Source organism: Bos taurus, chromosome 15, assembly GCF_002263795.3.
Source record: "Bos taurus isolate L1 Dominette 01449 registration number 42190680 breed Hereford chromosome 15, ARS-UCD2.0, whole genome shotgun sequence".
NCBI classification, from domain to species: Eukaryota; Metazoa; Chordata; class Mammalia; order Artiodactyla; family Bovidae; genus Bos; species Bos taurus.
In genome coordinates this window covers 83,628,052-83,767,684 of record NC_037342.1, presented here as the reverse complement: position 1 = coordinate 83,767,684, position 139,633 = coordinate 83,628,052, and the positions used below count along the sequence as shown (strand labels likewise).

The 139,633-nt window shown below is 59.5% G+C and overlaps 3 protein-coding genes across 6 annotated transcripts; 1 reads left to right on the top strand and 2 right to left on the bottom strand.

Moving 5' to 3' along the window:
- Nucleotides 1-30,177: 30,177 nt before the first annotated feature.
- On the bottom strand, nt 30,178-34,385 carry LOC132342381 (uncharacterized). Its single transcript, XM_059875188.1, has 2 exons — nt 33,752-34,385; nt 30,178-32,136 (listed from the first exon to the last, which is right to left on the bottom strand). Exons 1-2 carry the CDS (start codon nt 34,285-34,287, stop codon nt 31,926-31,928), a joined length of 747 nt encoding a protein of 248 aa, XP_059731171.1. The 5' UTR covers nt 34,288-34,385; the 3' UTR covers nt 30,178-31,925.
- Nucleotides 34,386-70,182: 35,797 nt separating this feature from the next.
- Nucleotides 70,183-92,910, top strand: B3GAT1 (beta-1,3-glucuronyltransferase 1). 4 transcript variants are annotated; one of them, XM_059874951.1, is made up of 9 exons: nt 70,183-70,599; nt 74,453-74,763; nt 77,202-77,674; nt 83,464-83,556; nt 83,665-83,811; nt 87,940-88,448; nt 88,992-89,288; nt 90,123-90,222; nt 91,194-92,910. In XM_059874951.1, the coding sequence occupies exons 4-8, from the start codon at nt 83,553-83,555 to the stop codon at nt 90,207-90,209; spliced, it is 1,044 nt and encodes a 347-aa protein (XP_059730934.1). In that variant the 5' UTR covers nt 70,183-70,599; nt 74,453-74,763; nt 77,202-77,674; nt 83,464-83,552; the 3' UTR covers nt 90,210-90,222; nt 91,194-92,910. The 4 variants fall into 4 exon arrangements, with proteins under 4 accessions (XP_059730934.1, XP_024831285.1, XP_024831284.1 ...); XM_024975517.2 differs by lacking the exon at nt 77,202-77,674; XM_024975516.2 differs by lacking the exons at nt 74,453-74,763; nt 77,202-77,674.
- Nucleotides 92,911-94,445: 1,535 nt separating this feature from the next.
- GLB1L2 (galactosidase beta 1 like 2) lies at nt 94,446-134,326 on the bottom strand. Its single transcript, XM_005216620.4, has 19 exons — nt 133,949-134,326; nt 123,248-123,445; nt 121,466-121,534; nt 120,993-121,088; nt 118,930-119,038; nt 110,301-110,393; nt 108,704-108,785; nt 104,957-105,027; nt 103,039-103,123; nt 100,714-100,851; nt 100,259-100,339; nt 99,673-99,779; nt 98,534-98,674; nt 98,305-98,376; nt 98,046-98,124; nt 95,948-96,035; nt 95,653-95,764; nt 95,299-95,415; nt 94,446-95,170 (listed from the first exon to the last, which is right to left on the bottom strand). The coding sequence occupies exons 1-19, from the start codon at nt 134,287-134,289 to the stop codon at nt 95,084-95,086; spliced, it is 2,166 nt and encodes a 721-aa protein (XP_005216677.2). The 5' UTR covers nt 134,290-134,326; the 3' UTR covers nt 94,446-95,083.
- Nucleotides 134,327-139,633: the final 5,307 nt, after the last annotated feature.

Below are 139,633 nucleotides of genomic sequence, written 5' to 3'. Positions count from 1 at the left end.
GATTCTCATACCAAACACTGTCAAAGGCATGAATTAACTCAGGCATAGCTGAGCGAGTATAAAATGAAACACTCACTTTGGCAAACACTTTGATAGTTTTCTTAAAATAATGTCAAATACACATCTGACCAAACAATTCCACTGCTAGTTCTTTAGCAAAGGAAGTTAGGAATATGTGTTCACAAAATCAATTGTACAAGAATTTGTACAATTGTTTTTTTACAGCAGCTAGAAACTGAAAACAACCCAAATATCCATCAACTGAAGAATGAATACCAAATTATGGAATATTCCAGATGCAGTGCTGCTTAGAAATCGAATGCAACCCATCCATAAATGGAACAAACATTATTCTGAGTGGAGTAGGCCAGACGCAAAGCACGTGTTCTGTATGATCTCACTGACATGAATTTGAAGGACAATCGAATAAGTGAGTTAGTGAAAGTCGCTCAGTCCATGGAATTCTTTAGGCCAGAATACTGGAGTGGGTAGCCATTCCCTTCTCCGGGGGACCTTCCCAACCCAGGAATTGAACTCAGGTCTCCCGTATTGCCGGCAGATTCTTTACCAGCTGAGCCACAATGGAAGCCCAAGAATACCGGAGTGGGTAGCCATTCCCTTCTCCAGCAGATCTTCCCGACCCAGAATCGAACCAGGGTCTCCTGCATGCAGGTGGATTCTTTACCAACTGAGTTATCGGGGAAGCTCCACCGAGTATGGGCTTTGGCTTTGGTATAAAACTCAGCAGATTGGTTTCTTGGTGTAAGCAGGAAGTGTTATCTTAAACAGCCCAAGCAAGCTTTCTGGGGTGATGGAAAAGTCCATGTCATGCTTTTGCAGTAGTTTTATGGGCATGTGAAATCTCCCAAATTTATCTAACTAGCAGTTAAGATAAGTTACGAGCTTAATAAATAAACAGCATGTGTTCATGGGGAACATGATCTAACACCGGCCCTAAGTCTTTTCTGAGCAAGATGAACTGGCAAGCTGGATGACCACCAGCCACACGGGTTTATTTTACGGTTCAGCCTGAGATATTGTCTGCTGACAGCCGTGGGCATGGTCTAAATCACCCCTTCCCCCCGGCCAGTCACAATCGGCAGTCATCTCACAAAATAATGAGTCTGCCAGGACAGAGAATCCCAGAAGATCTCGAAGGAATCCACTTCTTGAATTTCATTTCTAACTTTTCCTTCCCCTTGAAGTGTTTCAAACCCCAGTAGCCCTCCTCACAAGACAGTGACGCGAAGTCACAGCAGGAGAAAAACATCAGCAGAAGCACCGTGACCAGCTGCCATCGGCCGAGGAGGGACGCTCAAGGGTGAGAACAGAGGGAGAAGGGGACCAAGGGGTGCCCGGGGCGGGCGGGGCACAGAGGGCAGCTGGAGAGAGGGTGGAGGAAACACACACAGGAGCCAAGGAGAGCCTCAGACCGGGATGGAAATTGGTAGTTTTGAACTAGGTTTCTGTCCCAGGCAGCATCATGACTTTGTAATAAAAGAGACGCCCAGGTATCCCCAGTAGAAACACATTGGACAGAGAAGGCCCAGACTGCTTTATGTTTTGTTTTTGGCCGAGAGGCATATGGCATCTTAGCTCCCAGACCAGGGATCAAGCCCGCACTCCTGCACTGGAAGGGAAGTCTTAGCCTCTGGGCCACCAGGGAAGTCCCTCAGTTGATTTCATTTTGTTTATTGGGATAGAGCTGCCTCAGAGCCTTGTTTTACAATAAGCAACTCCTTCCAGGATGAACACCTTTCTCTGAGACCTGTAATCAAAGCTTTTCTTTGAGGTGTGCTCTTTGTATTTAATGATCCCGGAATCTGTGACCAATTCTTCCTCTCAGAACTTTGTGGTGACATCAGGGATCCTCTGTCTCCTGCTGCTTCTGTAGATTTTCATTTCTTGTACATATATGTATGAGGAACGGGGAAACTCCTTTTGCCCATTTTAGTTTTCATTTGATTTGTGGGTAATATGTTTTCTAGAGGACTAATTTATCCAAAACATTCTCATTACTGACTCTTCAAACCCTGAACGGTGTGCAACAGGGGCAGCAGGGCTGCCGCGTGAGCCTCCCGACCGCGTTCTGGGGCCAAGAGACAGAAGGTGAGCAGGGGCGGCTGCACGTCTGTGGGCCGACTGGGGATCTTCAGCCGCGTCCTCACCCTGCCCTGGGCCAGCGCTCCGGGACGGCCCAGGAACCTGGTTCTAGGTCTGAAACAGCCTTCTTGGTCTTCAACAGTTTTCACGGGTCAGGCTCTGTGAGCCCCACTCCAGAAAACCTCAGAAGAGGAAGAGAAGGACAAGCCGTGTAAGGGGGTGGAGGGAGGCTGGGGAGAGCGCCGGTTCCAGGGGCGTCCCTCCTCAGTCCCGCTGACTGCGGCCTCGGGCTCTGCAGCGTCTGTCCTAAGGAAACGCCTTCCCTGTCGCAGCCAGCGACACAGGTGGGGGCGTGGACGGGGCACAGGGCTCAGCCGCTGTCCCTGGCCCCCCGCCTGCTGGAGCGGAACCCGGGTTCTTGGGTCTGGGTGACAATATTTGGGATTGGTTCCTGGGGCTGAGAAAACTCACGCTGGAAAGAGGACTGGCCAGTGTCAGGGCCGAGTGGGCAGTGACCCGTACAGGGCCGTCTTTCCAAAGAACCTAAGTGACTCTCTAGTGAATGGGAGGTGTAGGCTGCTCCGGAAAAAGGATGCATGTGAAAAACAGCTTTGTATGACGCAAATCTCTCCCAGGATCGTTGTCATAATTTGAGAGCTGAAGAAACCTGGTGACATGCGCAACTTTTATTCTAAGATAACTTTCATTCTGTCCACTTGACAATGGCTTTTATGAGGCTCAAATGAGGTCACACACAGTTTGAGAGTAACGTTAATCTGGAAACACTTTGCAAATACTGGCCATGGTCTGTGTGACATTATTAGTATTAATCCAATCAAAAACTTTTTCTTGGAACCTCCTGAACTATTTTCTAGTGCATCACAAAACTACATGGATAAATTAGATTTAATTGTTTCCATTTTATTCCAAGGCACAGAGGGAAAATACTTGGAAATTTATGACAAAACTGTGGCTGGAATCCAGGTCAGTTGTCTCCTGAGATGGTGTGTTTCCTATTATGCTGCATTACTTCTATTCAGAGAAATTTGACCGGGAAACCACAGCGCCCTGGCTCCGTGTGCAGACAAGGGACATGGTCCCCTGGGGCAGGAGGGCTGCCCGTGGGAGCCGGGTTGGCAGCTTCTGGTGCGGGTCTGTGGGAGACGGCACAGCGTCTCGGTCTCTCCAGCACACACGGGCTTTCAGCTAACCCCAAAGCCACCAGCAGCACAAGAACATTTAACCCTGAAAGCGCCAGGCCCTCTGACAGGCGGTGACTAAGACGTGAGCGTGCTGGGGGCGTGAGCTCCGTGACACCACGGCTGGGCCTGGTCTGAAGAATCTCCACTCGGCACACGCCTGCTTATTCATCCGATGCTCCCGGTGACGAGTTCCAGAGAGAACTCATTCCTTCGTCTCCTTTTCAAGAGTCACTTCTCGGGACCAGGCCCTGTGATTTCTTGTCAACCCACAATGCGGAGACTGTAAATGATGCTGACGGCCTCGCCCCTTTCAGAGGTTGTTTATTTTTCTTCCTCATAAGTGCCCAGATGGCCCTGGCTCTTTGCCACAAAGAGCATCGGGAGTGAAGTTAAGAGCAGGGTTTGTTGGCAAAGATTTTCCTCAGCAACATGCTCACAAAGAGCCTGGAGATGGGATCAGGTGGACGGATTCTCCGCATTGGTCGAGGGGGGCTGGACGCTGGGGCCAGTGAGAAAGACACGGAGCAGAGAGGCCGGGACTCGCGTGGCAGGAGGCGGACAGATAAACTGACCGGAGAAGGAGAGGAATCGGGGCTTTATGTCAGTTGCCCTCTTCTCCCGTGTCGAAGCGTAAGTCCGTTATTTTAGGACCTGTTGTTGCCGTGTGATAAGACCGCTTCCTCCATCCTCCTCACAGCAGCCTTTCCTCCTTGTCTGACAGCAAGTTTCTCAGAGATCTGAGAGTGGGTTTCCTGTCCTGTTTTCCCACCACTTCCTCCTCTGACTTGGCTATTCCCTCCCCTCGACCTCTCTCTAAATCTGATCTCTGTCTCAGGCAGGAAATCCTCCCAAACTCAAGAAAAGCCTCCTCCTCTGCAGAAGATGGGCGGACCACGTCGGCTGACCAAACTCCAGGCTTGCGACGGCTTCTGCTGCACCCAGTGTGTTTCATCTGCTGTAAAAGTGTTTTCATGGTCGCAGTTGAGGTTACTGTAAATGTTTAACAATACGCATTTCTTGGTTTTGCAGAGGCCTGGACGGTCTCTATGCAGATCAGTGCCTCGTCTAATGTCTGTAAGCACGGTTTCTGGAAGAGCAATGGCTGGAGTCATGGATAAACTCAAAGGGGGATGAGGAGACAGGACCAAAAGGAAGCAGAGCCTCTGCAGTGAGAGGACGGACGTTCCTGGAGACATGTGCTCCACCGCCGCCTGCAACCTCGTGGGGAGATGAGGAAGCAGATTTCATCCAAACCACTGGGCGTGCTCCCCTGTCTGGCTCGGCCTCAGTTCAGGTCAGTCGCTCAGTCGTGTCTGCCTGTTTGCAACCCCATGGACTGCAGCACACCAGTCTTCCCTGTCCAGCACCAACCCCCAGAGCTTGCTCAAACTCATGTCCATCGAGTCGGTGATGCCATCCAACCATCTCATCCTCTGTCGTCCCCCTCTCCTCCTTCCCCCAATCTTTCCCAACATCAGGGTCTTTTCCAGTGAGTCATCTCTTCGAATCAGGTGGTCAAAGTATTGGAGCTTCAGCTTCAGCATCAGTCCTTCCAGTGAATATTCAGGGTTGATTTTCTTTAGAATGGACTGGTTGGATCTCCTTGCAGTCCAAGAGACTCTCAAGAGTCTTCTCCAACACCACAGTTCTAAAGCATCCGTTCTTTGGTGCTCAGCTTTCTCTATGGCCCAACTCTCTCATCCATACGTGACTACTGGAAAAGCCATAGCTTTGACTAGATGGACCTTTGTCGGCATAGGAGAGCATTTTTTTTGATTCAGGTTCATCAGGGGAACCATGTTTTAGGTAGAAGGCATGGTGCACACGGGGGCCCCCAAAAGATATAGACCATGATGTTGTAAGGAAAGGGAGTGAGGAAGGACACTGCCCAGCAACCGTGCTGAACACTGCATTTATTTCTTGTAACCCTGGCAGCAATTCTGTGAAGTCAGATGTTACAGGCTGGGGTTCTCTGGACGCTCCCACTGAGATGGCGTTTACCCCGCAGGATACTGATAAAGGATGATTATTATCCTGATTTGTGACAAAGGCACACAGGCAATTCAAGGGAGAAAAGATAGTGTCCTCAGCACCTGGTCCCAGACAAACTAGACACACGTGGGCAAAAGAATGTACCTACTGTGCGCTTAGAAAGGGAAACGCACTGTTTCTGTTTAACGTTTTACGCCACAGCACGTATTCTAATTGAAAAGTGAAGATCTTAGGTCCTACAAAAAGTTAACTCAGAACACGTCATAGAACTCAACATAAAATGCAAAACTGTAAAACTTCCAGAAGAAAATAGAGTGAAAACCTACCTGACTTCAGATTTGGTAATGAAAGATCAGATACAGCACCAAAAATATAATCCATGAGAGAAGGAACAGGCAGGCTGGATTACTGACATTAAAGAGTGGACCGGTGAGGCCCTGTGGGGGCAGAGCATGGTAGGGGGGAGGCGCAGGTGACCCCACAAAGGTTAACAGCACGTGGCAGAGCACCTCTCCCACTCACCAGAAAGAAAACAAAGTTCTGGGCTCTGAAAGCTTACTTTTCACCTTCTGAACTGTGAAAACCAGAATTTAGTTCCCCTTTCAGACAGAAGTGAGAACCGTGTGCACCCCTTCTCAGATTAGGATGCTCCTAGGGCGTCTGCTGAGCCCCCGTGGGACCGCTGACACCCAGGAGCCTCCGTCCCCACCCACTTCCCAGGCATTTCCAGGGAAGCCTGCAGCTGTGGGCTCACAGCCTCCCGGAACCTGGCGTCCTCGGCCTTCTCATCTGCCCTGTTAACCCTTGACACCCTCTCCACCTTCACCGGCCTACATGAAAATGGCTTTCTGCCCCACAGTTTTAAACCAAAAATGAGACATTTTCCTCTGCCCATCTTCCACTCCGCATCTCATCCTTGGAAAAACTGTGACTTGAACCCAAGAGAGGGTTTGCTTTTCAGAAGAGAGGTGGTCCTTTGTCCATGAACGTGAACAACGGAGGCTGACTGCAAATTCAAGTTCAGCCCAAGCCTGCTCTGAATGGGGCCTGCGCTTCTTGCAGATGCAGGTGAACGAGACCAGGGGTTCCCGGAGCTGAGCTCAGCGCCCTGTGCAGTGCCCCTGCGCCCAGCAGCGGGTTCCCCTCGGGCGCAGCTCTGAAGGGAACCAGGTCCCCGACATTGGGGGCCGCGGCCTGGCAGGGCGGGCAGGGAGGGCAGGGCGGGCAGGGCGTGCGTCAATGAGCCGAGCACTGCACACCGCTGTGCCGGAGCCCCGAGGCTGCTTTAACAGCACAGACCTCTCCTCTTTCACACGCATGTTGTTTGAAGCGGGTCTGAACCGGGGACGCAAGTGTGCGTCTCCTGTGTCATTTCAGATACAATCACACAGGCGGGTCTCGAGACGATAAGACACCTCACAGACCCTTGGGGTGACTCCTGTCCCTTTAATTCACGAATGTCACCTCCAATATCTCCTTCAATTCATCTTCCACGCTCTCCTGGAATTGCTTCAGTGAACTGCGTGACCGTCAGTCACCTAAGCCTCTCTGGAAAGAAGCGTGGACTCCTCACGGGTGCCCACGGCCTGTTTCTGCCCAACAACCAGCTTCGCCCCAGCGCCTCCTCCAGCCGCCCTCCTGCAGGTCAGGGCTGGCCCTCGGATGCAGGGCGTGGGGAACAGACGTCCCCTGGGCCCCGGTCTCCCCCTTCACCCAAGGGGTGACCTACAGCTCCTCCCCCAGCACCAAGAGGAGCAAGACTAGCCAGAGCCCCCAGCTCCCCAGGCCTCGCCTGTCCATCACGACCCCAGGAAAGTCACTCACGAGCTCCATCCCAAGCCTCAGCCCCTAGGGGCCGACAAGGCGGCAGGAGAGGGCCTGTGGGGGAGCCCTCTGTCCCCACACAGTGACGGGGCAGGGTCCTCTCGGGCACAGCCCTGCATCAGCCTGCACTTTCCTCCCTAGCTGAGCCCACTGCCAGGCAGCGTGTCGGCCTTTCTCACCCGGAGGAGCCGGGTGTCCAGGAGCTGCCCCGTCACCTGCCCCTCTGGCTCCCCTGTTCCGTGGCTCTCACACCCACGGGCAGTAGGAGGCTGGCCGGCCTGCCCCAGCTCAGGGGAAAGTCCTTCTCACCTCCCGTGGGTGTTCTCCTAAGGAGGAAACTCACACCCTGCCCCCGGATCTGTTGGTGTCATTCAGTCACTCAGTTGTCTCGACTCTTTGCGACCCCATGGACTGCAGCACGCCAGGCCTCCCTGTCCATCACCAACTCCCGGAGTTTACTCAAGCTCATGTCCATTGAGTCAGTGATGCCATCCAACCATCTCATCCTCTGTTGTCCCCTTCTCCTCCTACCTTCAATCTTTCCCAGCATCAGGGTCTTTTCCGATGAGTCAGCTCTTCGCATCAGGTGGCCAAAATATTGGAGCTTCAGCTTCAGCATCAGTCCTTCCAGTGAATATTCAGGGTTGACTTCCCCGGGACGTGTTCAGCCCTTATTTAAGGGGTGGTTTTATCATCTGACTCAAATATTATCTTGCTGAAATTACAACTTTGCTATCTCCCCCTAAGCCTATCCTCCAGCAGATCTGTAAACAGAGGCTGCTGCCAGTTGCTGCCAGAGTCTGGGACACGCCTGGGGGCGGATTGCATCCGTGGTGGGAGCAACGCAGGTCTGGGGTCCTGGGAGCACTGGCACCAAACACCAAGGCCTCCAAGTCTGGGAGCCTCAGCGCAGCCAGGAGCCACCTGGCCATGCCGCTGGGAAGCGCAGGGACCCAGCGTTCCTTCTCCCTGTCCCGGGTGGACCCCGATGCTCAGGGCCCCTCGCCCCACGAGATGCTGTTCACAGCAGGGAAGGCCAGGAGGGACTGGAGGCGCCCACGTAGCATCCGATGGATCTGAGCCCAGGAGCCCCGCCCCCGGGCCCAGCGGGCTGCCGCAGGGCCTCCACCACGCCTGCCGCTCACCATCACCATCCCCGAGCCCCAGGCTCCTCTCAAATGCTCCCACTGGTCACACCAGCCAGATCCTGCAACTCGTTGCGCCTCTCGTGGGGAGAGCGTGCGCCCTGGCCTGGGAGATCCACAGTGGGGAGGAGCAGCTGCAGAGTCCCTGGCACATGTCTGCTGTCTGCCGGCTGTGTGCTTCCTGCAGGGCCTCAGATGACGCGTAAACGTCGGCCAAGACCACGCTTGGTGTGTGTGGGAATCTTCTTTTTTTCTTTCTTTTTAAAATCAAGCTGAGTTACAATGTTGTGCTAGTTTCAGGTTTACAGCAAATGATTCAGACACACACATGTTGAGTGTACGCTCCTTCTCATCCTCTTCCGTTACAGGTGATTGTAAGATGCCGAATACAGTTCCCTGTGTTGTACAGTAGGTCCTTGCTACTTACCTACTTCATGTAGTGTTCAGGTCAGTTCAGTCACTCAGTCGTGTTCGACTCTTTGCGACCCCATGAATCGCAGCACGCCAGGCCTCCTTGTCCATCACCAACTCCCGGAGTTCACTCAGACTCACGTCCATCGAGTCGGTGATGCCATCCAGCCATCCCATCCTCTGTCATCCCCTTCTCCTCCTGCCCCCAATCCCTCCCAGCATCAGTCTTTTCCAATGAGTCAACTCTTAGCATGAGGTGGCCAAAGTACTGGAGTTTCAGATTTGGCATCATTCCTACCAATGAACTCCCAGGACTGATCTCCTTCAGAATGGACTGGTTGGATCTCCTTGCAGTCCAAGGGACTCTCAAGAGTCTTCTCCAACACCACAGTTCAAAAGCATCAATTCTTCGGCGCTCAGCCTTCTTCACAGTCCAACTCTCACATCCATACGTGACCACTTGAAGTGTGTGCATGTCAATTCCAAACTCCTAATTCATCCCCCTCCTTTCCCTTTTGGTAACCATAAGTTCAGTTTTTAGGTCTATGGGTCTATTTCTGTTTTGTAAATAAGTTCATTGTATCATTGTGATTCCACAGATAAGCAACATCATATGATAATTCTCTCTCTCTGCCTTGCTTCACTCGGTACGATAATCTCTACATCCATCTGTGTTGCTGCAAATGGCATTATTTCATTCTTTTTCGTGGCTGAGTAATATTTCATTATATATGTGCCACTCCTTCTTCATCTGTTCAGCTGTTGATGGACACCTGGCTGCTTCCATGCCGAGACCATATTTTCCTATTTATCACTGCATACACGTGAATCAGGGGCCATCACCACTCGTATCCCGAAGCCCACCCGTCTTCCTCACTGTCTCTCAGCCGCACCCCCTCCTCGTTACTGCAGCAAGTCCCCTCACATGCACATGGTAAAGCCTGTCTCTGCCCTGGGGTGGAGGGGGGCATAGTCCTGATGCAGGGTGCCCAGCATGGGCCCAGCAAGGAGAACGGGCAGCTTTTGCTCGAAAAGACCTGAACTGCCCACGGCTTTCGGACCAGGGTGTTGGAAGCCAGGTTGAGGGGGACGGTTGTGAACTTCTGAAGGGTTGGTGGTGAGGTAACAGGGTGATGTCTTGAGGATCTTCAGTGTCGGTCGGCAAGTTCCAGCCGCTCGAGGTCTGCGGTGGGCAGCGCACGTTTTCTCCCTGCTGCAGGGGGTGTCAGTGTCTGCGGCTCACAGTATTACCCGCAGTCCTTGAGGACAAAGTAAATGTCCTTGACTGTATTTAATGGCTTAACTATTATTATTTTGTCTTGCTTGATTGTCTTCCTTTGTTTTGGATTTTTCTCACCTCTCTGTTTCGATTTGCTCTCTGGAACGTGGACAAAGCCTCAGAGGCTAAAGCTTGTCTACAAACAAGAAGGGTGGTCGGGCACACAATCGGGTGGGGTCCCATCCCTGAGATCAGGCCTCAGGGAGGAGTCCCCGCCTCTCCCCTCCCTGGTCTCCCACAGCCCAGCCTCCCTCCCCCCAGTGTCCAGGGGCCCCGCACCATGCCCCTGCATCCCTTGGGAGCCTACGCGGGACAGTGGGCTGCCCAGGCCCCTCTGCACACCGTCCTCTGAGGGTCAGAGCTGCTCCAGGCAAGAGGGTGTCTCCGGCTGGACTCGCCCTGCGAGGCCTCGGACCCCCACCTCTCTGCCCACCCCCTGAGATGAGTCCCTCCTGGGGGCTGCTCGTCCAGCATGTATAGCAGGGCTGAAAACCCAGTTTCCACAGAACGAGGCTAGTTTGCTTTGCTTCATGCCTGGCCCTTAATTAGAATAAATAGCCTGAGACACACAATAAAATAAAAAATTGATGATTCAGTGACAGCTAATCGTTTGCAAGAAACAACAGATGCCCTTACAATGAAGATGTATTTCATAGTTTTTTTAAAGCACATTTAACTAACTGAATAATGCATTATAATGATCATGCTGATGTTTCTAAATACGTTTTTAAGAATGTATAATACAATTTTTCCTTTGAGGATGCCAAGGAGTTTTACTTAATTGGTGATGAAGTTAAAGCAGGAGTGGGTGCTGGCTTTTTACACTTGCCCATCACCAAGCTCCAGACAGAGGAAGGAGGACGCCCTGAGGCGGGAGGGTGGGGACATGCTGTCAGGGAGGGCAGACACAGCAGGGACTCACCGCAGGCTCCCTGACCCTGGAGGGCGGAGCAGGAGGCTGTTGGCACAGGCCTCGGAGGAGACGTCCTGACCCCAAGCAGGGCCCACACAGCTGGAGACTGGGCGAGACCCTGCAAGGCTGGGCCCAGGGCCAGGCGTCTCCAAGCAGGCATGCCCGACAGCAGGGCAAGGCTGGAGGGCAGGAGAGGGCCTCTCAGCTGGCCTGCTTCAGACCCAGGGCAGGAGCGGACTTCCCAGCTGTCCAGAGCCGCCAGACACCAGCAAACGTGGGCTAACCACCTTGCAGCCCGAAAGAGGGAGAGGGACCAGGTCTACCGAGGTCGTCCGCTGGGTACACGGGGGCCTGAATCTTTCAAACAGGCAGCAGGTGTGGACCCCTCCCTCGAGCAGCAGCCAGGCCCCGTGGCCAGCCCACCCGGGAGGCTCTGCCCCCAGGTGTGAGCATCACAGCGAGTCACTTGACCCAGAAGCACCACGAATCCTGCTGATTCTGTGATGACCTCATTGTAACTAATTAAAGACAGGAGTTCTGTTCTCATCTCCTGTCTGTTCATTTTATAAATGAAAACCTGATCCTATGACTCTCCAAAGTCTCCCACATCTTCAAATATAAACCTAATCTTTCCCGTTGCTCCAGTCTGCCCACCCCACCCCGGCCTGCGCCACCCACCTGTCACTGCTCCACCTGAGGCCGCCTCTGCTAGGACAGCCCCCCACCCTCCGCCATGGGCCCGTCTCCTGAACCTGGGGTCTCAGCACCCTCCCCAGCCCCCAGCCGTGGGCCTGTCTCCTGAATCTGGGGCATCAGCCCCCCACCACCGTGGGCCTGTCTCCTGAATCTGGGGTATCAGCCCCCTGCTGTGGGCCCATATCCTGAACCTGGGGTATCAGAACCCTCCCCCACCACCATGGGCCTGTCTCCTGAACCTGGGGTACCATCTGAGTCCGCATCCATCCTTAGCGACTGCAGACAGCTGGTGAGATGCTCTGGCATCAAAGCCCGCATATTCTTGAAAAGAGGGATTAAGTGGCTCAGATTTCATGTTTCTTGGCCAATATATCAAACTGGCACGGCCAAGAGCTCGTGGGTTTCTGTGAGACTGCATCTTGACGGTGAAGGATGAATTTCTAGCCGAACATCCTGAGGCTCTGACTCACAGAGAGGCAGGGGGCGGAGGTGGGGGCGGGGGCTGGGCTGCTTCCCAGCTCCGTGGCCTCTGCCTGCGAGGCTCTAGCGGCCTTGGCCGTGCAGTCCCTGGAGGCGCTGCTGAACCAGGAGGAACCAGGCCGGGGAGGAGGAAAGAGCAAGGGCTCCAACTGGGGGGCCGACACCCCTAACCCTGGTCCCGAAGCTCAGAGGGGCGAGGCTGGAGGTCACGAGTGTCCAGCACTCGCAGCGACTCCTGTGGGTCGGGGTAGTGAGCTGTGGAGTTGGCGCCCTCTGACTCCTGGCTCTGGAAAAGGGTCCCTCCCCTGAGGACAAGGCAAGACATTTGCTGGTGCTGATACTGACCCTGATGCTGGGAAAGATTGAAGGCGGAAGGAGAAGGGAACGACAGAGGATGAGATGGTCGGATGGCATCACCGACTCGACGGACATGAGTTTGAGTAAGCTCCAGGAGTTGGTGATGGACAGGGAGGCCTGGTGTGCTGTAGTCCATGGGGTCGCAGAGAGTCAGACACGACTGAGAGACTGAGCAACAACAGATACTGAGTGCATGTGAGGGATCTGGAGACGCTTAAAGGGAAACTGGTTCATAAACCGCTGCTCAGCACCACCCAGGACACACAGCCTAATGAACAGGGGCCTTGGGAAAGGGGGACCTGCCTCCCTGGACAGGGAGCACAGCTGCGGGGGGATGAGCTGAGGGCGGGAGTGGCCTCCCTGGGCTTAGACACCGTGAGGGGACCAGCCACACGCAGGTGGAGGGCCCGGGGCTGAGGGCCAACGGTCAGATGCAGGCGCACACAGGCCTCAGGCCTGGAGGTCTGCATCCAGAGCCAGAGCTGCAGGGCGTGGCCTTCCAGCTGAGCCTGCAGGCCTGGGCGGCGCGGGGAGGTTTCAGTGGAGGAACGGGGACCTCTAGAAGACAGAACTGTCTGTCTCTCGAGGGCTGGGACCAAGAAGTGAGCCACCTCACAGGCAGGAACCTGGAGGAGTGCCCTGCAGGGCCGGACGGGTCACCCTCAGGGACCCCACGGCCGCGCCGCAGGCTGAGTCCCCTCTCGCCTCCTGATGCAGGCTCTTCTCTGGCCCCCGCCGATGCGGACTCTGCTCTGGAGGCCCCAGGCCGTTCTCCAGAGACGCCCTTGCGGAGGAGGAGCCCCGCGGAGGCCCTGAGGCTCAGGAATTCCTGGGTCGGCCATGCTGAGCTGTCCTCTCAGGGCCGTTCGGGGAGCCGCCCTCCCCCTCCCATAGTGCGGTCAGCTCCGAAGCCGCCCCGCGCACCCCGCAGCCTCAGCCCCTGCCCAGAGGAGATGCCGCGGCTCCTAGTTCCCCCAACAGCAGGGTCCTCACGGGCCCGTCGGGGCGCGGGGCCTGTTCGCCCTTGTCACCCCGTCGGGTCTCATATCTGGCTTCTGAGTGCGCGCTGTGGAAGCAGGCCCAGAGCAGGTGCCCCGGGGTCTGTGCAGTCACGGAAGGCGGGATGGCGGCCCTCCTGACCCGGGGCCCCAACTCTGCTGCAGGAGAGGCGCCTGAGAGCTCGACGCGCTTCCACACCCAACGGTCTCCCCTCCCCGTTCTGCAGCCTGGCGTGGGGACAGGGTGGCCCTGAGAGTCAGGCCATGGGTGTGCTGTGCCCTGGCCACAAGCCCACTTCAGTCCCATTCGGGGCCCTGCCTGACTCCTCGGTGGAGACCCCAGGCTCCCGGCTAACCCTATCGGGCAAAGACTTGGCTGACAAAAGGCGTTGCAGGGGTTGGTGACCACTGACTCTGACTGCTTCTGTCTCCTGAGAGCAGAATATAGAATTAACCAGCCTTTAGGCATCATAGTTACGGGGCCTTGGGAGATCACCTGTGGCAGGAACCCAGCTCTGGAGCCCACATCCTGTCTAATGCTGCCCGATTGGGATGCCAGCCCTGGAGTGAATTCCGCCTCCAGCCCTCGGCTGTGGGCAAGTCACCCAGGCCGTGGTGGCCGGCCTGCTGCCCAGTCGCTGGGAGCTTCTGCTGACACAGTGGCATCTCCAAAACAGACGTGAGCAGATGTCCCACAGAGGGAAGGTAGTGCACAAATCTTACAGAGAAGGAAGCCTTGTGAGTCCACAAGACGCAGGTCAGTCCCATTTGGCGCTCATTCACTAAGATCTTTTATGATTCAAACAATTAGATCTGGCCCCAGCTGACATCTGCGGATGCCTCTTTGTTGAAGCCAATCAAGGCTTCAAAGCAGCTACAAAAGGAGGGGGAGCTCGCTGTCCCTGAGGGATCAATTAACACCTCGAGTTTTTATCTCAGAGCTTTCTTGACGCAGCCGTCAGCTCCAATGGGACTGGTGGTGTAACACTAAGAGTTGCTTGGCCGGATTGCTAGTCTGTACTGAGCAGCAGTCAGAGGACAAGAAAGAATCGGGGTTAGTGAACACCTGCAGCTGTGCACGGAAAAAAACCCCAAAGCATCCTTAACAATCCTCTTCTAGCTCATGTATGCAGCCATAAACCTTACCCGTGATACGACACGTGATTAAAGAATGTTCAGAGACACAGATGGGTTTTCGCATAAGCTTCTACACTAACAGAAAGCATCAAAGAACTCAGCTCTGTTTGTTGCAGGCACCGCTCCCTCCGAAGGAACGCTGCCCTGGCCGCGGGGGGCCATGAGTCCCTGGTGGCCATTGTCTGGGCGTGGAGCGGGAAACACCCTGCGTCTGGCTTTTCTGCGCAGTATTTGCTTGGCCAAGCATCCGTGTCGCAGGGCGGAGCAGCAGCTTCTCTTCTTCGCTGCGCGCTATTCCATTGTGTGGAAGCATTACAAATCATTCTGCTGCTGATGGATTTCAGGATTTCATCTGGCATGGAGAGCGACCCCCAACAGGAGCCCCGGCTCCATAGAGGCAAGGCCAGCCCAGGAGAGGAGAGGGAGGGGTGGCACCGGCCTGTCCCCTCCCGGCAGCCAGAGCACAAGGGCCGACAGGCGGGCACGGCTCCCAGGCCTGGGTCTGGAGGGTGTGTGGACTCAGCCGGCAAGTGCAGGCGTGCAGCGGGGCAAGGGCCGGGGCTGGTGGCTCCCTGAGCTCTGCTGGACATCTGACGGCAAACTGCAGCCCTGCTCCCGGGAGCCCCGAGCCTGCTGCCGTCAGCCGAAAGCAAAGGCTACCCCACCACATCCGGGTGCACCAGGCGCTCCGCTGCTGGGGCCGCCTCTGCCGTGGCTTCAGGGAGTCTCTGCGCTGAGCTGGCAGACCCTGAGGCTGCAGCACAGCAGGCAGACAGTCACAGCATCGAAAGAGCACAGCCTTGACTCTGAGACCTTTCGGGGGCACTGGGAGGTTAAGCATGGTTTCCAGAGCTGCACAGCAAAGTCACCTTTAGGGAGCTTTGGGTCATAATAGATAGATGACCATAAAGAAGGCTGAGTTCCGAAGAACTGATGTGTTTGAACTGTGGTGTTGGAGAAGACTCTTGAGAGTCCCTTGGACTGCAAGGAGATCTAACCAGTCCATCCTAAAGGAGATGAACCCTGAATATCCATTGGAAAGACTGATGCTGAAGCTGAAGGTCCAATCCTTTGGTCACCTGATGTGAAAAACGGACTCATTGGAAAAGACCCTGACGCTGGGAAAGACTGAAGGCGGGAGGAGAAGGGGACGGCAGAGGATGAGATGGCTGGATGGCATCACCGACTCAATGGAGATGAGTTTGAGTGAACTCCGGGCGTTGGTGATGGACAGGGAGGCCTGGCATGCTGTTGTCCACGTGGTCGCAAAGAGTCAGACACGACTGAGCGACTGAGCAACAACAACAGACAGACAGATACGCCAGTTTTCAGACAGGAGAGGTTATTAAATTGTGGAACAGGTCCTGGGAAATCTGAATTCTTCCCAAAAAAGTGAACCTGAGGCTGACCGTTGAGGCCGAGGCTGTCTGAGGCTCAGGTGATGGACTCGAGTGGCGGGCGGCTCAAGCGGTCCCAGACACGGGTCTGGGGCAGGGTCTCCTCTGACTCCCCGGGGTCCTTCCCTTCCCACCTGGGGCAACACGCCATCCAGTCCCGCTCAGTCCTCCTTGCTCGCATTCCTGGATCCTGAAACGCTAAGTGAAGCCGAGTTCTGGCTGGTGGGTTAGCAGACTACAGGGGATGATCCTGGCGCAGTTACTGAGGACGTTCGCATCTTAGCAGCCTTTCCAGAGAAGCTCCCGCCCGCTCTTATGGGGTCAGTGGTAGCCTGTCTGCCTGGACTCCCCACCCTGGACCTGAACTTTGCAGAAGCGGGTGCTTAGCCCAACGCTTCCCAAGGTTGTAACTGGGCCACGGATGAGGCAGGACCTGGACCCCTGGACGGGCAACCCAGAGACCACATCCAGCCTCGGGAGTACAGAGGACAGTAGGAAAGTGGGGATTGGAATCGTGCCTGTGCATTTTTACTTTTAATTTCAGACCCAGCTGTCTAATTGTTGTTTAGTCGCTCGGTCGTGTCCAACTCTGTGACCCCATGGACTGCAGCCCACCAGGCTCCTCTGTCCATGGGATTCTCCAGGCAAGGATACTGGAGTGGGTTGCCATTTCCTTCTCCAGGGGATCTTCCCGACACAGGGTTTGAACCTGCCTCTCCTGCACTGCAGGCAGATGGGTTCTTTATGGCTGAGCCACCCAGGAAGCCCCAGGTATCTAACTGAATGTCTCTTGTTCGGCAATGCTGGCTGAATGACAACGGGGGTCAGGACATCTCCAGGAGAAGAGATGCCGGTGTAAGAGATAAATTTTGGCTGCCAGTCTCCCATGCATGTCTGCCTCCCGTGCAGGCCCATCTCACACACCATTTCCCTTCCCCGACCGTGTCATGTCACGCTCAGGTCGGAGTGTCCCTGCGCTTGCATGCAGGGCCCTGGGCACCTGGCAGCAGCCACCCTCATTTTTCCCGCTCAGAGGTGAGAGGAGGTCATAAATCCGTACTTCAGCCGTAGTAGAAACACACGCGGGCAGAGCAAAGGCTCCTGTGGGAACTAGGAGAGCCCATCACAAATCGTCTCTCTGGAAGGATGGCTGGACCTCATCGGGGCCGGGAGTGACAGAGGAGGCATGTCTTTCAAGGGACAAGACACGCCTCAGCCAGGGGAGATGAGACTCTGGGTCTGTGACACGTTGGTCCCCAGGCCGTGCCCCACCGGCCCCCAACAAGGGCGCATGTGCCAGTTCCAGGCGGGTCACGCACACCAGTGTGGTGGGGGACACTCGCTGAGCATGTTGGGACCACGGGCTGCAGTCGGGAGAATGGGCTCGTCTTTGGTTAAAGGAGAGGGGCTGTACGTTTAGACCATCACTTTCTCATGATTCAGGCTCTGAACACAGTGTGTGTCAGGACAGGGTGTGTGAACCAGGAGGCCTCGGTCCATCCACCTCAGATGGCGACCCCTCCGCTCGCTGGACACTGGGACAGGCTGGAGGCGACCCGGGGCTGTCTCCAGCCCTTCCTGTCCTGTGTGTTCAGGGTGGAGGGCTTCTGTGAGACCTCACCATTTTCTGCTCATGAGATGACGGACCCACGGGAACAGCCTGCGGTCTGGCACAGGCGATGTCCCCGGTGTGGGAGGGGAGGGCTCTCTGTCCCCTCACCTCAAACCTGGCAGGAGCCTCCATGCCTCACGGGACTCCCCGGGTAGGGGGATGGTGGAGCCGGCTGTGAGAACAAACAGGGTCCACGTGGCCGGGCCGGGTGCCCGCAGTGGAGACAGGTCCAAACCCCGGCGAGCGCCCCTCACATCTGCTGAAGTGCCCCTGTTTCCCAAATCTCTCACCCTCCCATTAGGCAGCTGCAGCCAGTGAGGATCATAGGCTCATCAGACGTGGACGCAGAGCTGACCACACGCGCAGAGCAGAGGCCCCAGCCTCGTCATCCAGATGCGTTCATGGCCCAGGTTCCTGCAGGAGAACCACTGACCGGGGGACAGGGAGACCCAACCCGCCCTCCGTAAGCTGGAGGTGCAAAGTTCTAGAGCCTGCAGATTCTGACACAGATGGAGCGTGACCTCTTTGGCCACCCTTCCCAGTCTCGGAGTTCAGGCAGCGTGTTCCCTCCCTCCACCCAGAACAAGCTCTGAGCACTGCGCTCCCGTGACACTGACCAGCAGGGCCAGCATGGCTGAGGCTGCACCTCACCCTGTGTGGGGCCGGCCAGCACTGGACCTTGGCTGAGCATCTGCTCTGCCCTCCGTCTCTGCACCCAGGAGACAGCCTGGACTGTCTGAGGAAGCCCTGATCTGGAGGCGTTTCCTGTCCGCCTGCAAGGGCACGAGGCCCTGTCAGGCCTCCTGAGAGTCCCGTTCGGTCCAAGGCACGGGCCCCTGACAAGGCGTGTGTGTGCGAGGCCACTCGAAATGACCCCTGGGCCTCCCACCAACCTGCCCGCTGCCCCTGCCCATCCCGACCACTGTCCCAGTATCAGGGGCTCTGTGGCAGGCCCTGGGGCCCAGCCCATCAAGAGTAGGGAACTCCAGGCTGCGAGGGAGACGGGCCCCCGGCCATACCAGATGTCATGCTCCCTGCGGAGACGCTGCTCACAGAGCTGAGCTGTGGCCAAGAAGTGTGGGTCAGGCTCCAGAGATGAGAGCAAAGCAGGACCACTGGCGAGAAGGGCGGAGGGAAGTGAGGGCAAGACACAGACTAAACAGCCCCCCTACGGCAGGCCGGGGTGAGTCGGCAGGCCGGGGTGAGTCGGCACGCGCAGCCAAGAAAGAGAGTTTGATCCGAGGGCGCTCTGGTCCTTACCATCTCTGGAGGTGCCCTGTTTACAGTGAGGAGGGGTGACGACCGGCTCCTTTTCCCCAGTCTGCTCTCCCTGCTCTGCCCAGCAGCCCAGCTTCCTGGGGTCTCCTCCTTGTCCCAGCGGACCTGTCCCGGCAGGGTCCCAGAGGAGGGGGGCGCCAGGGCGCTTTGAGGGGCTGTGAGCCCTAGACCTGCACAGGGTCCCGCCCTGACAGCCTCTGCTTAGGTGTAGCCATCCCAACGCGTGACAGCTTCACTCCCTGCGTCGGCCACGTGCCCACCGGCACAGGGGAGGCAGATACCCTCTCCAAGTTCGAACCTGACTCGCAGCACCCAGGCTCCTGGCTGGCTCTGTGTGCCCCCTGAAGCCCTCTGCCACAAGCCCGCTTGCCCAGACAGCTTCCATTTGTCAGAAAGGGCAGCTTTGCCTGGTTAATCACATCGGTGCACTCAAATATTTCCATAGACTGAGTTGGGGTAACTGGATGTCCTCAGACACCCCCCACCCCCACCCCCGTCCCAGCAGGGCTGGCGTCCTGCCCCTCCTGTCCTCGGGGTCCGGGGCAGGGGGAGCGTCTGGCTGAGCTCCAGGCACAGCCTCCCTGCAAGCAGAGTCCCCGGGCCTCAGCGGGTGGACAAGCCCTTAGCGCAGGGCAGCTCCGGGATGGCAGGGGCCTGGCTGGGCGGGGGGCCAGCTCACCCCTCAGAGCCTCCCTCTGCCTCCCTGGCAGTGGAGACTGCTGAACGCCGGCCACAGGAGACGACCCAGGCCTTTGAGCACCAGCCAGAGGGGACCTGCAGAACAATTCTTTCAGAAACACCCCCATTTGGAGCCTCGGCTGAAAATGGGTTCCTAAAACTGCAGGAGAAATTGGACTCTCTGTTTTGGTGAGGAATAACTGGGCTGCTGAATCGCGGGGGAAAGGCCTCATTTCAGCATCCGGGCTCAGGCGGCAGCCCCCGTCACTGCCCTGCAGGAGACTCCCCGGGGCGGGGGGGACCTCCGCATGCCGCCCCCATTCCCTCGTGAGGGAGGGCCCCCCACCTGCCGCCTGGAAAGCCCCACCTCTGAACGCTGGGTGCTGAATCGCATCAGCTCTGGAGCAGACCCCAATTTAGGACAAGGAGACCGTTGCTCCGTCCTCCTCCGGGGCTGAGTCTGCTGTGCCCTTGGCCTGAGCATCGGATGTGGGTGCTCTAACGGCCCAGGGCTTGGTGCTCCCCGGGGACTGCACTCCACGGGTGCTGTTTGTGTCCAACTCTCTGCGACCCCATGGACTGCAGCATGCCAGGCCTTCCTGTCCTTCACCAACTCCCAAGGTTTGCTCAGACTCGTATCTGTTGAGTGATGCCCTCTACTTCAGAGAGACCATCCTAAACTGTCATGTTGGGTCCTCACACAGCCTCCAGAGGTGTTTAATTCTGCTTTCTCCATTTTCTCCGGAGAAACTGAGGTCACTAAGCTCTTACACCTGTTCCCAAACTATGCCTCAGCAAACGCAGAGCCACAGACCTGCCCCGAGCCCTGAACTCAAAACACCAGGCCGGTTCTTCCAGCCAGAAACCACCTCCTCTCCAGGCGTGGACAGAATGTGAACTCCAGGAGTCAGCACCTCCTCCCAACCCGCAGCTGCCATGGAAGGTTCTGGAAAGACCCTACGGCATGGAGCTGACGGACGTCTACCTCCTTCATGCACGCCCAGGCCCTGAGGTCTACCCAAAGGGCCGTCCATCCCAGCATGCTTATGCCCCGCCCACAGAGGTGGTGGGTCCCAGGAGAGACGTCTTCTGCAGAAAGTGAGATCAGTGGGGTAACTAGGAAAAGGAACAGGTCATAAATCACAAATACTGCATTCTTTAAGGCACAGATTCCAGGGAGAAAAGAATGCAGCCAGGTGAGCTGAGGACTGCATGCTGGTTTTCCCAGTGGGCAAATTTGCTGATTCTGGGCTCAGGTCAATGGCAGGAAAGAAGAGCCAGCAAAGCTGTCTGCCTTTGCTCCAGCACCAGGGGGAGGCTGGCTGTTTGAGACGCTCAGACACCGGGATGTCTGGGGGTCGGGGCGGAGACCGGCTGTGGAGGCGCTTGGAGCCCGAAGTGTGTAGGAGTCAGGACAGCACCTCCTTGCCGTTCTCAGGGAGCCAAGCCCTGCCCAGGGAAGAGGCCTCCTCCTTGGCACTTTGGCTGGCGAGGCTCCTCGTGGCCTGGGGCTGGAGTTGGGGCTCTGACCGCACTGGACGCCCACAGCCGCTGCTGAGTCATGAGCCCTGCTGTCCCTTCCTTGTGCTTCGGCCTGGGATGTGCCTTTAAAGCGCGGTCCTTCCCTCACAATGGCGGTAACCGGAGGTTTCATCCAGGCGGCTGCCCCTGCTCTCGTGTGTGGACGGGCGCGGAGTGGGTGGGTGTGGCTGAGCTGCGCTTGCCCCTGCAGGCGGGTCCCCGTCGGCTCGGCGTGCTTGCCCCGTGCTCGCGGGCATGTCCTCCTGGCTCCATCCTTTGTGCAACTGTTGTTACATCTTTTCCCTCCACGTCTCAAATCCCCAGGTGACTATCATCACTTTGAGTCATCACTTTGAGTGAGTCATCTGTCTGCTAAGAAAATGGACTGAAGAAAGCAGACGGCTTCTGTCTTGACCCACATGTGTAAGTTTCACAGCTCGTCACTTCCTCCTGTGGAGCCCGGTGTTCATCTGGTGCAATTTCCCTGAAGCCCAGAGAACATGCTATAGTTTTCCTTCCAGGGCAGTCTGCTGGCAACTCATGCTCACAACTTTCGTGTATCAGAAAGTGCCTTTATTTTTGCAGCCACGTTTGAGGGGTGTTTCACTGGATATAGATTCTGCGTTGACATCACCCTGTTCTTCCTTTCATTCCTTACGACATTGCTCCATTACCTCTGACCTTCACAACCCCTGACCTCTGCTGCCTCTGACTGCCACCTTCTAGATGTGATGTTACTGTCGTGACATCATGGTCCCTTGTATGCGGTCCATTTGCTCAAACTGCTTTGGGAATTTGATCTCCATTTTTTATTTCCAGGGGTTTGCCTAAGTGTGGCTTTCTTTGTTTATGTCCTTCTAAGGGACTGCTAAACTTCAGCCTATTGGTCAAGTTTGGGGCTTACTGGGCCATTGTTTCCTCAAAGAACTGTTGTGACCACACTCCTACGTCTGCTCCTTCTAGGGCCCAGTTACTCATTACGACGTGCAACATTGTCTGACTGGTTAGTGACAGCTTGCTCTTTCCTTCCCTCTCCTTTCCCCCTTCTTCTCTGTGCTTCAGGTTGCATCATTTTCACTGAACTGTCTCCTAATTCATTACTTCTTTCTTTCTTCCACTTCCAGTCTGCTGTTCAGCCCATTTGGTTAATTTTTTCATTTAAGTAACTCTGTTTTTAGTGCTGAACTTCTTTTTGATTCCTGCTTGTAATGTCTGCAGCTTTGCCAGCAATCCCTACCTGTCCATCCATTAACATTAATTTTGTAAAGTGCTGTAACAAATTGGCAGTAACCGCTTTGAATGTTTTGGCTGCTAAACCCAGTACCCAGGCCATCCCAAAAGGTTTTATTCGCTGATTTTACTTCTTTCCAGTGGATCAGGTTTTCCCGTTCCTTTGTTTCTCTAATAGTATTTTATTGTACGCAAGGTGCTATGCTCACTCACTTTGGGGTTCCTGGGTTCTGTTACGTTCCTCCGAGGACTGTGGGTATTTGTTCTAACAGTTAGTGTGATAGCAGCTGAGACACCTTGACCACAGTCCAGGTTCCATGTGCTGTGATGGGACCCCGTGGAAACCCCAGCCCTTTTCACGGGCAGAACCAGACTCCAAACTCAGAGTTAGAATCAAAGTGTCTCATTAACTTCACGCTTTGTTACCTTGAGGAGGACTCACCTTTCCCAAGGGGTGTCTCCCCCAAAGCCACGGCCTCCACGTGCCCTCCAAGTGCCCGGGGCACAACTCATTCCTGCTCTGGCTCAGCTGCAACGCCCCACCCAGGGCCCCTCGACCTCTGCACGCCCTTCACCCACGAACCCACGACTGTTCGGTTCACTGGTCTCACCACCCGTGCACCCCAGGCTTTGGGAGGAGCCCCAAGAAAGCCCCCACATGGACATGGGCCACCTCCCGCGGGGGTCTCTGTGCTCCAGCCCTGTAAGCAGAGTCTTACCAGAGCTCAGACCCAGCCCCAAACCAGCCCGTTTCACTGCTAGAGGGAAGCCCTCCACTCCTGCCCCACCAGGAGAGGAGACCCCAACGTGAGGGGTAAAACATCAGCTGGAGTCGTTAGATCTCCTTACACACAACGTGTGACGCAGAAGAAAGCAGACCTCACTAGGCAGGCAACGAAGTAAAAAAAAATAAAAAGCCTGTTGCTGCTGCTGCTGAGTCGCTTCAGTCGTGTCTGACTCTGTGCAGCCTTAGAGACGGCAGCCCACCAGGCTCCCCCATCCCTGGGATTCTCCAGGCAAGAACACTGGAGTGGGTTGCCATTTCCTTCTCCAGTGAAAAAGCCTGCTAATAGGATGAAAAGCAGACCAACAACTCAGATACGGGACTTAGCAGCAAAAAGTTTTATAGTTCAGTTCAGTCGCTCAGTCGTGTCCGACTCTTTGCGACCCCAGGGGCTGCAGCACTCCAGGCCTCCCTGTGCATCACCAACTCCCGGAGTTTACCAAACTCATGTCCATAGAATCAGTGATGCCATCCCACCACCTCATCCTCTGTCGTCCCCTTCTCATTCAGCCTTCAATCTTTCCCAGCATCAGGGTCTTTTCCAGTGAGTCAGTTCTTCGCATCAGGTGGCCAAAGTATTGGAGTTTCAGCTTCAGCATCAGGACTGGTTGGATCTCCTTGCAGTCCAAGGGACTCTCAAGAGTCTTCTCCAACATCACAGTTCAAAAGCATCAATTCTTCGGCACTCAGCTTTCTTTATAGTCCAACTCTCACATCCATACATGACCACTGGAAAAACTACAGTTTGACTAGATGGACCTTTGCTGGCAAAGTAATGTCTCTGCTTTTTAATATGCTATCTAGGTTGGTCATAGCTTTTCTTCCAAGGAGTAAGCGTCTTTTAATTTCATGGCTGCATTGGCACTGATTTTGGAGCACAAGAAAATAAAGTCTCTCACTGTTTCCACTGTTTCCCCATCTATTTGCCATGAAGTGATGGGACCAGATGCCATGATCTTTGTTTTCTGAATGTTGAGCTTTAAGCCAACTTTTTCACTCTCCTCTTTCACTTTCATCAAGAAGTTCTTTAATTCTTCTTTGCTTTCTGCCATAAGGGTGGTGTCATCTGAATATCTGAGGTTATTGATATTTCTCCCCGCAATCTTGATTCCAGCTTGTGCTTCATCCAGCCCAGCATTTAGCATGATATACTCTACATGTAAGTTAAATAAGCACGGTGACAATATACAGCCTTGAGGTACTCCTTTCCTGATTTGGAACAGATCTGTTGTTCCATGTCCAGTTCTAACTGTTGCTTCTTGATCTGCATATAGGATTCTCAAGAGGCAGGTCAGGTGGTCTGATATTCCCATCTCTTTAAGAATTTTCCACAGTTTGTTGTGATCCACACAGTCAAAGGCTTTGGTGTAGTCAATAAAGCAGAAGTAGATGTTTTTCTGGAACTCTCTTGCTTTTTCAATGATTCAACAGACGTTGGCAATTTGATTAATAAAGTTGGCAATTTGATTAATAATAAGTCTGATTAATAATGCCATAAACAGTAGAGAAGATCGACAGTGTAGATGAAAAAATGGGCATTTTGACATGTATAATTGGAGCCTATGAATAAGTGAAAATGTACTGTTTGAGTATTAATCAAATGTTAAGTATTAATATTTAATTGATAGACGTGAAGTCCTACAGGATGGAGCCAAACACAAGGTTAGTGAGCAGACAGAGGTGTCAAAAGCTTGGGAATCACACCCAGGGGAGTGGGATCAGAGCCCCAGGGCGGCTCTCCGGCTCTGAGGTGCAGGCCCCGCACTGCCGCGGCCTCCTGGGGCAGCTCGGGCGCCGGAATGGGGGCTCGTGGCCTGCGGGCTCAGTGCCCGCAGCGGGTAGAACCTTCCCGCACCAGGGAGCAAGCCTGGTCCCCTGCTTGGCGGCAGATTCTTAACCCCTGGAGCATCAGGGAGGTCCTTCAAGGCTCATTTTTTTAAATTGTCTTTGTTTTTACAGGAATCACACTTTTTTTCTTCTAATGCTTTAAACATCACGTTCCATTATATTTGCCGTAGGGAGCAGAGGCACCAGCCAGCGTGGGGCTCGGGTGGGCTCCTCAGAATCAGGGCCAGGGTGTGAGGGTGATGCCCATTCCCAATTTAGGGGAATGTGTGGAGAGGAGGAGAGGAGTGGGGTGGGGAGGGGTCTGGTCCCAGCCAGAGGAGGGAGCAGCGAAGACCCCACACAGCAGCAGTGTGAATAAACAAGTAAATCTTGTAACAAGCCCCTGGAAAAGAAGCACATCCGGAGAAGGAGCCTCCAGCCACCCTCCTGAGCACCTGCCTGTGATGCCTCCCCGGGGGATGTGTCCTCCTGCTTGATTCTGCCGCCTGCCCGGCTCCAAGTTGAGAACAGAAGCAGAAATAAAGTCCATCAGAAACTCTTAGCTCCAGGGAGCCCTGAGAAGGCTCCGACGACCTGTCATATTCTACCCCACCCCGCCGCGCTCCGCCCCCCAAACCGGGCCTCCCCAGCAGGGTCAGCTGCCCCAGGCACTGCAGGCTGCACGCAGCAGAGGCTCCTGGCTGTGAGCATCCCCCTGGGCCCTGGGGAAGGGAGCAGCTGCCTGGTCCTCATTGGTTGAGAACTCTGGACGCTCTTTGCAACATCTCAAGAGAGAAACGACTCCATTCAGGCCAGTGGAAGGCTGTCTGGGGCTTCCCTCCCCTGGGGAGGGCCAGGACAAGGCTGGGCTGGGGGAGGGACAGGCAGCCCAAGGCTGCTTCAATAAGGCTGGAGTCCAGGAGCCCCCGGTCTCCCCTGTCGCAGCAGGAACGGCTCAACCTGGGCGTGGGGAGAGTGGGTGCGGGGAGAGTGTCTGCACTTAGATGACCTGCAGACGCCTAACCCCTCTCCCCAGGCCGGGACCAGACCCCTCCCCACCCCACTCCTTCTATCCTCCCTTCCACACATTCCCCTGAACTGGAAACAGGCATCAGCCTGCACACCCCTGGGCCCTGATTCTGAGGAGCCCGCCCGAGCCCCACGCTGGCGGCTGCCTCTGCTCCCCACGGCCATCAACCTGACAGGTCATGCGGACCTCCCCTCCCCCAGTCACCTTCCCCTCCCCCACTGACCTCCCCCTCCCCCAGTCACCTTCCCCCTCCCCCAGTCACCTTCCCCCTCCTCCACTGACCTTCCCCCCAACTGACCTTCCCCCTCCCCCACTGACCTCCCCCTCCCCCACTGACCTTTCCCCTCCCCCCACTGACCTTCCCCCTCCCCCACATCCTGGGCTGGCCACCCCACCAGGTTGGGGCCCCTGCAAAGCCAGCCCAGGATGAAGGCTGTCCCCTAGCAAGGCGGCCGGGGCTTTGCCCTGGGGTCAATGCCAACACCTCCTCCCCAGGTCCCCATCCCCATGGGGAGCAGCACCCCGAGGCTTCCCTGAGACCTGCTGGAGCTGTATCTCAGGCCATGTCTAAGGGATCCAGGGCCCCTGCGGGACACGGGGACCAGGCAGGTGCCAGCCTTCCTGACCCCGACATGGATTCCAGGGCAGAGCCGGCCCAGCCCCCACTCCAGGCCTCATGGCAGGCAGCTTGGAGTGTCTTTAAGAGAGAGGAGGGTGGAGGGTGGGCACACAGTGAGGCGCCTAGCCCTGAACTGCACAAACTAATGAATAAACCGCCCTTGACAGCCTCCCCCACCGCAGACAGGATAATTGTGCCTAATTTCTTAATTTCAGCGCCGTTGTTGCATTTGGCTTCTGCTAATAAGATGTAAGTATGTGTTGCGGGTTTGCGGATTTGTTTAATTGCAGGGCAGCTAAACTGCGATTGGCCAGAAGGTTAGACTTGTACTCGCTTTACTTTTGTTTGCACGAGGCCCCCAACGGCAACGGCAAGAAGGTGCCGCTGGGAAGGGCAGGCGTGACAGCAGCCTCCCCCTGTGCCCTCTGCTCGGAAGCAGCGGAAGCAAGGTCTAGGGCGCCAGGTGGGGGCTTCCAGGCTGGGAGGGGGACCGACGGGAGGGCTGCCTGGACCGCGTCCCTCTCTGGCCACCGTGCCCTCGGGAGCCGCAGGGGCGTCCAGACCAGAGCCCTCAAGAAGCGCTGACACAGCCAAGATCCCAGCCTCCAGCTCCTCCGGAGGGCGGGCCCCCTGCCGCCGGGCCGCCCTGCATTCTGCGCTTCTGACTAGACCCTGTCCTGCAGTCTCAGGGCAGGTCTCTGCACCACCGTCTGTCCAGGAGCAGCCTCTGGACCTTCAGAGGAGGACACGAGGTGCCAGCCTACTGCCCGCGGGGACGAACAGTCACTGCCTCCAGCCCTGCCTTCCGTGGTTTCTCTGAGACCGCCCGCTGCCCTCCTTGGGTCCCATCAGGGCTGCAGGCCCCTGGCTGAAGAGGACGCTGTTTAGTCAGGGTCAGAGCGGCAGAAGCGTCTCTGGGTCTCAAGGATGATGACTCTGAGAAATGGACGGTGTGCCTCTCAGGATGCCCGCCTGACCCTCTGCCCAGGTCCTCCCCCAGAAGACCCTGGAAGGAGCTGGCAGGCATCAGGGCCACTGGCGTCAGGGTCAAGCCGGCCTGACCCCAGCACAGAGGGTCCCCCCGCCCCGTCGGCCCCGTGGAAGCAGCAGCTTCTCCGGCAGCCCCTCTTGCCTCCAGCAAATGTTAATTATACATGAAGCTGCTTCCAGCAGAAGGGTTATAATTAATTTATGTCGGGACCATGATAGATTCCAACACAGACGACTCCACTGCACCCAGCTGATCTCTGCGGCTGCAGGATCCCGAAATTCATCTTTCGAGCTGCCTCCGCCTGCCGGCCCTCCCGGAGCCAGGAAGACATGGCTCCCTCTCCCCAGCTAGGCCGCCCCGGACTGTGCACCCCGCACGGGAGCTCCCGCCCGGTGACCCTCTGTGGGCCTCAGCTCCCTCGCGTGTAAAGATGGAGCCGTGGGTGTTCACAGCATCTGTGAGCACTGAGTCAGGCAGACTTCGGCAGAAGTCAGCACAGCGTCAGAACATGCCGGGGATTTAACGAAGGAGGCGCAGCAGCAGCTCAGCCCCGATGCTCCTTTCCGTGTGTGGGGGCCCTGCCGGGGCCTTCCACTGGCTGGATTCCCTGTGGGTCAGGCCCCCGAAATCGCGGCAGAGCTGTCCTGGCGGTGGGCCCTTCTTCACCCCATGGGTGGGCATGGAGGACACATCCAGATGCTGCTGCACGGAGCCCCCTCGGGGAGCAGGGGGAGGCGGCTCCCTCCCGAGTCGGGGCTTGCGGTCCCCCAAGGCCTCGGGGATATGAGGAGGAAGGACCTCAAGATGAGGGAGACACGCCCAGGCCCCTCCCTGAGGCCCCACCCCTTCCCTCCGCCCCTCCCCTGCCCCCGCCCGTCCCGCTCCCCTCCCCATCTGCACTTCCCCTCCCCCATCTGCACTTCCCCTCCCCCATCTGCACTTCCCCTCCCCCATCTGCACTTCCCTTCCCCCTGCTCCCCCTCCACTGTCTCCAGCTGAGTGATTCAAGGGCTCCTGAGGCTCTGAGATGGATGCTGCCCTGTTCTGGATGCGCAGGTAATGGACGTGTGAGGCCGCCTAGGGGAGCTGCCCTTATCTCACCTGCAGAGGCGCGCTCTTCATCATCTTGAAGAATGGGAGCTGTGACCACTCTTCAGAGCCTTCAGTGGGCTGATGGATGGATCTCCGCTCTCTGCAAAGAGAGACTTTGAAGCAAGGGCTTCTCTGCTGGGCTCTAACGAGTCCCTGCGGGGAAGCGCGGGCCCTGGAGGCTGGAAGGAGGCTTCTGCCCAAGAGGACAGGGCCGTGGACGAGGCGGGGCGGGCGGCAGTCACAGACCTCCAGGGCGAGACGGATGTGCGAGTCTATCGCTGCAAGCCTTCCTCCCGGGGAAGCACGCAAGAGGAGCCGGGCCTGCGGCAGAGACTGGCCGGCGGGCAGTAGCGCCCTGCAGGCCGGCACCCCAGGGTGGGACCCTGGGCACAGAGCTGGTCCTAGACAGCACCCCCGCCAGGCCCCGGCGTCTCCCCCGCGTGACCATGCACGTGCCTGCGGCCCAGGAGGAAGCCAGGACCCAGAGGCCTGCTGTGCTGAGGGCAGGCTGATGCTCTGCTGGGGGCTGCGGGACTCAGGCAGGTGTGGCCGGGGTCTGCTTGCAGGGGGCGGGGCCTGAGGCAGCCGCGTGGAGGGGGATCCAGGCTTGGCTGGTGACCTGGGGGCGGGAGGGCCCTGGGCAGCGTTTGAGAGCGCCCCTCGCCCGTGTCAAGTGAAGGAGGAGAGGGAGGCCCACTGGGCTGTCCCCCAGGGCCCGGGGGAGGGCTCACTGTCCTGACTCCCTGGGGACCCCAGCCCCGACCCCCGCCTCTGAAGCACCGGCTTGGATCCCGCCCAGCACAGAGACGCCTCTTGCTGATGGCCACCCAACTCCTGTGGCTTCGCCCCGTTTCCTAAGAGGAGGGCAGGGCCTCCCCAGGGAGGCAGGCCCCCTTGCCCACACGCGGGCTCCACGTCCTCACCCCGGAGCTGGTCACGCCTCTTCCAGCCTCCCAGCCCGCAGACAAGCCCAGTGCGGTCATCCTACGTCAGCCACGGAGAAATCGAGTCCTTTGGTTTTCTCCTGACTAGAGATGGAAGAGCACAGGTCACAGGAGCCCCGGGGCAGGGGGCCTGGCCTGCTCCCCGGAGGCCAGCACCACTGAGCTGGGATCCCAGGGCCCCGCCTCCAGCCTGGGGGGCGGGGGGAGCAGGACCGCTGCTGTAGAGACCTTCCCGGCCGGCGGTAGCCTTAAAGGATTTCACGGGAGAGAGAATTCGCAAACAGGCGCAGGGACAGATCAGGATGCGAAGCCTGACCTTTACCGGGTGGCTGGGGAGGATGAGAGGCCAGAAAAGATGCAGGGGCCCTCGGAGAGGGGGATTGAGGGAGAGGGGGAGGGCCGAGGAGAGGGGGTCGAACTGGGAGGGGCGGGTTGAGGGGGAGGGGTGGAGAGGGGAGGGGCGGGGGAAGGGCGGGGGGAGGGGATTGGATGGGGAGGGGAGTGGTTGAGCGGGGAGGGGCGGGGGAAGGGGGACGGGTGGAGAGGGGAGAGGGATGGAGGGGGAAGGGGAGAAGATGGAGGAGGAGGGGTGGAGGGGGGAGAGGGGGTGGAGGGGGGGAGAGGGATGGAGGGGGAGGGGCATGGGCATGGGCAGCCGTCCTGAGAGCTGCTGTCTGCCCTGCCCTGAATGGAGGAGGACTCTCAGGTCCGGTGGCCCATGGACGCATCCTAAGTCTCAGATGGGAAAAGGATGCAGATGGAGTTGGAACGCAGCTTCTTTGACTCCAGAATCCTCAACCCTTCTCCCGCTCTCTGGTCCTGCTGAATCGGCCGAGTGATCCAGCTCCCAGTTGTGCTGGGAGCCGGGCAGACAGCAACCATCTCCCTTGCGGCTCACCTGGCCCTGGGTTCCCCAGGGTCTGTCCCCTCCAGCCCTCCAGGACAGAGCCTCTTACTCAGGACTAGAGATCTCTGGAACTCCAGTTTCCAGGGACAGAGCTTCAGCTGCAGAGTGGCCCTAAATTCTGGAAGCACAGATCACAGACAGTTTTCTGGCATTTCATTAAACATATGATCTAGGTGAGGACTCAAATCGATGATATGCTAAGTGAAGGAGGAGGCGTTGTGGGGGAAGTACAGAAGTTCTTCAGGGACCACGAATATTCAGAGGCCAACAAGTTGCATAAACTGAAATACACAGACACATTCCTTGAAACATACAATCTACCAGGTCTGAGCCATGAAGAAGCAAAAATATCTGAACAGCCCAATAATGAGTAAGGAAATTGAGTAAATAATTCAAAACTTCCCAACAAAGAAAAGTCCAGGACCTGATGCATTTACTAGAGAATTCTAGAAAATGTTTAGAAAATTGGTACAAATTCTTCTCAAACTCATCCAAAAAATTGAAGAGGCAGGAACGAACATTTCCAAACTCATTTCATGAGGCCAGTATTACCCTCACACCAAAACCAGACAAGAATACTACACAAAAATAAAATTCCAGGCCAAAAATTTCTGATGAACACGGATGCAAAAATTCTCAACAAATATTAGCAAGTGAAATTCATCAGCACTTTAAAGGGATCATGTACCATTGATCAATCCTAAAGGAAATCATGGGGTCGCAAAGAGTCCGACACAACTGAGTGACTGAACGGAACTGATTGCCCAAGTGTTCTGGCTACAACTTACAGCAACGTGTTGAATAAAAGCAGTGAGAGGGCAAGCTTGTCTTATTCCTGATCTTCAGTTCAGTTCAGTTCAGTGCAGTTGCTCAGTCATGTCTGACTCCTTGCAATCCCATGGACTGCAGCAAGCCAGGCTTCCCTCTCCATCACCAACTGCCAGAGTTCACTCAAACTCATGTCCATTGAGTTGGTGATGCCATCCAACCATCTCATCCTCTGTCGTCCCCTTCTCCCGCCTTCAATCTTTCCAAGCATCAGGTTTTTTCCAATGAAAAGTTCCAGTTTTTTGCATCATGGCCAAAGTGTTGGAGTTTCAGCTTCAGCATTAGTCCTTCCAATGAATATTCAGGACTGATTTCCTTTAGGATGGACTGGTTGGATCTCCTTGCAGTCCAAGGAACTCTCAAGAGTCTTCTCCAACACCACAGTTCAAAAGCATCAATTCTTCAGCGCTCAGCTTTCTTTATAGTCCAACTCTCACATCCATACATGACCACTGGAAAAACCATAGCGTTGACTAGATGGACCTTTGCTGGCAAAGTAATGTCTCTGCTTTTCAATATGGTGTCTAGGTTGGTCATAACTTTCCTTCCAAGGAGCAAGCGTCTTTTAATTTCATGGCTGCAATCACCATCTGCAGTGACTTTGGAGCCCGGAAAAATAAAGTCAGCCACTGTTTCCACTGTTTCCCCATCTATTTGCCACGAGGTGACTGACTGGATGTCACGATCTCAGTTTTCTGAATGTTGAGCTTTAAGCCAACTTTTTCACTCTCCTCTTTCACATTCATCAAGAGGCTCTTCAGTTCTTCTTCACTTTCTGCCATAAGGGTGATGTCATCCGCATATCTGAGGTTATTGATGTTTCTCCCGGCAATCTTGATTCCAGCTTGTGCTTCCTCCAGCCTGGGGTTACACACATACACATATACTCATATAGTCCAGGATGCACACATACATATACACGTAAGTGATATATGGATAGATTGTGCAGAATAGCTACCTTAACAGGACAAAAAGTACAAAAGTCATAAAAATCAGTGAAAACATACATTTTTTAAATGAGCGTGAAAGTGCAATTGTGCAAGAGTGCAGAACATAGATTTTCACACTTCTGTGAAAATGAAACATGCCAGGGCTTGTTACTGGCTGGGACAGCGGGCTGGGTGAGCAGGGCGGTGGGCTGCACCAGCGCCTCCTGCCCATCTCGTTAACCCCACCGCCTGAGAGGACCTAATCCCACTGCCCATTTCTCAGCAGAGCAAGGGGCCCAGAGAGGCTGTGCCGCTTGCTTTAAGCCACACAGTCTGTGAGAAGGGAGGGCTGAGCCAATGGCCGTGACTGCCCGGGCCCCTCGCCACTCCCCTGGAAATGCGCATGGGTGTGTGAGGGGAGCTCTGCAAACCCTTACTGCACAGCCTCTGGCCTGTGTCTCCGGCTGCCCGCTCACCTCAGTCCTCCTAATTAACCTGGAGTCTTGGCAGGAGCCACAGTCCCTGTCCTGCCCCCGCTGTCGGGAGACGAGGTCCTCGGGGGAAGGCGCAGTTCCCGAGGCCACACGTGGCAGGGCTTCTGTTTCTGAGCTCACCCACCCCCTGCAGTCTTCGTGGCAGGCCTGGGGGCGGGGGCCCCCTCCACCTCTGTACTGGTAGACCTGCTGGGACCGTCCCGGGGTAGCACCAGACGGCCGGCAGCCAGCACCCCCTCGACAGGATGGGCTGTTCTCGGCCAGCAGCCCCGGGGGGCCGGCATGAGAGGCGCCGTGGGCCTAGAGCAGGACAGTTGTCCGCGGGCTCTGGGGTCCAAGCAGGGGCCTGGCCTTGAGGCCCGCAGATGTGAGACTGAGGGGTGCCTTGCCTCCCCCAGAGGCAGGCTCCCCCACACGGGGCCAGGGGCTGCACTCCGCCCCTCGGGTGAGACTGGGTCTCACTGGACTCCTGGGGCCAGGCTGAGCTGGGCGACTGGAGGAAGCAGGCCGCCCATGTGGTGGTGCCACCGAGGGACCCCAGGGGCCCCTTCGTCCCCCTTGCTGCCCCCCCACCGCAGGCCACTTTGCTCCAGGCTCATAACCCACTTTATCATGAGCTTACAAAGGTCATAATGAGGCAAGCCCAGCACGCAAGGCGGTTTCCAGCTTGGGGGACCCCCTGCTCTCTGATGGGTACAGACGACCCCCGCCTGCCCCCACACCCAACGCAGCAGAACTCTGAACTCTCAGTCACAAGTGTGGGAGCTCCGTCAGGGCTGCTGAGCATAAAACAATAAATCCAGGCTCCAAATCTCAAGGGTGTTCAGGTCTAAATTTTGTCCTTGAGCCTTAGAAAGCAGACAGATCTCAACAACAATTTAGTGCACCCAGGGGCATTGGAAAAATACTCCCACGTGGGCCCTGGGAGCAGGCAGGACAGGGGCCAGGAAGCAGCTCAGTGTCTTGCCTTCATGACCACACTTTGACCTGGGTCCTACTGTCTCCATTTCACAGATGAAAAAACAGGTGTAAGAAAAGGAATAAGCAACTCACTTAAGGGTGCACAGGCCATAACAGTGATGCTGGCCTGAACCCATCAGGCCGATTCCCACGAGCTCCTTCCTGCCAGGCCTTTGGTGGAGGGAGCCCTGTAGGTCATGGAGGGCTGTGGTGGCTCCTGCTCTGCCCCTCCGAGCTGTGTGTCCTTGGGCCAGTGGATGAACGTCTCTGTGCCTCAGGCTCCTGGATAAAGAGATTGTGAGAGTAGTGCGCACCCTGCGGGAGTTCACGACAGCCCTGCAGAGGGCATGTGTGAGGTCTGGATTGCACTGCCCCGGCCGCGTCTGCCCTGCAGAGGGCATGTGTGAGGCCTGGATCTCGCTGCCCCGGCCACTGCCCTGCACTGAGCACGTGTGAGGCCTGGATCTCGCTGACCCAGACGCGTCTGCCCTGCACTGGGCATGTGTGAGGCCTGGATCTCGCTGCCCCAGCCGCGTCTGCCCTGCAGAGGGCATGTGTGAGGCCTGGATCTCGCTGCCCTGGCCGCGTCTGCCCTGTGGCCCCCTGGCTGCACGCACAGTGCCACCCATGTGAGGACCTTGGTGCTCTCCCGAAACGGGGCCTCTGCCCCGGATGGAGGCAGGATGGGGAAGGGTGGCATGCCCTTAGAAGGAAAGACCCCGGAGGGGACCCTGCTCCCTGGGCTCACCCGACCCTGACCTTGGCTTCAAGATTCATCAGAGACAACTGAGGAAAGGGCCAGAGTAAGTCCTGCGCCCAACCAGAGCTTCTGAAGGTGGGACTGTCCCGAGAGAGGCCCCGAGCCCGCCCCGCTTTAGCTGAGGGCCCTGCGCTGCCCCCTGGGGACCCAGGCCTGGTCTGAATGGGCCCCATCACGGTCCTCCACTCATGCCCAACATCGGAGGGCCCGCAAAACACCAGCTGCATGCTTATGATTTCAGCCCTTCCCCAAGGGGGGCTCCCCAAGTCCCCCTCCTTGGAGAAGAGGCAGACCCCAGCTCCGGGCTCCCATGGGCCCCCATCAAGGCCCAGGCGCCCCCTGGGTCCCAGGGCTGAAGCAGGTGCTGAGTCAGGGACGGGACCCACTGCTGAGTGTCGGCCTGCGCTCAAGTGTCTGCGATAATTACCCTCAGAGTGCCAGGCTATTTCTGTCTCCAACAGGAGGATGGATGCGGGCAGAGTCCAGAAATAGCAGAAGCAGTTAGAGGCGAGCTTCTCAGGGCATGGTCTCTCCGTGAGGACCGGGGCCTGGCCAGGCCAACCTCAGCCCCGTCTCTGGGTCGGGGAGGCAGGGCGTCATCCCCCAGTCCCTCGCCTGGCTTTGCAGGGCCACCAGCTTCGGGGGGCCTCCTCCCCGAGTCCTCTGGGACCCAGCAGCCCCCGCTGAGCTGAGGGGCTCTCGCAGGGCAGGGGTCTTGGGGGCTGGAGGGCACATAGTGCCCTCACCGGCAGCCCCGCGACTCCAGCAGGACAGCCAGGTCCAAGGCCTGGAGAGCAGGTCCGCAGACGGGGTCAAGCCTGGCAGTTCACCCCTGAGCTCCACGAGCTGGGCTGAGTCACAGCCCGTCCAAGAGTCCGTTTTCTCTGCTATGCGATCAGTGGCCTGAATGTCAGCATGAGCGGGGACAGGCTGGGTGGCCCTGTGGGAGAGGCCCAGACTGGCACGGAGGCCCGCAGGCTCGGAGCGGGTCCCCTGGCTGTGGCATCTGCAGGGGCCTCGGACAGCAGGGGAGCCACCCTGGAGACACGTCCACTCATGAGGCTGTGCTCACAAGGGCCAGCCAGGTCTCCACCTGCAGAGACCTCCTCTGGCCCCTGCTCTCATCCTGAACCTGGGGCCCGTTTGCTGTTCCTGTAGGTTCGGGGTTAGCAGGCCTGAGGCAGAAGTCTGCCACCAGCCCGCAGGCAGCGGTTTGGGCCAGGCAGAGGCAGGGAAGGAGACCACCAGAGCCTTGCCCCCTCTGCCCCCTCCCTGCCTCGAAGGGCTGCTAGAGAGAGCTGGGATCAGTGCTGTGCAGCGTGAGCCCACAGGAGCCCGAGGGTACCAAGCGATGGCGGCGGGGGAGAACCAGAGGTGCTTCCTGGAGGCAGCGTGAGCCCACAGGAGCCAGAAGGGACCCAGCAATGTGGCGGGGTGGGATGTGAACCAGGGGGCTTCCTGGGGCAGGTGCTGCCAGCCAGCCTGCCCAGGGCCCCGGCTCCCACCAGGCTGGCTCCAATGCCCCGTGCTCCAAACCCAATCCCTATCTTGCTTCTGAGCCTGGAGGGTAAGCGTGTGCCAGCCTGCTCTGCCCCTGGGTCCTCCCTCAGGCCCAGCGTTACCACCCTTCTTTGCACCCAGGGCAGAATTGAGGGGCAGCAGTCAGGGTGCGGGGAGCTCTGCCAGGCACAGCTGTGGGCTCAGGCCGACCTGGTCTGTGCAAGCTCTGGTCTCCATACAGAGGCAGGTCCGTGGCTGTCACGGCCCCAGTCCGTCTGATCTGGGGCCCCCGGGGCGCCTGGTGCCTCTTCCTAGACCGTGCTGTGCTTTCCTCTCTGGTTTAGGGGAGGGGTGGGGTGAGGCAGGGTGGAGATTAAAGGGGGTGCCGGGGGCTGGCCGGCGGCTCGGAGCTGCAGAGGTCTGTGTGGGGACCACAGGGTTCCAGCGTGGGCTCCTCCCCACCCAGGCCTGGGGCGGGGGCGGCGCTCGGGCTCCCTCTGAAGGGAGAGCCCGCCCCCTTGTCTGACTCTGAGCCCCTGGTCCCCGCGCCTCTGGGCACCAGGCTCCCGGGACGGAAGGGGAGTGGGCAGCCAGGCTGGGCCTGCCTCCTTCGGCCGCGAGGCTGGTTTGGGGCCAGAAGCCAGGGGAGGCGCCGTATGCTGGGCTAGCTTCTTCCCACGAGCAGCTGCACAGGCTGGCTTCTCAGAGGCCCAAGCTCTACCCCTCAGTCATAGGGCAGGCAACTGAGACCTGGACGCGGAGCCTCGGGGCCGACACCTGCCCATCCTTCCTCGAGGACCAGACCGGGCAGGGGCTGCTGAGACCACCCACGGGTGCCAGCGGCTCCAGGCAGACAGGCCCCCAGAGCAGCAAGCCCGGGCAGAGGACAGGTGCCCGAGACAGTCCCCCCCTCCCCGGCCCTCAGTGGGGAGCAGGCTTTCCTCGGATCTCCCAGGAGACATTGGAGCCAGCTGTTGGAGATTCAGGGAGACAGATTCTGAGGCTTTGTGTTGAGTCAGTCGCTCAGCCATGTCCGACTGCGACTCCATGGACTGCAGCCGCCAGGCTCCTCTGCCCATAGGATTCTCTAGGCAAAGATACTGGGGTGGGCAGCCATTCCCATCTTCCCCACCCAGAGACCAAACCCAGGTCTCCTGCGTTACAGGCAGACTGTTTACCGTCTGAGCTGGCAGGAAGCAGCTTTCACGGAGGCCTTGAGAGGAGGCCTGTTCCCAGAGTCTGCTTCCAAAGGAAGGCGCGAGGCTCCTGCCGCTCGGGAGTGCCCAGGCCCGAGGATCACAAACAGGAGATGCAGGCTGTGCTCACCCCTCCTCACACCCCACACACGCACACGAGTGTGTTACAGCCTGACGCGCACGCCTCACCCCTCCTCACACCCCACACACGCACACGAGTGTGTTACAGCCTGACGCGCACGCCTCACCCCTCCTCACACCCCACACACGCACACGAGTGTGTTACAGCCTGACGCGCACGCCTCACCCCTCCTCACACCCCACACACGCACACGAGTGTGTTACAGCCTGACGCGCACGCCTCACCCCTCCTCACACCCCACACACGCACACGAGTGTGTTACAGCCTGACGCGCACGCCTCACCCCTCCTCACACCCCACACACGCACACGAGTGTGTTACAGCCTGACGCGCACGCCTCACCCCTCCTCACACCCCACACACGCACACGAGTGTGTTACAGCCTGACGTGCACGCCTCACCCCTCCTCACACCCCACACACGCACACTGAATGTGTTACAGCCTGACGTGCACGCCTCACCCCTCCTCACACCCCACACACGCACACTGAATGTGTTACAGCCTGACATGCACGCCTCACCCCTCCTCACACCCCACACACGCACACGAGTGTGTTACAGCCTGACGTGCACGCCTCACCCCTCCTCACACCCCACACACGCACACGAGTGTGTTACAGCCTGACGTGCACGTCTCACCCCTCCTCACACCCCACACACGCACACGAGTGTGTTACAGCCTGACGTGCACGCCTCACCCGTCCTCACACCCCACACACGCACACGAGTGTGTTACAGCCTGACGTGCATGCCTCACCCCTCCTCACACCCCACACACGCACACGAGTGTGTTACACCCTGACGTGCATGCCTCACCCCTCCTCACACCCCACACACGCACACGAGTGTGTTACAGCCTGACGTGCACGCCTCACCCCTCCTCACACCGCCCCCGCACACGCAAATGTGTTACAGCCTGACGTGCACGCCTCACCCCTCCTCACACCCCACACACGCACACGTGTGTTACAGCCTGACGTGCACGCCTCACCCCTCCTCACAACTCCCCCCACACACACTGAATGTGTTACAGCCTGACGTGCATGCCTCACCCCTCCTCACACCGCCCCCGCACACACTGAATGTGTTACAGCCTGACGTGCATGCCTCACCCCTCCTCACACCGCCCCCGCACACGCGAATGTGTTACAGCCCTGACGTGCACGCCTCACCCCTCCTCACACCCCACACACGCACACGAGTGTGTTACAGCCTGACGTGCACGCCTCACCCCTCCTCACACCGCCCCCGCACACACTGAATGTGTTACAGCCTGACGTGCATGCCTCACCCCTCCTCACACCGCCCCCGCACACGCGAATGTGTTACAGCCCTGATGTGCACGCCTCACCCCTCCTCACACCCCACACACGCACACGAGTGTGTTACAGCCTGACGTGCACGCCTCACCCCTCCTCACAACCCCACACACGCACACGAGTGTGTTACAGTCCTGACGTGCATGTCACACCCCTCCTCACACCCTCACACACGCACACGAGTGTGTTACAGCCTGACACGCACGCCTCACCCCTCCTCACAACCCCCCCACACACGTATGTGTTACAGCCTGACGTGCACGCCTCACCCCTCCTCACACCGCCCCCGCACACACGAATGTGTTACAGCCCTGATGTGCACGCCTCACCCCTCCTCACACCCCACACACGCACATGAGTGTGTTACAGCCTGACGTGCACGCCTTACCCCTCCTCAAACGCCACACACACACACACGAGTGTGTTACAGCCTGACGTGCACGCCTCACCCCTCCTCACACCCCACACACGCACATGAGTGTGTTACAGCCTGACGTGCACGCCTCACCCCTCCTCACACCCCACACACGCACACGAGTGTGTTACAGCCTGACGTGCACGCCTCACCCCTCCTCACAACTCCCCCCCCAACACACTGAATGTGTTACAGCCTGACGTGCATGCCTCACCCCTCCTCACACCGCCCCCGCACACGCGAATGTGTTACAGCCCTGATGTGCACACCTCACCCCTCCTCACACCCCACACACGCACACGAGTGTGTTACAGCCTGACGTGCATGCCTCACCCCTCCTCACAACCCCGCCCACACACGTATGTGTTACAGCCCTGACGTGCACGCCTCACCCTTCCTCACACCCCCACACACGCACACGAGTGTGTTACAGCCCTGACGTGCACGCCTCACCCCTCCTCAAACGCCACACACACACACACGAGTGTGTTACAGTCCTGACGTGCATGTCACACCCCTCCTCACACCCTCACACACGCACACAAGTGTGTTACAGTGCTGACGTGCACACCTCTTTCCTACGAGGAGGGGAGTGGTCTCGACCCTTGAAATTCGACCACATCCACACCACAAGCTTGGATTTAGGACCACAGGTATTTCCGAAGATAGAGAAGCTGAAGGAAGAAGCCTTCGCTCGTGGGAGATGGAAAGTGCCCGACACAGGACTAGATGCCCGCAGAGTAGAGCAAGGCTGCGTGTTCTCAGCGGATCCCAGGGCGGGGTCCAGCAGACACTTGAGAGTGGGCGGGGGCCCTGACTGTGGGGGGCCCAGAGGAGGAGACCCCAAGACCACAGAGGCGGGGGCTGGGCTTCCAGGCCTGCGGGTCCAGACTCACAGCCAGGCCCCGGAGGCGGGGAGGCCGAGGCCCGCTGGGGTCCCTCCCAGGTCCTTCACGTGCTCATTCACTGGTTCATTTACAGGTGGGCGCTCGGGCCCAGGCACAGGTCGGGGGATCTGCACAAACCCACCTGGCCGCCTGTGCAGCAGGGCCCCAGGCCGGGTTTTCCCTGGGACACAGCCCTGCCTCCTGACTGCCCGCCCCAAGCTGGTGGGGGCTGGCCCTGCCCTGGGTGCTGAAGCTCCCTCCCCGAGATGAGGACATGGAAACCATGAGCAGAGCCCCGGGCCGCTCTGACAGCAGAGGAGCCCCAGGCTTCTCCCCCACAGCAGGGCTTCCCCGGGGCGCCCAGGACCCCCACCGAGACCCCTCTGTTGGCCCTGCCGCAGCCTCTGGGGTCTCCCTACAGGGAGGAGGTGCCCTGGGCAGTGGCGGGGCGTGGACAGCAGGTGTCCAACTCCTCCCTTCATTTAATGCTCTGAATAAAACATTATTCACAGATTAACTGAGCAGTTTCAAGCGAACAACCATTTTCCTGTGCTTTACTTTTTCATGGGTACTTTCCTGAAGAGCAAGTGCATTAATAATTGAGGGGAAGGAGCCCTTGCAAATCTCGCCATGTTTCCGTAAGGTCCTATGCACTCCCGCCCTTTTCGTCTAAAGCAATTTCAGTTTTCCCCAAAGTTGCTTCCTTTGAGATGAGTCCTGGTGGGGCTGGCTGGGGGGATGGGGACCTCCTTGTCCAGAAAAAAGCCTGGGAGCTGGTCTTGGGGTTCAAGAGCAGCTGGAAGGGTGTGGGTCAGCACCAGGGGTCGGGAGGGGGCCGGGGAAGTCACAGCCAGTCCCAGACCCCGGGGCCGGCAGAGCCGTGGGATGGGGCAGGGCCCGGGGACTAGCAGAGGATGGAGCCCCATCGGAGGGGTGCGGAGGGCGGGGGCGCTGTTCCCTGAAGGCCCCTCCCCGGCTCCAGGGTGGGCTGCAGAGGGTCTGTGGGGAGCCCAGCACCAGCCATGTTCTTGACCCTGTGAGCTGGGGCAGCAGCCCTAGCGCTGCAGCCAGGGGGAGTCCAGCCTCAGCCAGCAGGGCCCTGGGGTGCGGAGCTCCTCAGGGCCCTGGGCCTGGAGACTCACTCCCGGATGGAGTCCGGGGCTCTGAGCACAGGCCAAGCAGTGATGTGGGCCCATCCCCCGGAATCTGCCCTGCAGGCCGGGCCCTGCGGGGGATCTGAAGTCAGGGCCCCCCAGGCCGCCTTCCCCAGGGCCCCCAGCCGCAGAGGTGGGGGCCCCACACGGCTGGGAGTGTGGCCTGTGGCTTCATGCCAGCCCTGGACACTGGCCCGAGGAGCTGTGAATGCAGCCTAGGTGATCAAGCCACCCCCAACCAAAGGCAGAGGGCGGTCACGGCCACCTTCTGGGGGGCCCTGCTGGGCAGGCCTCTCAGCCTCTGTCTTGGCCTTTTCCTCCTTGGCTGAGCCCATATGTCCAGCAGATGGAGCTCCTGGAGGCCGGTCCTGGGCCTGGGGTGAGGCTCTGCCCACACTGAGAGGGTGGCCAGCCGCGAACGGTGCTCACGGACACGGGCTCCGAGCCGGAGTGGGCACCCCCACCACCTCGTCCTGTCCGCCCCTCCGGGCACCCCTGCACTGCCCCGGCCACGGGTCGGAGCCTGATGCCCCCTCAGCCTCTGCCCGCCCAGGCCATCTGCTGGGTGGCCTCACACACTCTTCCTTTCTCTTCCTAAAGTATCCACAAATAGCCAGGGATGACTTTCATGGGTTAAATGACTGGAATCCCGATTTCCTTGTGGTGCAGTTGAGCCATTCCCCACGTTTCCTGTGCAAAGTAACACGAGCCACGAAAACCCAGGCCAGGGCTGCAGCTGCTGAACTTGGAGGCGCTTCCAGCGTCACCACGCCTGTGCCTGAGTGGCCCCCAGAGCCTATGGCCGGCCCCGGAAGGGAAGTGAGTCAATCCTGCTGTGGGGGTGTGTGTGGGCAGGAAGGAGGCCAGCTGGACGGCTCCTGACCTTTCAGGGGGCTCTCGACATCAGGCGGCTGGTGGCCCGTCTCCCCCAGCTCTCCGCGTGTCCTGATGGCCAGCTCATTACTGTTGACAGGACTACAACGTGCATGGTCAGCAGAGACTGGGGAGCCCACAAACAGCCGTGTGAACCTGAAGAGGACACAGGGTCTTCAGGGAAGGCGTGGCTCGTGGGCTTCTCTAGGTCTGAGTGAGAGGCGTGTTTACCCCGAGCCCCAGTATAGGCTCTGGAACGAGGCCTCTCTCTCAGATGTCTGGGAGCTCCCAGAATTTGGAGCCAGAAGATCCAGATTCTATCCCAGGCTCTGATGCCCACCAGCTCTGTGACCTCACAAAACCCACTTGACCCTGGGACTCAGTTTCTTCATCTGTGAAAAGGGAACAACACCCTTCACAGGATTGTCTCAAGGATTGAATGAAATGGTCTGTGTCATTAGCGAAATGATGGCTGGGGGAATCTTCTGTCTCACGAGTGACAGGCTCACGGTTGTGCCGACCAGCCCTCGTCCTGGGCGTCCTGAGTCTCAGGCCGGAGCTCTGAGCACGCAGAAGGGCGGAGGTGGGGCTGTCGCCAGCATCGCCCCAGCCCGGGTCAGACGCTGTCCACCTGCCGTTCCCATGCCTTCTGCCCTGTCTTTGCCAGAATCCCTCCCCTTGGCTCTAGTTCCTAATCCTGGGAGCTGCCAGAGCCCCTGTACCCCATGTCCCCAGTACAGGGGTGGGCATGGTTACAGGGCAGGCATGGGGCAGGTGGACCCTCCTCACGAAGTGGCACAAGCCAGCCATGTCCTGGCTGCTGCTGGGCCCCAATGGGGTCAGAGCGTCAGTGTGACCAAGTGGGAGCCAGGCAGCCGGAGGCAGAGGAGGCGGGACCCAGTCACCTGCTCACACCAGGCACCAGCCACACTCACCAGCAGGAGGCGGGGTGGGGGCTGGCTGAGTCTCCAAGTAAAGCGCATGGCCCTCCGGAGACACGGGGTGGCCAGCCTGCAGCTGGAGACGGCCCTGCTGTCTGCATCCTAGGGGGGAGGCCGTCAGTGCGGGACTGATTCCTCAGAGCCCGACTGTCTGCTGATAGCGTGGTGAAGCGAGAGATAAATCGTCACCCTTTGCAATCAAAGATGCTGTCGCCCTGCGGTCACCCTCTGCTGGAGGAAGAGGACCAGGGTAGAGTCACCTGCCGTGTGAGCAGGGTCCAGTCCAGCTGGCTGAATCCAGGGACCCAGCTGCATGTCCACCAGCGCTTTACTAGGTGGGGTCGGGGTCAGTGTGGAAGGGGTCTGTGCTCTCAGGCTGTGTGGCCTCAGGCAAGTTGCTGAACCACTCTGAGCATCAAGCTCTTCACCAGCAAAATGAACATAAGAGTAACACCTACCTCATAAGACTGTGAGAAGGCAATGGCACCCCACTCCAGTACTCTTGCCTGGAAAATCCCATGGATGGAGAAGTCTGGTGGGCTGCAGTCCATGGGATTGCTAAGAGTCAGACATGACTGAGCGACTTCCCTTTCACTTTTCACTTTCATGCATTGGAGAAGGAAATGGCAACCCACTCCAGTGTTCTTGCCTGGAGAATCCCAGGGACAGGGGAGCCTGGTGGGCTGCCGTCTCTGGGGTTGCACAGAGTCGGACACGACTGAAGCGACTTAGCAGCAGCAGCAGCAGCATAAGACTGTTGGCTCAAGAAATAATGTACATGTCTGAATGCAAGTGCCACAACTGAGCACCGGGCCCCACCAGCCGCGATGACCAGGGCCCTAGCAAGCTCTTCAAGAGGACACACTCACCTTATAAAAACATTTTAGTAAGCAAAATGTTTGAGGATCTTTTTTGGATTTATGTTATTTACTCCAAAACTGAATCCAGGCACTTAACTAAATACAGTTACCAGAAATCCACATTAATGCCAGATTTATAATTTAAAGAATTATTTAAAAGAACATAAACATTTAAGAACATTTAGATATAAACCATACCAACTTTCAATTTCTGCCCTTTGGGGTGTTCTTCAGTCAGTCGCGTTCCACTCTCTGCGACCCCATGGACTGCAGCACACCAGGCCATCCTGTCCATCACCAACTCCCGGAGCTTGCTCAAACTCATGTCCATTGAGTCAGTGATGCCATCCGACCATCTTGTCCTCTGCCTCCCTCTTCTCCTCCTTCCCTTTGGGGTGAGCTAAGCAATTTCCTACTTGCAGGAGCTGGCCCTCCTTCCCAGCCCATCTGGGGTCTCACATCTCCCCTGGTGTGCTGGCTGCAGGCAGGGCTCTGACCAGCAGCGCCTTCGCTTCCTCAGAATGCGTCTCATTTGCTTTGGTCAGATGCTGTGATGGTTCCCAGTCCCCTCCTCTGGTCAGATAGTGGTGGTTCCGGTCCCTTTCTCTGGTTAGTCAGATGCTGAGGTGCCTGCCGCTCCCTTCTTTCATTACTCCGGACTTGCTTGCTCCTGGGTTCCCCTCTCGGGTGAGGGCAGTCTTCTCTCAGCCCCGTCCTGTCAGCCCCTGGAATCTGAAACGGGGCCAGACTCTGTCGTTGAAAACACTCGCTCTGATTCTCTGCCATCAGCTCCCTTCAGCTCTCAGGGAGTCCACGTGGGCGCCTCCACTCAGGACTCTCTGTGCTCCAGACACGCAGGCGGAGGGAAGAAGGCTCAGACCATGACAGGAGCGGGTGCAGAGCCCGGTCCACAGCGGGCAGCGGTGGCCCGGTGGGTGGGGTGGGATGGGACCCCTGCTGCTGGGCCTGCCCAGATGTGGCTCTGGCCGCTCCCCAGGCAGGCGCGGGCCCCAGAGACGTGGGCAGGCAGGCCCGCCAGACCTCAGGGATGCGGGAGCCCCTCCCAGGAGCACGGCGCCCCCCACCCGCACCCCTGGGCCAGTGCCTGAGCCCGCCTGGATGGGACGGGAGACAGCGGGACACCCCCACGGCTGTGCCCCTACGTCCACTCCTGGTCTGGGCAGATGCGTCCAGAGCCCAGCTTCCTGTACCTGTAGGTCAGAGTTTATGAACCTGCTTAATTTAGCTTTTAATTCCATACAGGTTCAAATGACTAGCAATTGATTTTCATAATGGATGTTTCCTTCTCATTCAGAGAGAAGGAAACAGCTCAGGTCCTTGGGGCAGGTGGAGGGAAGGAAGGGGCACCTTATCAGCCAGAGAGCACACGCGTCACCACATCAGGGATTTGGGAGTCACGTGGCCAGGCCACCAGTCCTGCAGCCTGTACTATATTCGGTCCACTTTAGATCAACCTTCCTTCTCCCTTGGGGACCATCAGGGACCCCTCCCCAGTAAAATGCACCCATGGGAGTCAATTCTTGACACTTGGGAAGGTCTCACGGAGGACAACTTAAATCCGCCTCGCTCTGAAAGGTTATTCTTCTCGCACTTCATCCCTATGGAGCAGGCCCCAGCTGTTATTTGACGCTGAAGACTAGAAAGTGTGGGCTTAACTCCTATGTGAAGCCCCAGCAGTAAATTTCAAAAGGAAACAATTCCAGTAGCCATCAGTGCTGTGAGGGGCCTTTGTCTTAACTGAAGAATATCTTTCTCAGAGCCCATCTGCCACCCCACCGCCTCCCTCAGTTTCTAGGTGGGAGGGGAATAAGGAGAGCTTTGTGCAGAAAGGAAACTTGGGCATGGAGACAACCTCGCGTGTTCTGCTACGGGAGATATTAACAAAACTGCACTCAGCGCAAAGCCCTCCTCTTAGACCAGCTTAAGGCTGCAAGAAGGAGCCTCCCAGGTGTGAGTGGAAGCAGGCGTGTTTACAGGGGGTGACACATGACAAAAGTCAAATCTAAACTAGGGAGCGGAATCAGTAGTTAAGCTTTAAGTGAAGATGCTGCTGCCTGGGAGCTTAGGTGACAAAGACTTCTTGGAACGGGGGCTCCGAGGAGGTGCCCACAGAGGGGAGGACGGAGGGGCCTGACTGCCCAGAGGAGGACGGAATGGACAGTGCAGGCAGGGGTCCCAGGAGCCGCGGACCCCAGCATGGCAAGAGCACCCTTGTCAGCCTTCATCTTGGGGCCTCGGAGTTTCCACCAGGGAGAAGTGACCCAACAAATGGGAGGTGGTCCTGGGAGGGGAAGGGCAGGTGCAATCCTTTGCCCACAGCTCCGGGGGCTCAGGCTTCCGGACCTTGGACCCCTGATTAGGGTCAGGGTACCGCCTCCTGAGAAGTGGGCAGGACCCTATGGGGAGGGCCTCATCCCTTCCCCTTCCCCCTCCCCTCCCCCTCCCCCTTCCTCATCCCCCTCCCCCTCCTCTCCCTCCCCTCTCCCCTCTTCCCCTCCCCTCACTCCCTTCCCCTTCCCTCCCCTCCTCCCTTCTCCCCTCCCCTCCCCCTCCCCTCCTCCTCCTGCCTCCTCCCTGCCCTCCACCCTTCTCCTTCCCCTACTCCTTCCTCTCCTCCCCTCCCTCCCCCCTTCTCCTGCCTCCCCTCCCCTCTACCCTTCCCTCTCCCCGTCCCCTCTCTCCCCTTCCCCCAGTCCCTTCCCCCTCCCCTACTCCTCCTGCCTCCTCCCTCCCCTTCCCTCCCCTCCCCTCCCCCTCTCCTCCCCACCCCCTCCCCTCCCCCATCCCCTCCTCCTCCTGCCTCCTCCCTCCCCTCCCCCTCTCCTCCCACCCCCTCCCCTCCCCCATCCCCTCTCCTTCCTACCTCCTCCCTCCCACTCCCCCTCCCCTCCCCCTCCCTTCCTCCTCCTGCCTCCCCTTCCACTCCCCCTCCCCCACTCCCCTCCCACTCCTCCCAACTCCACCCTCCTCATCCCCTCTCCCTCCTGCCTCCCTCTCCCCTTCCCCGTCCCCTCCCCCTGCACTCAGCTCTCTCCTCCAGACTGGATTCCAGGCCCAGGCTGGGAGCAGAGCCAGCGAGCACGTGGGTGGCATGGGCTGTCTTCCGGCATCTGCCTCCTCCCCGCCCTCCCCCCAGCCCTGCTCCTCTTTGGTGTTCTTTCTCTCTCTCCTCTCGCGGTCCTTCTTCAGTGCTCCCTCCCCCACCTCACAAAGCTTGCAGACCCCCTTCTGTGGCGCCACCCCTCTGGCTGAAACTCCACCGAGGTGGCACCAAACTGTCCTCATGTGACCCAAGCCACTTCAGTCTGCACCCCTCTGGGGGAGCGCTCACAGCCCCTCTCCCTCTCCAACCTCTGAACCCTCCTGCACTAGGAGCAGCAGAGGTCAGTGCCGGCCCCAACCTCCCTCCCGGCTGTGACCTCCTCCTCGGGATGTCAGAGTTCCACAGGCCCCCTCCCCACCTCCAGCACAACCCCTGCCCATGTGGACCGGGTTCCCTGGAATGACGCCTTGCCTGGTTTTCAGGAGCTTCCTCTGCTGGACAGTTCCTGCCCCTCCTGCCCATTTGTCACCAGGCACGTCCCTTAAGAACTTCCCCAGTGGCTCAGCAGGGCCTGCAATGCTGGAGCCACACGAGGTGCAGGCTCGATCCCTAGGTCAGAAGATCCCCTGGAGGAGGGCATGTCTCCTCACTCCAGTGTTCTGACCTGGAGATCCCATGGACAGAGAAGCCTGGCGGGCTACAGCCCACGGGGTTGCACAGAGTCAAACACAACTGAGCACGCACACACACACACAGTCCCTTAGATGTGCAGGGTCCTTGCACTTCTCCCTGAGAGGACAGGTCCACAGTAGCCTCAAAGGCACGTCTCCTGGGTCTCTGGGATCCCAGAGGCCAATTTACCTGACTTCCCCCGCAGCCTCTCAGCTCCATCACTTACCACCTCTGGCCTCCCCACCAGGGAAGAACAAAGACCAAAAACGATGAATCCTGGAGATCTCTCCTCCCTGAAGGCTTCCAGGACTCAGGATGTCAGGAGTGGGGAAACCCTGAGAAACCAGCCAGTGCACAACCCACAGTTCACAGCAGGGAAGCTGAGGCCCAGACTGGCCTGAGAACCCGGAGACCACCCAGCAGTGGGTCAGAGCTGAGGACATGGCCCCCCGAGACCACTCAGAGGTGGGTCAGAGCCAAGGACGTGGCCTCCGAGACCACCATGCTGTGGGTCAGTGCCGAGGACGTGGCCCCTGAGACCACTCAGAGGTGGGTCAGAGCCCAGTGGACGCGGCCCCCGAGACCACTCAGAGGTGGGTCAGAGCCCAGTGGACGCGGCCCCCGAGACCACTCAGAGGTGGGTCAGAGCTGACGATGTGGCCCCCCGAGACCACCCAGAGGTGGGTCAGAGTCCGGTGGACATGGCCCCTAAGACCACCATGCTGTGGGTCAGAACCAAGCACGTGGCCCCTGAGACCACTCAGAGGTGGGTCAGAGCTGAGGACGTGGCCCCCGAGACCACCCAGAGGTGGGTCAGAGTCCGGTGGACGTGGCCCCTAAGACCACCATGCTGTGGGTCAGAACCAAGCACGTGGCCCCTGAGACCACTCAGAGGTGGGTCAGAGCTTAAAAGGTGGTGGGGCGTGGCTCCAGGACCCTCTCTGCACTCCCCCGTCCCTGGCTGCCCGCCCCCTCCTCACCTCCCAGCCAGGCCGCCTGAGAAGCACAGTGTCTTCAGCCTCAGCAAGCAGAGCTGGGTTCTGCTGTGGGCACACTCAGGCTGGCTGTGACTCCAGCCACGGGCAGCTGTCCTGCTGGACGGCCCGCCCCAGCTCCACCCGATCCCGGCACTGCCTGCGTGCCTGGGACGGTGTTGTGTAAAAGTTCTGGGCCCCGCCCCTCCTCCAGTGAACCAACACAGAGACTGGCCGTCAGCCCTGACCCTGAGGCTGAGGCTCTTAACGCAGAAAGCACCTCAGCTCTGTGTACTCAGACCTGCCCTGGACAGTGGGGACCGCTCTCCAGCCTCACCCCCAGCCCCTTCCACCAGGGAGGCCAGCCCCTCCGGAGGGAGGCCCACGTGTGGCCTGGGGGCCGGCCTGCTGCTGCGGCCCGCTCTTTCTCTGGGCGCCTTTCTCCGTCAGCGCCATGCTGACCGCTCAGGGCCCTGGGGCTGCCACAGGAGGAACCTCCCAGAGGGTGGGGGGGACATGCACCTTGACCTCTCTCCACCGCCCCACCTCCACGTGTCTCCGGGCCAAAGGGTAGCGAGGAGGGTGGTCCCGTCACCCTCTTCTCCAACCCTGCAGACTTCACGCCAAGTCTAGAGCCACAGTCAGGGACCCGGCTGGCTGGGGACAGACACACGCCCGGCCGCATGCAGTGCAGGGCGCAGAGGGCAGATCCATGGTCAGCGGCTGGGCCAGGCCCGCAGGGCCCTGGGCGCTGACCAGAGAGGGTGAGCGGCCCTGGTCCAAGGTGTCCCTCCTGGGAGGCTCGGAGCCGGCTCGTGACCCAGAGGCCCCTCTGAGAACACAGCCTCTGTCTCTGGGCAGTGGGGTGGTCATGAAGGCCTCTGTGCAGAGACAGCCTGGTTCAGAGCTAGTTTTAGCCAAGTTACTTCAGCAGCGGAGGTCTGAGACCAGGATGCTCCAGGAGAGGCTGCCAGGGGATGCTAGAGTCCTGGCTTGCAGCCCATGTCCCAGCCTCGGGCCCTGAAGCCAGGGTACTGTGGGGAGCGCTGGGCCAGACGTGGGGAAGGCCAGTGCCCACCGCCCGGGATTTCCCGAGGAGCAGAGCCCGCGGGGGGCTCCCCCATGGCCCACATGACTCCTGGGTCCTCCTGTCCCATGTCCAGGACCACAGCCTTCCATGCCCTCGGTGGGGAGACCCAGCTGACCCCAGCCCGCAACTCTGGTTCCCTGCTGCCCATCTGGCGTCCAGAGCTCAGCCCCGGCTGCCTGCCCTGTAAGACACCTGGGACTTCTTGGGCACTTCATTCCAGCTTCCGTGAGAAGACTTCCCGGTCCCTGCAGGATGGGCATGGCCCCTCCTGACTTCCTGGCTCACCAGGCCGCTTCAGTGTCAGTGCGGGGAGGACAGCATCTGGGTGAGGGAAGGATATGGGGAGGAGGAGATGGAGAGGGTGAAAGGGAAGAGGCCAGGCTGTCCTCTGTGACCTGTAACCTTGTCCTGTGACCTTTGACCTTGTGACTTGTCACCAGCCGGCCTCCAGGCGTTGCTCTTTCAGATCTGACCTTGAAAGCTCCCCTTAGACACAAGTCAGTTTCCCAGAGGAGAAAACAGTAATGGCAACATCCTGTGTCTCCGAGACCCTCCCACCAGACTTCGCTTAGTTCTTGAGCAGCCCCTCGAGGCGGGAGAACTTGCTGTCTCCTTCGCAGGAGAGCGCCTGCCTCCAGTGACGGAGGAGGGGGGCGATGCCTGTGCCGCAGGGCCATGGGGGGCGGTAGCTGGCCTCAGAAGGGGCGTCTGCACAGTCCTCAGACCCTCACGGGCTTCACCCGGCTGTGGCCAGGGCCTGGCAAGAGCCAGCGGCTGACTGTAGCGAGCCCTGCGGTCAGACGTGGGCTTGAGGCACAGACCCCCACCTGGGGACAGGCCGCAGCTGGGGGCCTAGGCGGGGTGGCGGGCACAAAGCCGGGGATGGGTGGGGATGAAGACAAGGCCCCTCTCCCAGCGCTGTCTCCACGGTCCTGCAGGAGCGCTGGGCCGCAGCAGAGCCGGCCGGTGCCTGCTGACGGGGGCGGTGGTGGGGGTGGGTGTGCTGCCTCCAACACAGAAGCTAGATGGGCATTTCCCAGAGCTGAGACCCCAGGAGCAGGGCCACCCCCAACACTGAGACTGCCAATGGGGCTGTGCAGCAGCCCTGGCAGAAGAGACACCACAACCCAGCCTTCATCAGCCCTGTGGTGACGAGTCCTGGCAATGGTGCAGTCTGGGCCTCGCTGAGGTACGATAAGGGGTTATCACCAAGCTTACCACTAATTTACAAGCTTTCCTCAAGCGGTAAAGCATCTGTCTACAATGCAGGAGACCCAGGTTCAATCCCTGGGTCAGGAAGATCCCTTGGAGAAGGAAACGGCAACCCACTCCAGTACTCTTGCCTGGAAAATCCCATGGACGGAGGAGCCTGGTAGGCTACAGTCCATGGGGTGGTGAAGAGTCGGACACGACTGATTGACTCTACACACACACACACACACACACACACACACACACAACGCTAATTTACGAGCTAAGGCAATAGGTCAAGCTTCAGGGGCCAGTAAGTAAGACACACAAATATTCCGACTTAAAAGTTCTGTCCAGACGTGAAGGACGTTGCTGAAGTGATTTTCTCACCGAAAATCAAAGCAAAGAGTCCAGATGCTGGTCGGGGTGGAGGAAACCAAGTCTGCAGAGTTCGGCCTCCACCTGCCTGAGGCTGGGAAGCCCAGCTCCTGGCCCCAGTGCCCAGACGCGGCGTTGGAGCCCTGCCCCCAGCGGGACCACCTCTCCAGGGCTGGGTCCACGAGGTCAGGACCCTCCTAGGCTGCAGCCAGAGACGCAGGGCCCGGCCCGGGAGCCTCCTGGAGGCCGGGGAGCGACTTCCTCCATCCCTGCCCAGCGGCGTGGCCATGCCGGCGGAGCAGCCATCGGCTCCTCCTCCCCCTCCTGGATGGTGACGGGATTGTTTTCCCTGTGGTTTCGTCTCCTTGTCTATGCGGTGGAGTCTGAGGCGGCTGGAGAGACGAGCAGGCTTTCTGTCCGTGGTTCTCCAGGCCCTCAGGAAGGGCCGGGCGGTGCTGGTCACAGCCCTGAGGGCTGGGCGGCGGTGACTGGGCGGGACCTGTAGGGTGACGCGGCAGACACGGCGCTGGCATCATGGGCATCCACGTGCTCAGCATCAGGGCCCTGCCCAGCTCGGGTGACGGCCTGCAGAGGACTCCACGGCCAGCCCTGGGCAGCGGTCACGGCCCCGGAGGCCAGCAGGTTTCGTGTGACGCTTGTATGGAGACGCGGGTCCTCTTCCCCTCGCCCCTGGGGTGGAGGGCAGTGTAAGCCCGTGTGCCCTCCCAGCGTGAATTGCAGAGTGAGTGTGAGCAAGTGTGAGTGAGGCCCGCCCCATGCAGGCCCGGGCTCTCCATCCCGGGGGGCATGGCTGCAAGTCATCTGAGCTGTGGGTTACGCCAGGGACTCCCAACTGCTGCAGGCACATCGCTTGTTCTCTCAGCATTCTCAGCATCTGTAAGGTGGGGACAAAAAGGATGTACAAGCAGGAGTTTTTCTGAGACTTTAACCAGGACCAGCTGTTTAAAAGGTGCAGCCCGACGCTTGTCAGACGCCAGTTGCTGAGGTAATAGAAACGGGCCCTGCGTCTCCGAGACGCCCTGCATCGTTATCATCCTGTGGCGTTGGTGACCGGCCAGAGCCACATCCCAGCACAGCTGCTGGGCCCGCCACAGCATCTCACTGTCTCTTTTGTTCTTAGCTCTTGGTGTCGGCCAGAGGGACTCAAGGCCACAGCAGAGGACGGGTCAAGAGCCAGGCAGGTTTGCTGCTGCAGTAAGGGAGCTAGGGGCAGGCGAGCCCCTCCTGCTGAGGGTAGAGAGCGGGTGAGGGGCCCCGAGGCTGCAGCCCCAGCCCAGCTCCAGTCCGGGCAGCTCAGGCGCAGCCCCAGGGTGAGCCAAACTCTCTTCTGATAAAGTTTCATTCGGGCAACAGGCTGGATTTGACTGGGGGGCAGGGGGTGGGGGGTGCGGTTTGCTGGCCGCCGGCCTTGGGGGTGAGGAACCGTGGGGAGAGATGCACGACAGACTTCAGGTTCTTGCATCTTAAAATCCTCATCTTGAAAAGACATTCTTTTCAGACCAAATGTCCTACCAGCCTCCACTCACCGCAGGCCTTCACTTCCTGCCCCAGGCTGCTCACTCTGCATAGCGCTGGAGGCCCATATCACGGTCAAACGGGGGTTCCTGGGAGATGGAGCTTAGGGCTGCAGGCCGCCTAATATGGGGGGTGGGTGGGAGGGGGCAGGGGAAGGGGGCACCCCCGGGGTCACAGGGCAGGACAGGTGGGCTGGGGGTCAGTCCTGAGCCCTCTAGGAGCCGGCGTGTCCAGCAGGCTTTTAACCTTGGCAATGAAAAACGGGACTGGATGAGCCCCGAAAACTGGCTCAACTCATCAGGTTTATTCCTAATAGAAAACTCACGCTGGTGAGCGAGCCGGCTGCAGAGAGGGCCCCTGGTTCCAGATGTGAGAGAAAAGGCAGAGCTGTGTCCTGACGTTGACGGGTGTTTTCTCCTTCACTACTTCACAGCAGACGTGAGTTTTAATCATCTTCTCTTTTGTGAGGAAGATGTAGCTCTCCAGCCCCATGAATCTCATTCTTCTCTGGAGGAGGAAGTTGTTGTTCAGTGGCTCAGTCGTGTCCGACTCTGTGACCCCATGGACCACAGCATGCCAGGCCTCCCTGTCCATCACCAACCCCCAGAGCTTGCTCAAACTCACGTCCATTGAGTCGGTGATGCCATCCAACCATCTCATCCTCTGTTGTCCCCTTCTCCTCCTGCTCTCAATCTTTCCCAGCATCAGGGTCTTTTCCAATGAGTCAGCTCTTCGCATCAGGTGGCCAAAGTATTGGAATTTCAGCTTCAGCATCAGTCCTTCCAATGAATATTCAGGACTGATCTCCTTTAGGGTGGGCTGCTTGGATCTCCTTGCAGTCCAAGGGACTCTCAAGAGCCTTCTCCAACACCACAGTTCAGAAGCGTCAATTCCTCGGCGCTCAGCCAGGGAGCAGCACCCTTGTAAGACTTTGTCGTCAGTAAGAACTGCATTGCAGAAGCGAGCAGGGCATGCTCACCAGGCGCGCGCGCGCGCGCGCACACACACAAACACACACACACACACACACACACACACACACACGATGGCTACAGGCTCGGCTCCTTTAAGAGGTCGAGCCAGCACTTCTTGGAGAGCTCCTTGTGGTCGGCAGTTTGGAGAGGGCAACCTTGTGAGACGCAGCAGGTGAGCGGAGAATAAACATCATATCTGATGACACAGTCTGAGCAAACTTGTGCAAGGCCACTTTTCAGAAGATGTATTTGTCCAGTAGCACATTTAAGATGGATAGGAATGTTGCGGTGTTTATTGAAGGAGTAAAGCATTAATGATTTTGTGTTGGTTGAGGCGTAGGTTCTTTTTCTAACCTACTGACATTAAGAACACCCTCGTAAGGGGAGGAGCTGACCTCCTCGTCAGAGGCCTCCCATCTCCAGAGAAGGAAAAGCAGAGAAGCGATCTCCAAATTCTGCTCATGCATTTCCACGGGGTTTGTTTTGGTTGGGAAAGCGGGCCCTCCTGGGGGGCAGGGACGATGATGGGACCCTGCGGGAAACAGCAGTACGGGCTGGGCACTCCCGCCCCCGGGGTACACTCGCCCAGGGCAGTGCCGCAGCCCCCCCGGGCCTTCCACTGGGTGTCACCACCCCGGCTCCTTGCCACATAGACCCAGACACCCAAGGCTCCAGCCTCCAGACCCGCGTGCGGCCTGGCCTAGCCAGATGCCCAGAGGACCGTGCAGGCAGGCTTCCTGACCTAAGGGAGTCAACCCGCACTGGGGCGGAGGATCAGGCGTGTGAGATCTTCCAAAGCAGAAGCTGGGGTGGGTCAGTTCTGCGTGACCGCAGACCCGCCCCGGAGTCCCAGGCCTCCGGTCCTGATAGATTCCTCTGAAAGTGTTCCGTCAGCTGAGCTTGTGACAGTGCAGATGGGACCCTGCAGAAAACCTGAACGCCCTGGCCCTGAACTGGGAGAGGAGGGGTCCAATGGGAAGTTCTGAGAACATTTAACCAACGTACCAAATTGACAGCTTTCTTATTACAAATGTGACAGAGCAATATGATCAAAAATCACTGCACCCAAACCTGGCGCTCTGAGACAACCTGCCGGGGCGGGATGGGGTTCAGGCTGGAGGGGACGCATGTCTCCTGTGGCTGACTCACATCGATGCATGTCAAAACCATCATGACATTGTAAAGTAATTATCCTCCAATTACAATATAAATTAATTTCTTTTTAAATTGCCAAAATAAACCTCTCTCTCAAAGCTACTCAGTTGCGTGCAATTCTTTGCAACCCAAGGCAAGAATATGGGAGTGGGCTGCCATTCCCTTCTGCAGGGGATCTTACCAACCCAGGGGTGGAACCTGGGTCTCCAGCATTGCAGGCAGATTCTTTACCATTTGAGCCACCAGCCTAAGCAGCTCTTTGAACAAATAAAAATTACTGCATAAGAATGCATATTGGCAGACTTTTTTTAAATACACAGTACATAAAATAAAAATATGATACAATCTTTAGTGTTAAAGTCAGTGAAATATGCGTTAGGTGGGTGAACAGGATCTGTGGTTCCTTTAGGGAATTCCCACAGGACACAGTCTCACGAAGGTGTGTTCCCTCCTCTGATTGAGTTTGGGTTGGTTCACCAATGTTTTCTTTGTGATGATTAATCTTTGTGTCAACTGTGGTGTCCATCGGTCAGTCAGATGCTAATACAGACGCTGGGGGCTGTTGGGTAGATGTGATCAATGTTTACCTTCAGTGGACCTCAAAGAAGCAAGAGGTTATCATCCATGATGTGGGAGGGGCTGACCCAGCGAGCCGAGGCCTTCACAGAGGGAGGGTTGTGCTCTTCCCTGGGCTCCAGCCTGCCCTGCAGACTTGGGACTCCCAGGCCCTGTAGTCCCGTGAGCTGGTCCCTTAGAAATCTCTCCCTCTTGGTTCTGCTTCCCTGGAGAGCGCAGATGAATGCAATCTTCTAACACGTGGTGGACAGACCTGAGCGGCGTGGCCCCATGAAACAGGGGGCACGTTAGAGGTCAGTGTGGAGGGACTGTTTCTGCACCCGTGGGCTGACTGCGCTCAGCGGCTTATGCTGCAAACTCCACACCTCCCCCTGGGCCCCTTGGTTAGGCAGCCCCACAGCAGACCTGTGTCTCCCCGAGTCACCCGGTTTCCATGTGTCTGGCCCGGGCTTCAGGCAGCAGGTACCCCCCCGGCTCACGGCCAGGGCCCAGCCACCCCTGGTCTGTGGTGTGTATGACCCGGGAGGCCGAGCCCCTGTCCCGGGCGGCAGGCGGGGCATCCTCAGGCGGCCGGCCACCCCGGGGCACTCAGCATCACCGGCCCCTCCCACCTGGCTGTGGGAGGGCGGGGGGAACGCGCGTGTGAGCAGGACGACCCATCACTGTCAACCAGGCCTCGCTGACAGTTCCTTAGAATCCACACAGTGGGTACCGGACGCGGTGTGTCGAGTGACAACCGCCGGAGATCCGCGGGGCAGCGCCCGTGGGCCTGGACACCTGCCTGCTCACTCGCAGCGCATCCTTCCACCCAGCACTTCAGACGCCTTCCTCATGTCGAGGGCCTGGCCCGGAGGCTGAGGGAGGGGAAAGTGCCCGCTGGAGGCTGAAAGCCTGCCTCTCCCAGGGCTGCCCTGATGGGGACGGAGGTGGGAAGGACTTGACCTTCTGATCCCAGTGGGGGCGGCTGCCGTGATGGGGGCGGGGAGTGGGAGACACCCTTGGAGGACACGGGTCCATGGGTCCCCCTGCTTGTCCCCGGGGCCCTGCAGCCGGCCAGGGAGGCGGCTGGGCTCTGTCCGGACGCCCAGCGCAGATGAGGGCTGAGGCTGCAACCCCGCCGCCCTCCACCCCAGCCATGCTCAGCACCATGGCTGAGCCCTAGGCAATCTGGGGCTGAGCTGCAGCCCAGGGTCTCTTAGACCTGCTGCCTTCCACTCCACGTCCCTGTGTCCCGTCCGCAGCTCACGGCTGGGCGTGGACGCAGCCCCACCTTCTCAGATGCCTCTCCATGTCTATTCGGGGGCCCCACTGGACACAGGCAAGTAGAGTCCAGGAGCGTCTGAGGACCTCACCACTCGGGGCCCAAGGAGCCTGGTCCCTCCCGTCCGCACAGGGCCCAGCACCCGGGAGCTCAGTCCTCCTCTGCTCCAAACAGCGGTGGGTGGGCAGCCCGGCATCTCAGGCTCCTGGCCAGCTGGGTCTCCATGGTTCTGTGCCCACCCCAGCCCCTCCCCAGTCCTCTAGACCAGCGACCTGCGAGGCCTGCCCGTGGGAGGCTCCACTGCCCACCCGCTCTGCGAGGCAGGAGACCACGCACCCCAGAGACTCATGTGGAACCGCCTCGCCTCAGCCTCACGAATCAATCAGGCGGTCTCAAGCAGGCCAGGATTGTAACGAACGTCCCCGAAGACAATAAACGGAGGCTCCTCAGCCACCATCACATGCATCTTGATCCGCCTGCAGCCCAGACAGGCTGGGCCCCGCCAGGCCCCAGGTCATGAGCCCGGGAGAGAAGGGTTTCCAGCTCTCTCTGGAGCGGGGAGACGGCCTTCGGGCCTGAGAGCGGCCCCTTGCTCTGCAGGGATTGCAGCGTGGCTGCACCGCATGCCTTACCTGAGCTGAAGGGAGGGGAGCGGAGGCCTTCTGTTCGCTCAGGGTCTCTGGGGCCAGTTGAAGAGGCAGCGTGGCAGAGGCCAAAGTCCTGGGTGAGTCACGGACTTGGTCCAGCCAGGCCAAGGGGGCTGCTGGTGAGCTTTGCTGCGAGAGCAGAGCAGCACCCTGACCCGTGCCTGCAGGGTCACTGAAGGCGGAAGTGCCTGTCTGCACAGGGCCCCCAGGGACATGGGGTGCTCTCGTGAGTCAGTGACACCACGGGCCACCAGATGCACCCCAGCCCGGACAGTCATGTCCTGGAAACGGCTACCCTGTTCTTCACGGCTCAGCCTGCAGGTTGCAGGCATGTGGGGACCCGGGGCCTCCCCCTCCACCACCTGTCCAGAGCCAGGTCAGCCCACCCGAAGTCCCCGGCCATCTGCACGGATCTCGGCCCCTGGAGCCAGTGGAGGAGGGCCACGGTGGGCGGGCTGGGTCCACCGGAGGAAAGGTGTTCAGCACCTACGCCCAGACCGCGTCCTGCAGCGCGCCTGCCCACAGCCCCACTCACGGCGCCCTGAGTCACTCCTTCACATCAACAATGCTGACTTATACCCACTTTACAGATGGAGAAACTGAGGCCCAGAGTGGGCAAGTGTCTTGGTCGAGGTCACACAGCGAGCAAGGGTCAGAGCTGGGCTCTAAACTCAGGGAGGCCGACTCCAGAACCCACCAGATTGTTTTTATTTCCCAGGGCCCGCATTCCTCTGGAAGGGCTGGCTTTTCCATTATCACCACGTGTGATAAAGCCCAGAAGCAACAGGGCTTTAACAGAAAACAAGCCCTGGTAGCCCAGTCCAGCAAGTCAGATCTGGTCGCGGCTGGGTCTCCGATCAGCCCATCGCTGAGGGGTGCATCTGCGTCCTCACCAGTTGGTTAACACCTGCTGCTGAAGCCTGTGCACCCCTCCCACCCCAGCACCTCCCTGGGACTCCCAGGCCCCCCACCCAGCAGCTGACAAGAGACTCACACCCCACGGCCTCCATTTCTAACCTGGCATGTGAGGCCTTTTGCGGAGGGTGGTGTCCAGGGGGAATAACTGCTTGTCCCTCCTGAGTGAATGGGCCGGGCTGTGTGTGGACCCAGAAGTGGCCTGAGGCGGGCCCGGCCCACGGCCTGTGGTTCAGCCCTGGGAGAGGACATCACCCACAGAGCTGGCCCCACCTCGAGTCCCCGCTATCCCCGGGCAGGTGCTCCCGTGGACGCTGTAAACGTGGGACCTTCAGGACCGGTGACAATTTTGATGGGCTGCACTAAAAATTCTGTAAAGATTCTTAAGATTTAACAAGACTGACTGCCTAACTGCTTCTTTTTATGTGTCTATAAAAGCGATATCACCAAAGCAGAGCCTTGGACAATCAATCTGCCTGTGGTCAGCGGGGAACCCAGGGTGGGACCACTGCCCAGCAGAGGTAGCCAGAGGGCTGGGGCCAGAGCTGGCCTGTGGGAAGGACATGAGGCTGGGTGGGCAGAGGGCGGCCTGGGGTTGCAGGTGACTCTGGGGGGGTGACCAGGGGAACAGAGCCCACGAGACCACAGGAGGGTTGGGAGGTGATGAGCTCCGCGTTGGGCACCAAGCACTGAGCGTGCAGGCAGCCTGGTGCCTCGGGGGAGAGGAGCGCGACCCTTATCCTTGGTGGGCGGGGCCCGCGTGGCTTCCCGGGGACCCTCAGAGCCTGAAACTGCAGGGGACGAGTCCCCGGCGGGAATGTGGGGAGCAGAGATGTCACCAGGCAGCCCCCCAAGACAGACAGAGAAGGGGAGACACAGGGAGTCTGCGAGCTTTGAGCTCCACCCTCCCTGAGCCCCTGAGGATGCACCACCCCCAGAGCGCTGCGGGTCCACCGCGGACTCTGCAGAGGCCACCGCTGGATGGCTAAGGCAGAGCGACCCTCGGGAGGCGGATCCAGTGCTCCTCCCTGAGTCCCTGCGCCGGGGCGGGAAGACCTGCCTGGGGACGGGCATGGGGCTGGCCCCATCCTGGGTGGGCACCTCCTTCCCGGCCTGCAGGCCCTGGGTTCTGACCTTGAGGCTGGGCGGGGATCTGCCTGTGAAGGGCTCTCCACCTGTTTCTTTCCCACCCTTTCCTTAGACCCATCGTCTCATCACCCCTCCACTCACCACTGGGGGAGCAGGAGGGGTCCCCAGAGCAAGCCACGAAGCTGTGGATGCTGGTGGCAGGAGAGGGCCGCACACGGGGCGCCCCGCTGCCCTGGGTCAGTGGCATGAAGGTCTCCCCGAGGGCCCGCTGCCCCAGATCGTGAGGCTCGGGCGGGTTTGTGAGGACTTGGCAGGAAGGCTGTGGGTTTCAGGATCACCCAGGAAATCGTAACTTTCTCAGGTCAAGCAGAGAGGCAGGAACACACCCAGCCCTCCCATCTTCCCATCCACCCATCCACCACGACCCCCACGTAGACAGCCCTCCAGGGGCTGACCCTGGAGTCAGACGGTTCACAGAGGCGCGTCAGCTCACCAGTGTGTGCAAACGGCTATACAAGCCTCAGAGAAAGTGCAGACAGAGACTTGATTCACCTGAGGGGCCGCTGGAACCCAGAGGGCTGGCTCAGGCCAAGACTTTGGACTCCTGGGACTAGAGGGTCTGGACCTCCCAGCCCACGTGCTAGGGGAAGTCCACCCCCAGCCAACTCCCGACCCTCTGCCCCAGGCTCACAGCATTGGCACGGGCCTCACCACCGAGGGCAGGCTTTGGTTTTCCATGCTTGCTGGGATCACAGAGGTGGCTCAGAACGGCCAGGTAGAAAGGTCCCCACGCTGCCATGCTTCCCTGGAACCTGGCCCAGGGCCTCCCAATGGGGCAGCAGGGCCCGGAGGTCACTGAATGGCTCCCAGCAGGACGGCCTAATCGGAGAGGGACTGCGGGGGCTCCACCACACTGAAGGGACCCTCAGGGAAGCAGACACTGGGAGCTCACGTGGGCTTTCCAGAAAGCAGGCAGCCTTGCGTGGCCTAGAACCCAGTAGAGGGGCAGGAATGAAGCAAGGGGCTGGCCCAAGGGGCCTGGAGATTTTGCACGGCCTCGGAACTGAGGGAGAGGCCGTGGAGCCAGGTCCCCCCGAGACAGCCTGCCCAGCCGGGTCCCTCCTGGGTCGGGGGCACAGCACCTCCCGAAACCTGGCTCGGAGGCAGCCCAGCCTGAGAAGGAGCAGGCCCAGCTCCACCGGGAGTCCCGGACTCCCCACCGACACAGGCGGGCGTGGTCAGACCACGTCCCTCCAGGGGGCAGTTTGGGAGAAGAAGCCGTGTGCGCCGCGGAGCCCGCCCCTCTCTGCCCCACGCAGCTTGCTTCCTGGACGGGTTAGGGCCTGCCCTCTGTCCTACTGCTGGGCACGCTACCCCCTCCGCCTGAGCCCTGCCCCAGGCCTTGAGCAGCTGTCCCCCAGCAAGGCTCTCTGCTAGGACAGGGGGACCTAGGCCATCACCCTCGTGCTTTCCCGAGAGCCAGGGCTGGCGGGCTCAGCGGCTGCAGGCCCGGGACCACCCTTAGTCAGGGCTGGCGGGCTCAGCGTGGCCAGGGGCAGGGACCACCCTCACCTTTGCCCATGACCAGGCCCACAGCCGAGGGCCCAGGACGCAGCCTAGGGGCCGTCTCCAGGTGGAATCTCCCCCCAAACAGCGTTTCCTTGGCTGTGACGCCTCAGCGACTTTAAAAATAAGTTGTCTCTGTGTCTCGCTTCTCTCCGAGAATGTTGCGATCAAAAGAACAGCTTTATTCGGGAGAAAAGACACGTGACGGGACCGTTAGGATGACCTGTCTAGGCACACAGCCCTGCATCTGGGGCTCGTTTTGATTTCCTTCTGTCCCTGAGACGTCCGGTGGAAGGCCTGTGAGCATGGGGGGATGAGCCCCCGGCTCTGAGAGCGTCACACAAGCTGCCGGGGGGACCAGGCCCAGGGCCCAGACCGTCTTCACAGCGAGTCAGGTGGGAAAGAGGGTTCCCCACTCCCGAGAACGGTTCCGGCACCAGGGGTTCCTGGACACTCGTCTCCATGGCTGAACACACACCTGGGCAAGCGGGAAGACGGAAACACACCCAGGCTGGGCTCCCCGCCGAGGGCCCCGGGGTGTGAGACCTGGCGGAAGCTGAGGTCCTGCAGGGAGCTCGTGAAAACACCTGGCCATGGAGGCGGCTGGACGCCAGCCAGGGCACCGACTCCAGACACGGCCAGGCCCGATCCACCCTGTGCACAGGGGCAGCTCCGGAGGGTCCTCCCGGCCAGACAAGATGTGGACCAAGCCCTGCCTCTCCCCAACGACTCTGTGCCCGTCGAACAGAGTGCTAGTCCTGGTGCCGCCAACACAGACATCGCCGCTGAGTGCTTCCTGCTCCTTCAGCGCCTGTTTTGGTCACAGTGCTTCCTACTAACGGGGGTCAAGGCATTGCATGCAGCTAACCTATAACCTCGGATGCACTGAACAGTCCCTCAGACATTCCCGGGCTAACTTGGCATTCATCACACCATGCTGAGTGGGGTGCCCACGGAAATGCGGAGCTAAGTCAGATACACTTGCTGACCTTGCTGGGGGTTTACTCCGGTGAATGAGCGTGGACTGTGATTCACAAAAACCCAGAGGGGAAGCCCAGGGCAGGGGGGCTGGTGAGCTGGGCCTGGGAGAGCCGCTGGGGGCCTGGGGAGAGTGCAGCAGCAACAGATAATCGGAAAGAAAGGGCAGAATGTGGCGGAGATCAAACGCGTGTTTGGACAGCAGGTGCCACACAGGATGGAGAAAAACACCTGTTTGAGTTGGGGTGGTTGGGAAAGACCACTCGGCCTCACAGAGAAGAGAGGCTTCTCATAGGACCCTTGGAACGAGCTGGCTTCCCGGTGCGGTTGGAGAAAGGGGAGGGAACTCCTGCCAGAGGACAAGCCGGTGATGGTGGAGATGGTGGAGATGGTGGTTTTGGTGGTGATGGTGGAGATGGTTATGGTGGAGATGGTGGTGATGATGGAGATGGTGGTTTTTGTGGAGACGGTGGAGATGATGGAGATGGTGGTGATGGTGGAGAAGACGGTGATGGTGGAGATGGTGACGATGAGGACAATGCAGATGGAGCGGCAGTCACCCTGGAAGATGCTGCTGTCCAGTGAAAGATCGATCTTTGCTTTGCTCATCCTGCCTACGAGCTAAGAGAGATTAAAGTGCTTTAGTACAAAGTAAACAGTATACATATTTTATGAAATACATTTCTCTGCCTGTTTAATTGTGGGATCTTCAATAGAGGCAGAAAGATTCACTGCTCACCACTGGCATGAATGAATAGGGTTTCAGCCTTCTGCCTCAGGAGGCCCCCTGACCTCTGGCTCCTGGGTCCTGCTGCAGGGAGACCAGTGCTTCCACGATGTGGTCTTGGCAGCTTTCTTTCCTCTGTGCTCCTCTGTGGGCTCAGGCGTAAAAGTAAAATGTCCACTTTTTATTGCTGAAGGCTTCTGAAGCCTGGTTATCACAGGTGAGACTGCTGAGTTCACAAGATGATTGCAGTTCACCAGGAAATAAGGAGAACTGTCCTTAGGAATGGTCATCCCAGCATCTCTAGTGATCCTCCCAGAAGCCCTCTCATTGCTAGGATGCGTCCATCCTTCCCCTGAACTCTTAATCCACAGTGTAGGCATCCCAGTCCCTTCCAAAAAGTGCTAGGAGCTCTTAAGGTGGCTTCACACTGGGACCTGCTGGGCTTCGCACACAGCAGTCGTGGTGTTCTGCCAGGTGGTGTGTGGGTGACCACAGGTGGCCAGGCAGACTGTCAACACTGATAGGCAAAAGCTACTTCACAAGGTAGGTTTCCAGCAGCCTGATGGCCTCTGGGGACCTCTCTCCTGGATCCTGGAGCTGAGCCATGGGCCAGGTGGGCACTGACATGCAGAGGGGGCTGGAATCCGACAAGAACCCCTTCCCACCCCCCAGCACCATGCCACCCGCTTCACAGCAGTGCCCTGGTCCCGTTTCGAGTCTCTTTAACAGCTCCTCTCCCTGGTGGACCGTAAGCTCATGGAGGGCAAGTCAGCAAACTGTCTGGAGACCAGTGGACGCCCCGTAAATGGCAGCCGGACGAGTGAACAAATGAGGGTGATTTTTTTCAAAAGGAAGCAGGAAAAGGAGAGGACACATGAGCCACCGATCTTTGGAGCTCAAACAAGGACTCAAGATGCCGCCCAGTTGGCAGAAGTGGCCACTCCCCTCCCTCCGTTCACGGCAAATGCCTGCAGAGGCCCGAGGCACGGGCCCTGCTCAGCCCATTCAGCTCAGACTCTTCACACCGCTGCTCATCTGGCTGGCAGGCCGCCCTGAGCCCCCTCCACCTCGGCAGGAATGTGGGCCCAGCCCTCCCCTGGGGCTTCCCTGGTGCCTCAGCTGGTAAAGAATGCGCCTGCAATGCAGGAGACCCCAGTTTGATTCCTGGGTCAGGGAGATCCCCTGGAGAAAGGATAGGCTACCCACTCCAGTATTCTTGGGCTTCCCTGGTGGCTCAGCTGGTGAAGAATCCACCTGCAATGCAGGAAACGTGGGTTCAATCCCTGGGTTGGGAAGAGCCCCTGGAGAAGGGAATAGCTACCCACTCCAGTATTCTGGCCTGGAGAGTTCTGTGGACTGTATGGTCCACGGGGTAGCAAAGAGCCGGACACGACTGCGCGACTTTCACGGTCAGACCTCCCCTAACGACCTACTCAAAGCCTCGTCTGCCTGTCACTTTAAGGAAGGTCCTGTCCTTTTAAGCAAACAGCTCTGGGGCCTAGAAAGGGCCGTCTGTGGATGAGAGTCCAGCCTGGTGATGTGCAGCCCTCCTGCCAAGCCCAAGGGGCTTCTGGAGTCCAGACACTGCTGGCGTCCTGATGCCCAGCACAGATGCCACTGTGGGCGGCCCTGGCCTCGGTGCTGAGGCCACATACACACACGTAAGGCTACACTGAGGGGGTGCGGGGGCTTGCTCTGCTGAAGCAGGGACTGGAGACCGGGAAGTCCAGAATGACCCTCCGTTTGCAGACAGTGGGACTGGAGAACTAGGACTGTCAGATCTGTGCTTGGACCCCGAGGACCCCCCCAGAGTGCCCCCCGAAGTGCTCGGACCCCAAGGACCCCCCCAGAGTGCCCCGTGAAATGCTCGGTCCCCAAGGACCCCCTCAGAGTGCCCCCCGAGGACCCCCCAGAATGCCCCCCGAGGACCCCCCAGAGTGCCCCCCGAAGTGCTCGGACCCCAAGGACCCCCCAGAGTGCCCCCCGAGGACCCCCCCAGAATGCCCCCCGAGGATCCCCCAGAGTGCCCCCCGAGGATCCCCCAGAGTGCCCCCCGAGGACCCCCCCAGAGTGCCCCCCGAAGTGCTCGGACCCCAAGGACCCCCCCAGAGTGCCCCCCGAGGATCCCCCAGAGTGCCCCCCGAGGATCCCCCAGAGTGCCCCCCGAGGACCCCCCCAGAGTGCCCCCCGAAGTGCTCGGACCCCGAGGACCCCCCCAGAGTGCCCCCCGAAGTGCTCGGACCCCAAGGACCCCCCCGAGTGCCCCCCGAAATGCTCGGTCCCCAAGGACCCCCTCAGAGTGCCCCCCAAGGACCCCCTCAGAGTGCCCCCCGAGGACCCCCTCATAGTGGCCCCCGACTCCTGTCCTCTGCCCATCACCACTGTTCCAGGACAGGCCACCCGACCCCCTGCAGAGACCCCACGTGCGTGCAGGCAGAGGCTGCGCTGGGTGGAGGCCTGGGTGCAGCCATCCTCAGAGGACCTGGGGAGCAGCCCCAGTCTGGGCAGGGCTCGGGGCGGCAGTCACAGGCTCTCACTGATGGGCCACTGCCGGGCTGTGTTCAGGCTTCTGCCGGCCTCGTCCTGTCACTTCTCCCCAACGTCGAGGAAAAGCTTGGTCCTCAACGTTCACAGCCCTTCCCTGCCGCTTCCTTCTTGCTTCCCAGAAATTCTGACACTTGGTTGCCTCATCGGGCCCAGACCCTTCAGCTTCTCAAGACCAACGAGGCTTCGGGGAGCTAGTGTGAGCTCCCTTTCCTAGTCCCCGAAAGTAGAGAAGGCCACCTGCAGGGTGACAAACAGCACCAGACCACGAATGCTGGGCATTCCCTGTGCGCCGCGTCCCCATCCCTTCTCTAGGCTCCGGGGAAAGAAAGAGAGGAGGGGAGGGGGAAAGGAATTCACAGGCCCAAGGAATCCCAAGGGAGGAGAGAGCCTGCTTCTGACAGACTGAGCACAAAGACCTCGCAAGCCTTTTAACACAAACGCTCTCTTTGAGAATGTGCCTGGTCAGAAAAACCTCCGAGTCTGAAAGGTACCTGTAGCTGTTTAGTCCCCTGGTTCTCCTCTTCCCCCAAGCCCCCATCACACCCGCGTTGTGAGCGAGACAGAGAGGCGGAGGCCTTGCCCACGCTCAGCGAGCTCCACAGCCACCGTCCCTCGGGATTTCTGCAGGTCTGCCCTTTCCTTCCAAAGAGAAGAGCAGGCGTGGGGAGAGCCACCGGCGGGAAGCCGGAGCCGGGCCTTCAGCGTCCTTGCAGCGCGAGCGGAGCCGGCGGGTGACGGGCTGAAATCCAGGCTCCCCCGGGGCCCGCAGCCTCCTCACCTGCGCTGTGCGTCCCCACACAGAGGGTGGGCGTCGGCCCGGGGGTGCTGCCCCGGGCGTCTGGACGCCCCCTCCCCAGGGCCTGGGCAGCGGACTCAGGAGCACCCGGCACGTCTCCTGGCAGACACGAGCGTAGACGGGAGCGCGGGCCGGTCAGGCACATTCGCCTCAAGGCCCACCTCCTGCCACACTGACCCCCGCTTGCTCAGTCTTCTTTCTCAGACACACGGAGCGCCCCCAGCCCAGCTCCGTCAGCTTCCGTCCCATCACCGCTGCGGGCCTGGGGGGCCGTGACCCCGTGAGGGTCTGGGGGGCCGTGACCCCGCTGCAGGCCTGGGGGTCCATGACCCCATGAGGGTCTGGGGGGGCCGTGACCCCTCGCCTGACCCACTCACCGCTGTGGGTCTGGGGGGCCGTGACCCCGCTGCAGGCCTGGGGGTCCATGACCCCGTGAGGGTCTGGCAGGCCGTAACCCCTCACCTGACCCGCTCACCACTGCGGGTCTGGGGGCCCGTGATCCCACACGGGCCCCCTCTGGCCCCAGGATGCAAGGAGCCCCCCTGGATCCCCCTAAGCTCTTCGCCCACTGATTCTGCCGAGTCCTGCAATAAGCCTGCAGCATCAAACGCCAGCTTTGTCACTTCCTGCACACGCGGCCTTGATGGAATCCCCTGAACACCACGCCCCAGACTCCTGACCTAAAGAGGTATTTCTAGTAGAGCCTCAGCATACCCAGTGCCTCATAAATGACACCTCACATCATGGAAAGAGTTCCTGTTGGTAAGGCTGCAGGTCAGTGCCCGGTGTACGCAGACGGCTGGGTCCAAGTCAGCTTTCCCGCCGGATCCCCATCACCCTGCGTCCGGCACCCAGGGCAGCAGCAGATGAGCACAGGGCCATGGGTGCGGCGGGATGTGAGCACCCGCAGGCAGGCAGAGCAGAGCCTCCCGTCAGCCCAGAAGACCCGCAGGGGGCGGGGAGGCCACCACTTCCCCAGACTGGAGCCGGATGGGCTGCAGCGGCCTTGGGCTCGCCAGTGACTGACCGCGGCCGGTTGAGGGGGGCTCCAGAGGGCCTGCGGGCGGGTCCGAGGGCAACTTGCTGTCTCTCCCCGTGCCAGCCCAACGAGCTGGCCCTCCAAGTCCAGGGTCCTCCCCACCTCCCTCAGCTGCGGGAAAACACGGCAAGACTGCAATTCCATTACTGAAGCCCGGGGCAGCCCCTTCTGTGGACTCAGGGGTTCGCTGCAGCTCAGGAAGAATGCTGGCCCCTGGACAGGGCGGGGAGCAGGTGGCTGAGGGCCTGGAGACTGGAGGGCATTCCCACTCATCAAGGGGGATGAGGACGGCCCAGAGCTCGGACCCGAACTCGGCGGAGGGGAGGCATCGGAAGGCTGCCTCCTCGAGCTCTCTGCGCAGGAGCTCAGCCAGCCCTGGCCACCGTGGGCAGCCAGCCAGCCCACGGCCCGCGTGCCCATCAGACACCGTGCGCCACGGCCGGGTGGGGGTGCACTCTGGCTGGGGGACGGCTGTGCCTTGGAGAGGCCTGCACACCCACAGCGTCTGACCTTCAGTCACGTCGGCCAACCCCCTGCTGTAGATCCCAGGGGCCGGTGGACGGCTCCCTAGAAACGGGGGTCTCAGCAATGAGACAGCCAGGGATGTCCCCCAGGCCGGCAGTGGCTCAGCTGCCTCCTGGCATCGCGGCGTGCGGCGGGGTGGGGTGGTGAGCTGAGAGGGAAGGGCCGTGTTCAGAAATCAGGGGCTCCGGCACAGAGGGAGGCCGGGCAGAAGGAACCGTCAGCTGATAAGAGCACAGTAGCTGTTGTTCATACTAAATTGGGGCCCAGGTGACTGGGAGAAAACCCACAGACCATCCCAGAGGTCTGCCGGGTCTGCACTGCAGACGGAGGCTTTACGGGACCCTCGGGGGCGGCTGCAGGAGCTGGGCAGGGCTCCCGTCGGGCCAAACTGCACAACGGACACTTACTGGCTTGTCCCTGAGGACAGACAGGCCTTGCATACCAAACATGTGCGGTGGCTTTGGGGGCCTCTGGGCAGCGGGGCTCGCTCCCGAGCCCCAGGGGCTGCTGCAGGTGTTTGGAGCGAGGCTCTAAATTCAGAGGGGGAGGGAGACATTCTCACAGACCCGTCGGGCCGACAGAGAGACACGCGCGACCACCCGGTGGGGCTGGTGTGTGCACACGTGTCCACAGGGTGCGGGTAGCTGCCCCGGAGCAGGGAGGGCGTGGGTGTGTGCGTGCGCGTGAACCTGCTTTTGTGTGCATGCTTTGTGTCCACAGAGCTGTGTGTGTCCACTCACTCGGGGTGTTGCCCAAACTTCCCGCGGAAACGGGCAGGTGTCTGTCCTCAGGGAGCCTTGGCATGCTGATTTTAATCCCATGTTATGGTGTTCAGCTGCTTCTAAAAATTAAAGTGTAGAAGTTCCATAAGCAGAGCCCAGGGCTATACTGCAAGGCGGGTCCTGGGAAAAGGGTCTCTTGTCACCTTGCTCTTCCAAGAACGGTGAGCCCGGCCTGTCTGGCCACTCTCCTGCCGGACAAGGGAGAGCCCGGCGGGCCGCAGCGGCGAGGACCGTCGCGACACAGCCGGTTGGTCCAGCCCCTCCGCTGACTGCTCCTGGGAGACGGCCAGCCAGGAGGGGTCTCAGGCAGGGCCTTCAGAGTTGGCCTGAAGGCCTGGCTTCTGTACAAACTCCCCCGAGCTCAGCGCCTGGGGGCCGTGACGGACAGCCGCAGTCCTCACACAGAGGGTGACTCCTCTCTGCTGGCATGATGAGGGCTTGGCTTGCGCTTTTACTCCTCGACTCCCCAGGAAGGAGTGAAGGCCCAGTCCCTCCTCAGGGCTGCTCTGCTCCCTGCCCCCCGCCACGGGAGCACACAGGGGAAGATGTATTCTGGGAGCAGGGTTGCTCCAGCTGGGGAGGAGGAAGCAGAGCAGGCCCCTGCCATTCTCGTCTCATCACAAGACCAAGAAGACCCTGCATGCAGCAGGCGGTGCTCGGGCTAGGTTTGCCATGGCCTCCGTGACGGCAGAGCGGGCTGTGAAACACGCGGATGGGAGAGGGGGTGGGGGAGGGCAGCTGGCCCTGGAGGCAGTCACTCACCCTGTTTTCAAATGTCCCTGAAGCAGCTTGCACGGGGACCCCCTCCTCACCTCAAGACCTCAACCAAAGCAGCCGATCGCGAAGCCCCTGCTCCCGCCTGCCCCCACCGCCTCACACCCTCAGCACAAGGAGCAGGGCCGGGCTCCGTAGTGCCCAGGCCAGAGAGGGGCCAGGAGAGGGCCCCATGGTCCCAGTTCAATGCAGAAACACCCAACAGAGGGCCGGGAGGGGGCCACCAAGGGAGGGAAGGAGGCCCCTGACTGCCTCAGTCCCCTGGGGCCGGGAGGCCCCCCACTACTGGAGCTGGCCCCTGTGCTGTGGGAGAGACACAGCGTGGCCCTAACTGCACGTGTCCAGGAGGACGGCCACCTGGGCTGCAAACCCTTAAAACATGTACAAGGAAGGCCTCTCCGTCTGTGGAAACTTGACCAAAGGGCATTTGGAAGGCTCTCCACGGAGGGCTACAGCCCACACCCTCACGCACACACGTGCACACGCAGGGCTGACACCCCTAGACCGTTCGCAACACACAGGCAAGGAACAAGCAGCCACTTCCTGGCCCAAAGAGCCCTTGAAACTCTGGGAGCCTGCGCCTCTCTGCTCCTGTGACCCCTCTGCCCCCCACACCGCCTGGCCCGCGTCTTTCTCCGGGGAAGTCCAGGCTCCTCTGACAAGGAAGGTGGGGTCTGGCCTCCGACCAGGCAGCAGCGCCCCGACGGGGGCCCCCTGGGCCAGACCCCGAGGAACCCCATCTCCACGCACCAGGCACCCCTGCGGCCGGGCAGGCGCCCCTTGTCCCCACCGGCCATCTCCCTCTCCGCCCTCGCGCTCAGCCTCCCAGGCCCAGAGAACCGCCCCCGACTGCCCGCCCGGAAACAATCACCCTTTGAGAAAGGCAGCCAAACTGGGCGCCAGGAACGGCCGGGATGGAGGCGGGGCTGGGGGCGGGGGGCTCTAACTCCCGGAGCGAGGCCTGGCGGTGTCGCCCCCTCCCGCAGCCCCGCTTCAGAGAACAGAGCCGGGCCGCCTGCGCCTGGGAGGGCGCGGGGCGATACCCACCCGGGGGTCCGCGCCTCCTCGCGCCCCCGGCCCCGCCCGCGGGGATGTATAGACGGTCCGCGGCGCGGGTCCCGCCGGCAGCTCGCGCGCGGGGCTGGACGCGCGGGGCGGGGCGCGGGGCGGGGCTAGCGGTGGGCACCAGCGCCGCGGGCGGGCCGGGGGCGGGCCGGGGGCGGGGCTGGCGGCGCTGTCACAGCCGCGGCGGCCCGGGCGCGTCCGCCGCCGCCGAGGGGACTGCGCGCCGGCCCGGTCTGCTGGCTCCGGCCGCGCGCCCCGGCCCCGCGCCTCCGCCCTGCGCCCGGCCGGCTCTGCTCGCTCTGCCGCGCCCCCGTCCTCCCCGCCCGGCTCCCCGCCCCGCGCCCCCAGTGCGCTCGCGGGCTCGGCCGCCGCCTCGCCGAGCGCAGAAGGGCCGGGCCGGGGCGGCGCTGACCCCGCGGCGATGAAGGGGCCTCGGGGGACCCGCAGCCCGAGAGCCCCCGGGGCCGGAGGCGCGCGTGGCCGGGGCCAGCAGCCCGGGGGCGCGGGGACCGGCGCCTAGGGGCCGCCGCCGAGATGGAGCGCGCCGGGGACGATCCGGACTCGCCGCCGCAGGTCAGTGGCCCCGCCGCCGCCGCGTACAGAGCCCCTTTATGCGTCCGCATCGGCGCCCGCGGCATGTGCTACGGGCGCCTGTGCGCGCGCCCCTGTGTGCGTGTGTGCCTGTGTGTGTGTGTGTGCCTGTGTGTGTGTGTGTGCGCGCGCGCGCGTGGATGGTGGTGCGCGCAGCGGGGCGGCTGAGAGTCGGCCAGCATCGGGCCGGGGCCAGGAAGCGCCGCAGTCGAGGGGCTGCTGCGAGACAAGACCTGGGTGGTGCTGGCCCTCCTCGCATCGAGAAGGGGAAGCTGGTTCTCAGCCCCTGCCAGCCGCAGGCCAGGCTCTTAGCTCCCCGGGGCCCTTCCTCCCACCTCAGCAGGTGGTTCCTGGCGACCTGGAGTTGGGGTCAGCACCAATGCTCCGGGTCCCCCAGGGTCGTCCCCAAGCCCAGAGGCTCCAGCCAGTGGCAAGTTAAGTGTCTACAACTCTCCCGCGAGGCAGGGGGCTGAGCAGTGGTGAGGGGGCCCAGCGTCAGGACAGGTGTGCAGGGGGCAGAAGGAGTCAGGACCGAGTTCATTGCCTGCCCTCCACACCCGGACTCAGGCCTGGGGCCCCAGTCCCTCCCAACCAGAGCCCACAGCTTAGGGGAGCAAACTGAGGTGTGAGGCAGCAGAGGATGGAAGGGAGGCCAGGAAGGAGGTGACGACGGCCTGGGGCTGGAGCTGAGGTTGAGAGAACCCGCCCCTGCGCACGCAGAGGCAAAAACAAGACCCTCTCCAGCCCTCTGCCTGTCCTGCCCCGGCCAGGCCTAGTCCCAGCCCGGCGCCGCTTGCGTGGATTCTTGTAGAAGCTGGGCAGCAGGGCTCTGGGGCTCTCTCTGCCTGGATGCTGAGGCCGGCCTTGCAGACGGCTGGTCGCTCCAGGCTGGTGGGGGCAGCTCTGCGTGGGTGGGTGGGGTACCCACCGGGGGCTTGACATGCACTGCTGCACAGGACTGGGTGGGGATGTCCCCGGAGCAGCCGGTGACATCTTGTGTGTAGCTGTGTCAGGGTGGGGCTCACGGCTCCCCCAGTTACGGGGCTGTGGGCGTGTGACTTTACCGGATGGAGGCTCCCGCTTCCCCAGATCCACCTTCTGTCCCCCAGGGCTCCCTGCCTCCAGCACAGAGACAGAGGCATCCCCTCCAAAGCTGCTGAGCTGGGGGCTGTTAGTGGCCTCACTGGACCGAACATCGAGTCCCCTTCCTTTGTTTAGAACAAAGACCCTTCCCCCATGAGACCCTCAAAGAGACTGCACTGCACCCAGTCCATGCCCAGCACCCCCAAAGCTTCTGGAGCTGCATTCATCCCCCTCTCCCCATCTTGGGGAGATGCAGAAGGCTTGCCCGGGTGTGGAGCAGGGAGGCTTGATGGATCCATGCCCCCTTCAGTGCCAGGCGGCTGCTGTGCCCGTTTTGTGCCTGCCCATGGCTGAGCCCCTCCTTGTTGGGGTGTGCTGGCGGCTCACCGGCACGGGACTGAATGCACGCACAGAGGTTCCGGATGAGCAGCAGTGACGGGCCCACCTGAAGGGGGGCTGGTGGAGACTGGGGGCTCCAGAGGAAGAAGCGGAGGGCCAGCCTGCCCCTGGCCGCCGTCTCTGGATGCACCTGGGTTTTCCCCCATGGTTTTGAGGGGCGAGGGGAGAGGGGACACGGGTGGCTGGCCTTCTCTGGCTGTGAGCACAGGGTGATGAGGAGGGCGGAAGCTGCACAAGTGTGGCGGGTCCAGCGGTGAGCTGACCGCAAACCAGGCTCTAGGGTCAGGGAAGCGTGTTGGTCCAGCTTGGTCAGAGGAGGGGCTGAGCGGGCCGGGAACTGCCCGAGTGCCCCCCTCTGCTGAGCGCTGGACAGGAGGAGAGGCCGGGCTAGGGAAGAGAATCTGAGAGTCCGAGGCAGGTGGAGCAGCTGCGGGAGAAGGCAGACAAAGACGCAGAAGCATGGGCGCCGGGGTCCAGCAGAGTGGGGCCACCTCGGGCCTCCTTCCGAGATGCCCGCCTGTGTCGGCAGCCAGCGGCCAGTGCAGGGGGCCGGCCCCCCAGGAACGCGGGGGAGCGTGGGCTTCAGGGGAGCCCCGGGCAGAAGGGACTGTCTTGCGTGTGCCCACCCCCACGCCTTCTGGGGAGAAGAAGAAGGGAAGCTTGCTCGCAGCCCAGGCCTGCAGGCCAGAAGTCCTCTGCGGGGCCTGCTGAGCGTATGGGGTCAGCACGCGGAGGTGGTGCCATGCAGGGCACAGGCTGGCCAGGCCGAGGCTGCCTCGGTCTCTGTGATCGGCTGGGAGGACTTTGGGGAAAGCGGAGGCCTCTAGGCCCTGATTCCTGAACGTCTGTAGACCCAGGAGCCTCTCTAGCCAGGCTGTCTGTAGGTGAAGCACTCGAGAGGCATCAACATCGTGTCTGCATCTGTTCCGTCCCTGTGAGCCCCTGGCATCCGGAAGCCTCTGAATGGAGTAGCCGTTCTCCCACCCTGGGGCCGCCTCACCGGCCTTGCTGCCGGCTCTCCGTTCAGACCTCCGCCTCCAGGCCTGGGGCCTGGTCCTGCCCCTGCCGTTCCACTGAGGGAGACACACTGAGTGTCCCCCTGCTGAATGGCAGCAACACGGTTTCCGTGCGTAATCAGTGGTTGGTGCGATCATTGCATTTCTTGGCCAGTGTCCCCCCAAAATACGTGCAACCGACAGGAACCCCAGGCCGGTGGCCCCTTGGTGTGGGTGCTGCCAGCTGGCCAGGTGGGCGGGGGCCGCTCCAACCCTGCTCCACACTTGCTCACTGAGCACCTACTGTGTCCCGGGCCCCGGGCCAGTCCCAGGGAGGTAAGGCGTCAAGCGGGCCCCAGTCAGATCAGGTTTTCTGTTTAGCTTAGCTTTGGAAGGAAGGACTGTGTGGGTTGCCTTTTTTTTTTTTTTTTTTTTTTTTGCAGCTACAGCAAATTTACTTTCCTAATGAGGTTTAGCTGCAGCCAATATTAAAATGAATCTGTGCTCCCCGAGCGCAGCAGCTGACGGCAGGGCAGTGGCCTCCCCGCCAAGCGCCTGGCAGGGCTTAGGGCTTTGCCGCCCAGAAGCTCAATGGAGGGGAGTCTCAGGGTGGACCTCTAAGAGCTGGCTGGACTGGGGATGTCTTCCCTGAGATCAGAGCCCTGAGCAGGGGGTCTCCCGCCCCGCAGCTGGGAGATGGGGGGCCCTGGTCGTTGTTCATGAAGGAGGGGGAGGGGGCAGGGCCATGGGGGTCAGAGGGCAGGTGTCAGGAGGGACCCAGCCTGAGGTCCTCATGGACCCTGCGCGCTGCTGAGCGAGTGCCGTTGCCTCCTCCTCCCCCTGCCCCGTCTCGCTTCCTTCCCTGTCTCGCTTCCTTCCCTGGGGAGTGGTGAGCACTGGTCTGTCACGCCCGGCGCTCGGAGCCTCAGAGCCTGGCGGGACGTGGAGCAGCTGCCCCCTCCCCTGGTGGGCATCCCCCAGTCACGCCAGCGCTTTCTGCAAGCTCAGGCGCGCACGGGGCTGTGGCTGCCCCGCAGGATGGCACAGACGCGTCCGGGACGAGCCCAGCGTCCCTGAGTGCCCCTGGCAAGAGCTGCCCCGGGCTTGGCACTGCGCCTGCGAGCGCGGAGAGCGGGGCCTGCGGACGCGCGTGCTGTGTGCCCACGCTGTGTGCCCTGGGGCCACCCCTGACCCCCTGTGCCCCCGCGTGTCTTGTCTCTGAGTGGGACGATAACAGGATGCTTGTGAGGTGGGAATGAGAATCACAATGAATCGTGTTACTCACTTGGAACAGGAGCAGTAAGTGCTTTGCTCAGCAGGTATTTTTGCCTCTTTTTTTTTTAATTTGGCTGCTCCAGGCCTTAGTTGCAGCATGCCGGATCTTTGGTTACGTCGTGCAGACTCTTCGCTCCTGCGTGTGGGATCCAGTTCCCTGATCAGGGTGGAACCAGGGCCCCTGCATTGGGAGCGTGCAGTCTTTGCCACTGGATCGCCAGGGAACTCCCAGCAATTTTTAAATCATTCATTCCATGGTAGTTAACGTTCCATCTACCTACATTTGGACGACACGAAGTCTGCCTGGCACACGGAGGGGCCCAGCTGTGGCCTTGCTTCTGTCGCCCACCGCCCTGAGCCTGTCTCCTCCCTGTGGTGGGGCCGTGGCCACACGGTAAGCCCGGCACCATCTCGGGTCGTGTTCGCCTTTGCGAGTGAGCACAGCTCCCCCTCCTGCCCCCAAAGGGCCCTGCTTAGCCCCGTGCGTTCAAGATAAAGGAGCACACGAGGTTCCGGCCTCCAGGGCGTCTGGGCAGGCAGGGGCAGCCAGGGTCGGGAGGGCTCTACCTGGCTCCCAGCCCTGGTCCTGAGGGAGAGGAGCCCCTGGCCAGGCAGGCCCAGCAACCAGCTGCTGTTGGCTTCCAGGCCCTGCTGTGTCGGCCGCTCGCTGCAGACTCAGTCCCAGGGGCCTCGTCTCCTTATCTAAAATGACAGATGCGTGAGGCATGTGCCCGTGTCTGGCCCCAACCACACTGCTGCCCTCGGTCAGCCCCCGTGATCAACACCCCAGGAGCAGGGTGGGGCGCCCACCTGCCGAGAGGACAGGGGGCAGAGCAAGCAGGTCTGGGAGCCAGCAGTGGCTGGGGAGACCATCTGCCCAGAGTTAGGGTTCTGCATCTGTAGATGCAGCCTTCTTTCTGCAGATCAGAAAGCTGCCCGCAGAGGTTCTGCTTCTGTTTTGGGTCATGCAGGACCTTGCTGCCTGGCCCCGCACTGTGGCCTGAGTCTAACTCTGCCCTCCCTGTCTCAGGCCCCCAGGCAGGGGGCGAGAGGCCCTCCCCCACCAGCCAGCCAGGCCTCCGCTGTCCTCCCGTGACAGCTGGCGGGAGGACGCACCTACACTGTCCTGCCAGGGCCCCAGGGAAGGTCAGCTGGCTCAGGCCACAGGCAGCGCATTGGAAATACACAGGAAACTTTAATTAGATCAGTGAATCAGCAGCCTGCATGGTGTGTGCACATAGTCTGACCACACTCTGACCACACGGTGTGTGCACACCCTCTGCCCCCAGCCTCTGTGCTGAGCAGTTGTTCTGTTTCCTTTCATCCTCTGAGCCTCTGAGGTGAAGGGAAGTGTTGCTCGCCTAACTCACCCTGTGCTGACATGGACTTTCTCTTGTCCCCGTGAACCTCCTGCTGGGAGCCAGCATCCACGCCTCCACCCCTCCCCACACCCCTGGCTGGAAACACCAGCTCTGTGTGCATGTGTGCATGCACGTGTGTGTGTGCTTGCCAGCCTCTCACCATGCCCTGCGCACGCCTAGAGCCTTGCCTGGAACCCCTGGGGCGCATCCCCTGGACGTGCCCGCTGTGTGTCTCGCCATGGAGACCCCTGCCGGCCAGCAGGAAGGTCTGGCGCTGGGCCCACACAGGTGCCGCCCGGCGCAGTCCCCAGTGTGTCGCTGCTGACCCACCCACGCATGGCTGTTGGGTGGCAGGTCCTTTTCTGTGGCAGAGATTCATAGAATGCACAGTTAGGTGCACCACCTTAACGGCTCTCAAGTGCTCAGGGCGCCCAGGACATCCCCACTGCGCACCTGTCCAGCTCCAGGACTCCTCATTGTGCACGCTGGAAGCTGTGTGCTTCCCTAGCCCCCGTTCTGCCCGAGCCCGACCACCTTGTGCCTCTGTGAGCGGGTCAGGGGCTTGGTCCTGTTGTGCCGTGCCTCCCTGAGCCCAGAGTCCTCCAGGTCTCTGTGTCAGAGCAGCATCAGCGCTGGTCTCCGCTGGGCTGGGTCACTCCATGTGGAGCGTCTTGCCGGCCCGGTCCTCAGACAGGCAGGCCGTTTGCTGCCAGACCGTGGGGGGGAGGCAGTCCACGGTGGCGTCTCCCCACTGCCCTTCCTGCCCAGGGATGCAGACGCCTCTGTGCTCTGAGAACCAGGCGCCTGGAGCCCCACCTTCCCCGACAGTCCAGTGCTGACCGCAGGGCCGGCGTGCTCGACAGCCCCCGGGAGACAGGGAGGCAAGAGCATGGCTGGCTGAGGCTACAGGCAGGGCCAGCAAAGGGGCAGCCCAGCCAGGACCCCAGGCGAGGAGCCGGCCCCTTGCAGAGCCTGGGGTGGGGCCACTGGCCCCGGAGCCCCGTGCATGGGGCGGCCCTCTGCACGCCCCTCGTGAGGCTCAGCCTGTCTAGATCACCGTCTGGGGCTGACACTGGGACCCTGGGTCCCTCACCCCCCCGGGGTGGGGCCTGGGCTGAGACTAGGGACTCTGGGTCCATCACCCCCTCCCCAGGGTGAGGTCTGGGCTGAGACTGGGACCTTGGGTCCCTCACCCCCCCAGGGTGGGGTCTGGGCTGAGACTAGGGACTCTGGGTCCATCACCCACCCCCCGAGGTGAGGCCTGGGGCTGAGACTGGGGTGCTGTCGCTGCCCGTTCGGGCGCCGCACCTCCTGCAACACTTCTCCCAGTGTCTCTCCCAGCGCGGGGGCGGCTGACCCCAGGGAGGGAACGGGGCGGCAGGAGAGACAGGCGGCAGAGGCAGTGAGAGCAGCCTCAGAAGCCTGGCAGGAAACGGGCAGCCCTGCGTCAACCTCCCACCTCCGAACTCAGCCCCGAGCCCGAAGGAGGAGCCTCGGCTTGCCTACCCTGGAGACGGAGGGAGACGGGGCACCCTGCCCTCCCTGGAGTCCACGCCACGGGCACCACCTGCAGGCACAGCCTCGTCTAGGGGAGGGAGGAACCGCTGTGAGAGCCGCCTGAGGCTGGCCAGGCCCAGAGGAGCCAGGGACCCTGCGTCCCGTCTCTGCCAGACGCGGACGCTCAGCTGGAGTCACGAGCGGGCTGCTGCCATCCCCGCTACGATATTCCACGTCTTGCAGCCTTCGTGGCGCTCTCTGCGGGGCAGGCCCTGCACTGGGGTTTTCCACAGACCCCTCAGCGGATCCCAAATTGCCCAACGAGCGTTGGCGAAGGAGACTCAGTGCCAGAGACACAGTGCAGCCTCCACAGCGTGCAGGGCCCAGAGGAGTCCGGAGGAGCCCCTGGCCTGGGGGCTGCAGACGGACACAGAACCAGCAAGACCGGTGGGTTCACGCAGGGTGTGGGCTGGCCGCAGAGTGTGTGGGGCCTGGCAAGCTTCGGGGGTCAGGCCAAGGGCTCAGAGTGCCAGGTGGCCTCCCCTGGAGACTTCAGGGTGGGTGGGACCCCCATGCCAAACCGCAGGCCAGCAGCTCGAAGGGAAACAGGCAGAGAGAAGCAGGATGCCCAGACAGCGGGGGAGGGCAGTGGGGACAGACGGCCACGCGCTGCCACCCCAGCAAGGCTGAGCGCACCCTCGCCCGGGGCCTGCAGGCTCTGCACCCTGTCCTAGGCAGCGCGTCCTCGGACGCCCAGCCCCCGGGCCCTGGCCCCTGGCCCCTGCCCTCCGTTTCCCATCAGAGCCCCGACTCCTGCCCCCGCCCACCCAGGCCGGTGCCCGGGGGCCCCACGCGCTGAGTGCCAGCATGTCCTGAGCTGCCCCAAGCCTCCAGGGCCCGGGGCAGTGCAGCGAGCCGGGCGCTGAGGGGCAGCATGTTCCAGGGTGTTTGCTGCGGCCGCGCTGGACTCAGGCAAGGCCGTGTCCCAGGGCCAGGGTCACCGTCTGCTGCGTACACACAGCCTCTCCTGGGGGACGTTCCTCAGAGGCCTCTGCGCCCTGAGGCCATGCGTGTGCCCAGGAACTCACTCAGAGGCGGTCCTGGCCGCGAGCTCACGTGCACACATGATGATATCACCTGGGGAGGGGGGGCTGGCTCCGAGTGGCTCGCAGAATGGACCTAGCGCCGCCGCCTCCCTAGTGAAACTTCAGCCTGCGTCCGGGGGCAGGGAGCTGGCGCTTCGGCCTCTGTGGGGCTGCATCACAATCGATGGTGCTGAGGTGCAGCGCAGTGCCCAGCTGGTGCCCAGGCTTCCTGCAAGGTGGCCAGCGGGCTTGGGGACACTCAGACCCCCGAGCAGGGCTGTGACAGGCCTCGTGGACGGGACAGCTGCCCAAGGCCCTCCCGCGACGGCTCTCATGGGGGCGCTCACCCGGGCCGGCCGCTGTTGGGTGGGCCACTCTCCCTCTGGTCTGTGTCCCCACCTGGAGCCACGCTGCAGGTCACGCGTGTGCCTCGGGCCCAGCCCAGGACACCCAGGACACACCCCAGGTGACACCCTCCTGCGAGGGGCCGTGGGGCACGTGGACGACCCTCCGCATGAAGACGGGGACGTCAGTCAGGCCACTGGTGCCACGGGTTTGTGCCATTCGGACTCCTGCAGCGCAGGGGACCACTCACATCAGACCCTTCTCCATTCTCTACTGAGTCAGAATCCAAACCCGATCCCAAGGCTATTTCTGAAAAACTGGAAGAGAAACCAAGGAGCCATTTCATACACGACCGACGGACTGTTGTTTCCTGACTCCTGGGTGGAAGAAACCTGAAGCCGTCACCGCAGCCTGTGCTGAGCGGGTGTCCTTCCGCCCCGGCCAGGGGCTGGGGTCTCGGCCAAAGCGGAGGAAGATGGCACCAGGCCCGGGGTCGCTCCAGCCCCCACCGTGTGAGCCGGTGGAGAGCCCCTCCTGGCTGACCCGGACCCTTGGTGCTGCCCGAGGGGCCAGGTCTGCCAGCAGGAGCAGTATGCGTGGAGTGGGTGTGAGCGCTCTGAGACTCTGACCCAGGCCCTCCAGGCCTGTTTCCTAGCCTGTGAAATGGGGCCAAGACTGCCCTGCCTGTCTCAGAGGCCGCCGTGGCTTGCAGAGAAGGAACCCAGCCTGCCAAGGCAGGGCTGCAGCCCCGGGGGTCGTCCGAGCCCTCCTGGGGTGGAAGGCCCCCTCTTCCACCTGCTCCGGGAGTGAGGGCAGAGCCGGGGGTCAGCAGCTGCCACGTGCTGCCCTCTCCCCGCAGAGCCAGTGGGGTGGGGAGGCTGGGGAGTGAGGCATGGGGCCAGCTGATGCATGTGGACCCTCAGGGAGGGAGCCAGTTAGCTGTGGCCTCAGGCTTGTCCTGCGCAGGGGCTGCGGGGTTGATGCTGAGTCCTGTTAGGGCTCGTGGGGTCCCATTAGGTCTCAGAGACCATCTGAGGCCGAGGGTGAGCCGGCCCTTCCCAGCGTCCTGCCCGCTGACCTCTGCTGAACTCTGCTGACCTCCGCTCGGCTTCCCTAGTCCAGCCCCAGGGCACTCGGCTCCCAGGGACAGGGGGCAGCTGCTCTCCTCACAGCCCAGCAGGGTCACCTCCACCCATTCAGGACCAATGCCCTGGCCTGTCTGTGTGGTGCAGGCAGGTGGGGGGCCCTCTCGGGGCCAGGGAGCTGCGGCCTCCCCAGAGTATGTAAGGTTGCTCCTCATTCGTCCGCAACGGCCCTGCGTGCTCTCGTCATCTCTGTGCACACTCAGTCATGTCTGACTCTGCAACCCCACGGGCTGCAGCCCTCCAGGCTCCTCTGTCCATGGGGATTCTCCAGGCAAGAAGACTGGAGTAGGGTGCCGTGCTCTCCTCCAGGGGATCTTCCCAACCCAGGGATTGAACCCGAGTCTCCTGCGTCTCCTGCCCTGTAGGCAGATTTTTTACCGTTGAGCCACCAGGGAAGCCCCTTATCATCACAGAATATGGCAGAAAAAAAGAAATACAGGCGGGAAAGGAAGAAAGCCCTCGTTTCTATGAGAATTACATTGAATGCTCTCCAAAGCTTCCATGAGGCGAGTCCGGGAAAACGTTCTTCAGGAGAGGTGAAGACCGGTGGGAAACATCATACGAACGCTGAAGGACGCCGTGCAGGTCACTCACTGAGCGTCCCCTGGTCGCGGACCACTTTGGGGAAGTCAGGTCGGGGCCGCGGGCGCTGTGCCCGGGGGATGACTCCCCGCGGGCCGTGAGCTCCCGGGACATCCTTGGCCTTGCAGGCAGAGTCGCACAGGCTGGCAGTGGGCGCTCGATCAGGGAAAGGACTTCGGCTGGGCGGGGGTCAGGGTGTGCGCAGCTTGTACACAATACTCTGGGGGTTCTTCTCCCCGTGGCCTCCTGCGACCCGCCTGCCAGCCACGATCCCAGGCCTACGGGCACCATGGCCCTTGCCCTGCTCGAGGGCTTGGGGGGGAAGGTCTGTGTGTAACTGACCTCCACCAAACACACACACGTGCGCACACACACGTGCACATGCATACACATACACATGCGGCACACACATGCACACATGTACACACACACGTGTACACCTGTGCACACGCACACACGTACACAATGTACATGCACAGCACGCTCACGCGAACACATACGCGTGCACACACACGTACACATACACGTGTACACCTGTGCACATGCATACACGCACACAATGTACATGCACAGCATGCACACGCAAACACATAGGCATGCACATGCATGCACACGCACACATGCACACACGTGTACACATGCTCGCACACACGTGCACACACACCTGCACATGCACACACACATGCAGCACACACATGCACACACGTACACACACGTGTGCACCTGTGCACATGTGTACACGCACACAATGTGCATGCACAGCATGCACACGCACGCACACATGCAGACACGTGTACACATGCACGCACACATACGTGCACGCACCAGCTCTGCAGATACCTCCCTAAGTGGCAGGACAGAGCTGTGTGAGCCTCCCTCCCTGCGGGCCAGGCGCATCCAACCCCCAACCCACCACCGCCGCCACCACATGGCCCCTGAATCCAGCAGGGCCCTTCCCACCACCAGTGGGACTAAACCAGCTCCTCCCCAGGTGTGGGGCGTGGGCAAGCTTTCTGCTGGAATCCCTGCAGTCTCAGAAGGCAGGCTGCCGTGAGCCTCATAGCCAAGTTCGCCCAGCCTCTTCCGGGCAGCCTGCTTGAGGCTGGACCCCAGGCCGGCTGCCCACCACCCCTCCCGGGCCACGGCCCGCAGTCATCCTTGCAGTCCCCTCTCAGACTCAGGCCTCTGCGTCTGGGGTGCTCTGCCTGCCCCACTCCATGCCCCCACCCCAGGCCCCCTGATCCCCGCTCCCAGCCACCCAGCCCCAGGCCTGCCCCGCACAGACCCCTGCTGGCCAGCTGGCTCCCTTGGAGGCTGGGGGCTCCCCGCTTCACTTCATAACCGCCTGGTAATTAGCTTCATGACTTCACCGCCGTGCTTATAATAGCCTCCATTAAAGTTATGGGATTTTCAAGCCGTAATGGCTTCCAAAGTAATTAATGCACAACTGGGTTTATGGCTAAGTTTATTTTTAGAGCTTTCCTGCCTCTCCCTCCTTCCCACCATAGATGTTTTGACCAGATAGACTGGACGGGATCAGAGCATCGTCCCCCTCAGGCCGTTGCCTCTGTCCCCTCCTACTCCACGGGGGATCGGGACCTGCAGGGGGCTGCCCCCCAAGGGGTTCTGGGGCCTGACCCCCTTCCCCCACTCCTGTCTGGGTTCAGGCCTGGCCCCAGCACAAGCCGTCCCCTGTGGCCTCGGCAAGCACCAGGAGGAAGGGGATGCAGGAGGACTCAGAGAGCGGCGAGTGATCCCTGGGGGAGGCCACGGCGGGGGCCGGGTGCCCAGGCCAGGCCAGCTCCCACGGCCAGACGCCTGGAAAAGCCCCAGGGAACCCCACAACCCAAGGAGGCCTCCCTGTGTGGCCTGCGGCGGCCAACCAGACCGAGGTCCCAATCCAGTGTTTGGCGTCCTACCCAGGGGCTCGGCACTGGTGGGGCTGGCCGGGGAGGCGGCCCAACACCCAGACGGGCAGGCAGCGTAGCCTCTGGGCTCCTCCCGCGGGGCCGCGGCCAGGAGCGTGGAGGTAGCTCGGGGTCCAGGAACCCGCCCTGAGCCTGCATCGTTTGACCCCAAGGCCTATCCGCCATCTGCTCCAAGCAGGCCGTGCAGACAGGCCGGGGCGGCCACTGGCGCGCACCCACCCGCCGGGAGGGCTGCAGGCCAGAGGACCAGGTCGGGAGGAGGGACGCAGTGCCTCCAAGAGTCCTGCTCAGCCTGGCTCTCAGCCAGGAGAGACGGCCGTCCGCCTGCCTGCGGCCTGGTGGGCGTGACCTTGGGGGCTCGGCCTGCCAGACAGGACACCTGGGGGGCCCACGCGCAGGGACAGGCGGGCTGCCCATGGCTGTCCCCCCCCCAGGCCGCCCCTGTGGACCCAGAGGTGTCTTGCAGGGCTCTCAGCACAGAAGTGGGGGCGGGGGAGGGGGGTGACAGCTCCCAGGAGGCTGGGAGGCAGGGCGCCAATCCCTCATCATGAGCTCAGCCGGCCCGGAGGGGAGCTGTCGGCACGCGACCCCCTCAGCTGACCCCTGAGCCCCCTCGGCTGGCCCCTGAGCTCCTCGGCTGACCCCCGAGCCCCCTCGGCTGGCCCCCGAGCCCCCTCGGCTGGCCCCCGAGCCCCCTGGGCTGGCCCCCGGGGCGGCTGGCCCCGAGCCCCTTGGCTGGCCCCCAGCCCCCTCGGCTGGCCCCCGGCTGTGGCTCCAGCCTGGGCCCTGTCCCGTCCAGGCTTGCTGAGGGTGCACCCTCCCAGAGTCCACTTCCAAACACTACTGGCCAGTCCTCTGAGGACTCACTCGGCGCAGATGCCTTCATCCAGGCTGTAAAACGAGGTCCGAGCACAAGGCTGTGGCCGTCACAGCCACCTCAGCCTGAGCACTCTCTGTGTCCTCCCAGAGGCAGGCTGCAAGGCCCACGGGCATTAAAGCCTTGGAAACTAGGTGCCCTCTTCATAAACGGGCCTGGGGGTAAGCCGGGGGAACCCAGGCAGGGGTGTCTGGACCGAGGGGGCACCGCCTGTCCTCGGCCCCACGGGGCGGCACCCCAGGCCTCTGGCCAGCCTCTCTGTCCCCTCTTGCAGGTGTTCACCCCACAGGGCTCCTGACCCACTGCAGACAGCACCCCTTCCCAGACTCCGGTCGGGCTGGACTCCGCAGAGCTGCGTCGGCAATGGGTGGGTTGAGCGGTCAGGCCCGTGGGCTGGCGTGCGGCTCCCCGTGGCCCCGTGCCTGGCCCACCCGGCCCACTCGTATGCTTTTCTCCCTCTGCGGCCGCTGCCCAGCTCACGAGGAGCTGTGGGCCCAGCCAGCCTTGGAGATGCCGAAGCGACGGGACGTCCTCGCCGTCGTGCTCATCGTGCTCCCCTGGACACTGCTGGTCACCGTGTGGCACCAGAGCACCGTCGCGCCCCTGCTCGCCGCACGCAAGGGTGAGTCCCGCCCCGCCGGGAGACCGCAGCCTGCAGGCCTGAGTCTCCTGACGGGGTGACCACAGCCCGGAGGCCTGAGTCTCCTGACAGGGTGACCGCAGCCCGGAGGCCTGAGTCTCCTGACGGGGTGACCGCAGCCCGGAGGCCTGAGTCTCCTGACGGGGTGACCGCAGCCTGGAGGCCTGAGCCTCCTGACAGGGTGACCGCAGCCTGGAGGCCTGAGTCTCCCTTAACAGGGTGACCACAGCCTGCAGGCCTGAGTCTCCTGACGGGGTGACCACAGCCCGGAGGCCTGAGCCTCCTGACAGGGTGACTGCAGCCCGGAGGCCTGAGTCTCCCTTAACAGGGTGACCGCAGCCCGGAGGCCTGAGTCTCCTGACGGGGTGACCACAGACTGCAGGCCTGAGCCTCCTGACAGGGTGACCACAGCCTGGAGGCCTGAGTCTCCTGACAGGGTGACCGCAGCCTGGAGGCCTGAGCCTCCTGACAGGGTGATCACAGCCTGGAGGCCTGAGTCTCCTGATGGGGTGACCGCAGCCTGGAGGCCTGAGTCTCCCTTGATGGGGTGACTGCAGCCTGGAGGCCTGAGTCTCCTGACGGGGTGACCACAGCCTGCAGGCCTGAGTCTCCCTTGATGGGGTGACTGCAGCCTGGAGGCCTGAGACTCCTGACGGGGTGACCACGGCCTGAAGGCTAACTCTCCCTTAACGGGGTGACCGCAGCCTGGAGGCTGGAGGCCTGACTCTCCCCTGACGGGGTGACCACAGCCTGGAGGGAGGCCTGACTCCCCTGACGGAGTGGCCACAGCCTGGATGGCTGACTCTCCCCTGATTGGCCAGTGGGAACCTGGGGCCGACTTGGCTGATGACTGCACCCTTGGGGGCTGACCTGGGGCTTGGATGGTGCCATGCATCCAGGCTCAGAGCCTCGCGGGCTTTCTTCTGCACCCACGCCCAGGACATGCACCACGGACGGGCTGGGGGGGTACACCATGGGAGGGCTCAGGGGTGGTGGGCGTGCACCATGGGAGGGCTAGGGGGTGCATACCCCACAGGAGGGCTGGGGGGTGCAGCATGGGAGGCCTCAGGGTTGGGGGGCATGCACTGTGGTAGGGCTTGGGGTTGGGTGGTGGGATTTCCAGCCTGTGTTACTGAAAGCCTTTCAGGGCGAGCGTCTTCTTTTCCTGGTCAGGAAGCCCTGACGCAGCCCCCAGCCCCCAGAGCAGGCAGGGCCAAGAGCCCCAGTCTGGTGCGGGCAGCCCTCACCGTGACGCTTCAGGCTGCTCATCGCTGCAGGGGCCTGAAGCTTCCTCCAGGAGGACTGGGCCGAGCGTGGCTCAGCGCCCACCGTCCGTCGGGCGCCTGGAGCTCTCCCAGCATTTCCTCCCCTCGCTCCTTGGTGCTTTATCTTTTTTTGGCTGAGCTGAGTGGCTCGTGGGATCTTAGTTCCCTGAGCAGGGACTGAACCCAGCCCATGGCAGTGAGAGCGCCAAGTCCTAACCCTGGACCGCCAGGGAGCCCTGCTGCTTGTCCTTGTAGAGCCGTCACCGCGGCACCTCACGAGGTCTGTCGCGTGGGATGTAACACCACGTGCTTCTGTTCTCAGCGGCGCTTTGGGCTCAGGGACGCCAGGCTGCCGCGCTCAGCACGGCCGGTCATGCCTAGAGACGGGACTTGGCGCCCTGGCCCCAGGGCAGCCGCGATGGTGACACAGGCAGCACCAGAGGGCGATGGGGGCCCTGAGGACCGGAGGCGGCGGCAACCCTGACCCAGCCCGTCTTAGGCTCGCAGACCCTCCAGGGCGCAGAGCTGCCTGCGGGGGTGTGATCACAGGGCAGGGGGAGGGGGGGGACGCTCAGGGTCCTTCCCTAGCCTTGGGCTCCAGAGCTCTGCTCGCGGCAGGATACACTAACCCTTATTTATGTCCTGGTCTGCAGCTGCTCTCTGGAAGCTTGTTTTCTTTTCCCAGTTTGACTTAAAACTCCTGCAGAAAGTCCCCTTGGTTGCCTGTGCCGGTCTCCCCACCCTGCACCCGCAGCCCGGGGGCAGGCTCCCACCTGGGCTGTGTGTCCCCAGTGGGGGTCATTAGCCCGTGGGAACTCTCCGAGAGCCGGGGACTTGTATGTCACCGCGGAGCCCAGTGCCCAGCCCCAGGCCAGCACCCACATCCACACCTGCGTGTTGACTAGAGCTGTAGGAAGCCCAGCCTCCCGGGACCCCCTTCACCCCCTGCACGGGATTGCCCCCACTACCCTTTCCATAGTTGGACATCTTACTGTCCGCCTCTGCACAGGAGAGATGTTGTGAGCCCGGGCTGTGTTCCGAGCCCCTAAACCCACAAGGAGATGCAGTTATCAGCTCCCCTTCGCAGCTGCCAGTAGTGACCAGAGGCCAGGCCCCTGGCTCAGGGTCCTGTGGTTAGTGCAGAGCTGGCCGGGTCTGAGCCTCGGAGCTCGGACCCCAAGGTCTGGCCTCCGACCATCCCACCTCCGGCTGAGATGGCCCCGGAGCAGCGAGCACCCAGAGTCCTTCACGTGGCCAGACAGGCCTCGGTTGGGGGCGGGGGGCGCTTTCAGAACGGGAGGGGTGTGGGCTGGTCCCCCCATGAGGGGCTGCTGGCTCCCCACGGGGATGCAGATAAGGGAGAAAGCCTGGCCATCAGAGCTGCCCTGGCGGGAGCAGGGCACCTCCAGGGGCTCCCATGCCTGCGTGTCATGGAGGTGGGCCTCTGCCCGGCTCCACACACACCCATCCTGGGCGCACGGCTGGGCAGGGGCACAGGCAAGGCCCCAGGGGCTGTGAACGCATGACAGGAACGTGCATGTGAGGAGACACACAGGCCCAGAGGAGCCGAGGCGGGTCTCCACCCCGCCCTTTGGCCCAAACATGGGACATCGACAGTCAGAAGGGATGGGCTCGGGATCCAGAAGCATCTTGCCCACCATGGACAGCCCCCAGGACAGAGTGCTGTGGTGAAGCCCCACACTCCACAGCGAGGTTTGGGAGCTAGATTCTGGGTCAGGCCCCAGAGCACCTTTGGGGCAACCCCCACAGGTCCCTTCCCCCCGGGGGAGCAGGAGGGGGACAGGGAGGGGAGGACGGGGGCAACGGCCTGAGAGGGAGGCTCTGATCCTGTCCAGTCTATCTGGAACCCAGGTGAGGTGCTCCTGGACTCTGGGGCCACAGGCCGCATGGCACCAAAGCACTAAGGTTGCCCCAGGCAGGAGCGCTAGTGCCCCAGGCTCCTCAGCAGCTCTGGGGAGAAGGGCGCGGGCAGTGTGGTGGGCGCTTCGCCACACAAAGCCTGGCACAGACGGGAGCCCCGGGTGCGATGCTGCAGCTTGGCCAGCTGCCCTTAAACCGCTCAGAGCTGTCGAAAGCCAGGCATAGGGGTCAGAAAGAGGAGGACCCAGGGCGAGGGTGTCAGGCAGCCAGCCTTAACCATCAGCGGCAGCCCCCAGGACCCCAGAGAGGTGTGCACTGACTCTCCCACAGGAGCAGAGGAGAGCCGGGCGGGCTGGTACCTGTACCCAGTACACCTGTACCCAGTACCTGTACCCCAGTACTCCTGTACCCAGTACCTCTGTACCCAGCATCTGTACCCAGTACCCCTGTACTCAGTACTTATACCAAATACTCCTGTACCCAGTACCTTTGTACCCAGTGCTCATACCCAGTACCCTTATACCCAGCGTCGGTACCCAGTACTCCTGTACCCAGTACCCCTGTTTCCAGTACCTGTACTCAGTACCCCTGGAATCAGTACTTATACCCAGTATTCCTGTACCCAGTACCCTTCTACCCAGTACCATTGTACCCAGTACTTATATGCAGTACTCCTTACACAGTACCCTATACCCAGTACCTCAGTGCTATACTCAGTACCCCTGTATCCAGTACCGTGTACCCAGTACCCCTGTACCCAGTACCCCTGTACTCAGTACCTTATCCAGTACCCCTGTTCCCAGTACCACTGTACCCTGTAACCAGTACCTCTACCCAGTACCCCGTACCCAGTACCTTACCCAGTGCCCCTATGCTCAGCACCTTATCCAGTACCTCTGTACCCAGTGCCTCTGTGCCCAGCACTTGTGCCCAGTGTCCCCACACCCCCTCCTCTGATCTGCAGATGACAGTGGTGACCCCCGGCGCGAGGCACCCCCTGGCACGGACCCCAGGGAGTACTGCATGTCCGACCGGGACATCGTGGAGGTGGTGCGCACAGAGTACGTGTACACGCGGCCCCCGCCCTGGTCTGACACACTGCCCACCATCCACGTGGTGACGCCCACCTACAGTCGCCCGGTGCAGAAGGCAGAGCTCACTCGCTTGGCCAACACGCTACTGCATGTGCCCAACCTGCACTGGCTGGTGGTGGAGGATGCGCCGCGCCGCACCCCGCTGACGGCACGCCTGCTGCGCGACACCGGCCTCAACTACACGCACCTGCACGTGGAGACGCCACGCAACTACAAGCTGCGGGGGGATGCGCGTGATCCGCGCATCCCCCGGGGCACCATGCAGCGCAACCTGGCGCTGCGCTGGCTGCGGGAGACCTTCCCGCGCAATTCCAGCCAGCCTGGCGTGGTGTACTTTGCGGACGACGACAACACCTACAGCCTGGAGCTCTTCGAGGAGGTGCGGGCCGCGGATACACAGACCAGTACCTGTACTCAGTACCCCTGGGACCAGTACTTATACCCAGTACTCCTGTACCCAGTACCCTTGTACCCAGTACCATTGTACCCAGTACTTATATGCAGTACTCCTTACACAGTACGGAGTACGCGGATATGCAGACCAGGGAGGGCGGGGAACCTGGCGAAGGGGGAGGAGGCCTGCATGGGCTCCCAGACCGACCAACCCACCGCAGCCCTGGCTTCAGGCACTGTCTGGAGGAGGGCTTCCAGTGGGGGAGGGGAGGAGGGTTCCCCGTCCACCTTCAGTGTCCCCCCAACTCCCATCCCCCGAGTTTGGGAATCAGGACAGTGGGGGAGGGGAGGGAGTCATTTCAGACTCTAAATCGGGGAGACAGAGCTTTTGCAGCAAAGGACAAAGCACAGGTCACGTGACAAGGGAAGCACCAGCTGCTTGCAGGGTGGCCTTGCTCACAGCCCTGGCCAGTCCTCTGCAGACGCCCGCCCTGGGCGGCCCAGGTGTCCTGACTCTTCTCCCCTCTAGATGCGCAGCACCAGGAGGGTGTCTGTGTGGCCCGTCGCCTTCGTCGGTGGCCTTCGGTACGAGGCCCCGAGGGTCAATGGGGCAGGGAAGGTGGTTGGCTGGAAGACGGTGTTCGACCCCCACCGGCCGTTTGCCATAGACATGGCGGGATTTGCAGTCAACCTGCGGCTCATCCTGCAGCGGAGCCAGGCCTACTTCAAGCTGCGTGGCGTGAAGGGCGGCTACCAGGAGAGCAGCCTGCTGCGCGAGCTCGTCACCCTCAGCGACCTGGAGCCCAAGGCGGCCAACTGCACCAAGGTGGGCGCCCGCCAAGCTCGCAGCGCGGCACAGGCCAGCTCCTGCCCGCGAGGCTCCCTGCTAATCAGGGACCTGCACAGCCAGTGGACAGCCAGCCTCCCTCCAGGGTGGCGGGTCTGTGGCCCTTCAGGCAGCCACACTAAAGGTGGGCAGGGGGACGAGGAGGGGGCCCCCAGGCAGGCAAAGCCTAGGAATGAATTCCTCCCTCACCACGCATCAGCTGGGCTCCATACTTCCATGCCAGACACACCTACATGTGTGCACACACATGCACACGTGGGCACATGTGTACACATGCACACACACACATGCATATGCCAGTGCACATGCACCGACATGCACAGACACGGGCACATGTGTGTGCATGCATGTGCACACACGCCCATGCACGTGCACACGAGCACGAGTGTATGTGCCCAGTACACACGCACACACAGGCGTGCACACACATGTTCGTGCATATGCTCATGCACACACATGCATAGATACGTCTTCCTACCAGTTTGGACTTCTCCAGTTGGGGACCAGGCTGGCACTTAGCTGAGCTGGAGGCCCCAGAACTGTCTCCCTCAAGATCCATCAAAAAGCACAGGGGAGGCTGAGAAGCAAGAGGAAAACTTGGGACCACTTTCTCTCTTCTTTGTAGCTGCAGATTTTCTGTTTCCAATAGATATTGTGAAGGCAGCCTATGTACAAAGAGCAAGAATGAGGGGGTAGGCAGAAATACAGAACAATGGAGAAAGTCTTGCTGGAACAGGGCTGGAGGGGAGGGGCAAGGGTGGGAGGGCGAGGTCGGGGCCGGCCCCATGTGGTCTTATGTCTCTGGACACACAGATCCTGGTCTGGCACACGCGGACCGAGAAACCAGTGCTGGTGAATGAGGGGAAGAAAGGCTTCACTGACCCCACGGTGGAGATCTGAGCCCCGGACACAGGTAAGGGGATGCGAGCCGGTGACACCCTGATCAGCACCCCCTCCAAGCTTGGGTGTAGAGTAAACCTGCCAAGGCGTTTCCTCCTGGTCTTTAATCATGACAGTCACAGCAAAGGCCCCATGGAGTGGAGGAGGCAGAGATGAAGTCAGTAGGTGGCAACCTCCCCGCACACCTGGGCCCCCCAGCTGGGTCCCCGCACACCTGCACCCCCCCAAGCTGGGTCCCCGCACACCTGGGCCTCCCAGCTGGGTCTCTGCACAGCTGGATCCCCACACAGCTGGGTCCCTGCACACCTGGGCCCTTCCTTGCTGCTTGGAGGCCTTCACCTCACAGCACCGCCTCGTGACGGCTCCCTGTCTCCCCATCTCATTCTGGCCACAAACCTGTCCTCGTATGAGGCCCTGCTGGGTGGACTCACCCGGGCTCTGTCTGCATGGTTTCCTCCTCAGTTGAGGTAGAAGCGTGGACTCCAGATTCTGGCCCAGTTCCTAGGCTCCCATTTCCCTCATTTTCTTCATCTGCTAAATGGGTTGTTGGGGCACCAGAAATAGTCTCTGGCACTGCCCAACTGCTGCTGCTTTTATTTGGTCCTTAAAAATCCTGTACTGAAGTAGTTCACAGGCTCTATTTACGCTTTAGAGATACAGGAACGAAACTCAGAAAAGCTGAGTGGATTGTGCCAGTAACCCGCACAGCCAGGCCCTTCCTGAGCTGGAGGCTTGCTGTGAGTGGGGTTCTCTTGGTCTTCAGGCCTCGGAGTCAGGCTGCAGCTTTTGTGCCTCGCTGGCAACAGCCCAACTGCAGGAGACCGCGGGGGTCATGACCCTGAGCATGGCAGATCACCTGGGCCACGACCAGACCGCAGTGGGTCAGACAGAGCACGCTCCCAGCTCCTCGGGCGTCTGGGGGGGCCCCGTGGACCCCAGCTCCCAGCGGCCCCCTCACGCTGCTCCCTCGCTCTCTCCCCTCAGGAGCGCCTTCTGAGACCTGCTCCTGGCCGCCTCCTCTCCCCACGCCGTGTCCCTCTGAGGCACACTCCCGTGGACTCGCTGCCACCCTCCCTTCCCCTGTGGGGCCTTCAGAGAGAGCCCGGCCCCATGCCGGGACGAAGGACGGAGACCCTAAAGCACAGAACCCCCAGACCTGTTGTGCTCCACCCGCCCGGCAATCCTGCGGGGTCGACGCCATGGGCCCCGAAATAGGGGACTGCCCGGCTGGGATGGAGGTGAGAGCCCGGCAGAGCGGCCCCTGGCCCCATGGGGCCCCACGGCCACCGGACGGTGGTCCCCAGCCCCAGGCGTCCGGACCAAGCTGCTCCCGGGAGAGGAGGTCGGCGCCCTAGCGGGCTTTCCTTGCTCCCGCCTCCTTGCTCCCGCCTCCAGAGCCTGGGGCCGCCTGAGCGCCTGGCAGGCCCGGCTGTACCTGCCTCGCGGGGGGAGCAGAGCCCCTCCAGGCCCTCGCCCCACCCCCCCGCCCAGCGCGGAAGGAGCCGCCCGCCCACTGCCGCGCCTGGGCCGGGACTGGGGAGGCAAACGCCCCCACCAGAGCGGCCGCCGGGGCTCAAGGTGCAGGTGGGCCAGGAGCAGAGAGAGGAAGGGCCGGGCGGTGTCCTCCCCGCCCCGGCCGGGGCTTTGGCCTAGCGGAGGGGTCGACAGAAGGGCACGGAGGTGACCTGAACCCAGAGGGCGGGAGACCGAGCCCAGACTGCTGGCAAATCGTGACTTACACACAGAGTGGGAAGCAAAACCTCGCTTATCCCAAATGGGGCGCACAGTCAGCTGGCCTCCCGTCCCTCCCCATCCCCCCCAACCACGCAGCCTCCCGCCAGGAGGGAGGCGCTGGTCCCCCTGCCTTCCCCGCGGGCCAGCCCTCTGCCAGCCCCCTCTCATGCTCCTGACGGCTGGAAGCACAATTTTCATCCCCTGAGAGGCAGAGGAACGGCTCGCGCCCCGCCCGAAACAGGTGTTTACTTTTAACGCTAACAGCCCCCACCCTCCTGAAACTCGCCGGATGGGCCCGAGGGCTGTGGAGAGCCCGCTCCTGGGTATGGGGGGGGGGCCGTGGCCTCAGCGCAGCGACCCAGAGTGCCAAGCAGCATCGCCGCCTGTGCTGAAGGGAGTTTACCTCCTCACCATGGTCAGGAGAGCATCCCACAACCCCCTACCCAGAGCCCTGAGCCGCCTTGCAGGGCCCGGGAACCACGGGGGTAACAGTGACCAGCTGAGTGGGTGAATTTGCGCCGGGCACCGTGGCCTCGCTCACGGGACCAACCCTGGACGCTGGGTCAGCTCGCCTGGCTGGACAACTGTCTTGGCCAGAAGGCCAGGGCTGGTTTTCAGGAAATTGGTGATGAACCACGAAACGGGATCGTCTCTTTTTGTTTCTTTTTGGCAGATACTAGTTCAGTTGTTCACCTAACACCCTCTCTTCGCTGCATGTGTATTTATTTAGTTATAACCCTGGTGGACTGCAGCTTCCGTCTTCGTTGGGAATGAGTTCGTTATGAGCCATGGTTGGGTCGGTGACCACAGCTTGTTTGCTCCCCCGTCGGGAGTGGGGGGGCGGGGCAGAGCCCGGAGGACACAGTGGGGAGGGCGGCCCCCACAGCTGCACCGTCGTCTGTTTTAATTTAACTGTATTTAATTTGTTTCGAAATTAAAAGTCAACTATGGTTTTTAACCGTCTTAACCCTCCTCCACCCTGCCTGCTTTCTCATCACTTAAGCGCCCAGCCTGTACTGTGAGGTGCCCCTCTGGACACTCCCTGCTCCAGGTGCCACGTGGGCCCCGAAAGCCTTGGGGTCACCTCCCACGAGGACACGAACACAAAGCCCTGGCGCTGCAGACGCCATCCGCACCAGGAGGCGGACAAGGGGCGTGGGGTGGGCGCGGGTGGCATCAGAACGGCCTCTGGGCAGATGCGCAGAGACCGGGATCCGGGGCAGAGCGCTCCGTCAGCAGGAGGCGCTTGGCAGATGGGCCCTGAGGGCAGCTGACTCTGGGGGGTGGGGTGTCAGACACGAGAGCAGGGGACACTGGACAGGCGGCCTGGGAGTGGGAGGAGGGGCTGCCAGACTTTCGGAGCAGAGGGTGGGCTTGGTCCAGCCGGCCTTCTGGAAGAATCGCTTGCCTCCTGTGCTCCCCACGAACAGGACGAGGGCAGGCGGCTGGAGACCATGGCGGGTCCGGCGAGGCGGGTCAGGTCTGGGCGCGTGGCGGGGTGAGCTGCTGGGCCAGGTACGGGGTTTGAGAGGAGCCGAGGAGAGCCAGACAGAGCAGAGAGCTTTGTCCATCGCTCCAGGCAGACTGCAGGGGTCCACGCGGCGACAACAGTGTGGGGTCATGTGACTCACACACTCACGGGAGGTGAGCAGCCAGCGGCTGGGGCCCCTGAGCTCAGACGGGGATGCACGTTGCGGAGAACAAGCCTGAAGGCTGTTGACAAGCCCTTCATGCACGGCCTCAGCAGCAAGTACAGACGGAGCAGGAGGAGGCCTGGGAGGGCCTCAGACGCCCAGCACTCAGAGGCTGGGTGAGCAGCAGGGCATGTCCTGCCTAGGTGCTTGGACAGACAAGCTGGGGTCACCGGGCAGGGAAGTCATGAAGATGGGTGGAGCCAGGGACCTCGCCCAGGAAGGGCTGCGTGTCAGGTGGCACAGGGCCATGCAGGGCATGCTCACTGCAGACCCCAGGCGTGCCCGGGTGGACTCGCACCCACGGGCCTCATGGGGCCCGGCTGGGGCCTCGGCTCCTGGTGCTCAGCTCTGAGCTTCCCGCGGAACACGGGGCAGGAAGGGCTGGTTAGTTTGGACGAGATCAGGACGTGCTCTGGATACCTCCCCGCTGCCCGCCATGGCCCACAGGTTCGTTTCAGTGAGCTCCACTGTCTGCCTCCAGCAGGACCACGGGGTTCAGCCCGCCGTGACCGTCTGCCCTTGACCCGGCTTGTGGGCCCGGGGGCGGCACACTGGTGCCCCCGGGAGACCTGAGCCGTGTCCCACTCCCGGGAGGAATCCGCCCTTGGACTGGGGCTATTACAGAAGAGCCTCCGTTGGTGGCAGAATGCAGGTCCGTGAGGACGCGCGCCCGCCGGCCCAGCCGCCTCCTGCCCACCAGACGGTCTGCATTCCCCACCAGCTGGGCTGACTCTGTGCCCAGCCCCACAAGCCCGTGTCTCAGCTCCCCGCACACAGACCCAGTCAGAGAGACACTGCCAAGCAGGCCTGGAATCAACTCTGTGGCTTTATTGCAACTCAGGGCAGTGAATTGGAGCCCCGCAGAGGACTCACCCCTGGGCACACCTGGGGGTCTGGATGCACATGTGGGAGGAGGCTGCCCGGCCCCGCCCCCCCCAATTCCCCAGAGCAGTGGCCTTTCCTCTCAGTGGATGCTTCGTCACGTGGAGCGGGGAGGGAACGAGTGGATGCAGGAGGTGAGGCCCAACTCTCAGATGCGACCCTGGGGAGCGCAGAGGAGGCCGCAGGCTCTGCACTGCACTGGCGTCCTCCCAGGATGGCAGAGAGACCTGGGCAGGTCGTGAAGGGACAGCGGGCTCCCCCCACCCTCCATGGACAGCACGTGCGCCCCAGCTCAGAGCTGGGGCCACAGGGACGAGGGCACGGCTGGGCCAGGGGCAGAGGAGCAAGCACTCAGGAGCCGGGCCCCACCAGCCCCCACAGTGAACAGTCCCCGTGTGGCCCAGGGGAGCGGGGAGGCGCTCCGGGAGGGAGGGCCCCTCACCCTCTCCTCGAGCCTCCGGTCCTGCAGGGCAAGGGTGAACTGCAGCCGCAGGCAGACTCCCAAGGGCGGCCGGAGCAGGCACAGGCCGGTCAGCGGTCAGCGGGGTCTCGGGCCTGGGCGGCTCAGTGCACGTACTCGTGCTGGCCCAGGTTGGGCGTGTCCACGAACTGGATTATCCGTTGTGCCATCTTCTCTTCAAAGACGATGATCTGGGGGAGATGGCCAGCCTGTCTCCGGGCGGAACGTCTGTCCTCTCCCTCCCACCCAGGCCCCCTGGGAAACGCGGCGGGGCAGGGAGGGCGGGGCTGAGGAGGGGTCCCAGGGGACAAGCCCCCACCTTATTTAAGCCTACGTCCAGCCAGGCGCCTGGGAGGTAGAGGGTCTCCTGGGGCCCGATGTTCCAGTAGCGGCCGAGGTTCTGGTTGTTGATGAACACGACCCCCTTTTCCCAGCCCTACGAGAAGCAGAAGGACGCATCAGTTGGCTGAACTCAAGAGTGACAGGAGCTCTTGCCTTCCGAGGGACCAGCCAGGACTGCCCCCAGCCTGCAGCTGCCCCCGCAGGGTGCTCGGCTCAGACTGGACCCCAAGTCTTGGCCCTGAGAAGCCCGCCCAGTGCTCTCCACCAGGGACGCCACGACGGAGTGCCTGTGGGCACACGCGGTGTGCACGCCCCGGTGGGGGATACACACCTCCAGCTTCACAAAGGTGTCATAGGGGGAGTCCAAGACAGACAGGGCTCCCAGGAAGAACGCAGGGAACATGGGCTCCTCCGTCAGAGGTTTCCACTTGTCTGCAGTGAACCTGCGGGCAGACGGACAGGGAGGGGCCCTTCACGGGTCGCCTGTGTCCAGAGCCCCCGCCCGCCCTATGGCCTGTGGCAATGGTTGGGGAGGGGGTCCCAGGGACCCCGGGGCGGGGCGGAGCAGGGCAGGGGCGAGGCAGGGCAGCGTCTTCTGCCCTCGGGTGGCATAGGGCGGGACAGACCTCTGCAGAAAGCTCCTGTCCATCTCCAGGCTGTAGATTTTGAATTTTTTCAGGGGAGAATCGTTCAGATAGACATTTCCAATGATACCTGTGGAAAGGGGTCAGGACACTGGGCGAGGAGGGCCGACAGGGGCCCAGCGGGCCAGGCACATACTTGGACTGCTTCCGGAAAGTTCCAGAAAAGACTCCCCTCCCCGGAGAGGCCAGCTCCCCAGGGGGCTCTTCACACACTAATTTCTTCCCTGCCATCCCAAAGCCCTGCGAGCCAGCGGGTGGAGTCTGCCAGCCCCAGGCTTCTGGGCCTTCTGAGGGCCCGCCTGGGCTGGCCTCTGTCTCTGGGCCTTCTAATGGGGCGCCCGGTGGCATCTGCCTCTGGGTCTTCTGGGGGTTGCCCGGGGTGGCTATGAGGGGGCCCGAGGTGGCGTCTGCCTCTGGGCCTTCTGGAGGGCACTCCCTTTGGGGTTGAGGCTTTCAATAGAAAAGGAGACCCAAATGACGGGTTTGACCAGGACATCTTAGCCTGCAGCTACTGAGGTCAGTGTTCTGCGGCCCAGATGGAGCAGACCAGTGACCCGGCCAGGGACCCCAGGAGGACGGGGGAGCAGGGGAGGCCATGGCTGCGAGCCTGAGGGAGGCCCCAGGGGTCTGGGGGGTTCTCATCCAGCTCCTATCTCAGACTGCATGAAACCCCGCGGGTTTGATAGATAAGAAGAGAGAGAAGGTTCAGAAAGCCCCCAGGACTCACCCCTCCAGGGTCCCTCAGGACTCACCCCCTCCAGGGGCTCCTAGGACTAACCCCCTCCAGGGTACCCCAGGACTTACCCTTCCAGAGGGACCCCAGGACTCACCCCGCCAGGGCCCCCCAGGTCTCACCCCTCCAGAGGCTCCCAGGACTCACCCCTCCAGGGTACCCCAGGACTCACCCCTCCAGAGGGACCCCAGGACTCACCCCTCCAGAGGGACCCCAGGACTCACCCCTCCAGGGGTCCCTAGGACTCACCCCTCCAGGGCCCCCCAGGTCTCACCCCTCCAGGGGTCCCTAGGACTCATCCCTCCAGAGGGACCCCAGGACTCATCCCTCCAGGGGTCCCTAGGACTCACCCTGCAAGGGACCCCCAGGACTCACCCCTCCAGAGGCTCCCAGGACTCACCCTTCCAGGGGGATCCCAGGACTCATCCCTCCAGGGGCTCCCAGGACTCACCCCTCCAGGGGGACCCCAGGGCTCATCCCTCCAGGGGTTCCCAGGACTCACCCCTCCAGGGGTGCCTAGGATTCACCCCTCCAGAGGCTTCCAGGACTCACCCTTCCAGGGGGACCCCAGGACTCACCCCTCCAGGGGCTCCCAGGACTCACCCCTCCAGAGGCTCCCAGGACTCACCCTTCCAGGGGGACCCCAGGACTCACCCCTCCAGGGTACCCCAGGACTCACCCCTCCAGGGTACCCCAGGACTCACCCCTCCAGGGGCTCCCAGGACTCACCCCTCCAGGGTACCCCAGGACTCACCCCTCCAGAGGGACCCCAGGACTCACCCCTCCAGAGAGACCCCAGGACTCACCCCTCCAGGGGTCCCTAGGACTCACCCCTCCAGGGCCCCCCAGGTCTCACCCCTCCAGAGGCTCCCAGGACTCACCCCCTCCAGAGGGACCCCAGGACTCACCCCTCCAGGGGTCCCTAGGACTCATCCCTCCAGAGGGACCCCAGGACTCACCCCTCCAGAGGGACCCCAGGACTCATCCCTCCAGGGGTCCCTAGGACTCACCCTGCAAGGGACCCCCAGGACTCACCCCTCCAGAGGCTCCCAGGACTCACCCTTCCAGGGGGATCCCAGGACTCATCCCTCCAGGGGCTCCCAGGACTCACCCCTCCAGGGGTCCCTAGGACTCATCCCTCCAGAGGGACCCCAGGACTCACCCCTCCAGGGGTCCCTAGGACTCACCCCTCCAGGGGTGCCTAGGATTCATCCCTCCAGAGGGATCCCAGGACTCACCCCTCCAGGGGCTCCAGGAACCCCCATCCACCCTGGAGCCCCTGTGGCACAGCCCCGTGCCCCGCGGTGCTCCTGTGGGGAAGGCCAGGTGGGCGGCACCAAGACCCACCTTTGCGCTGCTGGTCGATGTTGTCCCCGTAGTTGACTCTCCCGCAGTTCTCCACCAGGATCCTCAGCGTCGTGAACCCCTGTGGGCAGCACAGGGCGCCCTGAGGAAGCCCCAGCCGCCCCTCGGGCTTTCTCGGTGGCGCCCCAGTTCTCCCTGAACTCTGAGCACGGGACAGGGTCCCTGATCACAGAGCCACACTCACCCCACCTCTGTGGCAACCCCCAGTCCCGGCCCCCTTCCGGCCCCCGCCCGGACAAACCTGGACCGTGGGGATGACGATCGTCTTCTTCTTGTAGTCGAGGGTCCCCAGGAAGAACGTGTTCAGGAACACCTGCCCGAGGAGCAGGTGCGGGCCACAGCGTCGGCGGGGTCCTGGGGGTCCCGGCCCGGTACGCAGAGGGGAGGGCCCAGGGGTGGGGAGGAAATGGAGGCGGCGGTGTGGGGCCATCTCCACACGTGGGAGCATCTGGGTGCGGGGTTGCCCCTACCTGTCCCCGGTCACGCACAAGGGCAGTGAGGACGCCGGACGCAGTGATTGTGGTCTCGTATAGTGTGTACCCGAAGGACTGCCCGCTGCCCCCGTTGATCGGGAGGTTCTCCATGTTGACCGGGTGCTCCGAGGTGACCGGCTGCACGGACAGGAGACGGGGGTGAGGCTGACTGAAAGAGGCCACCTCGCCTTCCAGGGCGCGGGGCACAGGGTGCGGGCGGCCTCGTGGGGTCAGCACATGGGGCGTGGTAAGGATGACCGCTTTCTATTTGCTGTCACTCGGGCAAGTGCCACAGTCCTGTCTGATTCCTCATCAGGGTCAGGGGACAGGGACAGAAGGAAGCTGAGCACAGGGGCCTGGGGCTCAGGGTGGACCCCGCCTCGGCCCCCTTGCTCCTCCGTGCTCCTCCTCTGGCTCCCTGCATCCCCCCCCCTCCTCCGTGCTCCTCCTCTGGCTCCCTGCATCCCCCCCCTCCTCCGTGCTCCTCCTCTGGCTCCCTGCATCCCCCCCCTCCTCCGTGCTCCTCCTCTGGCTCCCTGCATCCCCCCCCTCCTCCGTGCTCCTCCTCTGGCTCCCTGCATCCCCCCCCTCCTCCGTGCTCCTCCTCTGGCTCCCTGCATCCCCCCCCTCCTCCGTGCTCCTCCTCTGGCTCCCTGCATCCCCCCCCCTCCTCCGTGCTCCTCCTCTGGCTCCCTGCATCCCCCCTCCTCCTCCATGCTCCTCCTCTGGCTCCCTGCATCCCTACCCCCTCCTCCATGCTCCTCCTCTGGCTCCGTGCATCCCTCCCCCCTCCTCCGCGCTCCTCCTCTGGCTCCCTGCATCCCCCCCCCCCCGTGCTCCTCCTCTGGCTCCCTGCATCCCTACCCCCTCCTCCATGCTCCTCCTCTGGCTCCCTGCATCCCCCCCCCTCCTCTGTGCTCCTCCTCTGGCTCCCTGCATTCCCTCCCCCCTCCTCCTCCCGTCAGCCTGTCCTCTGCACTTTGAGCTGAGGCCAGGGTGGAGCCCCGTGGAGACTTGTTCTCTTCATCCTCCAGCTCAGTAGCTGCAGGAAGCTCAGAGCGTCTGTGGGCCCAGCTGCAGTCCGCAGTCCGTGGCGGGGGATGAGGCCCTGAGCCCAGGGCCCAGCTTGCACTCACCAGCTCCAGGAAGTTCAGGGCATCCCACAGGGACACGTAGAAAGCTGGTGTCACTGGGTCATACGCCGTCTTGGGAAGAAGGTCGGGCGGGACGGGAAGAGGGGCCCCTGCACCACAAGCAGACGGTGGGCGTCCCCAAAGGACCCGACAGTCACTGCGCCCCCAGCCACCACTGGCCCCGGCTCCTGCCCACACACAGCAGAGCACACCCCTGCCAGCCACACAGAGAACCCCCAGGAAGATGAGGGCTGGACAGGGCTTGCTTCTCACACTCTTCGAAACATAGACACCTGTGAGGAGGTGAAGCTGGCAAGACCCCTACTCAGATGACAACAGTCGCTCATACTTCCCTGTCCTTTCTAGGAAGTTCCTGCACAGGGAGGTGGGGTGGGGTGGGGGAGGGGAGGATGGTGGGGGAGGGGAGGGTGATGGGGGACGGGGAGGTCGGGGGGAGGGGGGAGGACAGGGGGAGGGGAGGAGGAGGGGAGGACGGTGCGACGACGAGAGAGATGTGGGAGGATGGTGAGGGGGAAGGGGAGGAAGCCAGTTTCCTGAGGTCTCAGAGCAGCGGCCAGCATGCAGGTACCTGCCATGGAGCCGAAGAACTCCCGGAGCTTTGTGTACTTGGCCGTGTAGTCCCCAGCCTCCGTCAGCACTGCATCGTAGTCTGCGAGACACCAGACAGGCCCCAGGACAACGTCGCGGGAGGAGGCGGGCTCAGCAGTGGGCTCCTCGCCCCAGCAATGCCACAGGCAAATGCTTGACGTGAGCCGCCCGTCAGTCAGAATGCCACACACACTGAACACGTGGACGGCCCCAGAGTGTCCAGACCCCACTCGGCAGGCGGGAGGCCCCCAAGGGCCACCCCTCCTGGCCTGGGCTGTGCTTCCTTCCCCAGCCAACTGGTCTCCCACACCCTGGAAGCTTCGGTGACAGTCCGGACAAAACCTCGCCTTCACATGGGAGGTGCCAGCCGCTGTCCCCGAGGGACACCCCTGGAGTGCCCAGGAGTGCTGTGAGTGCCCCATCGGGGATACGCACCGTAGCTGGTGACATCGGGCTTGTAGTCCTGGAAGTGCATGGCTCCTCCGATGAAGCCGAAGTTGGTGCCCCCATGGAACATGTACAGGTTGATGGACGAGCCGGCTTTGACGATGGCCGACACCGTGTTCAAGACCTCTGCAGGGAGGGACGTCTGATGGCCAAGCGGTCACAAGCCCTGAGCCCCTGGGAGGCCCCTCACGGCTCCAGCCCGTGGCTTCCCTGACCCCAGCCGCAGTCCGTGGCCAGAGGCCCAGAGTCCAGTGCTCGGCTTTCAGTTCCCAGATGAGTCTGCCTGGGGCCAGGCTGCAGCCGGGGCCGCGCCCCCCACCCCCTGCCCAGGGGGCTTCGCCCGCTGCTCACCTGGAGGACCTGATTAGAGGCATGGTCTGAGCGCCCCCCCACCCTACTTGGGCTGGAGAACAAGCCCACCACACGCACAGGATCAGTGGAGGAGTAACATGCACGGTTAATGAACATCACATACAGTTTGAAACCCCTGCACCAGCTGAAGGAAAAGAGCTGAACAAGGCGCTGCTGTTTAGTCGCTGAGTCACGTCTGCCTCTCTGCGACCCCACGAACTACAGCCCACCAGGCTCCTCTGTCCATGGGATTCTCCAGGCAACAGCACTGGAGATGGTCGCCATTTCCTCCTCCAGGGGGTTTTCTGGACCCAGCGATTGAACCCACGTCTCCTGCACTGCAGGCAGATTCATTACCACTGAGCCACAGGGGAGCCAAGCAAGGCCCCTGTCAGACAGCAAATGTTACCATTATTGATTAATAACACTGGCTGTTGATGAATCTGGGGGGAACGGACATCTTTGACAGTCCTCTTCCTGGAGAAGATCACGCCCGCGTGAAGGAAGCAGTGCTAGCTGGGGATTCACCCCAGGGAAATGCCAGGTGCGCCCAGCTGACGTGCAGGGAGGCTGCCTGCAATGTGGTCTGTGAGCACAGACCCTGGACCTCCTGTGTTCCTGGCACGTTCTTTGCTGAGCCACCAGCGAAGCCCAGAAGCACCCAGGTCTTCAAAACGAGAGGTCACGGCGGGGGCGGTCTCTGCATCCTCCACAGCAGTGGGGGCGTCCACATCTCACAGCGCAGGAAGCCGGGCTTCTGGGCCTCTCACATCTGCCCGCACCTGCCCACACCTCCACCTGCCCACACTCGCCCACACCTGCCCACACCCTCTCACACCCACCCACACCCATACCTGCCCACACCTCCACCTGCTCACACCCGCCCACACCTCCACCCGCCCACACCCACCCATACCCGCCCACACCTGCCCACACCTGCTAACACCCGCCCACACTCACCCACACCTGCCCACACCTGCTCACACCCACACACACCCACACCTGCCCACACTCGCCCACACCTGCCCACACCTGCTCACACCCACACACACCCGCACCTGCTCACACTCGTCCACACCTCCACCTGCCCACGCTTGCCCACACCTGCCCACACCCGCTCACAGTCACCCACACCCACACCTGCCCACACTCGCCCACACCTGCCTACTCCCACTCACATCCACTCATACCCACACCTGCCCACACCTCCACCTGCCCACACTCGCTTACACCTGCCCACACCCACTCACACCTGCCCACACCCACACCCGCTCACACCCGCCCACACCCACTCCCATCCGCTCATACCCACACCTGCCCACAGCTCCACCTGCCAACACCTGCTCACACCTGCCCACACCCACACCCGCCCACACCCACTCACACCCGGCCACACTCACACTCGCCCACACCCACACCCGCCCACACCCACTCACACCCGCCCACACCCACACCCGTCCACACCCACTCACACCCGGCCACACCCACACCCGCCCACACCCACTCACACCCGCCCACACCCACATCCGCTCACACCCACTCACACCCGGCCACACTCACACCTGCCCACACCCACACCCGCCCACACCCACTCACACCTGCCCACACCCACACCTGCACGTGCACGCAGAGTACAGACAGAGAACGCCTGCACTACACACATGGACACGTCTGTTCTGGACTCTGGGTTTTTGTCTCCTTTTTACACACGTCCTGTGTCGGCTGGATGCCAGTGACGGTCATTCATCACTACTCCAGAACTATTACAAAGATCCCAGAGGGGTGTCTGACTGCTCCTTCCCCTGTCGAGACAGAGGACTCTGGACGTTCTCAGGAGCTGCCTGTGCGCACAGATGCCCAGAGTGCCACATGGCAGCCAGTTCACACCATCGGCAGCTCCTCTGGAGCTCAGTCCTGCGTCAGAGGCCAGCACAGGCTGCACGGGGTCCGCCGAGCACCCACCTGAGGAGTCCAGGATGTAGTGGGGGCCACCCCACGAGTCAAACCAGCCCGTCCAGTACTCCATCACCATCTTGGGCTGACTACCCTGTGCACCAAAGGGAGTAGTTAGCTGGCACCTCCGCCCGCCCAGCCCTTCCTCAGCCACATGCTGACCTTCGAGGGAGCTGCCCAGGGGCTGCACCAACACCGCCCCAGCTCCCGGCCCCACGCACCTTCCTCCCTCCCACAGGGGGCGCTCCTGCAGCTGGCGGCCTGGCGGTCAGGGTCCCCGGTGCACATGCACCCCCGTTCCATCTGGGGACCGCAGAATCATGGTCCACTGAGATGGTCCTGACCGCGCCACGGGAAAGCCATGGGCTCAGCTTCCTCCAGGCTGCCCTCCTCCCAAGGGGACACTCGTACCACATTTGGGTCACTAACGAGGGTCGCTAGTCACACAGGTCAGCAGTCTCCCCTGCGGGGAGGAGCTCCAGGCTGAGGGCCAGGGCTGGACTTCGGCCGACAGCCCAAGTCACTGTGGCTTGGGGCTGGCTCAGCACCAACTGTGCTGCGTGCCCTGACCTGATTGCCGGGGGCCTCTGTCCTGGAATCTGTGTCCTGAACTGGAGAACAGACGCACAGCGGCCAGTGACAGGGCTACTGGGACAGTCACACGAGACAAGGCAGCTGGAGCTGTCAGCACACACGGCCCAGCCCTGGGAGGCGCCTGGAGATGCCCACATCCACCCTCCGGTCACTGGGCACAGACTGGGGCTGGCGGGGTGCGTGTGAAACCCCTGAGCACCAGACGGGGCCTCTGACCTGAACCGGGATGGGTCCACGGCCCCTTTCTGGAGGAAAACATGCAGCTGAGCAGCGGGCAAGAAGCCACTGGTGCTGGCGGCGGGTGCAGTGGGCAGGCTAGCTGGCCCTGAGCCACCTCTCCAAGTGCAACTCCATGGTGCCCATGGGGAGCACAGCTGTCCTGGGTGCTCCCCAAACATCACCCACTTGATCCTCCAGCGGCCCTACGAGTCAGTTCCAGCACAACCTCCACTTCCCAGAAGAAGGAGGAGAAGCTGAGGGTCACAGCACCGTCTTTTCCTAGACGACCTTGAGGGCGACTGTATACCTCGCAGGGCTCTTCCCAAGTGGGTCTCAGTGTCCCTGAGGGCAGAGGCCCTGTGGCCTCAGAACCCTGCCAGCAGGCATGGCACAGGGTGTGGGAGGGAGGGCGGACGGGGCTGGTGCCCACCTGCGCACCTCCCTCCCTCCCGCCATCCTGCCTCCTCCCTGCCCATCCCTCCAAGCGTGGGGCGGGGCCAGCCCTGGGGACCTCCCACTGCCCAGGGCTCCTGTGGATGAGCCTCTGGACCTCACCCCTGCCTTCCGACAGCAGCAGCTGGGATGGGGGTGCCCCAGCACCCCACAGCATCTGTGCTGGGTCAGGGGCAAGCCCTCCAGCACCCTAACCCCTCCAGGCGAGGGTCTCAGAGAGGACACCCGCCCACCCGCACTAAGGCAGGGGAGGGCGGCCTTGAAGCCTCATCGTCCGTGAGGGCCACTCCACGCCAGCCTGATAGGCCGTGCCCCCAGCCAGCTGAAGACAACAGACAACAGCCTTTCTGGGCCCCGAGAGTCCCGGCGGGTCAAGGCCAGACCCAGGCAGTGAAGCACCTTCCCCACACGGAGCACGTTGGGGGCTCACTGAGTCCATGGAGCTCTCAAGTTCCAGGCCTTCAGAAAGGCCCCCTTTCTCATCAAGAGGCAGGAACTCACCTCCACACACCTTCTGGCACCAGGCTCCCCTCCCCAGGGGCAGGCAGCATGGGGCGGGGTGGGCCGTGCATGGGGAAGGGGGCAGAGCTGAAGGCCGAGCCCCGTGGTCCCCCCGCCCACTGAAGCCCCTGACACTGACCCAGGCTCAGCGCGCACGCACCTGTGCGCCCAGCAGGATGGTGGTGAACAGCTGCAGCTCCGACTGTGACTGGAGGTTGATGGTGGCCAGCACTGCGGGCAGGAAGGACACAGGGGACAGCGATCACCCCTCGCCTGGAGGGCTGAACACCCCTGACGTCCTCAGCTCACCAGCAAGTAGACTGACCCTGACACCGTCTCCAACCGCCGACCAAGAGTTTAGTTCCTCTGTCGCCAGGAGACTTGGCTGGTTCATCTTGGAAATTCCACCACTCAGCACAGACCTTACAGAGATCTGCTCACTAAGCAGCTGTGTTTGACTTACATAATTTTCACAACCTGAGCGTGCACTTCCTTTAATTCCTCCTTCGCAGGAGCCCGCAGTCTGACGTTCACTTTGCACCCCCAGCCTCCAGCACTGGGTGACCATCTAAGAAGACTCCCCTTTTACGCCTTAGAGGAGGGCTAGTGTTCTGTCCCATCCCCAGCAAGAGTCCCCACGGCTTCCCACCAGGGAAAAGCGCACCGAGAACACTGTGTCATGTTTGACCCAGGGGCATGGACTCGGCCAGCCCTCAGGCAGACTTTGGCTCCGAGGCTCTTGCCTGCTTCCTGTCCCTGGACAGAGGGGCCCACGTGCCCTGGCCTGAGCTCTGCTGTGCCCAGGAAGATGGATGCTCATTGGGTGGTCTCCTGTGGAACGTGAGCCCTGATCACGGGGCTTCCCTGGAGATCTGGTGGGTAAGACTGTGCGTCTCCTGCAGAGGCGCAGTTTCCATCCCTGGTCGGGGAAGGAAGGTCCCAGGGGCCACGTGGTGAGTTAACAAAAACCGAAAAAGAGATCTTGACAACACTGGAGAGCAACTTAACTCTAATAAAAAACTAATTAAGTATTTAAAAAGCCAAACATCAGCTGGGACCCCGGGAGGCCCACTTGCTATGGAGAAGACCCCACATCCGGAATCTCCTCACCTAACACGAAGAGCCACACTGACAGGGGGCCAGTCTGAACCGGCCCAGCAGAAACCTGGGAGCCACAGGTCAAACCAGCCGAGGGAGCCCTGCACCTTCTCCATCCCACCCCCTCCAGAGCCAGAGAATAAGAAGGAGGGTGAGGAGGGGCGGGGCGGCCAGAGACTCGCAGAGGGCATGGTACAGGGAAACCTGGGGAGCCAGGAAAGGGGCAGGGGGGTCGTAACCAGCCTGTGAGAGCAGAGGTGATGACCCACCACAGCCCAGTGGCCCCCTTCAGCCACCTCTCCCCTCACCCCATGCCTGGCCCCCTAAGAAAGCCAAGCCCCAGAGGTCCGAGCACTTGCAGAAGAGGAAGCCCAGAAGATGGCTCCTGCACCTTCCTGCCCCCAGATTCTCATCGTGTCAGCCCAAAGGTTCCCTCCAGAGTCACTTAATCCTGTGAAAGTCACCCCCAACACCCACACCTGATTCCCCTGATTGGAACGGCCACCTCAGTCCAGTCACCCCACAGGGAAGGGCACTAGTCACAGCCACTGGCAAGCAGGCCATCAGAAAAGAAATACATTCAAGAAAACGTGGTGCAGGAAACACAAGGATGGGGAGAAGGTGGTTGAGGAAATTGCCCAGAAAGTAGAAGGAAAAGGAGAAAACAGGCAGCTGGAGAGCCACACGGTGCAGAGGGTGAACACGTGCCTTGGACCCACAGAGGACGGAACCAGAGAAGAGGCGGGACTGCACAGCAGGGAGCAGCAGCCTCCAGGACTGCTCTGTCCAGCCGACAGCCGACAGAGAGCCAAGGAAGGCGGGCTCCGCAAAGGCACAGGGCCTGAGTCACAGCAGCATGTGGAGAAAATGACGGACGACACTTCAAAGTCCCCAGACCCGGACTCCAGGGGACCTGGGCCACCATCGGGCCAGGGACACAGTGAGGGCATCGGACTAGATCAGGTTCCGACAGGCACAGGCGTCTTAGAACACCCTGATGGGAGCTCGAAGCTGCTGGTCAAGTGTGTAAGAGACACAGAGAAGAGGAGGGACAGAAAAAACTTTGAAAGAAAAGGAAAACCAATGGGTGGTTACACTGGAAGCGAGCTGGCCATGAACACCGTCCAGAACAACGATGGGCTGCCCGGCCCGTGTAAGGACCTTTACTCAGGCCCCAAGCATCGTGCCCATCAGGACAGTGGTGGGGGGACGGCTGCACCCGGCAAAGCTGCGGGGCCAGGGCGGCAGGAGAGAGGACTTGACGTGCACACTACAGGGCTCTCTGTGCAGGTTGTTTAGAATCACGGAGGCAGAGCCAAAGTGAAAGGTAAACAGCTCAAAGTGGGCACCTCGGGGCGAGGGCCGCGGAGGCTGCACCGCGTGTTTCTTTCATTGTTTTGTTTTGAGTTTTTGTTGGGGGATAACCGCTCCACAATGTTGCTGGTGTCTGCTGCACAACAGCGTGGATCAGCTGTAGGTATACACATGCCCCTCCCTCTGGGCCTCCCTCCCGCGGCCCCCTACCCATCCGTGGGTCTTCACCAAGCACCCAGCTGAGCTCTGTGCTGCACACAGGTTCCCGCTCACTGCTCTATTCATGCGTGCTTCTGTATAAACCTCAAGGCTAGCCTCTCAGTTCATGAGCATTTCCAAGATTTCTTTCACCTGGTGAAAGTCTTGCTTTAATCTCATTTAACTAACTGAAAAAAATCATTCTAGGCAGCAGGTACGGGCCAGGGATGGGGCCGTGGTGGAGGGGAGCCCCGTTGTGGAGGGGAGGGGGCCACGGTAGAGAGGCGGTGCCGTGGGTGGGGTCCGTGGTAGGGGCAGGGCCCACGGTGGAGGGGTGGGGCCGGGCGGGGCCCGCGGTGGAGGGGCGGGGCCCACGGTGGAGGGGGTGGGACCCGAGGTGGAGCGGGTGGGGCCCGCGGTGGAGGGGCGGGGCCGGGGCGGGGCCCGCGGTGGAGGGGCGGGGCCGGGGCGGGGCCCGCGGTGGAGGGGCGGGGCCGGGGCGGGGCCCGCGGTGGAGGGGCGGGGCCGGGGCGGGGCCCGCGGTGGAGGGGCGGGGCCGGGGCGGGGCCACCAGGGGCCCCGGAGACCCCGCACCCGCCGCCCAAGACTCCTCTGTGGTCCCCGCGGCTGAAGCGCGCTCCGGGGCCCGACGCCTCAGCCCAGGGCCCGGGTCCTGTTCCCAACCGACGAGACAGCGCCGCCGCATGGGCCCCTCGGGAGGCGCGCCGGGAGGGGCTGCCCAGAGGTGCCCGAAAGCCAGTGAGAGAAGAGGCCCACGGTACCGGGTTGGAGGCTGCGGGCACTGCACGTGTCACTCGGGGCCACTGCGGCCTTGCAGAGGGCAGCGTCGGGGAGAGAGGACCACGGCCCTCGGGCGAGCAGAGGCGCTGGGAGCCGTGAGCGTGGACGCAGGGAGCGCGGCGCCGGCAGAGACCGCCGCCCCGCGGGGACAGGCCGGGCTCTCAGGAGGGCACGGAGAGGGCGCGGCGCAGGGAGACCGGGGCGAAGGCCTCTGCTCCAATAGGAGCGGCTGGCGGGGACCCAGCACCAGGAGAGGGGGGTGCCCACAGGGCCTGAGGACCGAGCTGCGAGCGAGCTGTCCCTGACGGACACCAGCCCGTGGTCTGCCTGGCCTCTTTGGGGACCCTGCTGGACGCCCACCTTGCTGTCCCGCGTCCTGCCATCCGCGGGGCCCTGGGTGTCCCTGGTGCTCCACCAGTCCGCCCCTCCAGCGCCGAGCACGCAAGAGCTCAGGCCAGGGCGCCGCCCCCACCCTCAACGGCCTCCTGGCAGGTACCTCCGTCCAGAACACCGCTCTTCAGGCCGCCCTGGTTGTCTGAGGTCAGGAGCAGCTCCGCGATCCCCCGGTCCTGCAGGGCCTGCGAGGGGGTCAGACAACAGACTGTCCTTCCTCACACCTCCCACCACGTCACACTCTGACCTCTGCCCGGACCAGGCCCTGGGGCCGGGAGAAACATGTGTCCCAGGAGCCCAGCCTCCCCTGGGCTTCGAGACCAGGCAAGCGTCCCTTTATGCACCCCATCCCAGACACCAGGGTCACCACCCAGTAAGAGAGACAGCAGAGCAGCTTCCTTCCCTGCAGCCCGGGGACTGGGGAAGCCTGGCCCAGCCCCACAGGCACAGGAGAACAGGCATCTGGGGCTCTGGCCCAGGGGAGTCTCAGGGTGGAGCTGCGGCAGAAGACGCCCCGCTGGCCTGAGCCTGCCCCAGACAAGGACTGAGCTCTCCCCATCTGGCTTCAAGAACAGCACCCTCCCCGAGGCAGCCTGGCCCCTCTGCAGGGGAGGAGGGGGACACTGGGTGAGGACCTCCGAGCATCTGCAGGGACGGGAGGAGCCCCCAGATGGATATGACTCTCCCCGTGACAGCAGGGGTCACCCAGGACACCGGGGGCCGGAGAAGCTCTCATCAGATCAGCTGGAGGCACTGAGGCTTTCTCCACGCACACGGGGCCCGACCCTCCCAAGTACAAAATGCTGGTGCCAGTGATGTCATCACTGTCCTGTGTGCTGACCGCTCGCTGGATGCCGGAGCAGCACTGAGTCTGCGACTTGACTGCACATACAGTTGGGACAGGCAACCCTCCCATCAGTCCCAATTCACAGAAGAGAGCAGAGGCGTAGAAAAATGGATGCATCTGTTCCAGGTCTCAGCTGCCAAGCATGCTGGAGCAGCACTGAGCCTGCGACTTGACTGCACATACAGTTGGGACAGGCAACCCTCCCATCAGTCCCAATTCACAGAAGAGAGCAGAGGCTTAGGGAAATGGATGCATCTGTTCCAGGTCTCAGCTGCCGAGCGAGAGGAGCCAGTTCTGAGCAGCTGTTATTCAGTCACTCATCGCAGCCGAGGCTTTGCAACCCCATGGACTGCAGCACACCTCTGAGTAGGAACCTGTTCTTTTCGGTGTCACTCTGGCCCTGCCCTTGCCTGCTCTGCCGCACACTTGGTCAGGGGCTCCAGCCACCCGCACGCTGGAATCGGATGTCTGAGCTCCACCCCAGAGACCTTTGCTTAACAGACGGCATATGGCCCCGGGGCACAGTGAGTTTAAACAATTCCCAGATGGAGCCAACATGCAGCCGAAGGAGGGGCCGCTGCTTTGAGTGCTGGGGTCAGATCAGCAACCTCCACCTCCAAGAAGGCCTCCAGGGTCCTGTCAAGGCAGTTCCGTTACTCTCAGCCCCCGCAGCACCATATGTACCAAAATCCCTGTTAAACTCAGCCAACGGAGGGCACAAGTGAGGACCCTGTTGCAATCAAGGTCTGGAGAAAGGATTTACTGCTTAGTAAACGGTGCTGGGTGACAGGCCCACACATCACACTAGAGCCCGTGGAGGGACTGCGCAGAGGTGAGCTGAGCTGACTCTTACCTTCTTGATGTAAGGCATGTAGGCGGGGTCTTTGTTGTAGGACCCATACTCGTTCTCCACCTGCACAGCAATGATGGGTCCCCCGTGCTTGTACTGAGAAAACAGAGAGCAATCAGAAGCTGAGGGTGTAGTGGGAACCGTATCAACTAACGCCACCGCACTTATCACCAATGACAGCAAAACATCCCATTCAAAAATGCAAGTCTCAGAAGGTCTGATATACAATTGAGTGACGTCAGTAAGACAGGGAGAAGGAAGCTCCAGGCCTTTGTCTCCCTAGGGAAATAACAAAAAAACAACTGCACCACTGACTAAAGTAACTTTATAGGAGCTCTGGAAACAAGCCAAATGTTTAAGCAAACAAGTGAACATCCAGTCAAGAAAAAGACACATTCAAAACGGTAGCACATTCCAGGATTTTGCTCACCTGTGTCCCACCTACTCCCTGGAGTAGCAAGGTGCAGTCAGAAGGACACAGCCTGAGTTCCAGCCCCCTCCGTCAGGACAGGAGGAGCGAGATGGAACTTGTTTGCAATGTTCTGGGCTATTTGTGGGCTCCCTAGAGAACTAGTTTCTGTCTCATCTGACTTGGAGATCAGACAGAAAATGTTGGTACGGTTTGGACCTCAGGCTGGAAGCTGCAAAAGGCAGCGATGGGTCACAGCCTGTAAACATTTCAGGGGGACTACAGACCCGTGGATGCCTGGGAGCAAGGGATTACAGGCAGAGGAATATGATAGAATATCTAAGGCCACAAGAAGAGTCCAGGGTGAGACTCTTGGAGAAATCAACATGTAAAAGCAGCTGGGGGAATTTTTTTTTAAACTATACACACAAACCAGACAGGATATATACCAAGAAAATACCTGAGAAGATCTCAAGCCTGCATCCCAGGCTGATCTCAAGGCTCAGGAGCCCACTAAACACTAAAGGTCTTTCCAGAAGACTGAAACGCTGGGAGAGGGGGGACGTCTTTACAAATGCCTAACTCTAACCCTCCAAAATAAGGCATACAAAGAAACAGGAAAACGTAGCTCAAAGAACAAAATAAATCTCCAGAAACAGTGTCTAAAGGAACTAGAAATGGTCTCTAAAGAAACACACACGCTGAACTTAGAAGACAAAGAATTTTAAAACAACTGTCATAAATATGATCAAAGAGCTAAAGAAAAACATGGACAGAAATCAAGGCAAGGACATATGGACAAAGTGAGAATATCAATAAAGAGACAGAAATGATTTCAAAAAGAACTAAACAGAAATTCTGGAGCTGAAAAGTACATTGTCTAAACAGAAAAATTCACCATAGGAGTTCAACTGCATATTCAAACAGGCAGAAGAAAGAGTGTGCAAACTGGACGACAGGTCATGTTGAATTATTGAGTCTGAGAAACAAAAAGAAAAAAAAAATAAAAACAAGGGAAGAGGTCCTAGGAGACTTTATGCAAATCAGTAAACAGACAAATACACTCACTATAGGAAGTCCAAAAGGAGAAAAAAGGGGCAGAGATCCAAGCTTCAGTGAGATCCAAGTAACATTAAACCAGAGACCCACAGCAATACGTATTATCAAACTGTCAGAAGACAGAGAGAGATTCTTGAAAGGATCAAGAGAAACACAACTTGGCATGTGCAAAGGATTCCCAACTTTGCAGAACATTTGGTCCTGTCCAAAACATCCATAAGATATTCAATCCATAAGACATTTGGTTCATATGACATTCAGTTCATGCCAAAAGGTCTTTGAAATCTAGTTCTACCCAAAATGTCCATGAGCCTCTTTGCCCCACACTAAATAGCTTGGACCTTTGAGTGTGGACCGAATGTCTGCTAACCATCCCCAGTGAGATTACCAGCGGATATCTCATCAGAAATCTTGCAGGACAGATCCAGTAGGATACTATATTCAAAGTACTGAAGGAAAAAAACTAGCAACTGAGATTTCTCTATGTGGCAAAACTGTCCTTCAAAAATAATGGAGAAATTAAGACATTGTCAGACAAATAAAACCTGAAGGAATACATTACCACTGCTGCTGCTGCTAAGTCGCTTCAGTCGTGTCTGACTCTGTGCGACCCCATAGACGGCAGCCCACCAGGCTCCCCCATCCCTGGGATTCTCCAGGCAAGAACACTGGAGTGGGTTGCCATCTCCTTCTCCAATGCATGAAAGTGAAAAGTGAAAGGGAAGTCGCTCAGTCGTGTCTGACTCCTATCGACCCCATGGACTGCAGCCTACCAGGCTCCTCCACCCATGGGATTTTCCAGGTAAGAGTACTGGAGTGGGGTGCCATCGCCTTCTCCAATGCATGAAAGTGAAAAGTGAAAGTGAAGTCGCTCAGTCGTGTCCGACTCCTATCGACCCCATGGACTGCAGCCCTCCAGGCTCCCCCACCCATGGGATTTTCCAGGCGAGAGCACTGGAGTGGGGTGCCATCGCCTTCTCCGGCATTACCACTAGACTTGCCTTATAGGAAATGCTTCACAGCGTCCCTCAGGTTGAAATGAAAGAATGCTAGATGAGAACTCAAAGCCAGGTGAGAATGTAAACTTCCCTGGGAAAGTTAAATATGTGAACAAATATATAATTTTAGTTTGTAACTCTATTTGTTATTCTTTGCAGGAGTTAAAAGACAAGTATATAAAAATAATTATGGGTCTATATTAATTGTTACACAATATATAAAAATACAATTTGTGATAGCAATAATATAAAGAGGACGGAGCTGTAAAAAGTAGAGTTTTTGTATGTGATCGAAATTAAGATAGTATCAATATAAAATAGAATGTCATAACTTTAGGACAGTGTATGTAATCCCCATGGTAACCAAAATATCTGTAGAATATACACAAAAGGAAATAAGAAGAATCAAAACTTGTTACTTAAAAAATTCAACTAGTAAAATCTGCTGCAAAAAAAATATCAACTAAATACAGAGGAAGGCAGTAATGAAGGAAATAAGGGAGAAAAAAGCTATAAGACATACAGTAAACAAATAACAAAACAACAAAAGTAAGTGCATCCCTATCAGTAATTACTTTAAATATAAATGTATTAAACTCCCCAATCAAAAGACAGATTTTCAGAATGCATAAAAAAGCAATACCTAACTATAGGCTGTCTACAAGACGCTCATGTTAGGTCTGTGGACATACATGGGTTGAAAGAGAAAATACGGAAAAAGATATTCTGTGCAAATAGTAACCAGAAGAGAGCGGGGGTGACCATAGTAACAAGCAACACGGACTTTAAGGCATAAACTGTTAGAAGGGAGAAAGAAAGACATTATTTAGTGTACACAGGTGTATAGATATTCATATTTGCACAACAATAAAAGGGTCAAAATAGAGGGGGCAATAATTATAAACATATATGCACCAAACACAGAGCTCCAAAGTAAATATTGGCAGAATTAAAGGGAGAAATGCAACTCTATAAAAACAGTACACGACTTCAATACTCCATTTTCAGTAGGATAACCAGACAGAAGATCAAGAAGGACACAGAAGACTTGAACAACACTGCAGACAAGTGAGACCGGACCTGTGTGTACAGAACACCCCACCCACCAGCAGCACAACACACTGCCCTCAGATGCACGTGGACCACTCTCCAGGACAAACCGCAGGCCGGGCCATACGGCACGCTTTAACAAAATTTAAAGCTGAAATCATATAAAGTATCATTTCCATTACAGAAAAGATGAAAGTAGAACCCAACAACAAAAAGGAACTGGAAAAGTCACAAGACTGTGAACGGTTTAATCAGTGTTAATCAGTGACTCGAAGAAATCTCAGGAAACCTAGAGAATATCTTGAGACAAATTAAAATAAAAACACAACATACAAACTTGTGAGATACAGTGGAGGCACTATAAACACTTTAAAATAGAAGAAAGATCTCAAGTCAGTAACCTAACTTTTCGTCTTAAGCAACTGGAAAAGAAGAAACTAAACTCAAAGGGAACAGAAGGAAGGAAATAAGAAATATGAGCAGGGGGAAAAGAGAAGATTAGAAAAACAATAGGGAAAAAGCAACCAATCTTTTCTTGGTTCTCTGAAAAGATTAATAAGATTGACAAACCTTTAGTTACAGTAAGAAAAGACTCAAGTAGAAACACACAACAGGCCAAGACTGAATTGTGAAAAAAGAAACATCTGAACAGATTTACAACTAGTGAGGAAATTTACACCAATCTTTCTCAAATTCTAAACAGTTTGAAAAAAGGGAACACTTCCAAATTTACTCTATTTACCAAAGCCAGAAGAGTTAACAGGGAAAGAAAACTACAGACCAATATCCCTCATGAATATTGATGCAAAAATCTTAAGCATAATACTAAAAAAATCAAATTCAGCAGCATACTAAAAAGATTATACACCATGAAAATGTGGAGTTTATTCCTGAATATAAGGACGATTCAATAAAATCAATGTTATATACCACATTAATGAAATGAAGGTTAAAAAAAAAAACAAAACACAATTACCTCAAATGATGTTGTAAAAAAGCATTTCAAAAATTCAGCATGATTTCATAATAAAAATACTCAACAAATTACTAATATAAGGAAACTATCTCACCTTTAAAAAGGCTATAATGTGAACAGCCCACAGCCAGCCTCATACTCACTGAAACCTTTTCCTCTGAGATTAAGATTGAGACAAGATTCCTGCCTTTACCACTTCTATTCAACAAGGTATAGAGAGTGTTAGCTAGAGCAATTAGGAAAAAAAGAGTGAAATAAGTCATCCAAGTTGGAAAGGAAGATGCAAAATTATCTCTTGTTTGCACACAATATGATCTTATGAGTAGAAAACCATGAAGATTACATACAGATACAAACCTGTTAGTTCTAGTGACCAAAACAGCAAATCCGCAGGATATGAAGCCAATGCACAAAGAATTCAATGGTTTCTATGCACTATCAGTGAAAACTTCTACATACAATAGCATCATGAAGATTTAAATATTTAGCAATAAATTTAATCAAGGAGGTAAATCTTACACACTGAAACCTACAAAGTGTTGGCAAAAGAAAGAAGATGCCAATAATGGAAAGGTACCCTGTGTTCATAGACTGAAAGATTTACTATTATTAAGATGTCACTACTACTCAAAGTAACCTACACAGTCAATGCAATCCTTGTCAAAATGCCAGTGTTTTAAAACAAACAGAAAAAGGCATCATAAAATCCACATGGAATCTCAAGAGACTCTAAATACTCAAAACAACGCTGGAAAAAAAGAACAAAGTTAGAGGTCTCACACTTTCTGACTTCAAAACTTACCACACAGCTACGGTAATCAAAACGTGTGGTCCTGGCCTCAAGACAAATATATAGACCAATGGAATAGAATAGAGAGCCCAGAAATAAACTCACACGTATGGTCAAAGGATTTTCTCCAAGGGTGGCAAAACCTATTCAATGGGGAAAGGACAGTCATTTTTCTCAACAAATGATGGCAAGAAAACTGGATATGCACATGCAGAAAACAAAGCTGGAGCCTTACGTTATGCACACCAGCTGAAATGCTTAACTCAGAGGAGACCATAAACCGGAATGGGAGAGCAACACCATGAAACTCTAAGAAGGCGCCACAGGGGAGAAGCGTCGTGAAATTGGAGTTGGCAACGATTTACCTGAAGCACAGGCACCACAGGGAAAAACGAGACGCACTGGACTTACGAACACCCTCAGAGTGAACACCCTCAGAGCGGGAGAAGATATTTACAAGACATACATTTGATAAGATACTGATAGACACTGAAGAAAGAACTCCTACAACCACAAAAACACACAGACCAACTAACAAATGGGCAAAGAATTGGAATAAACATTTCTCCAAGGAAGATATATACATGGACAGTAAGGACATGAAAAAATACTCCACATCACTAATTATTAAGTAATTCAAATCAAAACCACAGTGAGATACCACTTTACATCCATTAGGATGGCTTTTATGAAACAGACAGAAAACAGCAACTGTGGGCCAGGGTGTCAAGAAATCAGAATTCTGTGCATTGTCCATGAGGATGTAAAATGGTGTGTTGTGGAACACTTAACTTTTCCTCAAAACTTTAAACACAGAAAAACCATGTGACCCAGCAAAACCACTTCTGGGTGTATATCCAAAGGAAGTGAAAGCGGACCCAAACAGATATCTGTACCCCATGGAGGAGGGCATGGCAACCCACTCCAGTATTGGCCGAGGTCCAGCCCCGGCTGATCCAGGGTATTCCAAGGGGAGACGGCGCTGGCGACTATTTAAATATTCATCAAAGATATAAAGAGTAATAGAATGAGGATAGCTCAGTAGGAAAATTCAGTGGAGAAAAGAGGCTGAGTAGCTTGGTTACGCGGAAAATCAATATAACCTGTGACACCAGGTTAGCTCTGACCACGGAGGCCGCAGGCGCCCTCTCGAATAGCGGAAGGTGCCCTACCTTAGACACCTTCTCGAGTGGGTCTTAGAAGCCCAGGCAAATAAATGGTCGCAGAGGACCTCCCCGCTCCAGATGGAGACTCAGCTGGAAATTGAGAAGAAAGAATGACATGGGGAGACCAAGCTTTGGTGAGCAAGGCCTGTAGCTTTATGTTCAACAGGGGTTTTTATACCCTAAGTTACACATAGAGGATAATAGGGGATGCAAAGTCAGCAGTCTTTGATCCTTATCAAAAACTAGGGTTTCTTTCCTGCAAATTTATCATATACAAATGGTTTAGGTGATTTACATCAACTTCTGGCCAGAAGGCTGATTAACATTTTATGACTCTTGACAAAGGTTTGTCAACCATAAGACTTATTTTCTCTAAGAGTAATTATTCTAAGGTTTGGCGCCATCCTCCGAAGGTGTTAGATAAAATTGCATTCCTATAGGGCGGATGTGTAATGGGTTTACAACAAAGGAAAGAATTTATTACCTTAAGGGTCTAACGTTGCTAGCACCAAGGCCACTACTTAGTTTTTCTACATACCAACTATATTAATTAATATACATTCAAGGATACAATACAGGGGATGTGGAAACTTGGCAGCAAGCACTGGCTCATCAATGAAATCCTTTACTAGTTTATTCTGACAGTTTCTAACTCTCTGAGAGGCTCTAAGCTATTTGAATATCTTAAGCTTCCCGTGCCTCTCGAGGCTGGGAGACTGTAAACAATCGTATGCATAGCTGTAGGAGTCCGGGTAAACTTGTCAGGTGAGTTAGAGAGCCATCTGAGGGATTTAGATTTAAACACTCCTAATGCCCAGGAACTTTATTAATTGGAGCTGTAAGTTAACTCTTTGTCAGAGAGAGCAAGATGGTGGTGGGGGACAGCCCCCGGTAAAGTCAGAGGTGAGAGCACAAAGCAATAAAGTAGGCAGACTCTGTTTTTTGGGGGGTAGATGCTCAAGAATATCCAGGGGGTCTCCTGAGGCTCGATCCCGCCTTTGCATATGCCGAGCCTCCTTCCTCATGACCTTTGTCATGAGTGGAGTGCCTCTCGCTGGCTCCCGGCAAGTATTCTTGCCTAGAGAATCCCCATGGACAGAGGAGCCTGGGGGGCAACTGTCCATGGTGTCACAAAGAGTCGGACACGACTAAGCGCCTAAGCACAGCACCCAGAAAAAACTGTCCTGGATTAGGTATGACCTTTCTGTGCTTAAGAAGGATTCTGGGTCACATCCCAGCACAGCCACCGGCCCTCAGCCCCACCCCCACCTCTGCTGCCCAGCCTACGACAGCTTACTGAATCGTCTTGGCAAGCCCATCTTCCTTGCAAAAATCTAGACTAAGAATTTTCCTAGCTTCTTGCTTCTTTCATGACTGAGGCTGCCAGATTTAGTAAGTAAAAATACAAGACATCCAGTTATAATGCTTGAACTTACAACAAATAATTTTTAAATAAGCAATGAATTTTTTAATGTAACTGCCCCATGCAATATTCAGGACATATGTATACTTAAAAAATGTATTTCTTGTTTATCTGAAGTTCACATGTAACGGGGGTCTCCTGTGTTTAACTTGCCGGCCCTACATAGGACCAGCAGTTCCTTTGATCTATGTGCTGTGAATATCCCAAACCATTGACTCACAGCCGTTTTTATCAATGAACTAATTTTTTAACTGTGCTAATTTCTCAGTGTCACACTTCTTGCTTTTACAGAAGCAAGAGTTTATTTGCATTCCTGCTTTTTCATTGGTTCCAATTATTAGATGCCACATTAAGACACTTTCTGGCCCAAATGCATTTTAAGACGCCCGTTTTGAATGATAAGCCCGCACCGTGCAGCGCCCTTTGGGAGCCGAGGGATGGACTCGGGACGCCATCAGTGGAGACTATAAGGAGAAGGCCCCCTCTTCACAGGCGAGGGGCTGTCCCAGGGGCGCCTCTCCAGCGGAGCTGGGCCCTGCACTGCGGGACGGGACGGACGAGCCGTCCCCCAGCACCCGGCGCCGCAGCCCCGCGCCCGCCCGCACTGCGCCGGCCTTCGGAGCATAGGCCCCGGCAGCGCAGCACCAGGCAGGCCGCCGCGGAGGAGGGTGGCGGCCGCGGGAAGCGCCGTGAGCTGAGAGCCTGACTGGGCTGCGGCACCGGTGCGGGGCGCGGAGGACAGGCCCAGTCTGCTCTTTTACCTGGAGCGGCACCACCCTGAGCATCAGGTGGTCAAAATAAAGGTCCACTGCCTCCGTGAAGCCCTTGTACGTTGTTCTCAGCCTCATGTCAGGGTCTCGGAGTAACCAGCTTGAATGAAAAGGGGAGGGTGATTAGTTTCACCATCTGGGGGTTTGCTCTGAGCAGGATGATGGCTGAAAGGAAGCAGCTTCAGGGAGCCCAGGGGTGACCCTGGAGGCCAGTCAGGACGCAGGGCAGACGCTGGCGCGGGCCAGAACCTGCTTTCTCCCCGAGGACCCAGCACCACTGGCCATTCTAGTTCTGAGTCATGGCCAGGTGTCTGGCTGCCAGTCAGAGGGACCAAAGCTTTCATTGAAGCCAAGGCCCATGTCTCAAGACTTTACACAACATCTCATCAAAGAGGGACGAAGAGAAAGGGGTCAGGGATCACTAGGACTGGAGGACACAGGGGTCGCCTTCTGCTATCAGCAGAAAAAGCAATCCTGGGGGCCAAGAGAAGGGGTCTGGTCTCCTCTCTCTGGTCCAGCTGCTCCCCATCTGAACGGGCTCCTCAGCATCCAGAGCTCCACCTGGGGTGTGGGGGGAGGGGGAAGGGGGGATGGGTTGGGGGAGGGAGGAGGGGGAGGGAGGGGGGTACCCTGGAGACAAGGTTAACCCTGCCCCTGGGCCGAAGGGGGAGGGGTGGGGGAGGGGGAGCAGCGGGAGGGGAAAGTGTGGGGGAGTGGGGGAAGGGTGGGGGGGATGGGAGAGGGGAGAGGGAGGAGGAGCTGGAGACAAAGAAGGCTAACCCTGCCCTGGCCTGCCCGTGGTGTTCACCCCACAGGTAAGCACGGAGCACCACTTCCAGAACCGCAGCCAAGGTGTTTTCCTTCTCATACAGATTCTGAGGAACGTTTATGTTTTCCTGCAGAAGGCCCCAGTGCTTCTCGCATCCTGGTCCAGAAGAACTGAACAGGCTGAGAAAGCCATCACTGGGTCAGGTCACTGGGTGACCGTGGAGAGACGGCCCCCTGGGGCCCGACGCCCGCGTCCGTCACAGGGAAAGCTCTGGTCTCTGGTCCCCGCTAGGACTCCCTCTGTTAGCAGCACGGTCAGCTCTACCTCCTGAGAATGCCCGCCTAGGACCTGAGCGGGGGTGCAGGGCGGCCTGAGGGCTTCAGAGCTCAGACTTAACTGGGCACCGCTGACACAGGGTTTCTAAGCCGCGGGGAGGAGGGACAAGGCTGCTCTGGCTGTGTGAGCCTCAGGGCCCCTCGCCGAGCTGAAGGCCCAGCGACAGAAGGGGTCTGGGCAGTGGGGCGGGCCTGGTTGCCCTGGAGATGAGAGTGAGGCCTTTGCACAGCAGAAGGCGGCACATGGGACCAGCCCGCTACCCTCTGGGGGGCGGACCCGGGAGAGGGAGCTAGCAGCTAGAACAGACTAGCAGCCAGACCCCTTCTCTCAGCCCCCAGGATTGACAGGCATGGACCCTGTCAACAGGAAACCCTTCTGCTGGAATGTTACTAGTGGTAGTAACACCTGGGACCAGGGCTGGCCCTGGCTCCAAGTAATCCTGCCCGACTCCTGAGCCAACCACAGGCACGGTTCTGACTTCTCTGGAGACCCCATCCCAAGACAGCTCATCAGGGCCTGAGATCTGAAGGCAAAAGATAAAACTAAAACTGCGTGTTTCTCCTCTACGTTATCAAAATGCTTGCCCTTAAAAACAAATGCTTCGTAGCACACCTAAGGAACAGGAGGGTGGGTTTGACTTCTTCCATTTTTCAGAAAGTGAGGCTCGTCTGGAGCGGGCGGGACCGGACCGAGGCCGAGCCCCACAGCAGGGCCCGGCGCCTGAGAACGGCCGCCCGCGCCTGCGGCACAGAGCCACATGGAATCTGACGAGGACAGCAACTGTGACGTCACTGACGAGGCTGCCCTTTGGGGGCCACTTATTCTGAAAAAGAGCCTCAGCACAGGGTGAAACGTTCATGTAGGCAGCAGCATCAGCCCACGGGGTGCTCAGCACTCACACGAGCGCACAGGGCACCCCCAGCCACAGCCGAGGCCCAGCCCCGCTCACCTGGGCAGGCCCCCGAGGTCCACCTCGCTGCAGATGTAGGGGCCTGGACGCAGGATCACCCACAGCCCCACCTCTGCTGCCAGCAGGATGAAGGCCCTGGGGGGTTGGAGTAACCCACTCTCAGGACTCGGAGCCGGGGGGAACAAGGCCCAGGGGCCCCTACCCTCACCTGCCCAGCCCTCCCTGGGGGGCTGGGGATGCTGAGGGCAGGACGCCCCCTGCAGAGCAGAGACGCCCTCCCCCACCCCCCCGGGGTCACCGCCGGGGCCCCAGCCTGGGATGTCAGCGCGGCCACTCTGGGGAGGGACTGCAGGACTGTGCTTGGGGGACAGGCCCGGCCTGGGGGTGGCGGGGTCGTGATGGAGGGCGTGGGGCCAGCACAGGCTCCCCCCGCGGCCCCCTCTGCCCAGATGGCCCATGGGTCCCCGCCCCTCAGACCCCCAGCCCCACCCCAGCCGGGTCACAGAACCTACTCCAGGTCCAGGTTCCCAGAGAAGTCGAATGTGCCTCTCTCCGGCTCGTGGAGGTTCCATGGGACGTAGCTGTGGCAGGGAAGAGGGTGACAGGCGTGAGGCCCCCAGTGGTTCTCCACTCTGTCTCCCAGACCAGCACCTCCGTCCCTAAAACCCTCATGACGGCTGAAGATGGATTTCTCAGGTATGCCGTCTAAGCAGCGTCAGGGCTGGAATGGAGAAAAACTGGAGAGACCGGGGAGCTTGCAGAAGCAGGGCAAGCCCTCCCCCCAACGCTGCCCCCCGGAGAAGGGCAGAGGGCCAGGAGATGGGGGGCATCCCTCCCTCCCCCTTCTCCATCATCCTGTATCTTCACCAGAGAAAGAAGTAACTTTATGGGCAAAGCAGTTAAAAGTGAGGCAGGCTAAGACCTGGAACCCTTGCCGAGGTGCCTGCGCCTGGACAAACACAAAATACAGCAACAAAATACAGAGTAACTATAAGAGACCAAACAACCGCACACACGTGGGGCAAAGTGCAGCCAAGACACAGGAAGACCCAGAACCCAGCTGCCATTTCCCAGGTGCGGGGGCAAAAGCAGGGTCCATGCAGCACCCCTCCACGCAGCATCACCAAGTGGCGGACCACCTCGTCCCCACGCCAGCCCCCCAGACATCCCCACCCCCGGGAGGAGCCCCCGTTTCTGCTCTTGCTCCCCCCAGGTACACCCTCTCCTGCGACCCTCCTCTGGCCTCTGGTCAGTGCCTACTGATTAGAGTCCTAGAACCCTGGTCGGCAACAAAAGTAGGGTAAAAAGGAGTCCTACTCATCAGCACCACTCTAATGCAGTACTCAGAGTCCCAAACCCTGTCACAGACGGAGGTTCTTACCCTGAAGAGAGTATCAGGAAATGTAAGTTCCTTAAGGGGCTGCCTCTGAGTCCCCGCTGCCCCTCTCCTGGATGCCACCCACAGCAGCCTCTGGGGGAAGGCCCCTGATTGCAAAGGTGAACAGGTGGCTTCCTGCTTCCACCTCAGACTCAAGAGCTCAGACTCTCCTGCTCTTAAAATGCAAAATGCTCAGCCCATCAGGAGCCCTGTAACAGGAGCATGTGCCCCCAGGACCAGAAATAAATGGATGCCGCTAGGTAACCTTCCTGGAAAATCACATACTTTGTTCAACTATGATGTCATGGCTCAGAACACCCCGTAACTGTCCTTAGAACTGATTTCAAAATCGGTTCATAAACTACCAAGAAAACCCACGTCCTTGACTTGTAATCACACATTTTTGCCTGAAGTTTTCATAACCCAGCCTGATCATGCACTTGGTTTCATAGACTTGGGTCCAAATATCTGTTGGAAATGCTGAAAAAGACATCCACAAAATGATCAAGATTTTTTTCCCAACCGAGCACACGTGGTAACTGATTCCCCGATCAGCACAGAGGCCAGTGGCCACCGCGAGCTGACCCTGCGCTTGTTCCAGGATGGAAGCCCCAGCTTCTGAAGACGGTTCCAGAAAGCGATATGGAGACAGGTGTGCTGGGAAAGTCCACACACACCCCGGCAAGGGGGGCTCCTTCCTTAGACCCCCGGGGGTGCTGGGCTGCTCCCCTTTAGAGGCCCGCGGGAAGCCGGGCTCCTCTCCTGTACCCACGAGGGCCGGGCTCCTCCCCCTTAGAGACCCGCGGGGGGGCCCGGTCTCCTCTCTTAGACCCACGGGGGACCGGGCTGCTCCCCCTTAGACCCGCGGCCCGAAGCCGGGCCAGGTGAGAGGCGCGGGGCGCGGGGCGGCGCTCACGTGGTCAGCGTGTTGAGGCCGCAGGCCCGCAGCTTCAGGAGCCGGTCCCTCCAGTAGGCCCGGGGCACCCGGAAGTAGTGGACGGAGCCCCCGAAGATCCAGAAGGCCGAGTTCTCCAGCTTGAAGTTCTGGCCATCGGCACGCAGCCCCAGGTGCCGGCGCCGCCACAACGAAGCGCCGAGGCCGCTCCAGTCCAGCCTGCGGGAGACAGGGCCTCAGAGCCGGCCTGCCAGCCGGGCGCGTGGGGTGTGGGCAGCCGGGCCCCCGCCTCCGCCTCCAGCCCCCGGACGGTGCCCGACGCTAGACTCGAGGCCGCCACGCAGCTCACGCGCCTAGCGGTGCTCACACCCAGCCAGCGAGGAACAGACAAGACGAGGAACAGACAAGACGGCTTTCAACGCGGGGCTGCGCTCAGAAGGGAGGTCGGGGTGCACGCGGGCAGGGGTCTAAGGGCAGAGAAGCTGCCTTTTGGTGCTGGGACCGAGAGGACTCGGGGCGGACGGGGCTTCCTACAGCGGCCACCGGACACACATCAAAGCAGCAGCTACTTGACAGGTACCTCGGGGTCACCTCAAGGTCACAGCCCCCAGGCTGGCGGTGCAGATACCTGAAGAGAGGGACCAGTTAGGAACAGCGTCTGCTCAGGGACCGAGCGTCCAAGGCTCACATTCCTGAGGAGGGGGTGTGGCCGAGGGGCGTCTGGACGGGGAGCGCCCACCAGGGGGCTGCCAGGAAGGTGAGTCCATAGAATGTGCCCCCGGCAGTCGGAGGGCTGGCGGGGCGGGTAGGGGGCCCTCACGCGACACAGAACCCCACCCCATCTCCCCTCCAGCCCGTCCCGGGAGGAGGGGAGTGGTCAGGGCTGCCTTGGCCCTGCTGTGAAAAGGCCCCTAGGCGTCTCTGGTCTTCGCATTTATCTTCAAACAGAAGCTAAACTCAAACTCGGGTTGAAAGAGGCACGTGACAACCAGCGCTGGCTGAGGCACAGCCTTGCCCGCCCGAGCCTCTCCGGCCGCAGGCATGTGTAGAGGCCACCTCTCCCCCCGCTCCACACCACGGGCTCAGGTCTGACGAGCCACAGAGCAGGCAGTGTGGACCATTGCCGCAGCCCGTGCTCCTCAGCGGTGCAGACCCGGCTGGTCCCACACCTGGTCCTCCTGAGACCGGGGCAGAAACGGAGATGTCTCCCCCGCAATGACAGTCACTGCACGTCTGCGGAAGCGAGACACAAGAGGCAGTGGCAGGGACAGCCACTGTGGACAGTCTGGAGAGCCCCTCGAAGTCTAGAAACAGAGCTACCGTGTGATCTGGCAACCCCACTCCTGGGCATGTATCTGTAGGACCGTAATTCCTTACCAGCTGAGCCACAAGGGAAGCCCAAGAACACTGGAGCCGGTACTCTCCCTTCTCCAGGGGATCTTCCCAACCCAGGGAGTGCACCGGGGTCTCCTGCACTGCAGGCAGATTCTTTACCAGCTGAGCTATCACGGAAGCCCTATAATTCAGAAAGACACGCACCCCTACGTTCACTGCAGCGCAATTTACAACAGCCAGGACATGGAAGCCACCTAGATGTCCCTCGGCAGATGAAAGGATAAAGATGTGGTACAAAGGAATATTACTTAGCCAAAAAAGAACAAAATAGTGCCATTTGCAGCAACACAGACGGACCTAGACAGTTCATACTGAGGAAAGTAAATCCAGGACAGACACATGGCATTGCTTGTGATGTAGAACCTAAGCAGACAGGTACAAACGAGCCTACAGCGTAGAGCTACAGTCACGGATGTGAAGACACAGCTATGGGCGCCGCGGCATGGGGGAGGAGCACACTTGGAGACCGGGAAATGGTCATCTGTGGGCAACTGAGAACCCATCAGTGGCTCCTTCCCCAAAAAGTTTCACGTTCCGAGTGACTTAAAATCAAATTTCAAAATACATTTCCCAAATGACCACCTGCTTGGGGACGTGGAAACAAAAGCAGTATCTTTGAGAGGAGAGTCTGCACATGAGCCCTGGCCCTCCCCGGGGCAGTGCCGTCCCTGAGGGCTGGGGACCCTGAGCCCTGGCCCTCCCCTGGGCGGTGCCGCCCCTGAGGGCAGGGGACCCTGAGCCCTGGCCCTCCCCGGGGCGGTGCCGCCCCTGAGGGCTGGCGACCCTGAGCCCTGGCCCTCCCCTGGGCGGTGCCGCCCCTGAGGGCAGGGGACCCTGAGCCCTGGCCCTCCCCGGGGCGGTGCCGCCCCTGAGGGCTGGCGACCCTGAGCCCTGGCCCTCCCCTGGGTGGTGCTGTCACTGAGGGCTGGGGACCCTGGCTCCGTGGCACAGCCCTGCCCCAGCACCTGGGGCCATCATCTGTCGTAAGTGCTCACAAGGGCTGCATGAGGGTCGGACACCAGGGAACTGCAACGAAAGAGCCTGTGACAAGGCGGCCCTCACGAGCCTCGAGGCATGCTGTCCTGTGAGGCACGCAGGGAAGGGCTTAACGACGACTTGTTAAAGAGCTATCTCACAAGCAACAAAAGCATCTTCTCGCTGTTTGAAATCAATTCATTTTAACATGCTTTGCAAACAGAATAGCTTCAGTGGGTTTTCTGTGTCCCTGATATGAACAATCCCAATCTTTCCCATTTAATTCAGCTGCTGCTGCTGCTGAGTCGCTTCAGTCATGTGGGACCCCATAGACAGCAGCCCATCAGGCTCCCCTGTCCCTGGGATTCTCCAGGCAAGAACACTGGAGTGGGTTTTCATTTCCTTCTCCAATGCATGAAAGTGAAAAGTGAAAGTGAAGTCTCTCAGTCGTGTCCAATTCTTCACGACCCCATGGACTGCAGCCTACCAGGCTCCTCCGTCCATGGGATTTTCCAGGTAAGAGTACCGGAGTGGGCTGCCATTGCCTTCTCCATTTAATTCAGCATTTCACTATATGTAATGTGCTGGACGTTGTGCCAAGCCATCTTATTTCAGTTGTCCATTTCATGGTGAAAGCACTGTCCGCTGGGCTGCTGTCTGAAGCCAAGGGTTTGCAAACGCCAGACTCCACCCCCTCCCCACCTTGTGCCTGCGTGCAGTCTGCCAGCTGAGAACGGTTTTCACATTTGTGAATGGTTGGAAAAAATCAAACGAAGAGTACTTAGGGACATAAAACAGTTATATTGAATTTGACATTTCGACATCCATAATTTTACTGATAACCCACCATCCGTCTACACACAGTCTGTGCTGCTCGGGGCTCAGCAACGTTGTGATGGCAGACAGCAGGGTCCTCAAACCTGGACACACTCTCCACCTGGGCCTTGCAGGACCCTGCCCACCTGCCCTGGAGTGTGAGCCCCAGCACGGCACAAGGAGGCCTGTGAGCTCCATGGTCACCCCCAGGCCGCCTCCCGCCCCCACCTGGCTCCCGGGCCACACCTGGCTCTGCGCTAGCTCCTGCTGCTCGTGGGAGGCCTCCAGCTCACCCACAGCCGAGCACGGGCTCCTGCGTTCTGACCACATCTTCCCCGGTGGTGCACAGGCTTCCGTAGCCTTCAAGCCTCAGACGACCGCCCTGCGCTCACCCAGGCAAGGACACGCAGAGCTGCATGCAGATTCTCTGCTTCACAACAGGCACACTGATCACTGACCGTCCAGCGGTGAATGCACAAATACACATACAAACACACACACACACATACAGACACCCCACTGAGCAATCATCCCACCAAGAAGCAATCCCTGATCACTGGCCAGAACTTCAACAGAAAAGCTCCTGGAGTTCCCCAAGTCACTGACATAACTTCTGTTCACAACCCCATCTCCCCAAAAGCTGTGAGGGCCTCCCCCACTCAGCAGGTACAGGGGTGCAGGTGGGGTCTCTGTGAGCCCTTGTCCCAACACAGTCCCGGCAGAAACACACACTCCGTGGTCTGCACCCCAGGGGATGACAAGTCATTGGGCACGTCTGTCTCCAGGACTGCCTTCCCCTGCAGGTCCTACACCTGGAGCTCGTTAGAAACGCAGACACGCAGGCCCTACTGGGACCTACTGAGTCTGAGTCTGCACTGTGACCATTCCCCGGGGTAGACCTGAGAGCAGCCTGCAGCGTATCCTCTGATACACGTCTGCAGAGCCTCCTCCGGGGTGGGGCTTCTCCTTACCCGTCTCTCTAGATCCTATGATTTTGGAGATTAAAAAACCTTCCTCTTGGTGCTCATTAAGAGGGGTAAAATCAACACTGAAAACAGCAAAACTGCAGCTGCTATTGAAGGCCGAATGCTGGAGAAGCAGCTGCCTGAGGACTTTCTGGTAGGTAACTAACGAGTCCTCAATAAACTAATAATAGGGATGGCTGCACAAGGAAACCCAGGGTGATAAACGCCGGGTTTCTCCAAGGAAGACTCTCTGGTAGGTAACTAACGAGTCCTCAGTACACTAATAACAGGGATGGCTGCACCAGGAAAATAAATGCTGGGTTTCTCCAAGGAATTGACTGTGAGAGAACGAGGTGATGCATGTCAGAGCCCCATAAACACCAACGTAAATAGTTATTAATACAGACGATGATCATCAGCGCTGCTGCTTGTAACACTAACAACCACCTCTGGCCGCGCAGCTGACAAGCCACGATCGAGCAAGGCACCAGGGCTTGTGGCAGGGCCTTCTGACAGAGGACTGTGAGCTCGGAGCCCACAACCCCAGGAAACCCCTACTTCCTGCTGCTATCCCGTGAGCAGTTCATTCCTGATGAAACTTAAAAAAAAAAAGATTTATTTGTTGGGCTGCTCTGGGGCTTTGCAGTGGCACATGGGATCTTCAGTTTTCAACGTGGCACGCAGAACATTCAGTTGCCACATGCAGGATCCTGTTCCCTGACCAGGGCTAGACCTGGGCCCCCTGCACTGAGGGCAGAGTCTCAGCCACCAGACCACCAGGGACGTGCCCTGATGACACTTTCCGAGGAGACCAGGGCTGCTGCCTTCCTTCCAGCGAGAGCTCCCACCTACGCTCTCTTCTGGATTCCGGTCACCTCTCTGTTGTAGGACGAGCAGGCTTTTGGTCCCGGAATGACCTGGGCGGCTGGCCTGGGCCCTGACTGACGGCTATGGAGGGGCTCCTGGCAGAGGACACGCGTCAGGACCCCTGGCAGGCCTCCCCGGGGTGGGGCGGGCTGGGGCAGGGGCCTGCCTGAGCCTCACCCCGCTGCAGCTCGAGGGCCTGAGACAGGGCGCAGGCTACCCGTTCCTGGACGTGGTCACACGTGCCGGCTGAGCGGAGGCGTCAGGGAAACAGACAGGTGTGCGGTGGCTGGCCAACCAGCTCCTCCTGTGAGATGAGCCCCAAAGCACTCCCCACTCTCAGAGAGGGAGACGGCTGATCCCACCACCTCCTTGAACGAGGCGGTTGGGATCGGTCTGAAACGTCCCGACAGAAGTTGAGTGGGTCCCCATGGGTGGGGCGGACACTGCGCCAGCCTGGGGCTGAGCGGGGCTGGCAGGCTGCCTGCAGGCACGGCCGCCTCCTTGCCCTCTGTCCTCCGTACGCACGTCCAGACCTGGACGGGCCAGCACCCCACGCCCAGCAGAGACGACACAGTCAGTGCCAGGGCCTGCGGCCAGCGGCACCTGCAGCCAGCAGGTCCAGGGAGGCTCACCCAGCGACGGGCTGACAAGCGGACAGGCTGGCACGTGAGCTGGGAGCCTGCGGGAACAGTCCTCCCACCCCCAGAGCAGGAGTCCCGGCTGGCCCAGGCGGGAGGGAGTCCTGCTCCGCACATAACGCACACCGGTGCCCGCTCGGGAGGCTCCACTGAGTCTGTGTCCAGGGCTTCGCTCTAAAGCTGCTCACCGTGAAAACACACCGCCGGTCCACATGGCCGTGCCTGAGGCCGTCACCCAGACGGACACGAGGAAGACACCTCACACTCTGGACTGAAATACATGCTTCTCCTCATCACTCTGAAGACGGATGTGGCCACACGCTCCTGAGGCCCAGCTTCATCAGCCACCCCGTCTCCAGAACCGCCCACCTGGGGCCTTGGGGTCTCACCAGGCTTCAGCTCTGTGCACGCCTCCCTCAGTCGGGGGTGCTGGGGGCCTGGGGAGGGATCCACCTGGTCCCCGTTCCTGGCCAGCGCCTCTGACACCCTACCCTGGAAGAGTGGCTCCTGCATCAACGGGTGAGCCCTGAGAGCTGCAGCTCTGTCCCGAGTCTGGCCCAGCTTCGCGGACGCGCTCCTTGGCCGTGTGCGCCAGGCCTTGGCTCCTGCTTTGCTGGGAGAGGCATTAACTGTTTCCAGAGGGCTGGGCCTTCCGTCCATCGGGCAGCATCCACAGGCCTGTGCCCACTGCTTCTGGCACCCCTGCCCATCCCCGTGGGAAGGACCTGGTGGGCAGGGTTGGCTGAACACCCAGGCCCCGCAGGCCAGGCGGCAGCCCTGTCTAAAGCCCGCAGGAGTTAGTATGTGAACGAGCATCTACTAGAGGAGACCCCAAGACCCCGTCGTGCAGTTACACTCCTCATTCAGATTCAAGCACACAAGAACAGCAGGAAGTGATCAGACGCCACGGGACACCATGCTCTCACTTTGGGGAACGTTCCCACTGGCAGCATCAACAGAGGAAGTACCAAGAAGGGAAAGCTCTGTGAGCAAGCCTCCAGGTGCCCCCATGACAAGACTCGGATCTCAGGCTCGAGGAGTCAGAATAAAAGGGTTGCAGCGAACAAGTGCAGCCTAAATAGACTGCTTTCAAGGTCCACCCCGTGGGACTCACCTCCTGAGACCGACGAGAGCTGGGTCAGCTCTTAGAGGACACAGACTCGACACACAGATCAGCCAATTTGCCCCTCAGACTACAGAGCTCAGGCTGATCCAACAGAAAGAGAATCTGCTATTTACTTACTGTAAATGTCGATCAAGACTTAAAATGAGCGCCTCATAGAGTCAGAGACTCTAGTACAGAAATATCGCCAACAGATGTTCACTGCAGCCTGGTTTGCAGCCGTGGATGTCTTTCAGGAGGGGGTGGTTTAAATAACTGGACAGAGAGCCGCCTATAGCCGTCTCTGTACACACGGGACACCCCTGAGCATTGCCGCGATGGGGGCCGCCTCTGGGCGGGGAGATGGGAGCCCAGGGACCTCATTTTCCCCTTTACTTTATGTGAAGACTTCATCCTTCTTCCTAGATGACCTAGTCACAAAATAACCTGTGTAAGAACAACAACACAAGCTGTTCCTGAAAGGAACAGCCCCACCAACCATCGCGGGAGGCGGGGGCGGGAGCAGGGGGCATTAACCAAGGGTCTCCCACAGACCCCTGTCGAGAAGTGTCCACTCTCTTACCACGAGCCTCTAAGAATCCACCGCCCTGTCGTCCAGGAGAGGCACCACACGAGGGGGACTCTCAACATGGCCTCTGATAGCCAGACCAATTGATTTAAGCAAACATAAAAGTGAGTGGTGAGCAGGAAACAAGCCCCCACTGCTGGGGGCTGGATGGGGGCCTGGTGCCCTCAGGCCCCACGTGTCCCGAGAGGGTCTCTGAGCCCCGGCGTCTCCTGCTGCTTCACCATAATAGCATTCCAGGTGACAGGACAGGCCTGGGGTCGCATCATGGAAAGAAGCCTGTTTACTTCGCCAGCTCCTTCCAAGAGGAGAGGACTCCTCGGCCGAAGTCCTGATATTTGGGGGGCCGAGGCTCTGGAAGCCTCAGGGCTGGTCTCTGGGGCACCCCAGTCCCCCGATCACTGACCCTCAGCGTCCACGCACCTGCTGAGACCCCGGTCCTCCGATCACAGAACCTTAGCACCCACCCTCTCCTCTAGCACAGGGTCTCAGACACCTGCCCCCCCCTTCCCCACGTGTGTCAGGGGTGACACTCCCATGGGCTGAGAGCTTCGCTGCCAGAACATGAGAGCTGGAGCATTCCAGCGGCGATGACTCGGGCCCCACGGAGAGCAGCGTCCAGAACAGAGGAAGTCCATAAATCCCGTGACCTCACAGAGGCCCAGAAGGACACGGTCCGGCACTCACGCCCTCAGAAGAGACCAAAGAGAGCGGCCTGGTTCCAAGGCTATGACTCGTGTCCCCGGGGCGCCCGAGAGGTCCTTCTCCTCTCCCTCCCAGGGGAGGAGCGAGCTTCGGGAACCCAGACCCCAGCAGGGCGGGGAGCAGCAAAGATGACCTCCCTCGGGAAGTGATGCAGGCAGCCTGCCGCGGCTCTGGCCCTGCCGACTGTGCAGCTGACCTCTAGCTTAGAGAGACGCAGAGCTCTCGGGGGGGCTAATCAGTGAGGCGCAGATTCTGAGGGAAAGTCCTGAATGGGAACCACGCCCTCGTCATACCAGGCAGGCATTCTTGTGCTTGTGGAGACGGGGAGGTTTGGAGCCGAGGTTCACCCAGTATGCACACCCTGGACCCCAAGTAACATGCCAAGCGGAAACTGTCAGCCAAGGCAGAGGATTACACCTCTGTAAGCTTGAGAGGATGCCAGCTGGTGTCTGAGGCCAAACGCAACATGTGAGCGTTCTCGGGGAGATGCGAGCGCGGGGCACAGGGGCAGCAGTGAGCTTCCGGGGCTGGTGGACCCCACTCTGTCAGAGCTGCGGAGGCCGCTCCACGGAGGGCGCACGTGTCAGAGCCCAGCAGACGCACCTGCTGCCCGTGCAGCTGGCTACACGACGACTGTACCGCCATCAAGGGATTTTTTAAGACCAATGTTCAAGCTAAAAAACCAAAGGTTGAAATCTTCCTCAAAAGTCACCTCGGTCCTCTTATTTCTTGGATACGATGTCAGTAAACAGCAGTGGTTGACCGTGAACCAATCCAGGTAAAAGTTTATGGGGAAAAAAAAGGCTGCAGCCAAGCAGCCCCTCCCCCCACCACCACACCCGCCTCTGACCTGGAGCTCCCCGCTCTGCTGCCTGTCCCCGAATGACCTCTGCTTTGGGGGCTGCGCCCACGTTCCCAACAACAGCTGGGAGAGGCCCCACTCGGCTGATGACCTGGCCACAGGGGCATCAGGCAGGGGAGGGACCTGGCTCTGGCCTCCAGACGCAGGCCTTGGTGTCCAGCCCAAGCGGGATGGAAGGACCTGAGCAGAAGGTGCCCATGAGACACAGCTCGGAAGATATCAGGAGACAAGTGTTCTGGAGGGCCTAAGAGGCAGCCCTGACCCAGCATGAGCTTCTCCGGCCTCCGTCTCGCCTGCCGAGAAAGAAGGCGCAGCAGGAAAGCCATGTCCTTCCTAAACGCGCCACACCACTGCCAGGGCAGGAGCCGCGCCCTTCGTCCCCGGCTGCTCCATGGACCCGACCCTTCCTGCCGCCAGACGCGCACACGTTCCCTCGCCCGTGAGAGCCCGGCTTCTTTACCTCCTCTCCCTCCAGACCCCAACAAGCACCTGCCCTCTTCTCGCGCCTCCTCCTGGGGACTGTCAGGGGCACTGCCTGGCCCATCTCAAGCCCCTCACAGCCATCCCCGTCCCCGTGACCTGTCTGGGCCCCCCGCGAGGGCCGCTGCCTCTCTGACCTCCAGCATCCAAGCGTGTGCCCCTCCCATGCAGCGGGCTTTTCTCCCTGGGGTGTGGTCTCCTGGATACCTGGGTGTATGTCGGAGGCTCCTGCCGCCTCTGCCTGGAGGGATTGCTCTGGAGTTTGCGTCAGCCCTGTGCCTCCAAGGGCCTGGACCAGTCCTCAAAGAGGAAGGGGAGAGATCACAGGCAGGATGGAAAAGTCTTGGGAGCAGCTGGGGAAATGAGACGCCCTGATGTTTTCTGAGCCCCAGAAAAGCATTTCCTTTTCCCAAACAATCCTGACACCTCGTTGTCTCCGAAACAAAGGTGTCACCTCAGACTTGGAAAGACGCAAAGGGAAAGAGTTCTTTCCCTCTCAAACATCGCTGTCTCCCAGAGGAAGTCCAGAGAAGTGTCAAAGACACAGAGAGAAGCAACAGATGAGGGTGGCGCGCCTGCTGGAGGTCCACTGGCTCAGCCTTCAGCTTCAGCACCAGCGTCCCTGCCTGACTTCCCGCACACTGGACGTTTTGAATATGGAAAGTTCCAGGCATCGACCTGAGAGATAGGGTCACAGCTGTAAAATCCTATAAACAAAGTCGGTAGGAAAATTCTAGGCTCAGGCACGCGCACAAGTGGTGGGTAAAGCATTCTATCCCCAAACGCACCCCCAGATAACATGTTATAAGGGAATGGGGAGTGGGAGCGGGTGAGCTGGTGCTGGTAGGCGAGCGGAAGACGCATCCCGAGAACGGAGCAACCACACCCAGACTAAGGAGCTTGGAGGACCCGCGGGACAGAGACCTGGGGACCGCTCTGGGCCGGGCAAATGGACCTTACGGAGCTGGAGCTCTGACCTCAGCCAGGCTGACCAGCCTCGCAGCTCGTTTGGCAGGAAATGTGGGGACCTCGGAGAAAAGCAGGGGACCTGGGGCTCGGCAGGAGGACTCGGGACGCGCACGCTGGGCACCTCGGAGAGGGGTCTCATGGCCAGTTCGGCGCGGACCCCTGCGCTGGAGGGTGGGGAGCCCCGACTGGGCGCAGACGCCGGGGCCGGGAGTGCAGCGCCTGGGCGCCGGGGGCGCAGAGGGGCCGGGCGCCAGCGCTCCTGTCGGACGGGGCCAGGGGGCCGCCCCGTGGGGACTGCCCTGGGGGGCTCCGGGCCGGCTCCGGGCTCGGGCGCAGGTGCGCGGGACGCGGCGTCAGCTCACCTGCGGAGTACCGGGAGGCACACGATCAGCAACACCGCGCCGAGAAGGAGGCTGGGCCTCCGCCGCACACTCCACTTGGGCATCGCGCGTCCGCTGCGCTTGAGCCACCCGCGCCGGAGTCCGAACCGGACCCGGAGGCTCGGCGGGGGCGGGGCCGCGCGCCGGTCGCCGGGGCAACAAGCCGCCGCGCTCCCGGCCCGCCGGTGCTCACTGGCTGCAGCCTGAGGCCCGGCCCCCGAGGCCCCGCCCCACCGCGCGGCCTCGGGGGAGGGGCGGCGGCGTCCGCGGTTTCCGGTCCTCAGCCCCGGCTCCCGGCGTCCCATCCCCGCCCGGCGCCCCATCCCCTCCCGGCGGCCTGGCCCTGAGAGGCGCTCTGAGTGGCAGAGACACTTTGCGGCTGGAGATGTGCAAACAGGAGCTGACCGCCTGGGCGCGCGCTGCGCAACCCCTGCACACTTGAACACGCGGCTGAAGTCACCCCCGGCGCGCTGAACGGGCGAGCAGGTGCGAAAGGTGCTTCCAAAGCCAACGCAGTATTTTAAAGCAGTTCAAATGCTGAGGAGAAAAGCTTTTTAAATAGTGACTTGTCATGTGAAAGTGAAAGTCTCAGTCGTGTCCAAGTCCTTGTGACCCCGTAGACTATACAGTCCATGGAATTCTCCAAGCAAGAATACTGGAGTGAGTAGCCGCTCCCTTCTCCAGGGCACCTTCCCAACCCAGGGATCGAACCCAGGTCTCCTGCATTGCAGGCGGATTCTTCACCAGCTGAGCCACCAGGGAAGCCCAACTGGGGAAGGAGTACCTCACAGCTGCATATTGTCACCCTGCTTATTTAACTCATATGCAGAGTACATCATGCGGAATGCTGGGCTGGAGGAAGCACAAGCCGGAATCAAGATTGCAGGGAGAAATATCAATAACCTCAGATATGCAGATGACACCACCGTTAAGGCAGAAAACAAAGAAGAACTAAAGAGCCTCTTGAAAGTTCAGTTCAGTGCAGTCGCTCAGTCGTGTCCAACTCTTTGTGACCCCATGAACCGCAGCACGCCAGGCCTCCCTGTACATCACCAACTCCCAGAGTTCACTCAAACTCATGTCCATCGAGTCGGTGATGCCATCCAGCCATCTCATCCTCTGTCGTCCCCTTCTCCTCCTGCCTTCAATCTTTCCCAGCATCAGGGTCTTTTCCAATGAGTCAGTTCTTCACATCAGGTGGCCAAAGTATTGGAGTTTCAGCTTCAGCATCAGTCCTTCCAATGAATATTCAGGACTGATTTCCTTTAGGATGGACTGGTTGGATCTCCTTGCATGTAGTTCAAGGGACTCTCAAGAGTCTTCTCCAACACCACAGTTCAAAGCATCAGTTCTTCGGTGCTCAGCTTTCTTTATAGTCCAACTCTCACATCCATATGTGACTACTGGAAAAACATAGCCTTGACTAGATGGACCTTTGTTAGCAAAGTAATGTCTCTGGTTTTTAATATTCTGTCTAGGTTTCTTCCAAGGAGTAATCTTAATTTCTTTTAATTTCTTTAATTTAATTGTCTTTTATTTATTTAATTTCTTTAATTTAAATGTCTTTTAATTTCATGGCTGCAGTCACCATCTGCAGTGATTTTTGGAGCCCCCCAAAATAAAGTCTCTCACTGTTTCCATTGTTTCCCCATCTATTTGCCATGAAGAGATGGGACCGGATGCCATGATCTTTGTTTCCTGAATGTTGAATTTTAAGCCAACTTTTTCACTCTCCTCTTTCACTTTCCTCTGGATCATCGAAAAAGCAAGAGAATTCCAGAAAAACATTTATTTCTGCTTTATTGGCTATGCCAAAGCCTTTGACTGTGTGGATCACAACAAACTGTAGAAAATTCTGAAAGAGATGGGAATACCAGACCACCTGACCTGCCTCTTGAGAAACCTGTATACAGATCAGGAAGCAACAGTTAGAACTGGACATGGAACAACAGACTGGTTCCAAATAGGAAAAGGAGTACGTCAAGGCCATATATTGTCACCCTGCTTATTTAACTTCTATGCAGAGTACATCACGAGAAACGCTGGGCTGGAAGAAAAGCACAAGCTGGAATCAAGATTGCTGGGAGAAATATCAATACCCTCAGATATGCAGATGACACCACCCTTATGGCAGAAAGTGAAGAAGAACTAAGGAGCCTCTTGATGAAAGTGAAAGAGGAGACTGAAAAAGTTGGCTTAAAGCTCAACATTCAGAAAACTAAGATCATGGCATCTGGTCCCATCACTTCATGGGAAATAGATGGGGAAACAGTGGAAACAGTGGCTGACTTTATTTTCCTGGGCTCCAAAATCACTGCGGATGGTGACTGCAGCCATGAAATTAAAAGACGCTTGCTCCTTAGAAGGAAAGTTATGACCAGCATATTAGACAGCATATTAAAAACAAAGGTCCGTCTAGTCAAGGCTATGTTTTTCCAGTAGTCACATATGGATGTGAGAGTTGGACTATAAAGAAAGCTGAGCACCGAAGAACTGATGCTTTGAACTGTGGTGTTGGAGAAGACTCTTGAGAGTCCCTTGAACTACATGCAAGGAGATCCAACCAGTCCATCCTAAAGGAAATCAGTCCTGAATATTCGTTGGAAGGACTGATGCTGAAGCTGAAACTCCAATACTTTGGCCACCTGATGTGAAGAACTGACTCATTGGAAAAGACCCTGATGCTGGGAAAGATTGAAGGCAGGAGGAGAAGGGGACGACAGAGGATGAGATGGCTGGATGGCATCACCGACTCGATGGACATGAGTTTGAGTAAACTCTGGGAGTTGGTGATGGACAGGGAGGCCTGGCGTGCTGCGGTTCATGGGGTCGCAAAGAGTCGGACGCGACTGAGCGACTGAACTGATCATGTGAAAAGCTACAGCATTGTGGATTTTCTTTAGACAAGTGTGTCTGGCACACACTTGTATGGCATGGGGACGGGTGCGAGGGGCCAACCAAAATATCCTCCTCCTTTGGGTCCACAGGTCTTGTTCTGGTCCTCACTCCTACCACTTTCAATTTTTTAATTTTAAAAAAGTCCAGATAAACCTCACATTTTAGGAAAAGACGAATAAAAGTCTTATTTTGGCACAGAATTATGTCACAAAGGAAGTTGTATGATATTAGGGCAAATTTATGCTTTCTAGCAATCACAAACCCAACTCATCCCAAGAACAAAATTCAGAGTTTACTGAAAGAAAATATGAAACGTGTCTAGGGAGGCTGATGTTTTCCACAGCACCAGAGTCTAGAAAATGCACACGCGGGCACACACGGCGCTGCATGTTTTGAACCTGTATGCTGCACTTGCGCGCAGCTCTGCACATTGAAAGCTGCTGGAACACAGTGAGGTGTTACTTCTGGAACAAGGACAAGCGCATTTACTTTGAAGAGTTTTTTTCCAGCATCAAGCAAATATTTGTCAGCTAGAGAAAGGTAAACCCAGGAGAGACAGAAAGGAAGAGACAAACAGGAAGTTGAAAGACCTGGGGCAGTGGGAGGGGTGGCTGGGCTGGCCCAGGGCCGGAGCCAGCCTCAAGTCTCCAGGGCGCAGTCTCTCCCCCTGAGCACACTCCCCAAAGCCAGTGTCTTCTATCCACTGTTTTTAAGACATAAAATTGCCTGATAGGTGTTAAGTCTTTGATAAAAGTGTGTTGGTATAATTGGAATGAGAGACGGCCCTCAAGACACACGGGGAAGGTGTCACAGGTGAGGCCCCCTTCCGCCTATGCAGGTACGTCCCAGACGCCCCACCTGCCCTGGTTCCTGGTGATGCTGCTGAGCAGCAAATAGCACAGTCCTTGGGGCTTCCCTGCTGATCCAGTGGCGAGAAATCCATGCTCTGGATAAAAGGGGCCCGGGTCTGATCCTTGGTCGGGGAGCTAGATCCCACAAGCAGCAACTAAAATTTGGCCGAGCCAAATAAACAAATATATTGTTTAAGTGAGCTAGGAGTCACACAAATTATTGCAAAAGTAATAAATGAATAAATAGCACAGTCCACTAAACACCAGGGCATCCTTAAGCTATTTAAACAGTACCAGATTCTCCTTTTTTTTTCCAGATGGGCTATAAAAACCATGAAATCCTTAGGCCAGCCCTGTGTCCTTTGTTTTTATTTATGGGGGAAAATGTGAATAACTCAGTGCTACAGAAGAAATCCTTACCCCTTAACCTGCTGAGAACTACAGACCTGTGGACGCACCCTACTCCTGGGTTAAGAACACATTTCCTTCATCAGGATTTAGTGATACCAGGACTGTACTGCAGAGCTGCTGCTGCTCCAGACGTGTTTGCTGAGGAGCCAAGACTTCGGGTTTTTAAAAGAGTAGCAAGAGGTGCCTTCAAGATACTCCTTTGCAGAATGCTTGATTGCTCTTGACCCTAAGCAGAACATGAAATTCTCACATCACTGGGCAGGGAGGCTACAGTTCAGTGACCCGGCCAATGGGGCTGTAAACAGTGGCGTGTGGGCAGATCGTACCTAATACCCGCAATGGTAACCTGCACAGGCCAACTTCCTCCTGCCGGGTGTGCAGAAAACACAACAAAACACGTGTTCCTTAAAGAACAGGGTCCTGCTGACCTCCTCCTCTCCCAGGACTCTCCTGCTGTCCCCCGCAGAGACAGGCGTGGACGAGAAGCGAGGAGAGGACGAGGAGCCCAGTTTCCATGTCAAGCTGCCAGAGTCTGGAGCCAAGAAACCATGAGTGGTGGGAGCATGGGGGACTCCTGGGAGTAAGTGAGCGTCATCTTAGCCCCGGACGAAAAGAACGCGGAAAACTGCTGTCCGTGAGGGGCACGTATATACCTGTGGCTGATTCATGCTGCTGTTCGGCAGAAACAAGCACCGTTCTGTAAAGCAATAAGCCTTCAATTAAAAAATAAATTAAAAAAAGAAGAAAATCCTTGTCCTTGGAAAGCGAGAAAGGAAAATGGGTCCGAGTCGGGACGGTCAGTCAAGGCCGACCCAGAAAGGCACATCCGGGCACTGGGGGCCTGTGTGTTTGCCGGGGCGACACCGGCTGCAGTGCTGGCCTGGGCGGTTCCCAAAGGCCACTTTGCAGCTCAGCCTCTGGGCGACTGAAAAGCAAGATCTGACTCAATAGCGTCCGTTCATCCAGACGGGATCGACAGCGTTTGGGTTCGCTGTGTGCGGAGCACTGTTTTGGGTGCTGGGGAGGCTTCAGTGGCCCCTGTCTCGGAGATGTCTGCCCCGGCTGAGGAAGTGGAACAGCAAAAATGCACAAACAAATCAGTCCTGTGTGTTCAAGGCGACACCGACCCTGGGCTCTTTAATCCGCGGGAATGGACCAGAGGCCAGAGGAGGGGTCGGGGAGCCCACCGGGGCCCCTGCTGCAGCTCGGGGAGCCAGAGCAGTGACAGGGGGCTCCTCCCTGGGGGGCTGGTCCAGGGTGGGCTGGGTGTGGGGAGCAGGCGCTCCCCTCCTTGGTGGTGCTGTGTGCAGGGACCCCGCTTTTGCGCCCAGCACCTCAGAAGCGGCAGCTGGATCGTGGCCTTTCTGTACCTCGTGGATGATTCGCTCCACCCGCCCGCAGTCACGTTTCGTCCCGTGCCACAGCTCGTTTGTATCTGTTGCTCCAGATGCTGGTCCAGGTACAAACACCACAAAAGGCCCGTGTCCCAGCCTGTCTCCAAGGCAGT

Bases quoted from the DNA above. Each gene is read 5' to 3' on its own strand.
- LOC132342381 (XM_059875188.1), bottom strand. From the start codon at position 34,287: ATGGGTGGCACTGTGCGTGCAGCCAGGGGGCCACAGGGCAGACGCGGC. The intron at 32,137-33,751 runs GTGAGTTGCTTA...GTGTAACCCCAG, and splicing joins TATGGCCTGTGCACCCTTAA to GCTGGAGGAAGCACAAGCTG.
- B3GAT1 (XM_024975516.2), top strand. The intron at 83,812-87,939 runs GTGAGTCCCGCC...TCTGATCTGCAG, and splicing joins CCTGCTCGCCGCACGCAAGG to ATGACAGTGGTGACCCCCGG. The intron at 88,449-88,991 runs GTGCGGGCCGCG...TCTCCCCTCTAG, and splicing joins GCCTGGAGCTCTTCGAGGAG to ATGCGCAGCACCAGGAGGGT.
- GLB1L2 (XM_005216620.4), bottom strand. From the start codon at position 134,289: ATGGGGCGCCGGGCGGGGATGGGACGCCGGGAGCCGGGGCTGAGGACC. The intron at 110,394-118,929 runs GTAAAAGAGCAG...CTGTTTTCTCAG, and splicing joins TCAGGGTGGTGCCGCTCCAG to TACAAGCACGGGGGACCCAT. The intron at 105,028-108,703 runs GTACCTGCCAGG...TCCTGCCCGCAG, and splicing joins GAGCGGTGTTCTGGACGGAG to TGCTGGCCACCATCAACCTC.